This window comes from Mustelus asterias, chromosome 3 (genome assembly GCF_964213995.1).
Source record: "Mustelus asterias chromosome 3, sMusAst1.hap1.1, whole genome shotgun sequence".
NCBI classification, from domain to species: domain Eukaryota; kingdom Metazoa; phylum Chordata; class Chondrichthyes; order Carcharhiniformes; family Triakidae; genus Mustelus; species Mustelus asterias.
Genome location: NC_135803.1, coordinates 100,698,692 through 100,842,870, shown reverse-complemented (window position 1 = coordinate 100,842,870; position 144,179 = coordinate 100,698,692). Strand labels below are relative to the sequence as shown.

Genomic DNA, 144,179 nt, shown 5'->3' with positions numbered 1-144,179 from the left:
GACTTTAACCTGGTGTTGTTAAACTTCTTACTGGTTTTACCAACAAACCATAGTTCCTTTGTTACTCAGTAAAAGGAACAAGAGTAGATCATTCAGCTTCATGGGTCTTTGCAAGCATTCAATTTTGGACCTGTACCTCTCCACTGCTTACTTGATGCTCTAACCTTACAAGAATCTTTTAATTTCACTCTTGAATGCTCCAATTGTCCCAGCATTTCCAACCTTTAGCAGAATCAAATTCTAGATTCTCCTTGCAAAACTGGCACATTTAAAGAAAACGTTGATTGAGACAAAGATGTCCAGCAATTAGGATTCGTTCTATGTGTACAAAATGCAACAAAATTGTTCAAATGATTAAGAGAAGGACAGTAATTTTTCCAAAACAAATGACCATATGTTAGGCACTGATTGAATAGAAAATAGTAAACACTTGAGAGTGATGTTGACTGCAACCTAATAAAAAGGTTCAAATTTTATCAAGCAATGGGAGTCAATCACAGGCACTTTAGAACCTCCTGAAAAATTGAGATTAGGTTTGTGGCTTATTGCTCTTTGCTGGCGCTTGTTGGTATTTTTCTAACGTTCAATAGTATGTCAGTGTATGATTTCTCATTTTAGTCTGTCATTTGTACCCATTGCAGTTGTCAGTATGATCCCTGCCCTTCACCCCATGTTCCTGAACAGTATTGATATTTTCTGTCTTCCCACCGCTTACAACCTAATTTCTCAGGTTTGCGAAAAACAGTTAATTAACCACATGTTAACGTAATGATTAGCTCAGATGCAAATGTGCAAGGATCTCAGTTTAAAGCTACAGCCTGACTGTATCTATTAAGGACAAATTGTTCCCGCTCGTAAAAGGATCAAGAACGAGAGGGCACAGATTTAAAGTGATGCTCAAAAGAAGCAAAGGTGAGGAAAAACTTTTTCACACAACAAGTGGCTTGGGTCTGGAATGCACTGCCTGGATGGGTGGTGGAGGCAGTTTCAATTCAGGGTATTCAAGAGGGCACTAGAGGACTATTTGAATAGAAACAATGCACATAGGCTTGGGGAAAAGGCAGGGAATGGCACTAAGTCATAATGCTCATTTGGAGTGCCAGAGCAAATACAATGGGCTGAATGGCCTCTTTCTACGCCATAATAATTCTGTGATTCTGTGAGCCCCTCACAAATGACCCCAACGAGCTGTGCATCGACCCAACAACCATTTCACTGGGACCGACAGCTTAAGGATGGGGTGACCTGAGAAGGCTGCTGGTACCAGTGGCCCCGGTTCCTGGCATGAATCTGTCGTCCTTGTAGGATAGAATTGATGAAAAAATATTTTTAAAACAAATGTACTGAATGGCTGAGTTACCGCATCTTCATGCTCCTAAATTCGAATACTGCTGAATGCCCGTTTGCTTGGAGCATGAACCCAGGAGTAAAGAGGTTGCAAAAGGTTAGCAGCCCATGAAACTAAAATAGCCTTCCATTCATGTTTATTCTATTCAATGACTTACAATGGTCAGTAACTTAAGCACAAGTTATAGAAGACATAAATGATAACCAAAATTTCCAGCTGTGTATCAATAGGTTTGAAGCACTTCATCCACCACGGCAGATGTGGAAATGTTCAATGCAGGCACCAATGAACACTAATGTGATCACAAATGAGCCAACAATGATTAATAATAGCCTCTTACTGTTAGTCTCTTTTGGAACTTGGAGAAAGACAAAATGAAAGGTATTTATAGGGGTTGACTTTTCCATTTGTCCCATCATTGAAAACATTGTCTGGGGACTGGAGTGGGGAGTTCAGCTGACAGACCACAGGAACACCTGGGATCTTACACAGAACGCCTCTAATGTTCCATATTCCTGATCGGTGAAAGAACCAAAGAGGTGAGGGAGAGAAAATTGCAGCACATTGTTAAGATCTGGAATGTAGTACCTGGAAGGATAATGATAAACTACCTGAAAAGAAGAACACTGCGTGATTACAGGGAATAAACAGGGGAGTGGGACCAATTGGATATCTCTTTCAAAGAGTCAGATTGGGCACAATTGGTCAAATAGCCTCGTACTGTGCTGTAAGATTCTATGATTCTGCAATACCCAATATATTAAAACCTGTACGTTGGCTTCCATTTCTGCAGTGAGCTCTGGAAATGAAGAAGGAGGTGCCTTCGACGAATGGGCTTCTCATTAATTTCCTTCCCAAAACCTTGGGGTGCCTTCTGAGGAACTGCTTTCCTGAAGTCAAACTGAATAAATGAGGGAAGCCATGATAAAATGCTGCCTCCATCAAATCAAAGCAGGCAGCTTCGTGTGTTCACAAGTCAGTATGTTCTCCTGTTTATTTCTATGAAAACCTGCTGAAGTATGACAAAGTGTATGTATTATAGGCGGCATCTCCTGCTTTTCCCATTGTAAATGCTAATTGTTCATCTGGCTGCAATACTTCCATTGGTGTAAACACCATGCTTCAATTTCTCCAGCCAGTTGTATTATTATAAGTATCAAACAGTAGGTTTCCTGATAAAGTTTTTTCAATACAAAAGCACATTCAACGTCTGCTCTTCATTTCTGCTGATCATGACATTTATGCTGTGTGAAACGCCGCTACTGTTGCTTCTGGGTAAAACATCCCAGATCCTTATTCTGCAAAACTCAAATAAATTAACTTTCCAATTGTCTTCATATTTGTTTTGATGCTGGACTGTCAAAATGATGGAATGTTGGAACACTCATCTGGGGAATCTGAAGAGTCTTAAAGAGGGAGCTTTGAATTATTATCCTGGGGCATCTACAAGGGAAAGTCTTAACCCATTAACAAGGAGCACTGAAAGGTGGAGGTTGAACTTTAAGACTAAGGAGATTGAAGCACCTGACTGAAAAGTCTTAACCCATGAGATTCTTAGCAAGTTCCTACAGCAGTAAATCTTCAGCTTATCTGTGTGGATAAGGTACCTTTCTACTTCCTGTGTGTATTACACACTACCTGGCGAATCTATTATCTGGAGTTAGGTACTTCAGTGGTCAGTTGTCACCTGAGAAATTTTGATTGCATTTTAGGCAGTAACTAATATAAGTGAGGAAGGAGCAAGAGCAAATCATTTTTTCAAGTTCAATTAATATGTTTTGGTTCAGCTGGTTACTGATGCAAAGCACCAATTTGAATTATTGTAGTTTGCTTATTCAAATAGCACTGCAATGGACATTTGCTTGCTTTACAGTGGTGTTGCTGAGGAGGATTTCGCTGCCTCATCATTTTTTTTGGCAATGCTTAGGAGCTATATATTTAAATCAAATAATGGTGTTTGTCCTCTCATATTCATTATACGCATTGTGCATGAAACTCATTGTCGGTTTTTCCAACATTTCAGGATTGACTTCTTTGAGAATCACTCCCCAATTGTTCATTGATATCCTTGCTTTGTGCTTCCCTTTTGTTTCTGACCAATTGCAAACTTGCCAGAAGCAGCTTTTTTTCTGATTTATTTGAAAATGGGAACCTTAGTTGCCTGATGAAAGAACTCTTCCACCAATAGGCTGCCCTTAGTGGAGTCTGGGTGCAGCTTTTATTAGGCTTTAACAGGCAAATTGCTTGACTGCAACTTTTAAGATGTACCTCTGACTCCAAAGAAAAACCTTCAGCTCAGCTGTCTGACAATGAGATACAATGTTGATCCCCACATCTCTGATAGTCAGACAGTGAAGAATAAATTGGAGTCTAGTCTTTGCACACTTGCAAGTTTTTATTTATAGAGACACACACTTCACTTTGAATCCAACCATTACAGCTTCAACCCCATTCTAAAGGTGAATCCTCAGTTAATGCCCAACATCTGAATACAATTAAACATCCAATTCAAATTTAAGCCACAGCAATTCCAAATTTGAAGTCTGAGCGGCAGGTGGCACAGTGGTTAGCACTGCTGCCTCAGCACCAGGGACCGAGGTTCAATTCTGACTTTGGGTGACTGTCTATGTGGAGTTTGCACATTCTCCCCATGTCTGCGTGGGTTTCCTCCAAGTGCTCCGGTTTCTTCCCACACTCCAAAGATGTACAGGTTAGGTGGCTAAACTGCTAATTAGTATCAGGGGGATTTGTAGGGTAAATACGTGGCGTTATGGGGATAGGGCCTGGGTGGATTGTTGTCGGTGCAGGCTCAATGGGTCGAATGCCATCCACCCCCCCCCCCGCCTCAATGTTTGCATTGAGTTAAAGTTGCCCCTGTTGTAAATTGAGTTACGCTATCAATTTATAGTTAATTTTAATAAGAAATTCAGAAGAAACTTTACCCAGTGAGTGAGAATGTGTACCTTGCTGCCGGATGGAGTAATTGAGTTGAACAGCACAAATGGGGGAGCTGGACGACTATGTGAGCAATAGAAGAGTGTGTTAATGGAGTTGGATGAATTAGGATGGGCAGAGGCTTGTGCAGAGCATGAAATTCTACGTCATTTTAAAAGCTTTCCCGATCTTTACTCGCAATTTCGTACGTGTAGCTGGGTTCTGAAGAAACTGAAGAAAAGCCAGTCATTATATATCTTATATTCACTGACTCTCCTCCTGCTGCATTCTCTTTTGTTAAGACAATGGGGCACCCAGAGCAGTGAAGACATCCTTCTGGCCATTAACTTAACCTGCTGTGTGCATGGTATATTTAACTCTCAAAGGTTCATTGTTAAGTGTTCAGAGAATGACACAGCAGCTGTTTTTTGGGGTTTATCAAATAATTTATTTTCTTTCAGTTTATCGTCAAGGTCCTTAATTCCTTGCACTGTTTTGAAGTCATCTTCACTCTCATTTTTCAAGCGTAGAATTTATGTAGCTTTTCTTCATTATTTAATCAGCACTGTAATCAGTAACTGGCCTTTTCACGTTTCTCTGTTAGAAAGTTGTGTTCTTATTGAACCTTGAGGAATAAATCACATTAAATCAATGCATTCTTCATGGATGCTGCAGAACCTCATAAAGAACAAAGATGCAGTTCTCCAGCATTTACAGAATTTTTTAAAATAATGTGGAGCCTCAGGGCTGATTTGTGCAAGGGTGAATTTGTTTAAAGATTTGAAAAATAAACATTATTTTCAGAGTCAGATAGACAGTGCAACATTGTGAATTTTCATAATTAGGTATAGTAGATTGAGTATAGGGGGTTTTGTGGCACAGCGGGTAGCGTCTATACCTCTGAGCCTAAAACTCCAAATTCGAGTCCCACTCCAGGATTTGATGGCCAAGGAAGGTACGTTCAAAACGCAGTTGAACTGGTTGATTATGTCAACCTGTAAATCCTTCCAAACATGCCAGTAGCTGGCAGTAAGAGCAAGAGAGACATCTGGTCAGTCATACTTGATGTGGAGTGGTGCCCCTCAAGCTAAAAGACCCTGGCGACAGACTAGCAGCCTGTTCCAGGAATTACTAGCTATGGTAATGGATGAAAGTCTGCCTTAGTGCACCACAAAGTCTGGGAAGAGAATTGGGATTGGAGATTGAGAACACTTTCGTTATATTTTCCTGATTTGAATATGAAATATATATTTTAAACTTGCAACAAAATGTCTGGTGTGCACTTTTCTTTGACATGCATCATCCAACAGGAATGTGCTTATTCTGCTAATGACATATATTTTAATCTGCAGTGTCACGCCCAGAAAAGGCATGTCATGTGCATTATTTTAAGCATGGGCGGAATTCAGTATATACTTTACTGGAACCACCTTTTCTGTTTAAAAATGGTCATTAAAACAGTAGTGAAGATGGCTACCTGAGGTCAGGTGACTTTTGCAATTTCTGCAGAGACTCAGAATGATCTCAAGTATCTGGGAGGTTCCCGATGGAGTAACCATGGATGGAATGCTGCCTTTGACTGGATATATCAAGACAAAAACCATCTGTGGAATTTACACATTCTATTGTTTGTAGACTTATCCAAATCTCAAAGTCAAAGGACCTCTGTCTCTGAGCTCAATACTTAACAAACAGAAGGTGCAGAAACCAATTATTCATGAGTAAGTGTGAATAACCATCATCAATCTCCCATTGTGGGGCTAGGACTTCAATCATCAACATTCTCATTCTGGGTGGATGTTTTGTTTTGTTCTTTAAAAGATCCGGGAGAATGTTAAATAAGAGGCAGGCTCGAATTATAATCTCTAAATTAGTATAAAGTTTGAAGTTTAAAGTTTATTTATTAGTGTCACCTGTCGGCTTACATTTACATTGTAATGAAGTTACTGGGGAAATCCCCTCGCTACCACACTCCGGCACCTGTCCGGGTACATTGAGGGAGAATTTAGCATGGCCAATACACCTAACCAGCAATTCTTTCAGACTGTGGGAGGAAACCGGAGCACCCGGAGGAAACCCACGCAGACATGGGGAAAACGTGTAGACTCTGCACAGTGACCCAAGCCAGGAATTGAACCCGGGACCCTGGCGCTGTGAGGCAGTAGTGCTAACCACTGTGCCACCGTGCTGCCCTAAATGGTTTGTAATAGATTAAATAATACAAGAGAAATACAAACAATGAATCTCATTGTCTTCTGCCTATCGGGGACCCTGATAACAACAGCTGGTCTGGAGCTCGGGTGGTCCTGACACCGATCCCGATCTGAGGTGAAGTCCAACTTACTCAGATCAAAGCCCCCTTTTCTAGTGTAACACAAACAACTTCTGTGTGAGACTTGGTATAAACATACAGGCTGGGAAAACAAAATACAAAAATAACAGTAACAGGTCAATTTGACCTGTGATTACAGTGATACTGTCCTATGGTGCAAAACACAGTTGCATCTTTTTAGGTTCTCACAGCTTGAATATTGTTGAATTGACTGGCGAATGTCTTAACTCTTTACTTTCTATATAGTGGACAGTAGAAATATTGATCATGTGACTGAAAATGGCAACAGATAACAAATCTTATTACCCCAAGAACCTGGGGGAAACCAACAGAGTAAGAAGGGTCATTCCTCCAGTCAGGTCAACAGAATTCTGCCTGATTAACTAATGCAGTGCGAAGGGGAACATCTTTTTCACCTGCAAAGATTCACCTCTACAAAAACTCAGTCGCAACATTGTCTGGAAATGCAGACATCCAACTTTCACTTACAAAACATAGAAACATAGAAACTAGAAGCAAGGCCATTCAGCCCTTTGGGCTTGCTCCCCCATTCACTTTGATCATGGCTGATCATCGAATTCAATATCCTGATCCCCCCTTGCTCCCCATATCCCTTGATCCCTTTAGCCCCAAGAGCGATATCTAATTTCTTCTTGAAATCAGACAATGTTTTGGCCTCAACGACATTCTGTGGTAGTGAGTTCCACACATTCACCACCCTCTGGGCAAAGAAATTTCTCCTCACCTCAGTTCTAAAAGGTTTACCCCTATGAACCCTAGTTCTGGACACCCCCACCACTTGGAATATTCTTTCTTAATTTACCCTGTCTAGCCCTGTTAGAATTTTATACATTTCTATGAGATCCCCTCTCACTCTTCTAAACTCCAGTGAATATAATCCTAACCGACTTAGTCTCTCCTCATATGACAGACCTGCCATCCCAGGAATCAGCCTGGTAAACCTTTGCTGTACTCTCCCCACAGCAAGTACATTCTTCCACAGATGAGGACACCAAAACTGCACACAATACTCCAAGTGTGGCCTCACCAATGCCCTATACAATTGTAGCAAAACACCCCTATCCCAATATTCAAATCTTCTCACTGCGAAGGCCAACATACCATTTGCCTTCTTTACTGCCTGCTGTATCTGCGAGCTTACTTTCAGCGACTGATGCACGAGGACTCCAAAGTCTTGTTGAGTATCCACCTCCCTCAATTTACATCCATTCAAGTAATAATCTGTCTTCCTATTATTGCTATCAAAGTGGAAAACTTCACATTTATCCACATTATTCTGCATCTACCATGCAGATGCCCACACACTCAGCCTGTCCAAATCACGCTGAAGGATCTCTGCATCCGTCCTCACAGCTCACCCTCCCACCCAAATTTGTATCATCTGCAAATTTGGAGATAATACATTCAGTTCCCTTTTCCAAATCATTAATATATAATGTGAACAGTTGGGGTCCTAGCACAGATCCCTGCGGAATCCCACTAGTCACTCACTGGCAATCAGAAAAAGACCCATTTATGCTAACTCTTTGCTTCCTATCTGCTAACCAGCTTTCTATCCATCTCAAGACATTACCCGCAATCCCATGTGCTTTAACTTTACACAGTATTCTGTTATGTGAGACCTTGTCAAAAGCCTTCTGAAAGTCCAAATAAACCACATCCACTGGTTCTCCTCGGTCAACTCTATTAGTTACATCCTCAACAAATTCCAATAGATTCATTAAGCATGATTTCCCTTTTGTAAATCTGTGCTGACTTTGTCTGATTATGCCACTTATCTCAAAGAACCATGAAAGAGATTCCATCTCGTGTACACCAGAATCTGAATGTCATTTGGTTCTTGTATTCTGTTAAGCAGGGGATAATGCCAATGCTGTACAACTGCAGTTGTGTGCTGATGGTTGATCCAAGTTAGTGGCCGTTCTCTTTATTGGGGGAAATGTGCAACAGGGCTCATTCCTAAGCATCACCATCCTTGGCCATAGGGGGAGTGGGAAAGCAAAATCCTTTCCTTTTGGGATATTTTACTGCAGTCACATTGGAAACTCAGGGCCCGGTTTTTACCATCACGTTGCACCCATTTTCGGGCGCGAAAACTTGATAAAGTCAGGTGTGAGGCAAGTAGCGCGATCCGTGCCAGCCTCCCTGCCCATTCCCCCTTTACCAATGGCTGAAAATGGCCGGCGTCTGGACTGCGCCCGAAATGGGTGCAATGTCAATTTAAATGTATTTGCATGCATTTAAATTGACTTAGTGGGCTGCACGCCTAAATGTACCGGCACTTCCCCCTATACCACTGCGTTCGCCCGTCCAGATTCGGCGCGAAACAGACATGGTCCACAAAGGTCTGATTCGGGTGCTCCAGCTTCTGAGGAGGTAAGTTCAGAGCTTCCGGCGGCTCTCTGACTCAGATTGGTGGTGGGGGTGGGGGGAGACGGATCAGATGGCTCTCTGGTGGGGTGGAGGGAGGCGGGCCAGATGGCTCTCTGATGGGGGGGGGGGGGGGGGCAGGGTGGGGCAGGGGGGTCTGCTGCCACTCTGCATGTGATTGGTGGGGGGTAAGGGGGGCAGGGGCCACGATCAGTCTGGGTAGCAGGGGAGTGGGGGGGATAAGGGGATCAGTTCTGTTGTGGAGGTAGGGCAATGTCTGTGCGTATGGGGTGCCTGAGAACGGGTCTAAAAGTCGGATCTGAAATCTCCCAGTTTCAAGTCTGCCCAGCACTTAGAATCAAAATGGTAAAATTGGGCACTCAGTCTCACTATCCCAGTGTGTTGTGTGAGTGTTGGACTATATTGTCCCTGATTATTCCTTCTCTTTCTGCCACTCTGAGTTCCAGGCTGCAGACCCCAGCAGTGACTTTGTTGGATTCCTGTGCATGCATGGACCATCCTGCATGGCCATATTGCGTTAGCAGGAGACACAGTGATTTTGTTAATAATTTAGCTGCATGCTTCATTCTCTAGAATCCATCTTATGTGTGTGTGTATCTGTGCATGAGGGAGTGAGTGTATTTCATTGCATTTATGTTTCAGGGTGTGGCATGGATAAACATAATATTTTCTTTCGATTTTAAGCTTGCCCGAAAGTTTGCTTTGTGTCTATTACTGAAAGACAATGCTAAAAATGTAAAACACTTCCTCTAAACACACATCTTGTGAGGTGAGAAAAAGGTTATCCTGGCAAGTTATCCCGGCATCGCTCTCCCCATCTGTAAGAGCATTGCGTCTTGATTTTGGATTTTTTTCATGGCTTGCAACAGTCGGAAGAATTAAAAATCCTACAGGACAGATAGGCCATGTTGTAAAGGGAAAAGTTATTTGGTTGGAGAGGCTACCTGTAGTGAGCCTCGCAAAGTGAAGAATGTTGGGAAAACACTAGGCAGCAAGTGGTGCTATTTGGGTTACACAGCTACAGATTTTACTTGATATGACATTTTACTTGACAATGGGATGCCATTCTTCCAAAGTATCATATTGAGAAAGGAAATACTTGATGAGTCCAGGGACTGAGGAAGAGTTCTGTACCCAAACTGTCAAGTGTCTTGTGTTTTCTGCTGTTGAAAGGAAATCACAAATTTATATAGCATTTTTCATGAGCTTTCAAACTGTTGACTGTCTCGCAATGTAAGGTGTATTTTCTTTACCAGTAACATGCGTGAGAGATAGTTGACTGACCAATTACTTGTATGACGTCTTTTGTAATTACCTCTTAACTGCCAGACCTCCATGAGTGAGGGTCCTCAGAGTTCTTGATGCATTGCTACAAACGCTAGTTACATAACTCAGAGTTGGATCATTAACTGGCAAAAGGCTGGTTAGCTGTCTGAAAATGTATTATTGATTGGCTATTTTCTTTGCCATTGAGAGCATTGTATGTTTTTTTGTCATGCTGTTATCTTGAGTTCAGTGTTACTGGCCATTCAAAAAAGTGAGTATCGTGTGCTCTCTAAACCATTTGTTTCTCAGTAGCTAAGTAAATAATGGTGAGAGTCTGGGATAAGAATAGAGAGTCAATTGGATTATTTAAATCAGTATTTAAATTGGCATTTCCGAGTTTTAGCTTGATTTGTCCTCTCATGGTATTCACTCATTGTGCTGGTGGGAATCAGTATCAGTCACCCAGATTGGCACTGCCAGGATGGCACTGGCCTGAGGGGGAGGGCCTGAAGCCAGTCCGTGAAGGGAGTCCCTCAAGGGCGCACATGAAGGGGGTCCCTGAAAGGGGCAGGACCTGTGGGGGTTCCTGAAGTGAGTGGAGCCCTAGGCGACCCCATAGAGTGGTATAGCTCAGTTGGGGAAGGGGAGCACTGGCATGGAGGGATGGGATAGGTGGGGAGGAGTACAGGAGGCTGGGTCACATCTGTGTGGTGTGTGGGCAGGGAAAGGAAATACTTGATGAGTCCAGGGACTGAGGAAGAGTTCTGTACCCATTGTTGACCCAGACATTTAGTGATGTGGCTAGGTTGCTCCTCCGGGGTCAAGTGTTAGGGGTGTTGCCCATGTCTGTGGGAGGTTGCAATATCTGGAGGGTGGGTTTGGGGGGGCTGGGAACCTTCAACTTTACTTTGTGATCAAGGCGCCCTTTAAAAATGGCACTCAGATCCCCGAAGAATCGGCCTTGCTGGCGTCTTTCAGTCCCACACATCTCTTTTCCAGTGATAATCTCCCAAGCTTCAAAACAATGACTAAGTGTAGGTGATCTGGATTGTGCCAACCTACCCGGAGAATTCTCACCACTTTTCCCAGCGGAGGTGACACTTAATCATTTTTTTTGGGAGAATTCATCCGTTTGTATTCACGAGGAGCACATCGAATCTCGTGGTTGGGCTACCAGGAAGTGACCTACCCCACCGTTAACCTCATAGATTGTCAGGCAGCTCCTTATTTAAACACCAGCCAGACAACCATTCATTCTTTCACTCTGCTCCTTTAGTCCAGCTACCCCACTTCTCCCCTCCCATCCTGCCTCGCTCTCACCCCTCCCCGGACTGGGCGCAGCTTATGCTAAGGGCAACTGATATCTCTCAGTGACAGCATGAAAGGAGGTGAAAGCAACATTGACTGACCTCACAGAGGTCTCCCTCAGCAGGTGCACACAACTTATGTGCAGCTCTGAAAGAGATTGTTCTAAATTCCCACTGTCAGGGCGTTTAATTTGGACAAGATTCCAGATTGTTGACCTTTTAATTAGCGTTCATGAGATGCAATTGGGTTTCTGACATAGCTCTGCTGGATCCTCAAATCGTCTTTAAGGTTCTATGATAGGCGGCAGAACAAGATTCGGAATTAATTTCCCATCGTTGAGAAACTGATTTTTGGCCTTCCACCAGACCTTGGGCCTTGCTCGCCACAATTCCCATGGCTGGGCAGATTTTACCAGTAGAATGCAGAAGAGGAAATAGGAGAAGGGAGATGGTGTAGTGTAATGTCACTGGACTAATAATCCAGAGAGTCAGACTTAATGCTCTTCAGGGCATTGGTTCAAATCCTACACAAGGCAGCTGGTGAAATTTGGCCTACATGTGACTCCAGATCTACAGTGGTGCGGTTGACTCTTAGTTGCCCTCTGCAAGCCACTCAGGTTCAAGGGAAATTAGGGATGGGCAAGAAATGCTGCCCTTGCCAGAGACACCCACATCCCAAAAAAATAATTTAAAAGAGTGAACTAGAAACTGTGAGCAAAGAAACAGTAGATGGAAACAATCAGAGAACAGTATGACAGCCAGAGCAAGAGAGACATAAAGAGAGCAAGAGAATATAAAATAATTGAATGAAAAAAGAGGGAAACAGTTACAAGGAGAGATATTATTGTTTCGCCCATGAGGGATGCCGTGGGAGATTAAGTTTAATACTTTATGCGGTACCACAATGCTATGTTGCTATAAACGCTGTATCCTCTGACTCACCTTGAATTATCTACTGATAGAAACTAAATTGCATACAAATAGAGCAGAATGAAGTCTACGGGTAAAATATAAATGACTAAAATAATGGTTTCATCATCCGCTGACTGACGACTGTACCTTGAGGACATCTTTGTGATTTGCAAGTACAGAGAAAATTGACTTTCATTTTAATTATAGTCATACCACATTAATGTTTATGTGCAATAATCCTGCCAAAGACATCAATTTCTCGGCTATCAAGGGCATCCTGGTGATGAGATTGCGATAAACAGACCAATGTATAGAACTCATAAAAGATTGATATGCAACATCATCATTGGTACAGCACCCCCTGCAAAAACAAAAATTCTGAATAAAATGCTGTCCTTTTGAAATCAGTAATCTTATCTGCTGATTAAAATAAGTTCACTTTGACAGATCATTATATACTTAGTGTTGTGTTTTAGAAAATATAAAAAGAAAAATGATGGTGCACAGCATACACTCTGCCACCAGATGTCGCTAAATCTCATGATTGAATGTAAAATATTGTAACTGGTTGTTTAGTTCAGTTGGCTGGACAACTGGTTTGTAATGCCAACAGTGTGGGCTCAATTCCTGTACCGGCTGAGGTTATTCATGAGGGCCCGCCTTCTTAACTTTGTCCCTCGCCTGAGGTGTGGTGATCCTCAGGTTAAATCACCACCAGTCAACTCTCTGTCTCAAAGGGAAGAGCAACCTATGGTCATCTGGGACTATGGTTGCTAAAGTTGACATGAAGCAGCTTTACTGATTGAAGCTTGGTACTCTTAATTCTTTCAGCCCGAAACCCAGGAAGAGTGGGGAGATGGCAGCCTCATGGTGATGTCACTGGACTAACACTTCAAAGATTGGGATTGATGCTCTGAGGACATAGGTTCAAAAGTTAAAGTTTATTTATTAGTCACAAGTAAGCTTACATTCACACTGCAATGAAGTTACAGCAGCTGAGCTCAATAATGGTGGCCATGGCAACAATCGTCAATTGTTGTTAGAAAACCCACCTAGTTCACTAATGTCCTTCAGAGAAGGAAATCTGCCATCCTTACCTGGTCTGGCCTACATGTGACTCCAGACCCGCAGCAATGTCGTTGACTCTTAACTGCCCTCTGAAGTGGTATGGCACGGCCACTCAGATTCAAAAGCAATTAGGGAAGGGCAACAAATGCTGGTCCTGCGAGCTCCACTCCAACTAACTTTCCTGACTGGTTATTGTGAACACTCATCATTATTTGAGTAAACAAGTTCCTTCCTGCGTCCATTTTAAATGTACTTGATTCGATTTTGCAAATAATTCCCCTTCACCTCTGCCCTTGGCCAACTGCATGAAGTCAACAAACATGAACTGGAATTTCAGTGTGACAAATGGTAACATCTGGTAACAAAATGGTAATGCATGATAGCACATTTCAATGGATTTAAATATTACAATCAGCCCTGTGCCCTTTTTGGGCGTGCGGTTGATCTCGCTGGATATCCAGGGCCGGTAAGATCGCAAAAGGCGGGAAATTGCCATGAACCCGATTTCTTGGCTTTCTCGCAATCTTACCAGCTTACCCTGCCCATTGGCCTGAGCACTTCTCGCCCATATGCAGTTCCAATTAATTATCTGTGATGTTAAATGTTTAAGTTTAAGGTTATTTATTGTCATAAGCAGGCTTACATTAACACTGCAATGAAGTTACTGTGAAAATCCCCGAATCGCCACACTCCGGCGCCTGTTTGGGTACAGAGGGAGAATTTAGCATGGCCAATGCACCTAACTGGCACGTCTTTCGGACTGTGGGAGGAAACCTGAGCACCTGGAAGAAACCCATGCAGACACGGGGAGAATGTGCAGACTATGCAGATAGTGATCCAAGCTGGGAATCAAACCCGGCTCCCTGGTGCTATGAGGTAGCAGTGCTAACCACTGTGCCACCATGCCAGGCAGTTTATAGAAAGTCAGATGATCACAGGCTGCTCTCCCCCTTAAAGGGGGAGACTGGTGGTAATTTAACCGAAGATTCACCACACCTCAGGCAAGGGGCAGTATTGAGAAGGCGGGGTCTCCATGAATAAGCTCAGCTGGTACAGGAATTATACCTGTGCTGTTGGCATCGCTCTGCATCACTAACCAGCTGTCTAGCCAACTGAGCTAAACCAACCCCCAAGTTTATTCTACAACTAATGCCAAGCAAGCCTTTGTAAATTTTGGCTGATAAACATTGCAACACCATTTACATAATCAGGCTGCATGTTGACAATCGGACACAACTTCCTAGCCAATTCTTCCATAAAGAAAGACTTCTTTTAAATACTTACATAAATAAAGCCTCATTTGTCTATGGCTCTGTTTTCTGGAAAACTGAAAGTTTTGTTTAGTCCAATGCTTTGCAATTGCATACTTAAATGTTTGGCTCCCACATAGAGCCAGTTGTATTGGTGCAATTGTAAAACAGACATTAGGCTTGAAATTATACTTTGCAATATTAGTTTGAAACTCTTGTACGTGCGTGTCCTTAAAACAACAGACAAAGGAATTTGAATGCAGTAAACTTTCATAAGTCAATATTGCATAACTTAATTTCAAGGCCATTGTGTTTACTAACCAAGTACATCTCAGCAATACAGCTCAGAGACTTAAATAGCCTGAAAGGATAGTGCAGGCTTAACTGTTTAATAAAATATGCGGTAATATGGTCCAGCCTTGGGTAACCTGCACATACACACATAAAACACATCAGTCAAATGTTTGAGGATTTGCAAGTTTAATTTTAATGATCCTGATAGCTCATATATAAATGGTTCCTTAAGTTTCTAATTTTAGGAGTTTACAGTTGGATGGTGCATGTGATGGGAAAATGAGAAGTGAATTGAAACAGCTCTTTAAGAAGGAACATGCTCAATTTATTGTCGCTAACAGCTACTGGAACTGGCAGTGACTTACTTTTGCATTAATTCAAGATCAGAGATGCTACAAAAATTTAAGAACATAAGAAATAGGATCTGGAATAGATCATATGGCTCTGTAAAACTCAATCAATCTCAGTCTTTTAACATACACATCGACTGAGCATCCACAGCCCTCTGGGGTATATTGTTCCAAATATTCACAAACCACTTGAGTGAAGAAAAGTTCAGTGAATTGAAAGTCAGTTTCCAACGCCACTCTTTCAGTGAATGGCGCAAGCCTTGAACATATTTATTTTGTTTACAGATAACATGGTGGCATAGTGGTAATGTTGCTTGAGGAGTAAAGTTTATTTAGTAGTCACAAGTAAGGCTTACATTAACGCTGCAATGAAGTTACTGTGAAATTCCCCTTGTTGCCACACTTCAACACCTGTTCGGGTCAATGCACCTAACCAGCACGTCTTTCAGACTGTGGGAGGAAACCGGAGCACCCGGAGGAAACCCACGCAGACATAGGGAGAACGTGTAAACTCCACACAGACAGTGACCCAAGCCGGGAATTGAACCCAGGTCCCTGGCACTGTGCTAACTAGTATGCTACCCGTGCTGCCCACATTAGTCTATAGATCCAAGCTAATGCCCTGGGGATAAGGGTTCAAATCCCACCCTGGAATTTAAATTCAATAAAATCCGGAATTGAAAGTTTGTTTCTGTAATGCTGACCATTAAACTATGATCAATTGTTGTTAAAAATCCATTAGGTTCGCTCATAAGGAAATACTTACCTGGCACTAGTGAGGGTGCAGAGGAGATTCACCAGATGGAGTGTGTTTCGGTTTGGTTAGGTTGGAGTTATTTGCCTTGGAGCAGAGAAGTCTGAGGGGTGATGAGGGACCTGGTTATACAAAATTATGAGGGAGATACATTGGGTAGATAGGAAGAAACTTTCCAACAACCAGAGGGCATAGATTTAAGGTAAGGGGCAGAATATTCAGAGAGGATTTGAGGAAAAACATTTTCACCCAGAAGGTGGTGGGAATCTGGAACTCACTGCCTGAAAGAATGGTAGAGGCGGGAACCCTCACAACATTTAAAAAACATTTTGATGAGCAGTTGAAATGCAATAGCATACAAACCCAAGGACCAAGTGCTCAAAAATGGGATAGAATAGATAGCTGCTTGATGGCTGGTGCAGACATGATGGGCTGAGGGGCCGTTGTTTGTGCTGTTAAACTCAATGGTTCTAATTTGGTGTTGACGTTGACCTAGTACAGTAGAAGAAGTTGGGTATTGTGAGCTGCTAACAATCACATAGAAATCACATAAAAACTAACACAGGTTCCATAGTTCTTGCAGAGAATCAATTATTTGCTCAGGATCTCTGTGCAGGAACAACAGCAACACAGTAAACATCCAAATGACAAAGAGCAGGCACTGAACACTGATAGAAAAGTTCGAGAATATTAGTGAAGGGAGGCCTAAAGTGAGAAATGTTGATGAGCCCTGCAAAGATGGAAAGCAAGGTAGCAAAGAATTCTAGTTAGATACTAATGCAATGAAGAGTTACTTATAGTTCATAGTTTTAAATACTTAATACCACAAATTTATGCAAGTATGTGAAAAAATAAGAAAGACTTCAATTTGTACAGAGCTCTTCACAACCACAAGACATCTCAAAGCAATTTAATGCCTATTAAATAGTTTTGAAGTGTGGTCACTGTTGTAATGTAGGACATGTGGCAGCTAATATGCGCACAGCACATTCCCACAAATAGCAACGTGTTAATGATCAGATAATCTGCTTTTTGTGGTGGTGATTTAGGGATAAATATTGGGCAGAACACCAGGGATAACTTCCCATATCTTCTTCAAAATCGTGCCATGTGATCTTTTACATCCACCTGAACCAAGCAAGTAGATTGAGCCTTGGTTTAACATCTCATCTGAAGGATGGCACCTCCGAAAGAGTAGCACTCCGTTGATACTGCACTGAAGTGCCAGCCTCGGAATTTATACTTCTGGAGTAGCAATTGAATCCAGAAGCGCATCAGCTCACTGCCTCTTTGTGCTGGTCGCTGCAGTGAGCTCTACTGCAGCACAGATTTGATACTTTGACAAGCTAATCATGAGGAAACATTGAAAAGTAATTTCCCAATGGCCAGTGACATAATTTCATTACTGTGCAAGCACCTTATATTAACAAACACAGTAAAATGACTTTATATCAACCTTCACACATGTTTCCTACATTATAACAATTCAAAACTACAACTCAACATTGAGTTCAACAACTTTAGACTATAAATTTTCTCCTCCATCTTGACCACTTTTCTGTTTTGTTTACCCCAATGTAAACCCTTCCTCCAAAGGGCCATCTGCCACTTGCTCTTTAGTCTTGCTTTCACTGAGCACTGACCTTTGTTCTTTTAACACATTCTGCTATCTTACCTTCATGCCGCTATCAGCACCTTTTTTAGTCCTTAATACCATTAACACTCCCTTTGTCTTGTGTCCATGACATCTTTGTCAATCACTCCAAAGATATGCAGGTTAGGTGAATTGGTCATGCTAAATTGTCCCTTAGTGCCAGAGGGACTAGCAGGGTAAATATCACGGGGATAGGTCTGGGTGGGATTGTGGTCGGTGCAGGCTCGATGGCTGAATGGCCGCCTTCTGCACTGTGGGGATTCTGTGAATTCATTCTATGATTCATCCCCTCTACTACTATATAATCCATCACATTTCTACCATCTTTAGCTCTGAAGAAGAGTCAGAGACTCAAATCATTAACTCTGTTTCTCTCTCCACAAATGCTGCCAGACCCTGCTATGTTTTTCCAGCAATTTCTGGTTTTATTTCAAAACTACTTCATTGGCTAAAAAGTACTTTGAGACATCTGGTGGCCATGAAAAGTACGACGTAAAGTTCTTTTTTCACATTTGGATTTTTGGCAATGCTTACCTTCAAATGTCAATACATTCCAATGCATGGGTGGATGGACGACTTCATTCATGTGCATTTGAGGGAGAACACAAAAAAACAGGAGGGAATGATCTAATGTAAAGGAGAGAATTCTGGAATGGCAACAACACCATTCAATCAGGAAAGGTTAAAACACTGATTTACATGGTGTACATAAATAGATGCTCCAAGTACCAATCATAGAATCCCTATAGTGCAGAAGGAGGCCATTCAGCCCATTGAGCCTGCACTGACAACAATCCCACCCAGGCCCTATCCCCATACCCCCACATATTTACTCTTCTGCTAATCTCCCTGACACTAAGGGGCAATTTAGCATGGCCAATCAACCTAACCCACACATCTTTGGAGTGTGGAGCAAACCCACACAGTCATGGGGAGAACTCCACGCAGACAGTCACCCAAGGTTGGAATCGAACCCCCTATGCCACCGTGCCATCCCATGTTGCAGAGATATTTAAGGAGGGAAGTTGCTGTTTAGTTTAATAGTATCGTTTCTTTTAGGGTATCAAATTTCTGCTCAAGACCCACTGTACAGCCTGGTGACTCAGCCTAATTTCTTTGAAGTTTAAGACAAAGCTCGGGTGTTTACTCTCTCAGAAAGGAAGCAAGGGAATAATTTTAAGATAGTATATTTAATATTGGAGTGTTTGGTTTGCTGAGAAAATCCCCATTTTCCAAGATTCATTATTGAATTTTTGCAGTTCAGTTAATTTACTTAGTTATTTTTGACTACTCCCAGATGATCCCAGTGCCCGGGGAGAGAAAGCAATGTGGAGATAATAAGTAAAATAACAAATATTGAAGCATTAAATGCAAAACATCCCTTGGAACGAGCACGATTCATATTCAATTCAAAATGTCGTTCCCCACTGACATTTGCCATTGCAATTACAGGAACAATTTTTCCATAGTTCAACTGGGATTACATTTCAATAAATGCTTTATTGATTGTAAAGCACTTTGGGACACCTTGACGTTGCAGAAGGCAAGTTCTTTCTTCACTTCCTTTGATGGTTAGCGATGCCTCAACTTGTCTCCGCCAGTTTCCCAAGAAATTTAGGAAATCTCCAGCACAGCCTTTTAATATTCCCAAAAATTTATCTCCTTGTGAGATAACTCAAAGTTATTTTGGATGACCTGCCACCAGTTCTTCCAGGCTTTGAACAGGATGTTTATTTGTCCATTCTTTCATGGGGTGTGAGAGTCACTAGCAAGGTCAGCATTTGTTCCTCATCCCTAATTGGCCTCAAGAAGATGCTGGTTGTATCCATCAGAACAGCAATCCAAACATTGCGATAACTCGTTCTACCTTCCTCACACTGTGTAAATGACATAGGATAGCAACCGCCTCAACTTGCCTGATCTGTTGATCTTTGCTGAGGTGCAATAATTATATAACACTGCTGCTTCTCATTCCATTTCTGTGAATGCCCCAGGACTTTTTCTCTTTGTAACAAAATCCGAATTAATGTTTCATTTGTCTGTACTTTTACTGACCACTTAGCAAATCCATCCTCTTTAAATCCCACCTGCTATGCTGCGTACCTTCTGATAAGATGCAGTGTTTGAAATGTATAGTTCACCAAACCTTTCTTTAGTGTAAACTATTTACTGCAAAATCTGAGGCAGGCTCCCATTCTCCTGCCTGTCCTTTTTTGGCGCTTGCAAACCTACTGTTTTTGTCATTCAAGAATGTCTGGCATCCAAGCCAGGAATTCTTAGCACACCTTGATAATGACTTACTGCGGGAACTGCCAGTGTTGATGAGCTGAATAGTATTTATTCTTCCTTTGTAAACTAATCTGCAGCACTTCTGGTGCCTGAACCGGTGACCTATTGTAGCTGTTATGTAGCATGACAAAAATAAAGCTGTCTGATGACCTTATTAGACAATACATTTGTAATATCCCACCGGGGTGCTGAATATAACTGCAAAGGATTTAATGAAACACTCTGTACCAGGTCCCAGGTTTTGTGCAACAGGGGAACATACTTTACTGGTGATTCATAGAACAAAGCAGACCTCGTTTCTGGTTACATCCATTGATTTCAGCACCACATGCAGGCACCAAGCTATTCCTACACAGCCAACTAGTCACAGAGCTCTCCAACCTTTCACTTTTTACAAAGTCAAGGTTTTGCCCTTGCCTTGCAACTTAATCTAATGTATTGTTCCATTTTTAGTCATTCTTTGTGTATTAATATATTCATGTTCAATAGACTGTAAGCTGATTCAGTCTAATTTTAGTGATCTTGCATAAATTTCCAGGCAACGTTAAGCCGGCTGGGCTCAATATCCTCTTATTAATTAGTTAACGTTCTGGATTGACCAGGCTTAAAGAGCACACATCGTGCTAAAAATCATTTGCAATTCAGCTCATTCCATGCACAGGTCCACCCTAAACCATCTGTTTATTTTCTTTATATTTGAAAAGGAATGTGATTTTGTTTCCAATATTGCAAAAGTCCCCATTTTGGCATCAGGACTCCCTGCTTACCAGTGGTTTGCTACTCTGGTTTTTTTAAATAAAACCGTAGCAAGTCTGATTTAAGTAAAGCCCATGACTGTAAAATAATGAACCTAAGAATTCCGGTGAATTCTCTCAAGTAAATTATATTAACGGCAACTACTAACACAAAAACAATATCAAGAAATTTAACTCTTATACAATAGAATCCTTACAGTGCAGAAGGAGACCATTCAGCCCATTGAACCTGCACCGACAACAATGCCACCCAGGCCCTATCCCCGCAACTCCATATATTTACCCTACTAATCCCCCCGACACTAATGGTCAATTAAGCCGAGCCAATCAACCTAAACCACACATCTTTGGAGTGTGGGAGGAAACCGGAGCAAATCCGCAACAGACAGGGGGAGAATGTGCAAACTCCACACAGAGAGTGACCCAAGCCAGGAATCGAACCCAGGTCTCTGGCACTGTGAGGCAGAAACGCTAACCACCGTGCCACCGTGCCACCCTTGAATTGCACTTTTGAAACAGAGCAGTTTTAAATTCTCAGACAAGTTTTCCATTTTCTTGCCACCCTCCTGATCAGGATGAAATTGCGATTCAGAAGTCAGGTTCCACAGCTTCAGATCTTCTACTGTCAGGAAGGAAAAGATGCAAGACACCATCATATTTGCTGCGGTTTGGACTCCCAGAAGCTTTGGGTTGTCACAAACCCTTCATTTACACAATTTGTCAGGAACCATGCTGCTGTTACCTGCGAGGGTGTCCCAACTTGAAACACTGGTTCATGCTGGTACATAGTTTATTTGGAATATTGTGAGGAGTCATGTAAAACCCAGTGAGGAACCAGTCCAGTCATCATATAAATAATTATTAAAGAAGATTTACTAACTTAAAAGAAAAGAAAAATACACAGGAAAAAGACTACAATATTTGAAGACACTTGAGTACATGAAATACACACGGAGAAAACCGGACTGGTGAGGGACACTCGTGAGTGGAGGATAAAGGGAGCGCGAGCTTGGGGCCCTGCAGGGAGCACGAGGCTTGGAGCCCTGCAGGGAGCACGAGGCTTGGGGCCCTGCAGGGAGCATGAGGCTTGGGGCCCTGTAAGGAGCACGAGGCTTGGGGCCCTGCAGGGAGCACGAGGCTCGGGGCCTTCAGGGAGTGTGAGTCTTGGAGAGTGTGAGGCTCGGGGCCCTCGGGGAGTGTGAGGCTCGGGGCCCTCGGGGAGTGTGAGGCTTGGGGCCCTCGGGGAGTGTGAGGCTCGGGGTCCTCGGGGAGTGTGAGGCTCAGGGCCCTCGGGGAGTGTGAGGCTCGGGGCCCTCAGGGAGTGTGAGGCTCGGGACCCTCGGGGAGTGTGAGGCTTGGGGCCCTCGGGGAGTGTGAGGCTCGGGGCCCTCGGGGAGTGTGAGGCTCGGGGCTCTCGGGGAGTGTGAGGCTCGGGGCCCTCGGGGAACATGAGGCGTGGGGCCCTCGGGGAGCATGAGGCGTGGGGCCCTCGGGTAGCGTGAGGCGTGGGGCCCTCGGGGAGTGTGAGGCATGGGGCCCTCGGGGTGTGTGAGGCTTGGGGCCCTAGGGGAGCGCGAGGTTTGGGGACCTGCGAGGGACAGCCGCCAAACAGCACACTCAATTTGAAAAATCCAAGAGACATTAGAGTGGAGCGATAAGCCTCCTCGCTCGAGTGAGACAGGAAATTCCTTCCCGAAGTCAATGGACATTTCCATTGTCCATCCCTCGCCCGCTTTGATTCTGTGGTGGGTGAGGTGGTAGAATTCCAGTGTACAAGTCAAATCCAGCTCATAGTTGCCACACAATACAGGGCAGATGATCAAGTTTGGAAAATGTCTTTTCCTAGTCCAGTCAAGGTATTTAAACTGCCTTTACAAAGGTTTCCTGCAATGCCTTGGTTCTAAGACGTAGATGCAACGCTATAGCATCTCAGTAGTAAACATTGTTACAGGAGCCCTTAGCTGTGAAATGGGTTCTAGCCTCCTGGCTGTGAGTTACGGACTGGCTTCTGGCTGTGAAATGTGGACTCGCCTGTCTGCTTCTGAGGGGGTAACAGTTATGCGGTTATTCCAATTTTATTATTTCAAACTCGAGTCAGCCATCGCTATATCTTGAATTCTTTCTTTTTGTGGACCTTAGCATTTCTATAGCCCTGAAATCACCCAGTTATTTATGTAAACTGTTTCTGCTTGGGGAATTTAACATTTCCTTAGTAGTCATCTAGGTAATCTGTTTCCATGACTAGAGCAATTCACATCTGATCACCTTAAGATGCTCACATGCCTTTGGAATGCCCTGGTCATGTTTAGATGCTTGCCTGCCGCTAGAAATGCAGTTACTGCTGCTAGGCAGATTTCTACCTTTCAGGCCTTTTTAATTTCTTGTTACTGTTGCTCAGGGCTCTCGGAGAGTGTGAGGCTCGGGGCCCTCGGGGAACGTGAGAGTCTCAGGGCTGTCGGAGAGTGAGAGTCTCGGGGCCCAGGAGAATCCATTTTTTTGAAATGTGCAAGTAAATTGCATACGCCTTCAAAATCGAATGCTGGTTGCTATTGATTAATGATGGTGTTGGCCTCAGTGCTTTGGATGGTCTTCCACTCAAATGATGTTCATGAGCAGCCTCTGGGAAGTAGGCAATGGCAATCCATGAACAACCATCTCTCTAGTCTCAGCCTCACTCAACAGTTGATCAAAAGTTGCAAAAAAAGCCCCCAAAGGTATGTTCCTTCCCAGTTTAAAAGAAAGCTATCCTAATCTAATTCTAATCTGTTCCATTTGGCTTCAATGGCCTTGAGAACATGCACTTGCTGTTTGGTCAGTCAGATTATAATGTTGTTGAAGGATCAGTAACAATCACTCCCCACCTTACTCATGATTGACAGTGAGCCAGCCTTGCAGAACTGATACAACAAGGGTGCAAGATCTCGAACACTCAAGCACTCAATCTAATTAATCAGATCCGCACAACGTGATTTTCTTCATGCCTATTGCTTTTAGGTAGCACAGTCTGCATTGTAGGGAGAAGATTTGTGTCATTTTTAATCTTAATGGAGTCACATAGAAATGGCATCATTTCACTTCCCACTATGTCACATGTTGAGTTTGCAGCAATGAAAAAACTGTGTGTGGATGTGTGCGCGTGCGTGTGTGTGTATGCCTGTGTGTGCATGTATGTGTGTGTGTGTGCATGTATGTGTATGTGTGTGTGTGTCTCTATGTATGTGTATGTGTGTGTCTCTATGTGTGTGTGAGTGTGTGTCTGTCTGAAGGTGTGGGTAGGAAGGAAAAAGAAATGCAGGTTTAACATTGATTTCTATTACATTTTCCACCAGTTTTCAGGACGTTGTTATATAATCTCCATTCACAGCTCATATCATAAGAGGCAATCCCTGGAACCAGTGTCAACCACTCTTCCTAAATAATCTGATACACCACCAGGGAGCAGTCTCACTGATCCTTCTGTTTCAGCTCAGCAACCTCATGAGTTGCTCACAAACTGCAGACAAAAATGCCTTCAGCATTCAGTACTCTGATAAGCTGAGGTAAAATGTTTGTTGCCTTGTTTACTTAAAGAAAGCCAAATGAAAGAAAGCCAACATGTTATAAGTGGTTTGGCAATGTGGTAGCATGGCCCTTTAAGGGTGGGGGCATTTCCCAAGGGCCACATTATCGGCAAGGACCCTATGGATCATCCCGGCAGGAAGCTGAGCCAATCGGCAGAAGGGTGTGTACCACAGGTCGAGGAGGGACTCACAGTTGGAGCCAAGGGGCCAAGTAGAGCAGTCGCATTGTAATCTAGTCTGATCTTGTTCTATATATATTATTCTTTATTTGGCAATAAAGCCTATTGTTGATTCAAGCCACATCGAGTCACCTTCGATCTATTAAGGGTAGTATCAGAATGTTGGAGGGCTGGAAATGCACTGCTGTGAACTAGTCTGGCCTCTGTGACGCCTTCCACAAACCAACTGGTGCACTTAAAGAGCCATAGGCTGGCAGCAGAGGTGGGTGAAGAGGAAGGTTTATATGAAAACTGTACCTATTGTGAATGATTCCAAAGCTTCAATCACAACGAGTTTTCTGCCCAGCTGTCAGCTTCATTCACTGCCTGAATTCACACATATGGCAGAAAAACACAAACATCATTATGGCTTGAAATTTCCACCACCTTCTTTCTAAAAGACAGTCATTTCTGTGCAAATTATATCAGCGATCTGAACTATATCGCTGCCACAAAACATTGTCAAAATATTAAGATGTCTTGAGCTTTAATTCTCCACGAGACTTTTCCAGTTTGTCCACCACTGTTTCTCAGGTGTTTCTCTCAAGGTTTCCTGTCTCACTTTCTGCCGCTAAGTCTCCTCTTTTGCACCCTCCTCATCTCATCTCCTTTAATTTATGCCTTCCTTTCTCACTGTTTCTTTTCTTGTGTTGTGTGTCATTCTGTTTCTGTTTTGTTTTTCTCCCTATGTGCCTCTTACACGCTTTTACACCTCTTCTTCCAGCATGTGTATGTCATTCTACCTTTCGCTTACTTCCTCACCTGCGCTACACTCACTCTCTTCTTTCCTTAATCATCTCCCCTAGATACCTGGCAAGAATCTTAACAGGAAGACTTAATCCTCAGCAGCTGAACAGCAATCTGGGAAAAAAAATCACCCGACTGATTTTCCTCCCATCTGTACAGAGAAGAAGAAGCAGCCACCAAGACAAAACATAAACAGTGTGACACACACACCAGAACGCTGCCCAGGCAACCAAGATGAAAGCCTATCCTAATGCTTCAACCTTTGATTAGTTGCAGAAATTACCCTGGAGACAAGACCATAGCTCTGTTCTCTTCAGCTGCAACATGACCCTGACTCTGAAAGAGTCCAATGCAGAAGCATTCAGCTAATTTCCATCGCCATTGTCATCATCATTTTCTCTATTATCTCACTGATCTGTTTCAGAAAGTGCGTCAACTCATTTTGGAAACAATATGTAAATGTCATTTGGACAATTTGCTCACCTGGATGGCAAAATCGACACTGAATGTTATCCTTCCATGTTGTAATGTGTACGTTTATCTATGGAAATCAAAGTTGGAAGTTGGGAAGACATTTTCAAAGGCCCATCTCCATGCCAGCCTTATTCCCCAACTGCTTCTTCTGCTGAACCTCTTCAGTAAACTTCACAATGCTCACTGGTTCAAAAGCAGGTGACAACCTGCCTTCTTCAGCCACAAACTGCAACACATGAAACACATGTTAAGGACCAAAAGCCACGGAAGTTTGTGGGGAAACAAGCAACTAGACCTGAGACGAAGCAGATTCTGTGAGTATGGAACCTTGCAGCACAGATGGCAAACAGGGAATGACGGATTAACCGGCACAAAAAGTCGCACTCATACAGCAGCTCCCACTTCCCAGGAAGTATTCCCCAGAGTGTGGGAAAAGCTGCAGTTGAATAATGGGCTGCCTTCAAAATCGAAATGATCTGGACAGAGTCTTGGCATATTCCCTTAAAGGAAAAGGTAGGGCAAACAAATCCAGAGCTCCCTGGATAAAAAAGGAAATAGAAATTAAGATAACAAAGATAAAGTGTGCTTATGACAGGTGTCAGGTAGAAAATACAGTTGAGAACCAAGAGGAATACAGAAGGTTCAGACGAGAGGTGAAAAAGCACTTTAGAGAATCAAAGAGGGGTTATGAGAAAAGACTGACAGCCAGTAAAAAGAGAATCCTAAAGGCTTCTGTAGGCATATAAATAGTAAAAAGGTGGTAAAAGGAGTAGGACCCATAAAGGACCTAAAAATGAATTTACACATAAAGGCAGGGGGCATGTCTGAGATATTAAATGACTACTTTGCATCCGTCTTTTCCAAGGAGACAGATGCTCCCCAGGACACAGTGACAGAGGAGGAAACTCTGTCACTAGAAGGACTCATAATTGATGAGGAAGAAGTCTTGAACAGACTGTTGGTACTTAAAGTTGACAAGGCACTGGGACTAGATGAGATGTATCCAAGGATATTGAAGGAAGAGAGAATGGAAATTACAGGGGCGCTGACCATAATCTTCCAGTCTTTTCTAGACTCAGGGGAGGTGCCAGTGGAGAACGGGAAATGTTATACCCTTGTTCAAAAAAGACTAGCCCCAGCAATTCCAGACCAGTTTAATATCAGTGGTGGGAAAACTTCTAGAAGTTTTTTTCTGGATTGAATAAATAGTCACATGGAAAAATGTGGGCTGATTAGGAACTTCTAAAGGGGAAATCATGTTTAACTAACTTGCAGATGTTTTTTGAAGAGGTAAAAGGGTTCTTGAGCGTAATTCTGTTGATGTGGTGTACGTGAACTCTCAAAAGGAATTCTATACAGTGCCACATAACAGACTTGTGAGAAATTTTGTAGCTCATGGAATAAAAGGGACAAAGAACAAAGAACAATACAGCACAGGAACAGGCCCTTCGGCCCTCCAAGCCCGTGCCGCTCCCTGGTCCAAACTAGACCATTCTTTTGTATCCCTCCATTCCCACTCCGTTCATATGGCTGTCTAGATAAGTCTTAAACGTTCCCAGTGTGTCCGCCTCCACCACCTTGCCTGGCAGCGCATTCCAGGCCCCCACCACCCTCTGTGTAAAATATGTCCTTCTGATATCTGTGTTAAACCTCCCCCCCTTCACCTTGAACCTATGACCCCTCGTGAATGTCACCACCGACCTGGGGAAAAGCTTCCCACCGTTCACCCTATCTATGCCTTTCATAATTTTATACACCTCTATTAAGTCTCCCCTCATCCTCCGTCTTTCCAGGGAGAACAACCCCAGTTTCCCCAATCTCTCCTCATAACCAAGCCCCTCCATACCAGGCAACATCCTGGTAAACCTCCTCTGTACTCTCTCCAAAGCCTCCACGTCCTTCTGGTAGTGTGGCGACCAGAACTGGACGCAGTATTCCAAATGGACAATAGTAACTTGGATACAAAATTGGCTGAATAATAGGGAGCTGGGAGTAATAGTCAAAGGATATTTCTTGGGTTGGAGGAAGGTTTGTAATCATAGTTGTAGTCCTAGGAGTCAAAATTTGGACCCTTGCTTTTCCTGATATCTATTAATGATCTAGATCTTGGTTTGCAGGAGAAAATGTCAAAGTTTGCGGATAATACAAAACTCAAAGATATTGTAAACTGGAGGAGGACAGTATTAGTGGAGCGGCAATTAGGTGGCAGAAGTTCGATGCGCAGAATTATGATTTGTTTATTCTGATAGGAAGAACATTGGGAGACAATATAAAATAAGGGGTAAAATTCTTAAAGAGGTGCAGGAACAGAGGGACCTGGGTATAAATGTGCATAAATCACTGAACATGACAGGACAGGTGAAGAGAGCGTACAGTATACTGAGCGTTATTAATAGGGGCATAGAGCACACGGGCAAGGAGGTTACAATGAACATATACAACATTATAGTTAGACCTCAGCTGGAGTATTGTGAAAGTTCTGGGTGCCACACTATTGGAAGGATGTGAATGCATTGGGGAGAGTGCAGAAAACGTTTACAAGAATTGTTCCAGAAATGAGAAACTTCAGTTATGAAGATAGATTGGAGAGGTTGGGACTGTTCTGCTTGGAGAGAAGAAGACTAAGGCGATCTGATAGAGATGCTCAAAATCATGAGGGGGCTGGACAGAGTAGATAGAAAGAAACTATTCCCACTCGTAATGGATCAAGAATGAGAGGACACAGATTTAAAGTGATTGATAAAAGGAACAAATGTGATGTAAGAAAAACCTTGTTCACACAACGAGTGGTTTGGGTCTTGAATGCACTGCCTGGGAGTGAGGAGGTAGGTCCAATTGAGGCATTCAAGAGGGCATTAGATATGCATGGATATGTGAAAAGGCAAGGGAATGGCATAAGTCCTAATATCAGTTTGGAGAGCCAATGCGGACATGATGGGTTAAATGGTCTCCTTCTGCACTATAACAATTCTGTGATAAGAGCTAATGAATTTTGAACTGTAGTCCGTGTTTTTTCTCTGATGGACTTTAGTCTTCTCTTCCCCAGAAAGCAACGGAGGCTGGGTCATTGAATGTATTCAAAGTTGAGTTAACAGGTGTTTGATCGACAAGGGAGTCCAGGGTTAAGGGAGCGCAGGTAGTGAAATGGAGTTGAAGCCACAATCAGATCAGCCATGATCTTGTAGAAAGCTGGAGTTGGCCTGAAGGGCCAAGTGGCCTAATCCTGCCCCTAATTCTTGTGCTTTGTTCAAGTGTAGATAAATAATTATGAGGTGGCAATGGTCTAGTAGTATTATCACTAGACTATTAATCCAGAAATTCAGCTAATGTTTTGGGTTCAAATCCCGCCATGGCAGATGGTGGAATTTGAATTCAATAAAAAAAATCTGGAATTAAGAATCTACTGATGATCATTGTGGATTGTCAGAAAAACCCACCTGGTTCACTAATGTCCTTTAGAGAAAGAAATCTGCTGTCCTTACCTGGTCTGAACTACATGTGACTCCAGAGCCACAGCAATCTGATTGACTCAACTGCCCTTGAGCAACTAGGGATGGACAATAAATGCTGGCCAGCCCGCGATGCTCATGCCCCAAAATTAATTTTTAAAAAGCAGTTAATTTGCACCCAGCAAATCTCAAAACAATAAATAAGATTAATGATCAGATAGGTTGTATTCTTAAGTTGATAAATGTTAGCCAGAACACCAGGTGAACTCTCCTCCTACTAGTTGAATAGTCCCTTAAACAGGCAGATGCAGCCTCAGTTTAATATCTCATCTGAAAGATGCTACCTACAACAATGTGGCACTTCCTCAACCCTGTTAGGGACTGAAATGCCAGTTTAGATTACAGTCTTGAAATGGGGCATGATTCTTCAACTTACTGACTCAAGAAATAATTCTGTTAACAACTTCTGAAACAATTTTTCTGTGGGATGTGGGTGTTGCTGGCTAGGCCAGCATTTATATTGCCCATCGCTAATTACCCTTGAGAAGGTGGTGGTGAGCTGCCTAGTTGAACTGGGGCAGTCCCTATAGTGTAGGTACACCCATAGTGCTGTTAGGGAGGGAGTTCCAGGATTTTGACTCAGCAACAATAAAGGAACGGCGATATATTTCCAAGTCAGGATGGTGAGTGACTTCGAAGGGAACCTCCAGGTGGTGGAGTTCCCATACGTCTCCTGAAATAATTGGAGAAGAATAAGCGGGAGCGAGGATAAGAACAATGAAATTAAAAGCACACATTTATGTCAAACCTTACTGTGTCCTCGGTTTTACCATAAAAGAGTTGTTTTTGAACTCCAGTCACTGTTAGCAAGTTGTGGATTCAAGCCCAGAAGTCCATAAAACAGCTAATACTTCTTCAGGGGATATATTACATTATCAGCTGTATTGCCCGACAAATTAGTCATTGCATTTAGGCTGTCCATACTTGTTTGTGGAAATATGCACTGCACTATTCAAAGAACAGGGGAATTCACCCAATGTCCTGGCTAACATTTATTCCATTAGTGGTGCCATAAAGACTTATTCATCCAACTTACTTGTTGTGAGACTTTATTGCATGTATATTGGCTGCAGTTTTTGCCTAATAAAAATGACTCCTCTTCAAATGTAATTAATTGACTATGAAATGCTTTGGTTACCCTGCAGATAGGTGGACGCAAGTGTCTTCTTTCTGTGGAAGCCAAGAGAGACATTAGCTGGAATTTTACCGGCATGCCGCCCGAGGCTCGTAAGATCGCACCCGGGGCCAACAGGGAATGTCGTTCTGCGAGCCACACCAACCCTGATTTTGGGACGGGCGTGCCGGTAAAATCAGGGCCATTGAGTGTTAGAGCAATCTCATTAAATTCTGACACTGTTTGCTGGTCTCAGTCAGGACTTCTTACCCCATATACACTGCTACAAAATTGAGTTGTTGCAGTATTGGGCTCAATTGCAATGCACTTGAATAAAACCAGAAAACGTTGGAAATACTCTGCAGGTTAGGCAGCATCTGCAGGGAGAGGAAAATAGTTAACATTTAAGGTCTGTGGTCTTTCAGTTGAACTTTCAGAGAGCTGAAACATCAACGATCTTTCTCTCCACAGATGCTGCTTGACTTTCTGAATATTCCAGGCATTTTCTGGTTTTATTTCCAACTTCCAGCCTCTACAGTATTATGCTCTCAAAACCAAGAGAGAAAATGCTGGAAAACCTCAGCAGGTCTGGCAGCATCTGTAAGGAGAGAAAAGAGCTGACGTTTCGAGTCCAGGTGACCCTTTGTCAAAGCTCAGCTCTTTGAGTTGACAAAGGCTCATCTGGACTCGAAAATGTGGTGAACCATAGATGGTTACCACTATGGGTACTGAACCATAGATGGTTACCACTATGGGTACTGAACCATAGATGGTTACCACTATGGGTACTTGTACATATGTTACTCTTGTTACTGTTGGGGTTAGGGTTGGGATGTTCCACCTGTTAGCATTGTTCTGTGGTACACTCCGTTTGGCTCCGCCTTCTTATAGGAGTATAAAGGTCACTGCCACTTCCTAGTGGCCCTTAGTCTGGGATAGTATTGTTAAGCAGTATGCTCTATTCTTGTTGCGAATAAAAGCCTTTATTCCCGGGTACGATCTAGCCTCCCGAGTGAATTAATCGCGCATCAGAAACATCAGCTCTTTTCTCTCCTTACAGATGCTGCCAAACCTGCTGAGATTTTTCAGCATTTTCTCTTTTGGTTTCAGATTCCAGCATCCGCAGCAATTTGCTTTTATGCTCCCAAAACCCTGCTAACATTCATCATAGAATAGCCAGTTGAGTGAGGCCACAAAAGGGTGGTGCCTGCAGAAGGAACCAGCAGGAAAATAGGTTAGAAACCTTGACTGCAATGTAATTTAAACTTCGGCTGGAATTTTACCGGCACGCCCGCCCCAATTCCGGGGACGGGCGAGGCTCGGAGAACGGCATGCTCCGTTGGCCTCGGGTGGGATCGTACAAAACTCGGGCAGACACGCCGGTAATATTCCACCCTTTATATTTTTTATGGATCAGCTTCTGTTGACTGGGAGCCTATCCTTGGTTTTCAATAGCTGAGAATGGATATTTCTGTAGACTAAAGAAACCAAACTGTTTTCCACTATATACAACATACAGATGGCATGAAACACTGAGAGGTCCAAATTCAGCTTTAATGATCCAGAATTTGGATACCAGATAAAAGCTGTGCATCATCCATCACTAATGTCAAATTATTGGAATCCTTCTGAAACAGTCAGCATGAACCAAAAGTAATCCTCAGTCAAGAAACCAGGCATATTCTCAACCAGAAAGCAGTGCCTAATCTCCATTATATACTGTGACCTTTCCATTTATTTTTGTTTTGCCAGTGATATGGAATAAAAATAAAAATATAGACAGGTTGTCATCTCTCTGGCCACAGTTGACGTCTGGCTCCGAGCAAAAAAACAGCAAAAAGGTCAGCGGGCAAATGCTTTCATTTGATTTAAAACTAAAAGACCAAACAGCTCAAACCTGAAAGGATTTGAATCAGGAATAAATGGCACATTCACAAAGGAGCCTGTGGAGGTCCGGGATCCTAGAACACTCAGGGCTCCCTCCTAAAAGCTGGGACATTGATCTAGCTGGCAGTCCAGAGAATAATTTAATAGGAACAGCGCTTTCCCTCACTTCTATTTAATAAAATAACTTTTCTGAATTTTATTCCAAATGGAGGTCATTCAAAATTAAATCAGAACATTGATCCACCCTCAATTCCCCTTGGTCCCACAGATTTTTGAATAGTATCAGACACCATGTTAGAGGCATTGCTTAGCAACGTCACAGAGGCAGGGTGAGGATCGCACAGCTGCAATCCTGACCCACAGCCATACAGATGCAAGCCAGTGGATCGGCAAAGCAGAAGCAGTCCACACCTTTTAGCATAGCTTTTACGGAGAAGGTGATCATATTGAAAAGTACGTCAGATCATTAATGGGGAAGGTGGCAGATGTTTTCCAAATAGGATTTCTGAATCCAAATCCATCCAAAATTGAAGGATGTCTGATTGCGCCTAAGAGCAGTATTCCCTCACAAGCAACAGCAATTAATAACAAAAATCTTTTTTTTGCGGGGGGAAGGCAATTGGATCCAAATCCATGGATTGGATCCAAAGTGAACACCCATCCTTTAATAAATCACTTTTCCGGGGAACTCCGCTGCAGACAGCTATGTGGAAGAAATGCTCCCACAAGAGGATTCCAGTACAGATCTGCCTAAATCATTCGGCAGAAAGAGGAAAGAAAAGCACTGAAAGCCTTGACTCTCTATCTGCCTAAGACGCAAACATACTGTTTGGCCAAATTGCTGTCTATCACAGTGACAATTCGTTAACATATGGACGTTGTGCATTCTATTAGAAAGCATGGGTTTATTTAATCTGGAATCACATCCCTTACGCATTCCGCTGAGAGAAGCAGTAGTGCTAGACAAGGCCTTGAAACTAACTGCTTCATAGAAAATTCCGTACTCCACTCCACCAATACATTGCAGCCTAAGCTGTATACTGCTGTGTGTCCCTGCTCACCCAGGAGATCTACCTCCTTAATCTCACTGCAATAAGGATGAATTAGTGTTTGTTTTTAAATGTTTGCATTAGTTTACATTCTTCCCAAGTGAGTAATAGGGGCAACTGATATCAGCACCAAGCAATATACAGCACATCCAGGCTGAAGTGAAATTCCTTTTCTATTTAAAAAGTCCTATATAAATGCAAGCTATTTGTAATGTACTGCAAGTAATGGCAAGCACCAAGCTGAGTAACTGAAGAACAAATTATTAACAGAACAATGTATAGAGAGATGAGAAAGATTGCTTGCTTCGACTCTTGTCTCTAGACTGCCTGGGAATCCACGCTCAGCTGCAGGATTCACGTGCTTCGGCCTGGTTGGCCTAATGGGTCACATGACCCTCTGAAACCTTGCCCCCTTAAAGAAGCTTGCTATTACATCATTGTCATCATTCTGTCCCAGGTTTCCAGCCTCAGGATTGCAAACTGTGTGACACTTTCCCCCAAAATTGCCTTTAATAACCTTCCTGCGGTTTCTGAATCAATCTACCAATAATAGCGTTATCTGTTGTGATATAGTTCCAACAGGAGCTAGATTGAGACTATCCAAACTCTTGTGACACATAACACAAACAGCTAGAAAGCTGAAGAGATAGTTATCACATCAATTGGAGTCCAAGGGTTTGAGTTGTAAACTAAGAAAACCAAGACTGATCAATACTTGATTTGATTTTGATTTGATTTACAATTGTCGCATGTATTAGTATACAGTGAAAAGCATTGTTTCTTGTATGCTATACAGACAAAGCATACCATTCATAGAGAAGGAAGGGAGAGAGTGCAGAATGTATTGTTACACTCATATCTAGGGTGTAGAGAAAGATCAACTTAGTGCAAGATAGGTCCACTCAAAAGTCTGATGGCAGCAGGGAAGAAGCTTTTTTTAATTAGTACGTGACTTCAGACTTTTGTATCTTTTTCACGATGGATGAAGGTGGAAGAGAGAATGTCCAGGGTTCATGGGGTCCTTAATTATGCTGACTGCTTTTCCGAGGCAGCGGAAGAGTAGACAGAGTCAATGGATGGGAGGCTGGTTTGTGTGATGGATTGGGCTACACTCACGACCTTTTGTAGTTTCTTGTGGTTTTGCACAGAGCAGGAGCCATACCAAGCTATGATGCAACCAGAAAGAATGTACTCTATGGTGCATCTGTAAAAGTTTGTAAAAAAAATTAAATATCAACAACTGAAGATGTATGCAAATTAGTGAAAATATTGATTAATTAAATTTCTACCCCCCATTATGCAATGAAAGATGACATTAGAAATTGAATACAACTTACAACTGATGTAGAATTACCAACAGAAGCTCAATAGTGCTTCATAAAACCCAATGTAAGTTGGATATGAAGCAGGAGTCTCACAATGCACAGGAGATTTAGAGATGATTTGAGGAAGAACTTTTTACCCAGAGGGTGGTGGGAATCTGGAACTCACTGCCTGAAAGGATGATAGAGGTGGACACCATCACAACATTTAAGAAGCACTTAAATGAGCACTTGAAATGCCAATGATGCAGAAGGTTACAGTCCAATGCTGGAAAATGGGATTAGAATAGATAAGTGCTTGATGGCGGTGCAGAAATGATGGGCCAAAGGGCTTCTTTTTGTGCTGTAAAATTCTATGACTCTAATTTAATGTTGATGTTAACCTAGTAGAATAGAAGAAGTTGGGTATTGTGAACTGCGAGCAACCACATGGAAATATCTTAAGAGTTGCTAAAGGAACACAATCCTCACATTTGCAGAGAATCAATTCTTTCTCAGGAGCTACGTCTGTGCAGGAACAACAGCAATACAGTAAACATCCAAATGACAAAGAGCAGGCATTGAACAATGAGAGAAATGTTTGAGAATGTTATTGAAGGCAGGTTTAAAGTGAGAAATGATGATGAGCCCTGCAAAGATGAGGAGCAAGGTAGCAAAGGATTCTAGATAGATGAAAGCACTTTCACAACAGTGATGGGTGGACAGGAGGGTGAAGGGAAGATAAACTGGAACAAAGTCAGATAAGTGGAGAGTGTGTATTGGCATGTAGGATTTAGAAGAGGCTGCAGAGGTGGGAAGGAATAGATCAAATATAATGATCTATATATATATATAGAGAGAGAGAGATAGAGATATACATCAGTTATGTCATATGGGATGTAGAGTATATCAGCTATAGAGATTTATGGACCTATTATATAGATATGTAGAGAGAGAGAGAGATTCAGATATATCAGCTAGGATATAGAATAAATAAAGTACATCAGCTCCAGGCTAAATAAGACACCAAGTTTACTGAATGTTATGTTTGACCATTCTGAGGGAGAATTGAATGGGGGGAAAATTTTTGAGTTGGAGCCAAATAAGATGGTTTAAATTTTACCAAAATTAAAATTTGGAAAAAGTTCTAATTCATCTATATCTTGATGTCCAAGCTTATTACTGGACTTATCCTTAGCAAGATCAAAGAATCCTACACCTCGACGGTACAATTCCACTGTGTGTAAAACCCTCGCACAACATCAGGATTTCTGTTAATCAGATAAATTTAAAAGATCACTCACCAATTTAAAACAGAATTATGCAAGAATAGACCATTGAGATTTATCTAGCCAGTCTAATAAATATTATTGCCCATGGTACCCACTATACCATTCTATTCATTTCCTCCTGCAGTTATACACCAACTCATTCTTGAATTTGCACTGAAGCAGTCAGCCCCCACTGACTCCCTTAACCGTACATTCAATAAATTAACCATAAGTATTTCATCTGAATGGTCTTTTTACCCTCCTTTAAGTGTGCCAGTGTCTGGCGACACTTTGTTCCTCACTGTCACATGAAAAGCAATAACACCATACATATCGCCCATGCCAGCAAACTAAGAAAGGAATCTGAAACATCTTTGTCACATAGTTCATTGACATACCTTGTGTGATTCAGTGTAGTGTGCGCAACATGACATAGCATTTCTTGAACTTCCAAAAAGCCTTCGATAAAGTGTTGCACAAGATATTCTCTTAACAAGTTAGGGTAAACTTGGGCCATGTATAAGACGTGGTGTGGGATATTAACTGGCTAAAGTGAAAGGAGCGGGGAAGGATCAAAATGGATGCTCGTATGCTATAGGGCAAGGCTAGGATTATTAAGTTGGGAATCTCATGGGTCTACTTTAGGATGTTCCTGTCTCTAGTTTACATAACAATTCTGGAATTGCAATCTTCACGTAAGTTTCCAGATACCAGCAAACTGCAAACTCAAATTGGGCTGGTCAGTGTGGCAAATATACTATAAGAGGGCGGCACGATGGCACAGTGATTAGCACTGCTGCCTCACAGCGCCTAGGGGCTCGGGTTCGATTCTTGGCTTGGGTCACTGTCTGTGTGGAGTTTGCACATTCTCCCCGTATCTGTATGGGTTTCCTCTGGGTGCTCCGGTTTCCTCCCACAGTCTGAAAGACGTGCTGGTTAGGTGCATTGACCCGAACAGGAGCATGGTGGGAATTTCACAGTAACTTAATTGCAGTGTTAATGTAACCCTTACTTGTGACTAATAAATAAACTTTGTATTTGTCCATAAACTTCATATTCTATCAAAGACTTCCACAGCAACAGAGCTAAGGACCAGGCAGAGACTTGTTACAGAGATAGAAATTAGTAATGGAGAGGGTGTGGATTTGGAAGCTCAACTCAGGGTGAAATGGGACTGAGGTTTTGAATGGTCTGGTTCAGTCTCAGGCAATGGGATGAAACAGAGATGAAGTCATAAGTGAGGGAACTACATAGAAAAACATATAGTTCATTCCTACCACACTTTGGTGCAGTGCATTAATGGTGATATAGAAGCATAGAAAGGCTTATGACACAGAAGGAGGCCATTTCACCCATCAATGTCCATGCTGGTCAAGAAAGAACTATCTAGTCTAACCCTATGTTCCAACTCTTGGTCCGTAGCTTTGAAGGTTACAACACTTCAAGTGGATGTCTAAGTATTAATTAAATGTAGTGAGGGTTTCTGCCTTTATCAGTCTTTCAGAAAGTGAGTTCCACACCCACCACGCTCTGGGTGAAAGAATTAGTGACTAGCTCCTCTCTCATCCTTACACAAATTATTTGGAATTTATTTCCCCTCAAAGCCACTCACCATCCTGACATGGAAATAAATCAGTGTTCCTTCACTGTAATTGGATCAAATTCTGGGAACTCCCTCCCTAACAGCACTGTAGGTGGACCTACAACTCAGAGACTGTAGCAGTTCAGAAGGCAGCTCACCACTACCTTCTCAAGGAAAGTATCCTGCATGCCTTCTGATCCTGTCCTGCTATCCTTAGATATCGATAGACATCCAGTCCAAAGCCGTCTACAGTTTTATAGAATGTGCCTACCTATCCTTGAAAGTGGAGTCACAGGTGGACAGAGTGGTGAAGAAGGCATTCAGCACGCTTGGTTTCATTGGTCAGAACATTGAATGCAGGAGTTGGGGCGTCTCGTTGAAGTTGTACAAGACATTGGTAAGGCCACACTTGGAACACTGTGTACAGTCTGGTCACCCTATTATAGAAAGGATATTATTAAACTAGAAAGAGTGCAGAAGAGATTTACTAGGATGCTACCGGGACTTGATGGTTTGAGTTATAAGGAGAGGCTTGATAGACTGGGACATTTTTCTCTGGAGCGTAGAAGGCTGAGGGGTGATCTTATAGAGGTCGAGAAAATAATGAGGGGCACAGATCAGCTAGATAGTCAATATCTTTTCCCAAAGGTAGGGGAGTCTAAAACTAGAGGGCATAGGTTTAAGGTGAGAGGGGAGAGATACAAAAGGGTCCAGAGGAGCAATTTTTTCACACAGAGGGTGGAGAGTGTCTGGAACAAGCTGCCAGAGGTAGTAGTAGAGGCAGGTACAATTTTGTCTTTTAAAAAGCGTTTAGACAGTTACATGGGTACGATGGGTATAGAGGGATATGGGCCAAATGCGGGCAATTGGGATTAGCTTAGGGGTTTTTAAAAAATGGGCTGCATGGACAAGTTGGCCCGAAGGGCCTGTTTCCATGCTGTATACCTCTATGATTCTATGATTCTATTGTGAATTCCCTTGCCTTGTTTGTTCTTCCCAAATGAATTACCTCCTACTTCTCAAGATTGATTGATTTGCCCCTTTTTGCCCATCTGCCCAATCCAGCGATATCTTTGAAAAATCTACAGCTTTCTTCCTCTTTCATATCATCTGCAAATTTCTTAATCATGCACCTTATATTTAAGTCTAAATCATTGGCTGGAATATTCCAGCCACACCCTGCCATGAGGAAACTCGGGATGAGCCACTGAAATCTCCATTCACATTGATGGTAGTGAAAGATCCCACTGACGTGAACAGCTGGAAAGTTCCAGCCATCGATATTTGCCATAAAAAGCAAGGGACAGTGCCACACCACACAAAACCCTCTGGAAACAGCCTTCCAGTCACAAAAACACCCTGTTGACCATTACACTTTGCTCCCTGTCTCTGAGACAATTTTGAATCCAGGTGGCCACTTTGTCTTGGATCCCATGGGCTTTTAATTACCATGGTGCGACCATGTCAAAAGCCTTGCTAAAATCTAATTAGAGTAGATCAAATTCACTATCCTCATCAACCAGATCACCAATATCCTGTCCTGGCCCCTCCATGCTGACCCTATAGTTAAGGAAGCCCACCAACATCTCCACTTTCTCAGAAGGCTAAGAAAATTTGGCATGTCCACTACGACTCTCACCAATTTTTGCGCCATAGAAAGTTTCCTTTCTGGTTGTATCACAGCTTGGTATGGCTCTTGCTCTGACCAAGGCCGCAAGAAACTGCAAAGGGTCATGAACGTAGCCCAATCCATTACATAAACCAGCCTCCCATCCATTGATTCCATCTACACTTCCTCAGAAAAGCAGCCAGAATAATCATGCACCCTGGACATAGGCCAGAATTTTACTGTCCTGCCCACCATAGGAATCAGAGTGGGCGAGGGGTGGACCATGGAAAGGTCCGTTGACCTCAGTTGGAATTTTACAGTTTCGGGACCAGCGAGGCCAGAAAATCCTGTCCACACTCTCTTCTACCTTCTTCTGTCGGGAAAAAGATACAAAAGTCTGAGGACACATACCAACCAACTCAAGAACAGCTTCTTCCCTGCTGCCGTCAGACTTTCAAATGGGCCTATCTTATGTTAAGCTGGTCTTTCTCTCCACCCTAGCTCTGACTGTAACACTACATTCTGCACTCTGTCCTTTCCTTTTCTATGAACGGTATGCTTTGTCTGTATAGTGCACAAGAAACAATACTTTTCACTGTATGTTAATACATGTGACAAAATAATAAATCAAGTGAAATAAGTGTTGGCGCCATGGTATTGCCACTGGACCAGTAATCCGAAGATCCAGGGTGATACTCTGGGGACCCAGATTTGAATCCCTCCGTAACAGGTTTGAATTCATTAAAAACTGGAATTAAAGGTCTAATGATGATCATGAAACCATTGTTGTAAAAACTCATCTGGTTCACTAAGCCCTTTAGGGAAGGAAATGTGCCGTCCTTACCGAGTCTAGCCTAAACACGCCCACATCCAAATAATTTTTAAAAACTCCTTCGTTATTTTCTCAAAATTCAATCTAATCACTGATCTCCCTTTAACTAATCCACTTTTATCAATGCACACAAACTACATACGCCTTCACTACTTCTGAAGTGAGTTGTACATAAACTGAATAGCTAATTGAAACATTTTGCCATTTAAATTCCACTCACAAATGTCAGTCCGGACTGAATGAAACATTCTTTGGCTTGTGGTTTAGTCTGGCCAGTATCACTTCGATTCCTTGAAAGGCAAGAATAGATTAGAAGCAGGAAGTAGCCCCGCTCCCCTCTCGGCTTTGAGAAGAATGAATCAAGCATTTTTCGACAATGCACCCATCAGATGAGCTCAGACCGACATCAAGCCAGCCAGCAATGGGCGTTCCCCCAAACTGGGTGTAAAGAGGCAGACCCTCCCCTCCACCAGGGCTGGAGAGGGATAAGCAGAATCACTCTGCACACGTCCTGATTCGCTTCTGCAACTTGCGAAAGCTCTGCCCTCCCTCTCAAGTGAAAGTACCTCTGGATTCCAACTACAGTCGGTGTGTGTGAAACACACACAAAGCTAAAATAGCAGGACTGCTGCTGGCTTTGCAAACTGGTCAGCCAAGTAGACCAGTGCTGCTGGTGGTGGGGAATTGATCCAACATTTAGAAAAAAGTGCAGTCTGACCACATGGAGCTCAACTCGGGGATGCAGAAGGTAGGTCTGAATTTGAATCTACTGTGACTGGGCTGTCCGAAGTGAATGTGAAATAACCTGGGTGTCTCTAAGATGGGCATTCCCCTGGCATGCACTCAGGTACAACAGGTATCTCCTCCGGTGACTGGATCTCGTGTGTGGAGTTCCAGCCTCCCGCTTGAGGTTCCATCGTGAATGTACTTGGGTGGAAAAGTTGCAGCTTGTCTGTTCAAGCTGCTGGGGATTGGATTGTCTTTCTAGTTTCTTATCGGTGACTGGGGCCAGATTTTCTTTTGGGTGGGGTAACAGACCCTCCCTCCCAGTACAACTCCACATGCCCTTTCCACGTTTTCCAGCACCTCATCCAGGTAAAAATCGGAGGTTTCATATCATTCCTTTTTGTAGGGATCTCACAATTGTACCATCCACAGCTTTGGTGAGCTTGAGGGGACAAAGCCAGTCTCTGTGGGGGGGGGGGGGGACTAGATATATAAAACCTCCTTGCACTGTATTTATTGTTGGACAAGTTGTTATACAGTGACTGCGAGCACAGGGGTTTGCAGGCTATCTGGCGCCAGGGACATATCCAGGCTTTTGGCAGGTTTGTGAAGGCGGGGTGGTGGGGGGGGGTTCTCTTTCCCAAGCAGCTCACAGCATTTCTTTTCAGGTCAGATAAGGTGCATAAGTCTGTGTGCAAATTTAGCTTTTGAAATCAAAATAAGTTTAATTCAAACACCATTCTAGTAGCTGTGGTGAATTATTTAAGTAATTGTGTCAAGCTTACTGAAAAAAAAAGCTTTCGAGAGTCATCAGTCTCCTGCCTCTTTCCCTCTCTCCCTGGCTTGTACCAAGCCCAGGGACTTGGTGACTGCTTTTCCTTCTTCCTGGAATGAGCCTTCTCAGTATTGGCTGGAAGTGTTCCTTTGCACTTCACTGGAAAGTCTATTTTGCTTTATTCTGTCTGCGGTTTAAAAATAACATTCCCGGAAGCCCGGGGATGGCCCGGGACGCTTTTATACAGCGCCAAGGTAACTGACTGCCGGTGAGACTGAAATTGCCCCTGTTCATTACAACTGCACAGTGATCCCCAGGCTTCCTCCTGCTCCCAAACCAGTTCCTCTGTGCCAACTATTCCCAAACTTTTAGCCGCCTGAGAGTATCGCGTCTCCACACCTCTGAAAATAAATATTTTTTGTATATATATAGTTTCATAAGCAGTAGAATGCTTGCTTTGTTTCCTCTGACAACGATTTCCACATTAACTCGTGAGATTTTGCGTTTACCCGCCCGCCCGCGCTCTTGAGCCGCGATTGACACTTCCACAGGACCGAGGGAGTGCGGCAGTGTCCCAGGCGCTGTCCTGGAGGTAAGGGTTTCAATAGAAGCCTTGTCTGTTCCTGTAATTCAAGATCCCAAGTTATGGAGAAGTAACCAATTCTCCCACTAACCTGTAAAGCAGTACAGCCAACACTGCCAAAAATATGGATTAATTTAATTTAAAATATAGACCTTGTGTCCATCTCACAGCACAACTTGAGATGCATTGTGAAAATAATCCACTGTATGTGAAAACACCAGATGAAAAAGTCCTTCATTTGTAGCACTGGATAGTCACAAAAAAATGCTTTACTAAATGTGAAACTGGTGGAATAAAAGTTTCACAGAAGCCCTTGTTCCGTAAGCTTCACACAGTTAATAAAATAATTCACTCGAATTTTGTTTGAATGAAATTTATTTTGATTCCAAGAGCGAAGTTTGCACACAGCCCTGTGCACGGTGACCTCAAAAGAAGCAGAAACGGGATACCAAACTGAGTAACTTTGTGTTGGAAGCAATGCCATTTGCCCGTTCACCCTTCTCAGCTCGGACTGAGACACGCCTGTTCAAGTATCTGAAGCTAAAACCCAGTGTGCGGTGAAAGTAATTGGGCAGCCAGCAGGCATCGCAAAAAGTGGAAGTGCTGCAGTCATTAATCCAGATCCCAATGCTGCAGTCAGATGGGATTGATTTGTTTTCAGCGGGTCATGGGCTAATTTGGCTGGGGCAAGTCATCCAGCGGCATCTGCTGCTGCTTAGACTTGCTCTTGTACGTTTTAAGTTCAAAAATAATCGTGCGGTAATTTGCTGAAAGTTCAAGCTAAATGCCTGAGGGGAAACAGGGTATCTGGGCCGCAGGTGAACAGGGCAGCCGTTCTGTGTGTGTCTCCTCTCACCAGTAATTCTGGACTTGTGAAATTAATAAAGCAAGGAAGTGCAAGTTGGAGTGGGTGAATCTGATATTAGATCATAGAATCCCTACAGTGCAGAAGGAGGCCATTTGGCCCATCGAGCCTGCACCGACCGCAATCACAGGCCCTATCCCCATAACCCCATGCATTTACCCTAGCTAGTCACCCTGACACTAAGGGGCAATTTAGCATGGCCAATCCACCTTACCTGCACATCTTTGGAGTGTGGAAGAAAATTGGAGCACCCGGAGGAAACCCACGCAGACACGGGGAGAACATGCAAACTCTGCACAGACAGTGACCCAAGCTGGGAATCGAACCCGGGTCCCTGGCACTATGAGGCAGCAGTGCTAACCACTGCACCACTGTGCCGCCCCAAATCATGTATGGAAGGAGATTGGATTAAGAGAGAGGAAAAGGACAGGAAGAAAACATAATAAGAAATCTAAAAATGTTAAATTTGACATTTTGCAAGTCTCAAACTGCTACTGTGTCCACCTACACCACAACATGAGAAGGTGGCACAGTGCTTATCACTGCTGCTTCACAGCACCAGGGACCTGAGTTTGATTCCCGGCTTGGGTCACTGTCTGTGTGGAGTTTGCACATTCCCCTCGTGTCTGCGTGGATTTCCTCCGGGTGCTCCGGTTTCCTCCCACAGTCCAAAGATGTGCAGGTAAGGTGGATTGGCCAGGCTAAATTGCCCCTTGGGTCAGGGGGACTAGCTAGGGTAAATGCATGGGGTTATGGGAATAGGGCCTGGGTGAGATCGTGGTCGGTGCAGACTCAATGGGCCGAATGGCTCCTTCTGAACTGTAGGGATTCTATGATTCTGAAATAATCCATTGTATGTGAGAAACCCCAGATGAAAAAGTCTGTCTGCTGCTCATTCGTAACACTCCATAGTCAAAATAAATAATTTACTAAGTGCAAAGCTGATGGTATAAATGTTTCTCGAAAGCCTTTTTTCAGGAAGCTTTACACAATTAAAATAATTCCCCACAGGTACTCGAATTTGGTTTGAATGAAACTTATTTTGAGTTCAAGAGCTAAGTTTGCACACATTTAAAAGTTATAAGTACTTGGGTATGTCCCTGAAGTGCCATAACCTACAGAGTGACAGAGCAAAAGCTGGAAAGTGAGATTCGGCTTGTCAGCCATCCCAGCAAAAATGGTCTCTTTCTGTGCTGGCGATTTCTATGATCCTAAGATTCAATTAATGCCTGAAGGAATGAGACTCCACACTTGTAGTAGTTGATTTTCAGTACCAAAGAGGTTGACTGGCAGTAATTAACATCATTAAAAAGGTATTTAGACTTGAAATGTCAAGACTTAGCTTTCCACTTGGTAATAGTCAGGGAAGGATGTTTGACAAGCCCAGAAGATTGTTTATTAACCTGGTTGCTAGAGAACTTCTAAAATATATAAATCAGACAACAAGTCATTTTTTGTGCAATCGTTTATTTTTCACCAAGTGAATTCTGTATCCTATTGTGTGAAGACATTATTTGAGTTTTCTGAACTAACAGAGGCAGAAAAACAGATTTGCAAAGCATGCTCATCCCACTGCCTCCCTCCTCACATTTGACAACATTGAAATCCATTTTCCACAGTTTTCCCATTCGCTTTGCCTCAATCGTGTCACATCCGTTTAAACGCAATGTTGAAATGTAGACATTACAGAACTTTATAGTCTGCAATGAGAAGATACTGAATGATAAAGGAATGTTGGCTTGTCCTGATCTCCTCAACATCTTGGAACTTCAACTGTCACAGTTATAAATCTCTCTTTCAACTTCAGGTAGAACGTTGCTTTTATAAAGGAAGTTTGAAATCAAGAACCTGGGTCAAGGTTGATGGTACAGCACAGCATCAAGGTTCTGGAGAGTGCAAAAGGCATACTGATGGGTGGCTAATAGTCAGTTTGAGTCTTAAAGACCAAAGGATTGTAAGGACAATTGAAATGGCTTGCATGCTGTAAGCCTTGATGTTGGCTGCATAGTATTGTGAAGAAGGGCAGAGCATACTCAGAGACATAAATAGAGCGTAGGAGCACAAAACTGGAAGTTTCAGAGAAACATTGACCATTATTCGTATCAACGAAATGGAGTCAAAGGTTATGACTGTCGAGCAACAGAGAATAGAGCCCAGAGATTAATGAAGGTAATTGGATGATGCCAACCTTTCCCTTGCCCTCTGTACAGAAGTTTGAGACATAGGGAGAAATGGACAGACTATCACAGACAGGGCAGCAACATTCAAATTGTGAATAAGGATGGTGAAGAGATCGCAATGCAAGGTACCTCTCCCACACCTTATGTGTGTGAGTAGATCCTGGGTTGTCAATGCACATGTTACTGAAAGTGGATGTACTAGAAATGATGTCGGTGGTGAATGATGGAGCGACATAGCATTCGTTCTGCACAAAGTTCGAGTGCCATGGCTCAGTGTAACTGAGGTTAGGAACTAGTTAAACCTCATCCATGCTAGTATTTTTTTTCCCCTGTGCCTGTCTGTATTAGTTTGGTGGTTAGGATTTTAGGACCCAGGGTATGTGGTTATTCACTGACCACAATTTGGCTGCATAGTTCTAGCTATGCAGCACCCTTTTGTCACCTTGGAGTGTTGGATGAGTGATGTCTGTCATTGGGTGAATATTACTGACTTCATATCACTCACCTCTCAACAAAGCCCTTACTAAATCAGAAAATAGCCAGGACTGAACTGTTCTGTTCCTGTTTTATCAGCATTAACAGTCCATGAATAAAACAACAGTTTTATCTGTTTGCAGTGGTCAGATTTTGCATTTTATAGCATTTTTGTGGCTGTTTTGACAATATTTTAATTAGCAAAAGCCCAAAAGCTAAGGTTTCTACCCAGACAGAGTAATAGCCCTCCAAGAACTGTCTATTAGGAGTTGCGGTGACTGTCACGAGTGTGCTGAATATTATCCTTTCTCTGCTTGTTGGGACTGCTGATAATTCAGGGCTTCACACTTTATGAAATAGGTACCGTTGTATTTCAAATAGAAACAGACAATGCTGGATAAACTCAGCAGGTCTGGCAGCATCTGTGGAGAGAGAAACAGAGTGAACGTTTCAAGTCCATGTGATCCTTCTACAGAACTGTATTTCAGGATGAAGATGGAAGTAAAGGAATGGTACAAGGGAGGGGATTGAACTCGGGTTTTATGCCACCATCTGTGACCAGCAAGGTTTGGCTGCTAGAGTAGTGACAGGATTAGTCATGCAGCAGGACTGGGGAAGCAGAGGAGGTCATCTTTTTAGATTTAACCATCGCCCTTATTTTCTATTGTTCGGGAATACAAGCTGTAAACCATTTTGCTGACAAGTTGGCTGCAGATAGCAGCCTTGAGAATCACTCGGCTTCCGTCAATGGTTCCCTCTCAAAGTTTATATTATTGGGGCCGAGGATAAATTTACACTCAGTGAGGAATGATAGTACTTTAAAATTCCACTGAGGCAAATTCCATGGATGCAAATGGTCAAGATCCATATTTCAGGACTGAGATTGAAGAAAAAGGATAAGATGAGGTTTATCATTGGTTGCAGCCAATCTCAAGTTAAAATAATTGCAGAGGGAAGAGTAGACTAAGGAAGATAAAGAATTCCACAACTTGAAGCTACTGGGGGAAAGTGAACTAAGTAAGGGGTAATGCAAGAAGTCATGATTTCAATGCGGTGAAGCTGTAGAGAGAAGGATAAGCATGTGAAACAGTACATTTGAGAGAATAGAGAGAAACAGCCTAGAGGTGCCTTGTAGATTTCTTAGGAGATGATGTCCTTTTGCTTATATCATGTCTTTTGGGAGGAATGGTGGCATTGCTGCCTCCCAGTGCCAGGGACCCGGGTTCAATTCCGGCCTTGGGTGACTGTTTGAAGTTTGCGCATTCTCCCCCCTGTCCGCATAGGTTTCCTCCAGGTGCTCTGGTTTCCTCCCATAGTCCAAAGATGTGTGGGTTAGGTGGATTGGCCATGCTTAATTGCCCCTTAGTGTCCCATGATTTGTAGGTTAGATGAATTAGCCATGGTAAATGTGTAGTTACGGGGATAGAGCAGGGGAGAGGGTCTGGTAAGATGCTCTGTGAGAGAATCGGTGCAGACTCGATGGGCCGAATGGCCTCTACTGCACTGTAGGAATTCTATGATTCTGTCTGGGACACATGAGCTGTTTGCAAATATTGAATAGACTTGGACTTTTAAAGAGAATTGATCTGCTTTTGGAGAAGAGAAGGAAACTGAGTGCCTAGGTAACAGCACTACAGGTGGAAGGGATTTTGGAGTTCGATTTCATATGAGAAGAATTTGTCATGCTGGGAATATAATGGATAAAGGAGAATTAAGGTCGCTGTCTCATCATTTTCAGTAGTGCTTGCTGGTTGGACTTGCACGGGTGTGAAGAAATTCTGCCTTTGAAGAATTGGTAGAAGTAGGGTCTTAATTAGACCGTGATGAAGAGGGCCAAGGTGCAATGACGCAACAGTTGCACCCCTGAAGAAATGGGATTTGTCGCACACCTAACAGAGGTTGCTAAGAGTAGATTTGAATCATCAGCAAAAGGTTGGATACATAATAACTGGAGGTGATCATTGGAATGACAAGAAAAAGAGCATGGAAGGGATAGCAGAACTCTAGGAGAATGGGGTCATCGCCAAGACCATTCCCTAAAGCATGGTTAGAACTGTATTGAAGCACTTAGTTTTAATGCCCTTCGTGTAAGGACTAAAGTCAGTTGGAGCAAGGATCAGGCACTTCGTGCAACAGTATGCACTAACCCAAATTTTTGGACATGATTCACACATCAGCTGCTCTCTTGACCTTTGAGTGACATTGCAAATTTATATCAAATTGTGTCGCTCTTTGCCATGCATCCCATTCTTATTAGTGGTGAATCTTTGACTTTTGCCGTTTTTAATAAATAATGACTAACTTGAATAAACATAGGAACGCAGTTGTGGTATATAATGCAAAACTAGCTTGTGTGGGTCATAAGGAGGGGACATCTGTCAGTTATAATATGCCGATTAGGGAAGAGTTTGAGTATAGTGGATAAATCTATGGAGTGATAGCTTAATGCTGAGAATGAGTTTCTGTTGAGAAATGGTCATTAAGGTACAGACTGAAGGATAGAGTTACACCAAAAGTGGTTATATTGTTCCAGTTAGGTATTTGTCAGATCCCAACATTGTGCAGTACATTGTGCAGTTTTGATAATTCAATTGTAGAGGGAATGTTCTTGCACTTGAGATGGTATCGGCATAGACAACAAGTCGCTGGCACCAGGCATTTCATTTATGTGGAAAAGTGGAGGAAATCGGACCAAGTTTCGGAAAAGAACAGATGTTGGTGTAACTTAGTTTCTTTGCAAAATGGAAAGCCTTAACTATCAGAAATGTTGACCCAGTTTCCCCTTCCATCTTCAATGCGGTTTCCTCCAAAGAAAACTACTGCTTCTGTGTGGCTATCGTGTGACATATAAAACTGTAAGTAGCTCTATAAGAGAATGCTGCCAGTGCAAGGAATTTGGGTTTGCATTGGAAAAAAACACAAACCCTAATTAAGTTAGGAAAGCTTATTTTGGCCTGAGTATCTTACTGTTGGAACTTTAGGCTATGAGTGTTAGGTTACTCTTGGAGTCGCTACACAACTGATCTGTGTCAAGCCCATTTTTAGAAACTGTAACTTTGGCATCTTATTGAAGGTGTAATCCTCTTGACTTCCCTCATCTATAAACAACCGAGACCCAAAGGAGAAGACGTTTGTTTGGTGTCTGGGAAGAAGCCTCTTAAAATGTCACTGTTAAATATTTTTCTGCTTTATGAGATTTACCTGTTAGCAAGTAAAACAAAAAGTCTATTGGAGTAAAAAGAAATACTGCATTTGCCGGAAATCTGAAACGGCAGTGGAAAATGCCGGAACACACAAATCAATCAACTCCTATGGTGAGAAGAGGGTGTGGGCCTTTCAAAATGAAAACTAAGAAAGCAGAAAGATTCAATCAGATAAAAGGAAGAGGGAAAAATAAATATGCTTAAAAACTGAGAGGAGAATGGTCACCTCTCTATTTGTCCCCTCCACGGTTACTGATTTTATATTCATACACCTAAATGTCCCTTTTATGAAAAGTGTACAAACCTGAAACATTAACTCATCTGCCCTTTCCATAGTTGTTGCTGACAGACTTGTTGGCTCCCATCTCACACTCCAACCAACACCCAGCATTTTCTGTTTATGTGAAAGGTTGAACTGGTGAAAGTTCCGTGATGGGCAGCACGGTAGCACAGTGGTTAGCACTGCTGCCTCACAGCGCCAGGGACCCAGGTTCAATTCCGGCCTCGGGTCACTGTCTGTGTGGAGTTTGCACATTCTCGTCATGTCTACGTGAGTTTGCTCTGAATGCTCCGGTTTCCTTCCACAGTCCAAATATGTGTGGGTTAGGTTGATTGGCCATGCTAAATTGACCCTAGTGCCAGGGGGATTAACAGGGTAAATGTGTGGGTTTACAGGAATAAGGCCTGGATGGGATTGAGGTCGGTACAGAATTGATGGGCCGAATGGCCTCCTTCTGTACTGTAGGGATTCTATGAGTAACAAAACTCAGGACACCCAGGCTTGATGTCATCTTACATTGGAGCACTGGGTTTAAAACTGGACTATCAGTATTGATGTGAAGGCCTTTCTTCATTATATATCGTTCGAGGGAGGAATGTTGTCATTCCACGTGGCAATTCGGTAAAGGCGTGTGCGGTATGTACGATGTACAAATCCTACCTCCCACTATAAATGTGAGCTCATTCAAAACTCTGCTGTGCGTATACTAACTCACAACAAATCCCACTCACCCCATTCGTCCTGTGCTCCCTGACGTTATGTTAGCTTCCATCTTGTCAGTGGCATGTTTCTGAAATCCTCATGCTTATGTTCCAATCCCTTGATGGCCTTGCTGCACCTTTTATCTCTGTAAACTCATTCTGTCCCACAGCCCTCTAAGATCTGAGCATTCCTCCTGGAACGCCCTCCTGAACAGCACTGTGGGTGTATCTACACCTCGGGGATTGCAACGGTTCAAGAAAGAAGCACACCACCACCTTCTGAAGGGCAGTATAAATGTCGGCCTAGTCAGTGATGCCCGTAAAATTAATATATTTTTTTAAATTCTGGCCTTTAGTGCATCCTGATTTAATTCACTGACATATTGTGCTACCTAGGCCCTAAACTCTGGAATCTCCTCATAACCCATCCTCATTTAGGATGCTCCTTAAAATTATCCATTTGACCATGCTTTTGGTAATGTGTCCTTTGACAAATCTTTCTTGATAACTCTCCTGCGAAGCAGCTTGGAATTTTATGCTATACAAACGCAAGTTTTGATGAAAGATCAACAGATTGAGATTTCTTCAAGAGGGTGCAGACTTCCCTTGAGGCTGAAAGAGTTGAATCTTTGAATCTCGACATGTAGAAGGAGGCCATGCGGCCCATCAAGTCTACACCAACCACAATCCCACTCAGGACCTATCCCTGTAACCTCATGTATTTACCTTGCTAATCCCCCTGACACTAAGGGGCAATTTAGCATGGCCAATCCACCTAACCCACAATTCGATTTCGACACCGCAATCCACCTAACCCACACATCTTTGGATTGTGGGAGGAAACCCAAGCACCCGAAGGAAACCCACGCAGACACGGGGAGAACGTGCAGACTCCACACAGTCAGTGACGCAAGACGGGAATCGAACCCGGGTCCCCTGGCGCTGTGAGGTAGCAGTTCTAACCACGAATGTGGCAGTGGGGTGTTGCTCTTTCTGGAGGTCTGAGAGTAGAACGTGGTCTGGTTTCCGTTCCCTCTTGTGAGTTCTGCTTGGATTCCAATGCCAGGACCTGAGTAAGCCAATAATATTACTCATTGTTTAAGAGACTGAATCCCTTTTTTTTGTAGTGGAGAGGGGTGGGGGAGTTTGGGCATTAAAATAAACTGCAGCACAGTCATCCCTTCCTGAGATGTTAATACTTCTTTAGCTAGATAAGATTACGGTTATGGTTTAAATATGGCCTGTGACTGATTAGCAGAGCTTGTTACACATTATGTTGTGATGGGAGTACTGTGGAATGTTGGAGACTTCCAGGATCGTGTTAAGTGCTTTCTTTTTAAAGCCAAGGTTAGTGGAATAGTAATTAGATGAACAGTGGTTGAGGGTGTCGTTTATCAAGTTAAGCAATGATTTAGTACTTTCTAATGTCAAATATGTTTTCAGACATTAAAGCCATGCTAATTGAGGGTTGGTGGTGGGGAAGGGGTATGGATTATATGTAGTTGCACTAGGATTCAGTGTGTAGAAATGTTCACTTTGTATTGTGGTCTGTCTGCCTGCGTGTGTGACACTGACCATAAGTTGCCCTATGTGTTTGCTATTAGGGATCCTATGGGCTGGCCTTCCTTGTGCATGGCAGTGTGACGGCTACAGGGTGGTGGACATTCAAACATGCAAATGGTGCAGAGTAACAGCAGTTAGTTTGTCACCAGTGCACAGATCCCAGCTCCTCATCACTTGGTGAATCAACAAAAGCAAAGTTCCAATTGCAAAAATAAACTTGGGTTGGAATCCAGTCCCATCCAGGCGGCACGGTAGCACAGTGGTTAGCACTGCTGCTTCACAGCTCCAGGGTCCCGGGTTCGATTCCCGGCTCGGGTCACTGTCTGTGTGGAGTTTGCACGTTCTCCTCGTGTCTGCGTGGGTTTCCTCCGGGTGCTCCGGTTTCCTCCCACAGTCCAAAGATGTGTGGGTTGGGTTGATTGGCCAGGTTAAAAATTGCCCCTTGGAGTCCTGGGATGTGTTGGTTGGAGGGATTAGCGGGTAAATATGTGGGGGTAGGGCCTGGGTGGGATTGTGGTCGGTGCAGACTCGATGGGCCGAATGGCCTCCTTCTGTACTGTAGGGTTTCTATGATTTTTTTTTTCACAGGCTGCAAATCGCCTTTCCCTGCTGCTTTCAGTGTTCCTATAATTAAAGACCATGGCAATGTGCAGATAGGCAAGTTCGAAGGGCTGTAAGTATGACTGTGTGGGGAATAAAATTCACTGGTCTCCTAAGAATACAAATGTTAAGCCCATTGATGAGGGCAATGTCGGAGGGGGTGTAATCCAGCTTCAAAGCATAACTAAATTCTGAAGTCTAAATTGTATTTAAGAAATGCCAGTTTTATTCCTATCCCTCCACAACTGTCCTGAATTTGTTGGTTCATTGCTGAGGAACAGTTCTATATCGGCCTTTCGATCTCTGCTACTTCTAACCAAGTTGTCATGAGTAGCCTTTTTGTGAATATTGGAGTTATCCAACAATGGGGGCATTCTAGCTGCAGGCAATCCTATAATCGGTAGACATATCCCTGCCAACAGATATGCAGGGGGTCCTTTCCCTAATCCAGTGAGTTGTCATGTTTACGAAGGTAATTTAAATTGGTACAAATTGGAGGTCAAACCTGAGACTGTGATTGTTGTTCCTAAGTCATAGAATGAAATCATAGAATCCCTACAATGCTGAAGAGGCCATTCGGCCCATCGAGTCCACACCGACTCTTATGCAGGCTTACCTCGTAACCCCATGTATTTACCCTGCTAATGTATGTATCTTGGGACACTAAGGGGCAATTTAACATGGCTAATCAACCTAACCTGCAAATCTTTGGACTGTGGGAGGAAACTGGAGCACCCAGAGGAAACCCACGCAGACATGGTGAGAATGTGCAAACTCCACACAGACAGTAACCCAAGGCCGGAATTGAATCCGGGTCTCTGGCGTTGTGAGGCAGCAGTGCCACCGTGCTGTTGTTTCTCTTCCCACACCTAGTGGTGCGCAGGGCAGACTTCCATCAGTTCCCATTGTGAGTTTTGTTTCCTGAAACAGGTTGCTACTCTGTCACCAGAGGGTTATAGCTTGAGGGGTGCCACCCCACATTAAGCATGGCTGAGCAGGAATGTCTCTCACTCTTACCGCTAGCCATTGGCATGTTTGGAAGGATGTTGCAGGTCGATACTCAACTTATTTGACCGCGTTATGAGTGCACCTTCCTTGGCCATCAAGTCCTAGGGTGGGAGTTGAACCTGGAGCTTCTGCCTCAGAGGCAAGGATGCTACCCGCTGTTGCACAAGACTTCCTAACTGGGATTGTAGGGCTCAGCAATTCCCCGGGTAAGCAGGGAGCGATGAACAATGGTGCTGATATTGAGAAAGATTTTCCACCCCTTTTCTGTGTGCACAGCCTCTCAAAATATGTATTTTCAAAATTCACAGATGGTAATAAGTCACCAGTTGTAAAAGCACAGGAAATATATGGAGGGATATTAGAAATTTCACACCAGATTGTACCGAAAGTCATGGAGTTTGAACCATGTTTGAGTATTCGTGACTTGGCTTAAAAAGTTCCAGTTTGGATTGCCTTCTGTTACCAAAAGTGGCTCTCTGCTCATCACTATCCGATATATTCGCAACTCAAAGCATTCAGTCTTCATTCTCCTCTGAATCTGAGTAGAATAAGTATCAGTCCAGTGTAAGCACAGATTTTGAAGATGCTTTCCTCAAGAAGCAGGTTGGACAGATCTATCGTGGAATAGGTTGTACGGGCTTTGTGGGCTAATTGAGTTTGATGGACTGACTTTATCATCCTTGTATTTCTTTATATTCTCTTTTCAGATGTCCATTCTCAATCAAACAGGAAAAGGATCTCCATGTTCGGCATGCAGAGGAATGTGTAAAACGTTTGAGCCGCATGCTTGGAGGTAAGTGACCCGTATATCAATAACAAAACACCACAGCCACAGATGGGGGTCTTTCAGCTCCGAGTGCCTGTGCTGGCTGTTTGAAAGAGCTAGGATGTAAATACATTGGAGGCGATTCAGAGGAGGTTTACTAGATTGATATCTGGAATGAGTGGGTTGTCTTTTATGAGGAAAGGTTAGACTAGCTCGTTTCCAGTGAAGTTTAGAAGGATGAGAGGTGACTTGGTTGAAGTGTATAAGATCCTGAAGGTCTGGACAAGTTGGACATGGAAATTATATTCCCTTTTGTGGGTCAGTCCAGAACTATGGTGCACTGTTTTAAAATCGGGGCCACCCTTTTAGGACAGAGATGAAGAGAATTTTTTTCTCTGAAGGTTCTGTGACTCTGTAACTCTCTGCCCCAGAAGGCTGTGGAGACGGGGGTCACTGAATACTTTTAAGATGGAGATAGATTCTTGTTAGACAAGGGAATCAAAGGCTATCGGTGGGCAGCCGGAAATGTAGAACTGAACATAAACAGAACAACAATAATCTTATTGAATGGCGGTGCAGGCTCAAGGGGCAAAATGGCCTCCTTCTGCTCCTATTTTTGTATGTCCGTATTGGTGCTTCAATTTTGTCCCGCTTCAAGTCATCAAGGAATCCAATGGGGAATTCAGAAGAACTTTCATCTCCCAATGAGTGGTGAGAATGTGGAATTCTTTACCGGGAGAGCGGCACGGTGGCGCAGTCGTTAGCACTGCTGCCTCAACGCCACGGACCCGGGTTCGATTCCCAGCTTGGGTCACTGTCTGTGTGGAGTTTGCACGTTTTCCCAGTGTCTGCATGGGTTTCCTCCGGCCGCTCCGGTTTACTCCCACAGTCTGAAAGATGTGCTGGTTAGGTGCATTGACCCGAACAGGCACTGGAGTGTGGCGACTAGGGGAATTTCACAGTAATTTCATTGCAGTGTTAATGTAAGCCTTACTTGTGACTAATAAATAAACTTTAACTTTAACTTTTGTTGTTGAAGTAAATTGCATAGATGCATTTGATAGGAAACTAGACAAGCATTTGAGGGAAATGGAAGTAGATAATTATGATAAAAGTAAAATATTGCAGATGCTGGAATCCCAAACAAAAACAGGGAAATGTTGGAAAAGCTCAGTGTGTCTGGCAGCATCTGTGGAGAGAGAAAATAGAGTTAACCTTTCGAGTCCGTATGATTTTGTCAGAGTTAAAGAGAGGGAGAAATGTGTTAGATTATATACTGTATGAGAGAGGGTGAAGCCATTGGAGCAGTGTAGAATGTCAGTGATTGGTGCGAGTTGGGAGAGATTGCAACAAAAATGTGCAGCTCACGGGACAGAGGAGGTGTTAATGGCTGGAGAAGATGCCAGAAGTTGCTCAGTGAAAGCAAAACTTAAAAACAAGTGACAGATGGCTCTGTAGGGGAGGGGGAAGGAGGGTTTTTGCATCGGGACAAAACAATGTTTAGGATACTTTGAGTTTGCGTTGGGCTGCGCTGGAGCATTGCGGCAGGCCAAGAACAGACATGTGGACATGAGTTAAAATAGCAAATGACAGGAAGGTTGGTGGTCATGCTAGTGGGTTGAGGGAAGATGTTCCACAAAGGGGCCACCGAGACTGCACTTAATCTCCCCAATGTAGAGGAGACGGCATTGGGAGCGGCGAATACTGTCGAGCAAATTGAAGGAAGCGCAGGTAAAATGTTGCTTCACCTGAAAGGAGTGTTTGGGGCTTTGAACAGTGAGGAGGTAAAGAGGCAAGTATTGCACATTCTGTGTTTGTAAAGGAAGATGCTGTGGGAAAAAGGTGATTATGATGATTGAATTTGTTGAGGAAATTTGTGATGTGGCTCTAATAGGCTGGTTGGACCAAATGCTTGTTTCTTTGCTGTCAATATTTATATATATATATCCAATTCACCTTCGAAGATGACTGTTGAGTCTGTTTCCACACTTTCAGACAAGCAAATTCCAAGAAAGAATGCTTGTTTGAACATTCTTTCAGAAAGTAATCTGCTACTTCGAAGTGAGTGCCTGTCAAATATTTAGACAGCTACCAGAAATGTATGCTGAGTTTTAGTTCCCAGAGATATATTTAGTGACAATTTTAATTTACAAAACGTAAATGTACACTTGTTTTATTCTTGGTTCTGCCATTCTGCCTTGGTGTCTGTTGACTGTGGTCACAACATGAAGCTAGTTTCTGGCCTGTGCCTGCTGAAGTGTCATAACTACCAATCTCTGAATACAGATATGAATTACCTTCATTTGCATTAATACATTGGAGAATTTTTGGCCCGATTCTTCAGTGTTGCTCATTAACATCACACTAAACTTGCATATTTACTGCAGTTCTTTTCACATAGGAAGCCTACCAGAAGCAATTGAAATTATGGTCCTACCTTCCACTTTGAAAGCAGCAATGTTGAGACTTAATTGATTTAGATCAATAATGATATTTGTGGGGTTGGAGGGGGTGTATTTTGACCCCAGAAATGGGTGGGTTTTAGTAGGGTTGGGTGGAATTGAAAGTATGTAAAAAAAACCCAACCCGCCTTGAATCTGGTCCACCGAAAGGTTTAACGGAGGTGAGAATGAGAGGGCAGGTGGCAGGCAACCAACATGATCCAAGGAGGTGGGGCATTCGTTCAGATATGGGAATGAGTGTGGCTCAAATTTTACCTCCATTCTAAATATTACGCTGGCTAGGTGTCCCAAGCTGCTGGGAATACCAGCAGTTAAAGGAAGATGTTGACTTCTGGACCTAGCAGGTAGATCTAGAAAGATAGCTTTCCCTTCCACATTCTGCTTTCCCTGGCTGCCACCTGGTACCGAAGGCCTACTTGCTCAACAGCCAACCAGCCTCAACCTGACTGGGTGCGTGTGGGAAACTGCAATGTTCTAACCAAGTTAGGGGTTGTGGGTTTTAACAAAATAAAGCTGTGGTTTTCATACGTAGATTCAAACTGACAATAGATTTATTCCAGGACCTCTTGCCTATACAGAGTAGAAACTGAAAGTAAAACAGCAGCCTCTGTAACGCCCTAATGACATCACCATCAAATCATGCGATCAGCTCTTGAAGCAACCTGCAACCACTTAAATATATAACAGAAACAGAGACAAAAAATGTTACCTGTGTCTTGCTGTCAGATTCTGCAGGATCTGAGGAATAGGTGTCCTTCCAGATTTCCTGAATGTAAAACCCCACCCCTCCCATGGTATACCGAGTATAGAGTTACATTGCCCTCTCTGCTGGGGAAATGTCAATAAAGATGGTTCCATAATGGCTCCCTATAGTTGTGATGTGGAGATGCCGGCGTTGGACTGGGGTAAGCACAGTAAGAAGTCTCACAACACCAGGTTAAAGTCCAACAGGTTTATTTGGTAGCAAATACCATAAGCTTTCGGAGCGTGCTGCTCCTTCGTCAGATGGAGTGGTTATCTGGAGTGGTTATCTTCGTCAGATGGAGTGGTTATACCCTATAGTTGAGCATGTGTTAGACTTACTCACTGCCATCACAACAGAATAAAAGTGAGGAGGCCAAAATGGAATGTTCTTCTACATTTCATTTGAGAAATTAATCACTGCAGAGTATTTTTGGTACTCCTGAAGTTGATTTTGTGGAGGTTTGAGCAATTTGAAAAATTGCTGCACAAATTAACTTTTTGTTTCCTCCACTTTGTTTGCCTTGGACTTTGTGATGAAGTACTTTAACTTGCGAAGCCCAGACTTTTTTGTATAATGAGCTTATTACTGCATATTTTAATTAATGAGGCACATTGCTGTCCAATATTGTGAACTATGAACTTTACACATCATGGCAGCTACACAGTGAGTCAGTACAGTGCACAGCTGGGAAAAAATGGCACTGAAGGCATATTTGGGGACAATGAGGGAATTCAATTTGAAACAGATGCAGATGCTCTTCTGCTATTTCCCATGAAGACTCATTTATTTCTATCCACTGAGGTACCTGTGAATTGACATGCCAGCTTCTGCCAGAGAAATTAATGAAGAAACTCATAAGGATGTGCTGCTCAGTAATGTGCTCAATTATGTCATCAATGGGTGGCTGAAAGAGTGTGAAGATGAGAAATAACAATATTTCATACACAGAAATGAACCGAGTGCAGATTTAGACTGTCTCCAATGGGGTTTAAGAGTCACTGGGCCCGAATTTACCACCGCGTTGTGCCTGTTTTCGGGCGCAAAAACATGGTAAAGTCAGGCGTGAGGTGAGTAGCGCGATACGCACTGCCTCCGCGCCGGTTCCCTCTTTACCAAGACCTGAAAATGGCTGCGATCGGGACCGTGCCCTGAATGCATGCATTTACATGCATTTAAATTGACTTAATGGGCTGCACGCCCAACCTTACCGGCACTTCCCCCTTTACCACCGTGTTTGCCCATCCAGAATCGGCGCGAAACAGACATGCTCCATAGAAGTCCGATTTCGGCACTCCAGTTAGTGAGGAGGTAAGTGCCGAGCATCCGCTGCCACTCTGCTTGAAATCCGTGAGGGGAGGAAGGTGGGTCCGCTGCCACTCTGCTTGAGATGGTGGGGAAGGGGGGTGGGGGGGAGTGGGGTCCGCTGCCACTATGCCTGAGATCAGTGAGGAGGAAAAGGGGTCCGCTGCCACTCTGCCTGTGATCAGTCGGGGGGGAAGGGGGGGGTTTGCTGCCACTCTGCCTGAGATCAGTCGGGGGGAAATGGGGGTCTGCTGCCACTCTGCCTGAGATCAGTCGGGGGAAGGGGGGTCTGCTGCCACTCTGCCTGTGATCAGTGGGGGGGAGGGGCCTGTGTTTGGTCTGGATGACAGAGGGGGTGGGGCGATAAGGGGGCCAGTAATGTTGTGTGGGGGTGGGGCAATGTCTGTGGGGGCCAGGGGGAGGCATTATCCAGCCCGGAAGGGATGTGGCAGGGGAGCAGCATTCTATCATTTCTTTGCGCATGTGCAGTTGGAGGTGCCGATCGGAGCTGCAGGGTTTCGGGCGCATTAAACCCCGCCCTCAGGCTTGTGCAGCGCGATTCGGACTCGCTGATATTTTTTCAGGCAGAGTGTGTATGGGGGCGCCTGAGAACGGGTCTAAAAGTCTGATCTGAAACACTCCCAGTTTCAAGTCCGCCCAGCACTTTGAACTGAAATGATAAAATAGGGCCATTGTTTCACAAAAGTTTAGAGAGAGATTGTTGGGGGAACTTTATCAAACGCACACATGAATAGTCCATATGAAAACTGCAGCAAGGAACTATCTTTGATATTTAAAGATAGGTAGAGATATCGAAGAGTTGTTGAAAAGTTTTAAGGAATGTCTCAGAATGAGAAATGTTCCAACCAGGTTTCCTTCATCCCATGGTCAAACACAGCAAACCTGTGGGGAAGAATACATGTTGGTTTCTTTAAAGTTGAAGGGAAAGAGTACCTTGTTTTGGTTGATAGCCATAACAAGTGGATAATATTGGGTCTGTACCAAATCTACTGATGTTTTTGAGAAGTTGGTTTATGAGTTATTGATGAGTTACTGGAGGTGTCCGTGCCAGATAATGATCCATGGTTTACACCAGAGTAGTTTGAAAAGTTCCTGAGTAAGAATGGAGTCAAACACAAGATGTAGAGATTGTGCATTTCCTCCTTTAAGACATTCCTTATAATCTACATCATGACCATTTGGCTCAGTGTCCTATTTTGCTTTAAAATGCTCCTGTGAAGTGCTTTGTGGTATTTTTATATCAATGGTACTATCTAAAGACAAGTTGTTTTTGCTGAGGTTGTGCTTCAGGACCTTGGGCAGACCTCACCGGCTCAGTTTTTGGCACTGCACTTCTAGAGGGAAATTTTAACTTTGCAGGGGGCAAAAGTGCAAATTCAGCAGCTTTGTATCAGCGCTCAAAGGGTTACGTTACCAGCCCGGGTTGCATTGTGTTTCCTTGAGTTTAGAAGGTTGAGGGTGATCGAATTGAAATCTTTAAAATTATAGAACGATTAGACGAGAATAGAAACAGGAGGGACATCTCCCTCCGTTAACGGAATTCAGAATATGGTGTTCCAATCTTAACATTAGAGCTAAGCCACTTTGGAGTGAAATCAGGAAGCACTTTTTTACAAAGCGTAGTGGAACTGTTGCTGCCAAAAGATTATGGGTGATGGGTGAATTGAAATCTTTAAGACATGAGAACAACAGCTGTATTTTAAGTAAAAGTATTAAAGGATACGGAGCAAAGCCAGGTACATGGAGTTGAGATAAAGATAAGTCAAAATCTAGTTAAATGGCGAACCAAGCTGGATGGCTTACTCCCATCCCTATATTATTGGCAAACACTACTCTTGTTCCAATTGCACAGTGGCTGGTGTGAGATCCACACAGGCGTACAGATATTAACTTGCGCACATACGTATGCACACACAAACACACATGTCCACTAGAATTTTTGACCGTGCATAAAATTATACAATTACGTAGAGGCTTTGCAATGTTGCCTCTTCCTCTCTCTCAGAAACAGTGATTTCAATGGGTTGAAGGTTAAATTCCTGGAGAGACAAGAGTCACATCTCAAAAATGTTGGTCTAATTGCTTTGGGACTTTTTGAAAAGTCTGCAAATTCTCCTCATCTATGCTGATTACACTTTTCTGAAATAGGAGATCTCGAACATTTAAAACATTGGCCTCCGAGGATATGAAAGGCCCCTGTGGATGAAGATTTGCTGGTTTATATGGGGGGATGGTAGGGAGGGATGCAAGGAGAGACAAGCCAAAGGCTAAACAAAAATCTATTTAGTTATGTTAATTATTTAGATTTAATATTTAATTTCTCTCTTTCTGATTGAGTCATGCTAGCTGAGGAATGGAACAGTCCACTATCCTCTGAAAGAGCCTCGCAGTCACTCAATTGGGAACACCACAAGTTGTAAGTTCACCTCAAAGCCACAAATCACCCTGACTTAGAACGATATCTCCGTTCCTTCATTGCTGCTGGGTAAAAATCCGGGAACTCCATTCATTAGGAGGTTCACTGGATTGATTTCAGATATGAGGGGTTTGTCTTACGAAGAGAGATTGAACAGTTCAGGCCTATACTGTCTAGAGTTTAGAAGAATGAGGGGTGATCTAATTGCGGTATAGAAGACAATAAAGGGGATTGACAGGGTAGATGTAGAGACGATATTTCCGTAGAGAGGATATTTCCTCTTATGGGGCTATTCTTTGCGGAACACATCACTCTGTCCGCAAGCATGACTCCATGCTTTGGTGACCTGTCTTTTTAATTCATACCTGGCACAAAGGAAGATGGATGTGGGTGTTGGAGGTCAATGATCTCAGCTCTTGAACATCACTGCAGGTGTTCCTCCGGGTAGGGTCCGAGACCCAAACTTCTTCAGCTGCTTCATCAATGACCTTCCTTCCATCTTAAGGTCAGAAGTGGGGTGACTGCACAATATTCAGCACCATTTGCAACTCCTCAGATTGTGTCCAAATGCAGCAAGACCTGGACAATATCCAAGTTTGGGCTGAATAGTGGCAAGTAACATTCGTGCTACACAAATGTCAGGCAATGACCATCTCCAACAAGAGAGAATCTAACCCTCGCCCTTTTACATTCAATGACATTACCATTGCTGAATCCCCCAATATCAACATCTAGGGGTTAGCATTGACCAGAAATTGAACTGGACTAACCATATAAATACTGTGGCTACCAGAGCAGGTCAGAGGTTAGGAATCCTGCTCAGAGTAACTCACCTCCTGACTCCTCAAAGTCTGTCCATCATCTACAAGACACAAGTCAGGAGTGTGCTGGAATACTCTCCACTTGCCTGGATGAGTGCAGCTCCAACAACACTCAAGAAGCTTGACACCATGAAGGACAAAGCAGTCTTTTGATTAGCACCCCATCCACAAACATTCACTCCATCCAGCCCCAACGCACTGTGGCAGCAGTGTGTACCATCTACAATTTGCACTGCAGGAACTCAGCAGTCTCTTTAGACACCACCTTCCAAACCCACTACCACATGTAGAAGGTCAAGAGCAGCAGATACATGGAAACCGCGCTAAATGGACGTGACCCTCCAAGTCAATAATAATCCTGATTTGGAATATATTGCAATTCCTTCATCGTGGCTGGATCAAAATCCTGGAGCTTCCTCCCTAGCAGCACTGTGCATGTACCTACACCACATGGACTGCAGCAGTTCAAGAAAGCATCTCACCACCACCTTCTCAATGGCAATTAGGGATGGGCAATAAATGCTTGCCTAGCCAGCAATGCCCAAATCCCATAAATAAATTTAAAAATTCTTTACCTTGTTCTCCTGCTGACATCTCTGTACTTGGCTTGCTCCACTGTTCTAGTAAGCTCAATGTAAGTTTCAGGATCAGCACCTCCTCTTTAAATCAGGTACAATTCAGCCTAATAGACTCAATAATTTCAGACCATAAAATCTGTCCTCCATTTTGGGTTTTTTTCTGTTTTCAGATTCTTTCAGCCATCACCACACCTGCTCCAGGCACATTTGTTGTTTCTTGTCCTGCCCTGTCACCATTCTGTGTAGCCCTTGAGGGCTAACATTTCTGTCACTTAATCTCCCTTGATTTCCAGCCTATCGCAGACCTTCCTTTTGTTCTTGTTCAACCCATCCCTTGGCCAAAACCTTTTTGGATGCAGCTGTTTCAACAAGCTTGATGGATGTCTGAGCTCTCAGCCAAGCCTGATTATGTATACTTGGCTGAGAGCCCAGATAACAATTAAAGTGCTAAGCAACCTGTGCCCCAGAGAAAACATTATTATTCTGACAGTGTAAGCTGTCTGATCTATGCTGTCAATTTCACAATGTTTTTGATTTTCCACAAGTTAAGTGGTTTCAAGGGTTTATGGGTTTTTGTTATAGATACAACTTGATGGCACAGTGGTTAGCATTGCTGCCTCACAGTGCCAGAGACCTGGTTTCAATTCTGGCCTCGGGTCAGTCTGTGTGGAGTTTGCACATTCTCCTGGGGTCTGCGTGGGTTTCCTCCGGGTGTTCCAGTTTCCTCCCACAGTTCAAAGATGTGTAGGTTAGGAGGATTGGCCATGCTAAATTGCCCCTTAGTGTCTGGAATGAGCAGGGTAAATACATGGGATTACGGGGATAGGGCCTGAGTGGGATTCTTGTTGGTGCAGGCTTGATGGGCCTAATTCTGCACTGTAGGGATTCTATGATTTTATGAACAGTCTGGATGATTGACACTTTTATTAGCTTGCAGTAAAATAACTTTCTTTCAACATAAGAAAAAGTTATGAATGAATTTTTTTTAATGCAAACCAATATGCACAATAGGGTTCATTGTTTCTAGACAGTGCACAGTGGGGAAACCGGCATAGAAGTGATATAACCTGGCCGAGGGGGCATGCAGAGCCATGGGAGATGGGTGGAAGGGCAGATCTTGGCATGAGGGCATGAAGACCTTTTGATCTTATCTTTTGAAAGGTTCCCTCATGCAGACTAGGGTTCATGACGTCTCTGAGGGGCCTTGAACCATGACTTAAAAAAGCCTGGCCTGACTCCATGAAAATTGCGGAGGAGTAGGAGGTGCCTATCTCTGCAATGGAAGTAGTCATGTTGGGAGTGTCAGATGTGGCACATTGACAGGAATTACCCCGCAAACTTCAAAGGCTCTCCCAAAAATCACACAGCCCAAGAATGAGCTCAGAAATCCCAGAATCAGGACCTGAATGCCATTTTGAAAGGGCTCCCAGGTCATCCTGACTCGGTGAAAATTCAGGCCATTATTTCTGTTTCTCTTCATACGCAAGCTTGATGGATGTCTGAGGTCTCAGCCAAGCCTCATAATGTATGCTTGGCTGAGTGCTCAGACAGCAATTGGAGTGCTAAAACACCTGCTCTCCAGAGAAAAGATTGTTAGTTTGACAACTCAAGCTCTCTGATCCCTACTGTCAATTTCACAATGTTTTTGGTTTTACACAAGTTAAGTGGTTTCACTTCCTGTCTAACCTGTGGAGTTTCTCCAGCACTTTTTGTTTTTATTTCAGATTTCCAGCAACCGCAGTATTTTGCTTTTCAGTTTAAAAAGGAACCAGTGCTCCATAAGCCCATATTCTTAACTTTCGTTGAGTGTGGATCCAGTGGATGAGACACAGTTGCCTGTGACTCACCAACGAGACTCTGGGCACTTTTAGATATGTCAGGCCCAGCTGTTACCCAATCTAGGTATCAAAGACTGGATACACCATGCAGTATAAATATCTTCCACTTTCTATGCCTTTTAGCTTTGACAAAGGGTCATCTGGACTCGAAGCGTCAGCTCTTTTCTCTCCTCACAGATGCTGCCAGACCTGCCGAGATTTTCCAGCATTTTCTCTTTAGGTGTCAAAGATGTGAGTTCAATGGATCGGTGGGAAATCTTACCACCTCCTGCTTTATCGGATTTCTCTCTAGCTGTGAGGTAGTTAGAACAAATTAGAGTTACACATCAAAGACGGCACGGTGGCACAGTGGTTAGCACTGCTGCCTCGCAGCGCCAGGGTCCCAGGTACAATTCTGGCCTTGGGTCACTGTCTGTGTGGAGTTTGCACTTTCTCCCCATGTCTGCGTGGGTTTCCTCCGGGCGCTCCGGTTTCCTCCCACAATCCAAAGATGTGTGGGTTAGGTTGATTGGCCATGCTAAATTGACCCTAGTGTCAGTGGTATTAGCAGGGTAAATACATGGGGTTACTGCGTGGGATTGTGTTTGGTACAGACTCGATGGGCCGAATGGCCTCCTTCTGTACTGTATGGATTCTATGATTCATTGGCCCAGTGGAGCGCTGAAATACCTGATAATAAACAGAAGTTGCAACACTGAAGCAATCTAGGTTAGCATTCGACACACATGAAGGATAACACAAGCCCATACTGCACCTGTGTGACACTTCTTAATTTCCCACTTAAACAGCCCTATGATCTGTCTCTCAATGCAATGACAATTGAGATAAATCTTTCTTGATGTGTTCTTGCCAAATTTCATTTTAAACTGACAATATCGGGATAGTCTACTGCCAATACCATTTCAGCTGAATAAAGATCCAAACACATCTGGACTTCAGTTTTAACTTTAATGTGGGAGACATGAATTCAAATCTGTTCTGGTTAGTTATTTAATGTGGGATGGATGACCAATAAGGCTAAGCAGTTTTAATTTAACACAGGGATTAAAATGAAGATTTTTTTTTTAACCCCTTCACATGGATGCATATATATCATTGAGTTGGGTATGGACTCCAGCTGTGTTGAACTCCAGCTAGGACACCTGAGATCAAAAGAATTGAGAGGCTTACAGTAGAATCCCTACAGTACAGAAGGAGGCCATTCAGCCCATTGAGTTTGTATCGACCACAACCCCACCCAGGCCCTATTCCTGTAACCCCACAGATTTACCCTGTTAATCCCCCTGAAACTAGGATCAATTTAGCATGGTCAATCAACCTAACCCACACATTTTTGGACTGTGGGAGGGAACCGGAGCACCCGGAGAAAATCCACGTAGACACGGGGAGAACGTGCAAACTCCACACAGACAGTGACCCGAGGCCGGAATTGAACTTGGGTCCCTGGTGCAGTGAGGCAGCAGTGCTAACCACAAGTCCAGTGAGAATAGTGGTACTCTCACTGGATTTATAATCCAGAGACTCAGGGTAAATCTGTGGGGTTATGGGAATAGGGCCTGGGTAGGATTGTGGTCAGTGCAGACTCGATGGGCCCAGGTTCAAATCCCACCAGATGGTGAAATTTGAAATCAATTAAAAAAAAACTGGAATTAAAAATCGGATGGTAACCATGAAACTAATCTGGTTCACTGATGCCCTTTCGGGGACAAAATCGTATCTGATCTTGCCGACATTGTCAATCCAGATGAGCAGCAATGCGGTTGACTCTCAGTCATTCAGTTCAAGGAGGCAATTAGGGATGGGCAATAAATGCTGCCGCAGCCTGTGTATAAAAAAAAGGGACAGGAGTAGGCTCCACTATTCAATAAGATATTGTCTCCTGTTGCTAGCTTTTGTTTTGCAGCTTTCTCATTCTGTCACGTCTGTGGACATAACTCTTGCGGAGCAGGAGGACATTTTGTCACTTTTGGAGTCAGGACCGGTAAAATACAGCTCAGTGCACATGTCGATATAATTGCTGTTATCTGTTATAACTTCAGAACAGTGCCCTGCACTGAACCCGCATGACCTTGCTGTTCTCAGGGGTTTTATTCTCCAAGCCTGAGGTGTTCACAGATTAATAATACCATTACATCCAAATAAATAAAAAGAGTTTGTGCCGTAGGCTCTTTCCTACAGCACAGAAGAAGGAGGTGCCAATTCTTGTTGACTCTTGACATCAAGAGGGAGGGAACCATTTTATTGCTCATTACAATCTGTTCTGAATTCTGACTCAATTCCCAGATGTTAATAAGACGGCATTCTTGGAAACTGTACCACCCAGTCCCAATAGATATTGACTTGTTGTATAGATGTCAAAATACTCCTAATACAATGCATCTTCCAAAATTGCAGACTGTGACTTCATAGATATCATAGAATCCCCACAGTGTAGGAGGACGCCACTTGGCCCATTGAGTCTGCACTGACTCTCCGACAGAGCATTTTAACGCAGGCCCACCCTGCCCTCTCCCCGTAACCCAACGCATTTACACCACTAATTCCCTTAACATCTTTGGACACTAAGAGGTCATTTAGCATGGACAATCCACCTAACTTGCACATCTTTGGAGTGTGGGAGTAAACTCGAATACCTGGAGGAAACCCACGCAGACACGGGGAGAACATGCAAACTCCACACAGATAGTCACCCAAGGCCGGAATCGAACCCAGGTCCCTGGCGCTGTGAGGCAGCAGTGCTAACCATTGTGCCACCATGCGGACTTGTACTAAGTGCAAGTTTTCCATCAAATGTGCTAAGGCTCAAGCAAAAAATGTATCTTGATCTAATTCTGTCGCTTGACTAGTTCCGTTGATCTGCCAGATGCTGGTCATTCCTGTACGTAGAGAGACGCAAACTAACTAATGTTTCTTTTTCTTTATGTTTGACGCAGGAAGATATGCAAGTCATGCAAATGCAACCAAGAGGATCACAGCCTGCACTCCGATGCAGAGGATGATCGGAAAATCGGCCGCCTTTTGGCTGATTCAAAATATTCCAATCTGACTGCCCGGGTGAAAGGAGGAGATGGAGTTCGCATCTATAAAAGGAACCGAATGATTATTACCAATCCCAACGTCACGAAGAAAGACCCAACTTTTGACACAGTCACATATGAGTGGGCCCCACCAGGCCTGACCCAGAAACTGGTAAGCTGATCCACACAGGAAAACTGACATACATTTCACAAGTTTGTCTTGCTATAAGTAAAGTAATGGAGTTTCTTTACATACATGAGAAAACAAAATATAAGATAGGAGAATTATTTTGTAAAACTAAATCTCTTCTGTGTGGTCAACAAAATTTACATTCTGAAAATTAAAATAAAAAATCTGTTTCTTTTTCGACATTAGATTTGTTTGCCACGGATTAAAAAGGAATATTCTTCATAAACCAGAATTTATTTGAAGCAAAGAAATATAAAAAGCCTTTCATGTCACACAATATTCCAAGAGCATCAGAGAAGGAAGTCTGACACTGAGCATACCAGGAGATCTTGAGTCAGATGACCAAAAGCTTGGTCAAAGCGGAAGGTTTTAAGAAGGAAATTGAGGTAGAGAGGACAAGAGGTATAGGTGGTGTATTTCAGAGGTTGAGACTTAGACAAATAGAAGGCACAGCTGCTAAAGGTGGAACAGTTAAAATTGGGGTGCCAAAAGAGGCCAGAATTAGAGGAGTGCAGTTATCTCAGAGGGTTGCGGGGCTGGAGGAGATTACAGGGAAAGGAATAAACTAGAAAGAAAAGAAAGATTTGCACATATAAAGCTTCTTTCACGACCTCAGTGCATCCCAAAGCATTTTGCAGCCAATTAAGTACTTTTGATAAAAAAACAGAAAATGCCAGAAAATCGCAGCAGGTCTGACTATGGGGAGAGAATAGAGCTAACGTTACAAGTCAGGATGACCCTTTGTCAGAGCTGGCCTTTAAGTACTTTTGAAATGTGGTCACTGTTGTAATGTGGGGAACACTAGGCAATTTTCATACAGCCAGCATTACACAAAGAACAAGATAATAATGACCAGGTAACTTGTCCTTGTGATGTTGATTGAGGGATAAATATTGGCCAGGACACCGGGGATAACTCCCCTGTTCTCTAAAATCGTGCTATTGGATCATTTACATCCGCCTGAGAGGGCAGACTGGGTCTCGGTTTCATGTCTCATCTGAAAGATGGGGTCTTCGACACTATCGCAATCCTTCAGTACTCCACCAGAGTGTCGACCTAGAATTTTGTGCCTAGTCGTAGAATTGAACCTGGAACCTTGAGATTCAGCATCAGGAGTGCTACCAACTGAGTGAAACTTTCACTCTACCATCGCAGATATTTAACCTTTTGCATTAATTCACTGTGGCTGAGCAAATGTTCCCAGAACAAGGATGGGCCAAAGGGCATCTTCTTCATTGTGTGACTATGGCTCTACGAGGTTTGCTTCGATCTGTATAATGATCAGTATGTGTAACGGAGGCATCCACACCAAATGGCTCCATGCTTTATTTATTGGGCGGGATCTTAAACCCACGTCCGCAGGAATGCCGGCGCGGCTCAATATCTGGCAAAACCCAGAAGTTGCGATTCTCACTGGTGATATTGCGACTACTGATTTTTGTTGTCCCTCGACAGTGACATCATCAGGTTCATGCCCGTAGAGGGTGAGAACCTGATTTACATGTAATTTAATATTTTATAATATAAATTTATTTATAAATTTTGAACATGGCGCCCCCAATCTCAGTGCAGTCGGGCTTTGCCGGCGTGTTGAGGCGCTCCCCCGTCCCCCCAACTTGATGGCGTGTAACTCGCCCAGCTATTTTTTGTGGCGGAGCGTAGCAAAATCTGGAGAGAAAACCGACATGTTCTTGCCAGAACCAACGCTCTGCCATTTTATGATATGAATCCCCCCCCCCCGCCCCCCCATAGTCTCAGCTCCTTTTAGTGCATCCAGATTGTTTTAACTAACCTGGAACTCCTGACGTGGAGAAGGGGAAATCAGTCAGTTCCCTCCCATCTGCATTACTAATGGTGGTTACTGAAAAGTCACCTTGAGTAAGGACAGGACTGGTTGATGCTCCTTGTCCATGACCATATAGCCTGGGCGGCACGGTGGCACAGTGGTTAGCACTGCTGCTCATAGCGCCAGGGACCTGGGTTCATTTCCCGGCTTGGGTCACTGCCTGTGTGGAGTCTGCATGTTCTCCCCATGTCTGTGCGGGTTTCCCCCAGGTACTCCGGTTTCCTCCCACAGTCTGAAAGACGTGCTGGTTAGGTGCAATGACCCTAACATGCGCCAGAGTGTGGCGACAAAAGGAATTTCACAGTAACTTCATTGCAATGTTAATGTCAGCCTTACTTGTGACTAATAAGTAAGCTTTACTTTTACTTACAATCAGGTTAGTTTAATGAGTAGCTGGGTTGTGGATTGTCCGACATTTGATCAGGAGTTTGTAAGTTAGTTAGTTTCCATTGGACTAGCAGGAACAGAGTTCCAATGATTCCAGCATCCATGGGTTCGGGAGTGGAACATTCACTAGAGAGCCTTTTCTGGACGTTGTAACCCAACAATCCCTGAGGCGAGATGGAGGAGAATATAATTACTGAAAAATAAGTTTAACCGGAGAACAAAAGGAGATGATTAACTCATTTGGAAAGCTTTGGCAACATTCCCTCTAAGTACAACAGTCCAGAAGATGCCACACAAACTGCACAAAGGTGGCCCCATTTGAAAATAACACACTTGTGTGCCCATACCGTACCATTTTAAAGGTAAAGTGCACTTTGGCACGGTCAGGCTGCACACAATGCAAAAATATTAGGGGGAAGGTTGGGCAGAAGCTCAGTTTACTTCCTAATTGTCAAACTGAAATGCATCCATAGCAATACTTCTAGATTTTGCTCCTAAAGCTCTGATAATGAATGTCACTGGGGGGAATTTTAACTCCCCAGGAAAAGTGGGAGAGGGAGGATTAAATTTTCAAAATGAGAACTGAACGTCCAGCCTGCCGCAAATGCACCTATTGCTGGTTGAACCTGGGCAGGTGGAGGGAGCGGGGGAGCAACCAAGTAAGCAATTGTCAAGAGACAGGGTAAGTAATTTTAATATGCTGTGGGCCTCTGATCTGGAAGTCACTTGGAGAGAAATACTGTTAGCCTCATGGGGATCATGAAAGCCAGCAGCTAAAGGGAGGTGAGAATCATAGAATCCCTACAGTGCAGGAGGAGGCCATTTTGTCGATCAAGTCCGCACTGACTCTCTATCAGACCATCTTACCCTGCATCTTTTATGCCACTAGTACCGCTAACCTACACATCTTGGGACACTCAGGGGCAATTTAGCGTGGCCAATCCACCTACTCACCTTTGGAGTGTGGGGAGAAACCACCCAGAGGAAACCCACACAGACCCAGGGAGAACATGCAAACTCCATACAGTCACCTGAGGCCAGAATTGAACCCGGGTCCTTGGCGCTGTGAGGCAGCAGTGCTAACCACCATGCCATCGTGCTGCCCCTGCCAGAGAACTGCCAGATCAGACAACAAAATACTTTTCCAGCACTGTTGTGGACCTGGAGCAGATGTTCTTCCCCCTCATCACCACCTTCCCATTCCCCCCATCCCTCTACCCGCCATGCATTGCTAATGCACCTTCATCCCCACAATCTGATACTGATCCCCAATCACTTCTTCTCTGAACTCCTAGTGGTTTCCAGCTTCGGCCTTCTACCACATGCCTTCCTACCCATTGGCTAACCAGTCTTTCAGTTTGGCTGACTGCCTGCCTGGTGGGAAATAGAGGAAAAACAATTATATGAGGTCCCATCATTAGCTTAAATATGACCTCCACATTCCCCAAATTTCTAGGTTTCCTCTATGAATGCCAGGGCAATTATCGGTGAATGTTATGCCAGCAATTACCTTCCACATTTGAAGTTGATTTCCAAGGAAAAATACCCTTAACTAGACAGTGGCGAAGGACTGGATTAAAGCCCTGAGGCCTCATGAAATTGCCCACCTTCCCTAATTAGACAGGGCTCCTGGAGGCTGCCCCTTAATTCACCACCTCTTGGGAGGATCTGACAGATGGGCGAGGCTCATATAACATTGGAGTCAGGACTTGGATTAGTCCCTGTTACATAAATGTTCCCAAAGGCGATAAGATTCTGCCTGTTGCCAGCTAAACATTGAAAATATTGGTATGTTGCCAGCAGAATAATGTGATAAAATTCAAAAATCAGATTAGCACTGATGCCTCTGCCGTCTTCACTTTTTAAAAATATTAATATTTTGGAGTTGTGGGCATCGCTGGCTGGGCCAGCTTGTATTAACCAGCCCTAATTGCTCTTGAACTCAGTGGTTTGCTTGGCCATTTCAGGGGGCATTAAGTGTCAACCACATTGCTGTGGATCTGGAGTCACATGTAGACCAGACTGGGTATGGACAGTTTTCTTTCCTGAAGGACATTAGTGAACCAAATGGGTTTTGCGACAATCATTTCACGATCATCATTAGACTTTTAATTTCAGATTTTTAATGAGTTCAAATTTCGCCATTTGCCATGGTGGGATTCGAACCCAGGTCCCCAGAGCATTACCCTGAGTGTCTGGATTACTAGTCCACTGTGCCACCGCTTCCCCTTATCGATCCCATGAATCCTGGGGAACCATGCTGAAAATGTAACATCTCTTTTCATATCCTTCAATCTTTTGTCTATTTCCTTCCAAGTAAAGAATTGCAGTCCTTTAACAGCATGGCGAGATTGATCTGCAGGACAGATAACCCCTTCTTCTGATATGTGATGAGATTTATAGATTTTATTTTACAGAATTTTGTGTCACTGTGGAGCTCTTTCAGATTCCGAAAGCATTGTGGAAATCTGGAATTACCTGCGGAATCACTACACATGCTGTACAATTGTCCATGGCTAATTTAGCACTGCAGGCAAAGAGCAGTGGAAGAGTGAATGGCTGTACATTTAAACATGGCACCTGGACATTGGAGTCTCTGAGGTGATGGCAGAGAGTGGCCCCACCCCACTCCACCACACGCTGGGCGGTGTTGCTCGTCGTCATCGTCCTCCTCTTCCTCCTCCTCTTCCTCCCCCTCTTCCTCCTCCCCCTTCTGCTGGGCAGCCTCCTCCCAGCAATGCCTGGCTAGTCGGCCTCCATGTCCTCCTCCTCAAAAAGGTCTCCTCGCTGCTGTGCCAGATTGTGGCGCACAACACCACAATGCAGGACGATATCAGGGCTATATTGTAGTGCCCTGCTAGAGCGGTCCAGGTACCTTAATCGCCTTTTGAGGAGCCCTATGCACCGCTCCACTATTGAACGGGTGGCAACATGGACCTGATTATATCGAGTCTCAGTCATAGGCCTCCATGCAGGCATCATCAACCAAGTCCAAAGTGGGTACCCCATGTCCCCCATGAGCCACCCCTGTACCCTGGGCTCCTCTTCAAAGGCCCCTGGGACATCAGAGCTCCTCAATTTGAAGCTATCATGCACACTGCCGGGGTGTCTGGCGCAGATGTGCATGATGTTCAGCTGATGGTCACACACCAACTGCATGTTTATTGAGTGGAAGCCCTTTCTGTTCATGAATCTTCCTGGATTCTTCACCAGGGCCTTGAGGGCGACGTGGGTGCAGTCTATAGCCCCCTGCACATTTGGCATCCCTGCGATGGCCACAAATCCTGCAACCCAGGCTTCCTGTTGGGCCTGGTCCAGTTCAAATTTACTGTACTGGCCAGCCTGGGCATACAGGGCATCCGTGACCTCCTTGTGGATAGATGGTGAGAAATGCCACAAAGGTCTCCACTGGCGGTGTGGAAGGACCCGGTGACGTGAAAGTTTAAGGCGGCCATCACCTTCACAGCCACTGGGTGTGGGTGCCCCCACTGCCGCCCCCCCCCCCCTCCACCCCCCCAACACCCCCCGCCCGCAAGGTGCCAGGTCCTGCAACAAATAGCACAGGTGTCGCACTGTCTCCTTTCAGAGCTGGAGCCGTCGGCGGCATGAGATGTCTGACAGTTGCGCGAAGGACACTTGCGTGCGGAACTGCCGGGGTCCCCCCGCTCCCTTCTTCTCCTGCCCCCTCCCCACGTCCCCCGCTCCACCTCCCTTCGGGGTGAATGGCAGCCACGTCGTGCTTCTGGCGGCCGTTTCCCTCTACTCCTGTGAGTGGTAAGGCCCAGGCCTCCGCTGCCCGCAATTCACCTTCCTACTCCTCCTCCTCAGCTGCAGTAGCCACCAAAAGAACAGCAAAATTCATGGGCTTATTGAAAAAGCCATCTTGTCAATCTGAAGTGGGAGGAAGGTGGAATTTGGAGAAGGGGAGAGACAGATGGAGAGGTTAAAGAACTCTGCTCGTCCCCTCTGAGCAGCACGGAGCAGTTTGAATGCAGAGACTTACCTCCTCACTTACATTTACTGACCAAGCGCCTGTATCGGAATTTTATAGAGGAGGTGTTTTCCTGACTGATCCGGCTGCAGTGAACTAGGCCGTTAAGGCAGGTGAGCTGGGACAATTGGGAGTGAAGCTTGCTAATTGCACGTTTCGTCCATTCTGGACAGGGTCCTGATCGCGCTGAATTTTTTTTCTTGGCAAAATGGGAATGAGCGTGAAAAAAGGCACCATTCCTGCTCGTCACATCACGCCCAATTTTATGACATTTTCCCGCTGCAAAACGGGCACGATGTTGTTGTAAAATTCTGCCCCATGAGTTTTGCTTATGGATATGCTCTTCGTAGATGCAGAGTTAATGAACCAAAAACACAAGATCTCGGGTGTTCAGCCGCCCTCCTCTCCAGCGCAAAGTCACTTCCGATTTCTGCTCCCGCTACTGGACTGATTCGCCATAACAGAAGACTCTGCCAATGGTATCTAAAGTATCCAACACAACTGTAAAAAGTTCTCTGTCAAATATCCCAACTTCAAGATTGCATCTAATTCTGGGCATGACACTTTAGAAAGGACACAAAGACTTTGGAAAGCAAATAGGCAAGATTGATTAGAATGCTTCCAGGAATGAGGCATTGCAGTTACGTGGATAGACTAGAGTAGTTAGTGTGTTCTCCTTTGACTAGAGAAGGCTAAGAGGAGATTTAATCGAGATGCTTAAAGTGGGAGTTTTTAAAAAAGATAAACTGTTTTCAGTGGCTGATGGCTTGATCACCAAAGGTTACATTCAGCTGATTGACAAAAGAACCATAAGTAGCAGGAAAAAAAACTATTTTATGCAATTTTGTCATTTAATGTGCTGCTTGACAGGCTGCTAGATAATAATTCAATAGTAATCTTCAAAGGTGATTTGGATAGACACTTAAAGGAGACAAAATTGCAGAAATCTGTGGAAAAGAAGGGAAATTCGACTAACTGGAATACTCTTCGAAAGAGAAAGAGGAATCCCGATGGGCTGAATGGCCTCCTTCTGTACTGTGCTAATTCCATAATAGATTCTCTGCAGATGAACTGCAACAATAGAGCATCAGCAAATGCTTAAAGTTACTGGAAATTGCAAGTAAACAGAAGAGTTATTAAACATTGACTAAAGCCAGCCCACTGTTCATGGCACTATAATTGTTTCTGACTTTTGGACTCTTGCAGGTCAGGCCAACTTCCCATTGAGCAACATGTATATTTACTTGGAATCATTGCCTGCTACAAGTGCTTGTCAGTCAACCCTATCAATAATTGGGGAAGGGTGCTTTTGAACTAACTGTGTTATCTAACAATACAGTGCTTTCCTTTGGCGCATTAGAGGCATGAGCTGTCTGCCTCAATGATGCAGCTCACTTCACGCTGTCCTGATTCTTCAATCCAAAGATAATGCGCGCCAAAGCATTGAATAGTTGAACAATCATGAGATTAATCAAATAATGCCAGCACTGTTGTGCAATCCAGACTAGTTGTATTACCCAAGCGTGTCAACATAGTTTTTATCTTCCTGCTATGTACTTTGGACATAAATCTTTGATTTCAATTCTGCATGTCGTTTGTGATTTTTTTTTGATTAGACAACCTTTCTGTCTTCTAACAGACCCTTTGCCTGATTTTCACTGTTTCCCAGCAAGAGAAAATGCAATTAGCAAGGGAGACCAAACTCAAGCTTTTGTGTCCCCCAAGGGTTTCCTGGTCTGCCTTGCTGGAAAGCTTGTGCCTAGATTAGGCGTGATAGCATTTAACTGGCCACAAGTGTGTTTCCCAGTCTCCACCCTGGGCAGATGCTCAACAAGAAATATGTCCAGAAAAACCAGGCCTTGGGTCTTGCTGCTAACCCTACTGCAATTAAATGCGTACGGCCATACTAGTCTGAAAACACCCGATCTCGTCTACTCTCATGTGCTAAGTAGACTCAGGCCTGGTTAGTACTTGGATGAGAGACTGCCTGGGAACGCCAGGTGAAGTAGGTTTTTAAAGACAGCACGGTGGCACAATGGTTAGCACTGCTGCCTCACATCAGTTCAATTCCGGCCTTGGGTCACTGTCTGTGTGGAGTTTGCACATTCTCCCCGTGTCTGCGTGGGTTTCCTCCGGGTGCTCTGGTTTCCTCCCACAGTCCAAAGATGTGCGGGTTAGGTTGATTGGCCATGATAAATTGATCCTACTGTTGGGGGATTAGCAGGGTAAATATATGGAGTTGCGGGAGTAGAGCCTGGGTAGGATTGTGGTTGGTGCAGACTCAATGGGCCGAATGGCCTCCTTCTGCACTGTAGGGATTCTATGATAAATGACGCGAGCAGGATCTGGGCACTCACTGCGGGAGCCAGGTGAACGAATAGCAGTGTTTTCAGCACCTCAGGTGGGGGATTTGGGCCGGGGCCTTTTGGCAGCTTTATTTGGACAGCAGTTGGCCATTTTTACTGGAGCAGTGGTTGCATCGCCTCCATTATGCCCTGCCTTAAAAATTGGATCACAGCAAAATTGAATGATTGGGAAATGGGAGAAGGAAATCAAAATCACCTTCCTGTTAATGGACGGGTGGTGAGAGGAGAAATCAGGGCTGGAATTTTACCGCCCACCCTGGAATCGGGGCAGGCGAGGCTCGCAGAACGGCATTCTCCGTTGGCCTCGGGCGGGATCTTACAAGCCTTGGGCGGGTGAGGCGGTAAAATTCCAGCACAGGTCTGTTTAAATTAAACCCCACCTGTCCATGAGAGAAGTTAGAGGCTGTGAAGCGTGCATACATTTGGGATTGGCCTGTTTTCCCCTACGGTCTCTGTGGGAGAGTTTCATTTCAAATCTGGCCGGTGGAAGATTGCCTGCAGCTTTTCTTAATTCTTTCTGAACTTTGCAAGCTGAGCAGCTGCCATGAGCCTCTCAGTGACTGCTTGCCTTTTACAAGTCCCAGTGGTGGTAGCTCTGCTTGTTGCAAGGATTACCGGGATCACTGTGGCAGTGCTCACATTAAAACTGCTCTGATTAATAGCCTCCTGAAAAGTTTCTGCAGCATCAGTGGATCAAATGATCACGGCGAGCAGTAAATTAAGTCTTTTGTCATTACCAGCAGGAAGCTTATGTAACCGGCTTGACAATCTGTCTTGCTTCAGATCAGAGGAAACACTTTTTTTTAAATGAAATCTCAACTAAACAATGCTGCAGGAGTTTTGAAATGAACATCCCGTTACTGACTCTCTGGGGCAAGTTATTGTTGCTGCTGCTTGGAGTGCAAAGTTAATTGATCCGGCTTGAAGTTCAAGAAGCCCTTTTGAACTCTAATTGCTCAGGTTAGGGGCGAGCTGCAGCTCCTGTCCCATCGATGAATGGCAGATTCCTGGAACAGCCTCTAGGTACGCAGGCCAGCTACAAAATAAGCAGGGCCTCTCCTGAAGAATAAGCAATCTCAGATCGTGGTGGCAGGGTGTTTAGAGTGTGATGCGATAAGGGGTGGTGCCTCTGCATCATTCAAACCCCCTCATACGACTATTTGACAGCACCCTGCGACAAAACGAGCAAGGGCCTCTGTTCATTAAATCCTATCACAACAGAACCCTTCAACAATGGATTGACTAATGACTGAAGGCAAGTGAAAGGTTGCAGCAGGGTTTTGTCTTCAGTTGTGATAAGATAGTGCTCCGTAAAGACAGCGCAGTACCTGCTGTGCACAGGCCCTCCACTGTAAAATACACCATGCATAGGGCCTTCTACTCAAGCTAAATCTGTGTAATTCCCATTACATAGGTGTCAAGGAGAACATGCTAACATAATCATTTGTTTGTGATGGTTCTTGCTGAACTGATTCTCTTGCAGCGGAAGACACACATTGGGTGGGATTTTCCGGCTGCGCTTACCCCATAAGCAGAGAATCACGCCCAAGGTCAACTGACCTTTGCATGGTCGGCCCCACCCCACTCACAACGATTCCAATGGCGGGCGGGACAGGAAACTTCCCTCCATTGTCTCTGGCCCATTACAGCTCTCAAGTACAATTTGATCAACAATTACTTTTCTGAGATTCCCCTAACCAATCTTGAAACAGCTTCCGCTCAGTCTGAAAGCTCATGTAATGCAAGTACTTTGCTCCACTTTCCGGCAATGAGCCAGAACTCCAGCTTGCTTCGAGCTCACATTTGATGTATAATTGCAATTAAAGGTGTCAGCTGCGGCTCAGTTGGGAGCACCCTTGTCTCTGAGTCACTAGGTTTGGGGTTCAAATCTCACTTCAGGATGTGATGACAAAATTAAAGGCTGACCCTCTGGTGCAGGGCTCTGTTGGAGGTGCCATCTTTTAAATGATCCCTGTGTGCCTTCTCAGGTGAATGTACAGGATTCCACAGCTCTATTTTGAAGACAAGCCAAAGACGTTATCACTGGTGTTTTGTCCAATTTTTATCCTTCAATCGCCATTACAAATACAGATTTTCTGGCTATTATCACCTTGATTGTGGGACTTACTGTGTCTAAGTTGGTCATCACATTTCTTACTTTGCGACAGTAACTACATTTCAAAACCACTTATCAGCTGTGAAGTGCTTTGAGATGTCAAATAATTGTGAAAAGTGCTATAAATGCAAGTCTGTCTTTCATTTTTGCTTCTTTTAAATAAATCTGATAAAGGGACTCCTGAAATCTCAAAAGCGTTTTATGACATATACTTGACATATCGGATCATATACTTGCGAAAGTTGAGTAGTGCATTGCTATTTGATCTACTGCTTAACCATTGTCTCCGATGAAGCATATTCATACATAAACATGAGTATTCTCGCCTGGCCTGCAGTGCCAGTCCCTCAGCATGTTCGGATGTCTTGTTTTTACACTTTTTTTAAGAAGTCAGAGAAATACATGGCAGCATCTCAAACTATTTCCAGTGGGAACGGTAACACCCTTGACTGTTGTACTTGGCCCATTATCCTCGATGCTGCATGTATGAGGCAAGATTTAAATTCACGAGAAGCACAAGATTGCCCAAGCAGGGTGGAAGAGAGGGGAGAAATCTAGAAAGAGGCATTTCTTTCAATGACCCTTACTCAGTAGGATCGGTAAATCTCCAGGGTAGGCTTGGAATCTCCAGAAACGGATGGGGGCTTTGTTTGAAAAAGAGGTTTTTACATTTTCTCAGACAGCTTCTGTTTATTAGATACAAAGGTATTAAAACATAGGAAAATAGGAGCTGGAGTGGGCCACTCAACCCTTTGAGTCTGTTCTGCCATTCATCATCATCCTCCAACTCAGTAACTTGTTCTCGCTTTCCCCACCTATATCCTTTGATCACTATATCTGCAAGAGCTATGGCTAACTCCTTCTTGAAAACACACAACATTTTGGTCTCTACTTCTTTCTGTGGTTGCGAATTCCAGAGGCTTGCGACTCTCTAGCTGAAGAAATGTCTCCTCATCTCAGTCCTGAATGGTTTACCCTGTATCCTTAGACTGTGACTCCTGGTTCTGAACTCCCCGCCATCGGGAATATATTTCCTGCATCGACCTTATCTAGCCCTGTTAGAATTTTATAAGTTTCTATGAGATTCCACTGAAGATATGAAAAAGGCCATTTGATGGTCAGTCAAGGATCATCCAATTTTGTAATGAAGAGCCGTTTTCCTTTTTAATTAATCATGATGAAGATCATGCATCATGTGGATGGGTGTGATGGATTACCATTAGCAGGAGTGTGGAGACAGAAGTCATGTGACAAAAACCTCCTGGAAATATATTCAGTCAGACTAGCTAACCCTAACCCAGTGCTACTGGGAAATTCCGTGTCAGTAATTGATAATATTTTGTTGATTGTTTATGAAGAATACTGGGTATTGATATTGTTTGTCAGCGGTACAATCAGTTAGGTCCAGATTTTCATCTCCAGGTCGGGTGCACAATGTCAGGAGATTTTCCAGCTTGCCGAGACCAACCTTTAAATACGTCTGCCTGGACTTGGATTTTTAGTTGGGGAGGGGGAGCAGAAATAGGAGTGGGGGCAAGCAACCTTGGAATAAAGATTCCTTGGTTGTCGGGTGCAGAAGCGGGCTGGGCACAAGGCGTGTCTCAGTGCTCTGGCGCTGTTTAAATAAATAGAGATAATAGTTAGACAAAAAACACCCCTCCATCCCTCCCCACACACACTCTCTATGTCCCATCTATTGCCTTCTGCCCATCCCATGACCACTCACACCTCCTATGCCAATTTAGTGGTAACCCATGTTCCACACAACACTACCCTTTGCCTTAATCCTTCCATGCCAACTTCATCTAGTATCCTTGGACACCTCCTGGACAGCTTTGACACTTCTTCAACAGCTGGACATTTCTTTGACAGCTTGAGAGTTGCTTGACAGCTGGAAAGTTCCAATGAGTTTGTGCTTAAAAGATAAATAACGTTTAATTCTAACAATCCCAAAGGATGCCTCGCTTCTTCCATAGGTGTCCTGGGATTCTATCAAAAAGGATACCTGTGTTAAGACCCACGCCAGAAACTCCAGTGTGTTTTGTGAAATTAGGCTAAAGCCTAAGTTTTACATTTGATTTTGGCATGGGTGAGCATAAGGTGTTTCACTCCAAGTGTGATTCAAATGACCCACTATGAAGCTTTTATCAAACAAAGTTTATTTAAGGACACAGTTAGAATATAACAAAAAGAAATAGTATAACGTTTACTAATTACAAGATTTAAACATGACACAGTATATTTCTTTTGTTGCTATATCTCTGTTGTTCCAATTTAAAGCAACATCCCACAAACATACACCCTTCTTCAGACTTAGTTAGCTCAAAAACAAGTATGCTCCCGTGAAGCTGGATTTTCAGCTTTTTAACACTTCTGGACAGAGATCCAGGCAGCAGTTTTCAGAGAAGGATATATCCTCAAAACAGCAAAACCCCAGAAAAGTAAACTTAATCCCTGGCAGCTTACAGTTTCCATCTTCAGAGTGTGGTAAAGAGAGACTCTTTACTCAAAGGCAGTATCTAAGCTTGAATATTCTGTGAAAAAGCCCAGTTTCCCCCTCACATGACCACACCTGCCAATCATCCCAATGAAGTCTCACTCTGCAAGATCCCAAGGGAAAACTGCAGAACAGCATTAGTTCAGATTAAAATCAACATTCTAGCCATTGGAAACTATTAGTTTCCTGCAGCAACGCTGCATGCCAGTGGACACTACTGCTCTGAGTTCATAAAAAACTGCTACAACAGATCCTGCACAAAAACATGGCTCAGATACATTTCTTAATGGCACAGTATCGTCACCGATGTGATCTATGGATAAATAAACAGCCCACTTAGCTGTTCGGCAATGATTGCAGAACATGATCTCCATCCTGTGCATTATCCAATTATATCAAATGATTGTGATATGATAAGACTATCTAGCTTCCTAATCCAATTAGCCCTCACCTTTCCAAAAAGATGCATCACTTATAGTTAATAACATAATTCCTCTCAGATGATTGTCTGTTTCCTTTTTCTAAATCTGTTTCAATGTTCCGTTCTTGTATCCCTTTCCAGTATGCATTAACAGTTTATTTGATAAATTAATCATGGGTTTGTTCATTAAATTTTATCTTGAGTTGCTAATTCATTTGGTTTCATGACCTTGAACTTGAACTCCTTTAGCAAGTCTTACTTGACCTCTTCATATGTAAACATATTGCTCATTCAGTTTACATTCCACAGCCCTCCACACGCCCCCCCCTCCCCCCCGCCCCCCCACCCCCCGTCCATAACCTCGAACATTTTCGGATAATAATCTTCAATTGAACCTGCCTTCATGCAAAGTGTCAAAGTGAAGAAAATAGAAAGAAACGTGGCCATTTTGGGAGCTGGTTGCTTGCAAGTATCCCTCTGTCTGCAAATCTCTCTGCGTGTCTGCATGGGCTTCCACCGGGTGCTCTGGTTTCCTCCCATAGTCCAAAGGTGTGTAGGTTAAGTGGATTGACCATGCTAAATTGCCCCTTAGTGTCCCAAAATGTGCAGTTTAGATGGATTAGCCATGGGAAATGTGTGGGGTTAAGGAGTAGGGCCTGGGTAAGATGCTCTGCCGGAGTATCGGTGCAGATTCAATGGCCTGAATGGCCTCTTCTGCTCTGTATGATTCTATGAATTAAACTAACTGCCCTTAAAGGGCCTTAAGGACCAGTTTCAAAACTGCTGTGCCTGGGTAGAAAATAACAGTATGTTTTACATGTTCTAACTCTCTTGGTGTAATGTGTAATCTAGCTAATCATGCCATAAGGGTTTTACAAGTTTACATTTAAAAAGAAGTGAGTGTTGGTTGTGCTGGGATAACTAATATCAGTAAGAAAACCCCAGTCCAACGCTGGCATCTCCACATCATAACTAATATCAAGAGGAACAGCAGCAGAGTTGTAATTTCTCACTGCCTGTCAGGTTCTAATTGGAGGAGTTTATGCCTGATCGCTTTTTCAGAGCAGAAGCTTGGGCAGGAATTGAACAGCACACTTAAATACTTCAGCCTCCTGCTACTGCACTTTGAAGCTTGTGCACAAAGGATGGCTGTGCTGTGAGCAACTGGTATTCCTGAATCTGCATCTTCATGCGGAGAGGTGCAGAACATTCAGCACTTTGGGGAAAATAAAACAAACAAGAAACCTGACTTTTCTTCAGCCAAACAAATTAAACCAAATGCCGTATGGGGACAGTGTGAAGAGTTTTTCATTCCTGCTCTTGGCCTATGAAGAATACTTGCACATGTTTTAGTTATTAGTTCAGGCCGCTAGGAGCTATAAATCATCGCTTGCTGGCCCTATAATCCGCATTCTGCAAGAATCCTCGTAAGATCATCCTCCAGTCTGCTGTGACTATCATGTCCCTGGTTTTCTGTGCACAGACAGAGGGGAAGGGCCACTGTGGAGCATTGCTTTTCCTTCTTCAACTGTCGGCCAATTACTTTCAAATCCCTGGAATAAAATTAAAGTTCAAGTGGGACCCTTCAGCAAATCCTAGCCGGCCTGGTATCTTTTTGCCACATTATGTAGTTTCTTTTCTTTTTCTTTTCAACCCCAGCGTGTAGGGCAGATTAATAAGGAATTACTTCAGCGCAGAATAACAACTGACGGGGCTGTGCAGATGTGAGCCTTGGACTGTGTAGAGTGCTGCAAAGGCGAGCCCACATGGGTAACGTTTGTTGACATTGCTTTGCAATGTGTGTGTCTAGCACTTGATAGTATCTAGTACGCACTTGACATTGGTTGACAATCATAGCGAACTAAAAGAAATCAACACAACATATGTTATTTGTTTATCCAGCTGTCTGCAACAGGCCACGTCACCATATTCAAGCTAAGCTATTGAAAAATACACATATATGGTCCTGAATCTTGCGCTCCTCTCCCACACCCCTCGGCTGAGTTTTGAGGTGGGAGGAGCATGAAATGGCATTGAGGGCATTTCCCTCTGGGATCCCACCCGCCCGAATCTGGATATGATTTTACTGCGGGGTGGGCCGGGCCTCAGATGGGAAGTCCACCCTTAAGTGGCCACTTAACGTCCTTGTCAGGCTATCTCAAGGTGGGAATCAGAAATATTCACTGGCCTTGATCTCAGGTGGGGGGATGCCTCCATCAGAAGACCCCCTCTGACTGGGGTGTCCTCCCCTCACAGAGTGGGCACCACTGGATCTCCCTCTTATCTCCCCCCCACCCCCCAGCCTATTCCTGGATTACTCACTCGTGCCCCGCTCGCCTCCGAGAATCCCAGGGTGTCCTCTACCCTCTCCAGAACCCCTGCCACTTACCTCATATCCGCACCCTACACTTAACCCCAGGCACAGTGCTGGAGTGTCTCTTCCAGCCATTTGGCCGACAGCTCTCCAAGGCGATACTGCCTTCCAAATGTGGATGGAAATCCTCCCTGCTGCCAGTCGAATGCCCATTGGAGTGTAAATTGGCAGTAGGCCAGTTAGAGCTGGCGGAAAACTCTGGATGGCAGCAGTCGAGCCTCGACCATCCCAAAATTCCAGGCTAGGGGGGGTTGTGTTCCGTCAGTATGAAGTACAATCCCTCCCACCGCCCTTCAAGAGCACAAGGGTCTTGTATGGTCTTGTGTCATCCTCCCATTCCTCATCATAGAAGAATCATAGAAACCCTACAGTACAGAAAGAGGCCATTCGGCCCATCGAGTCTGCACCGACCACAATCCCACCCAGGCCCTACCCCCATATCCCTACATATTTACCCACTAATCCCTCTAACCTACGCATCTCAGGACACTAAGGGCAATTTTTAGCATGGCAATCAACCTAACCCGCACATCTTCGGACTGTGGGATGAAACCGGAGCACCCGGAGGAAACCCATGCAGACACGAGGAGAATGTGCAAACTCCACACAGGCAGTGACCCAAGCCAGGAATCGAACCCAGGTTCCTGGAGCTGTGAAGCAGCAGTGCTAACCACTGTGCTACCGTGCCACCCGTCTAGGGGATTACCATCAGGATGTCCATGACTCATTCTCTTGATGTCTCTCATAGTGTGGAGTAGCACTGCATTTACTTATATTTCGGTGGAGTCCTCAGAGAACTCCCAGAATAAAGATAGTAAGAAGTCTCACAACACCAGGTTAAAGTCCAACAGGTTTATTTGTAGCACGAGTTTTCAGAGCGCTGCTCCTTCATCAGGTGAGTGGAGAGGTAGGTTTCACAAACACGGCATATATAGACAAAGACACAATTGCAAGATATTGCTTGGAATGTGAATCTTTTCAGGGAATCAAGTCTTTGCAGGTACAGACAGTGCAAGTGGAGAGAGGGATAATCACAGGTTAAAAAGAGGTGTGAATCATCTCAAGCCAGGACAATTAGTAGGATTTTGCAAACCCAGCCCAAATGGTGGAGGTTACATGTAGTATGACATGAACCCAAGATCCCAGTGTTGAGCAGGTTGTACATAGACGCGCAGAATTTTGGTTGAGGCTCATGCGTGTGGAACTTGGCTATCAGTTTCTGCTCGGCAATTCTGCATTGTCATGTGTCTTGAAGGCTACCTTGGAGAACCCTTGCCCAAAGATTGGAGGCTGAATGCCATTGACTGCTGAAGTTTTCCCCGACAGGAAGGGAGCACTCGTGCCTGCCGATTGTCACACGGTGTCTGTTCATCCGCTGTTGTAGCATCTGCATGGACTCGCTGATGTACCGTGCCTTGGGACATCCTTTCCTGCAGCATATGTGGTAGACAACATTGGCCAAGTTGCATCAGTGTGTACCGTATACCTGGTGGCTGGATAAACATTGTTCAAGTGTTGGTGAAGTCCAGAAAGTCCTCTTCACAGCTCCACCTGCTAGTGAACATGAAATGATGTATGCCCCTTTAAGAGGTGCTTGAAGTTAACATCAATATTGGCCAGGATCCTTTGATCTTGTACGCTGCGCTACTGCTGCCAATGAGAAGGGAGAATTTGGCACTCAGCTAAATCTCCATTCACTGCAGTGGGACTGGAGAATCCCAGCCGCGGACGAGATCAGGGAATTCCGGCCGTAGGCCAGGTCAGAGAATTCCAGCTATTGTCTTTACTCCTAATCTGAACTGGTGTTTGTTGGGCGAGGGCAATAATTGAAATGCCAGCCCCCAAAATGTTCAGCCCCTTTGATGAGTGCTACCTGGCATTTTGGTGGCAATTAGCTATTTAATGAGCTGGTAGGCAATTGTTCTTAGCTCAGGCTACAACTCTTTTACTAAGGTGACATCTTGGGCTGCACACTGGCCAAACTGGCATTGAAGGTTAAGACACTACCGTGGCCATCTTAGAGGCTCTTTACAGTGCAAATTATCAGTGAATATCAGACCGAGAAGAAATTTAAATTGTGGAATTTTTAATGCGAGTTAATTTCACCCCATAAAGATAAAGACAATGGAGGCGATTCTCCCCCAAAAAAACCAAGTGCCCAACGTGCGGGAAAACATGAGATTTTCCCGCCTGTTTTTTAGGCGTACTTAATTTTACAAATCTCTGGCATAGAGTGCCTCAGGGAGATTCACGCTGGTAAGTGATGTGGGGAGGGGTTTCATCCGGCTGGAGAGGATCTATCAGTGGGGAGATCGGCACATGCGCACTGCCCCCCCCTCCCCCCCATGACGGCTTCCTGATCGCTGGCCTTCTGATTTCTTCCCAAACCCCCTACCCCTGAGTACCAGCATCGCAAGCTCCACCCCCAGTCTCCGGTTTTCCAATGCCTCCCCACCCCCCCGGCAGTCACTGGCCTACCCAACTTCCCGCACGCCCGATCGCCGGCTGGCACTGCCAAGCACCCCCCCGCCCCTGAACTCCTGGGTGAGCCTCAATGACTCCTGTCCCCATCAGCGGGATGATCATGCCATCAAGGGGGAACCAACTTTAATCCCTGCTGGTGGGAACCTCTCCCGGAGACTGCTGTCCTGGGTTTACTAATCAGATTGGAATTGAGATTTCAATGTTGTAATCAGCCTCCTGCTGATTTCCCACGCGAGGCTGATTACGTTGAGAAAAAGGGGCTGGGAGATTCGCAATCGGCCGGACATTGGTGGCGAATTCTGCAACAGGCCCCCCGCTGACGTCTCCTGACCTATTGGCTATTCAAGTAGTTAAGTGGGCTGGGAGAATCACCCCCGACTGTATTTTAGGTCTCAGTGAGAAGAATTTTCTTTGAAATTGTTGAATAAGATCACCACAAATGCCGGAAATGCGATTTGGGATCTTTGCACCCAAAGTTCTGCGCGTCTATTTACAACACATGGGCAATATTTGTATGGAACTGCACTTTTTTGCATGGGGTGGGGACTAGCACAAAGCTAATTTAATGAGCCTCAGAGAGAATTTTGACAGAGGTTTCAGGGAATTAGTGTAAAAAGTCAAAGGAGCATTGATGAGTGTAAAAATGAGAGCAAGTCAATGCAGATAATTGACATTGGGCCAAACTTATTCTGTTGCTTCAATGAAAGCATTCAGAAACTTTCAGGTCCAAAATTGAACATGCTTTGGGAGATTCCTGATTATGATCGCATCTTTATTTAGCAGCAATGAGGATCTAATCTTTTGACCTCTGTTTCAGCAACAGCCTGGACTAACTTGGTCGGCAGTAAATGACACGCTTGTTTACAAAGTTTCTAGTTCTCTTGATTTTTACGAGCATGATGCAGAGAAGTGTCCTTATTTGGGGAATACTGTCTAGATGTATGCAGCTAAGACTAGATGGTTTCAGACCTGGAGATTTTAGCTTCATTTGATGTGAAGTTGGTTTCAGAAGTTCATTGCCATTCCCCCTGAGGCAGGGAGGAGGAAATGGTTTCCAGTTGCTATTGGATATCTAATGGATCTTTCTGGAGAAGGTCTGGTTTGAACAGGTTGGTAATCAGATACTTTGGTCACAAGCTTCCTTACTGGTATGGGTCAGAGCCACTCATGGGAACCATACAATCCCTACAGTGCAGAAGAAGGCCATTCAGCCCATCGGGTCTGCATCGACTCCCTGAAAGAGCATCCTGCCCAGGCCCCCCCCAACTCCGTCAACTCGTGCATTTACCTTTGCTAATCCACTTAATCTATGTTCATCCAGCAGAAGGTACTCTTCAGTTATAGGCAATAAAATGAAACAAAACTTACTCCAACAGGTAAATCAAAGAAAAAGGTTTAATAAAGAAACATCATTACTCCAACACTTGAGGCCTCACCCTGGGCCATTCCAAGCTCCCCCAAAAGGTTCTTATTTATACAGAATCAGCTGGTCAGCTGATCATCACATCATTTTGTCATTGGTTACACAGTTTACTTGGTCAGCTGACCCTTACAGCTTGTTACCATTGATCACATTACGACAGATCCAATGTTACATTGCTTACATTCTAACCACCTGCATATCTTTGGACACAAAGGGACAATTTAGCATGGCCTAACCCGCACATTTCTGGACTGTGGGAGCAAATAAGAGCACCTCAAGGAAACCCACGCAGACACGAGGAGAAGATGCAGACTCCACACAGCCACCCACGGCTGGAATCGAACCAAGGTCCCTGGCGCTGTGAGGTAGCAGAGCTAACCACTCCGCCACTGTGCCACCCATCTGGTAGCTCCCCCCTTTATGCCTTTCCCCAACACAATCTGCACACTTTCCAAGGTGTTATCATTGCTTTTCTTTAGCCAGTCATTAGGGGGTGTTGGAGAAAAGAGTGGGTTTTGTGTTTCTGGTTTGGTCATCATCTTCGGTTTGATGCCTTGCAGCTTTAAGAGTCTGAGTCTAAGTTGGACAGACAAATCACACCGCCTCACATTGTTTTGTGAACATCCTTCAATCCTGCACTAAATTCTTGTTGCTGACATTAATGGTGAACAGTCTGACCAAGGGGACCACAGTCGCACGCTGGGCCATCCTTGAAATTCCATTTATGAAAGAGATGTGTCCCTGTGCGGAGAATGCTGATCCTCTAGAGTATAGACCACTGTTTACAAGGGATGTTGATACTTGGGTGCTGTTCTGTCGGATCACACATCAGATTCTTGTCGCTGATATTGGTGTCAGCCGAGAGGTTGCGCCATTTGCCCTTTTTGTCAAAACCTCCTGAAAGTATTCGCTGAGCTCCTGAAAAGTTTGCATGATTTGATTCATGGGTATTGTAGGTTCTGAAAGTCTTCGTGGATTGACAGTTCCAGGTCAGCTTCAATGCTGCCAAACTCTTGCAGCGTTTTTGCCTCACGGTGCATCTCATGAGGTGGCATATTAGGACTGGGGACTGTTGTACTGACATTGAGTGTACCACTTATTATTCACATTGATGTAGTGAGGATGGTGTCCAAACACTTTGTGTTCTTGATCTGCACATGGGCAGCAATAATCTGCTGAAGAGTACACCAGCAAGCAGTGCGAAGAGTACTTTCTGTCCCTGGTCCACGGAACAATCCTGCTCACACTGGGAGCCTGCAGGGAGGACCACTGTGAATACAATAATACATAGAACATAGAACAGTACAGCACAGAACAGGCCCTTTGGCCCACGATGTTGTGCCGAGCTTTATCTGAAACCAGATAATAATCAGCCTGCAACCCATCACTGAGTGTGTTACCATACCAATGCAGCCCATCACTAGGACATCAGCGACCATGAGAAGCACTTCAGCAATTTGGGAAGAGTATGCTGTTGCCTGAGGAAAACCAAATACAAATTAAGAGCTGCTGCCTTTATCCCCTCTTTCTTTCCCAAGGAAGCTCAAGTGTCAATGTGGGATTGGGAATTCTGTTTCAATTATTTATTTATTCATTCGACATGCCTGGACAACAGCCAAGAAAGATATTTCCTGATGTTATACCAGTAAATTCCTGTCCAGTTACTCTACCGCAACTCCTTGAAATCTTATGCAGTCCATGTGTAATAAGTATGGTGTTGCTCATGTTGCCAAAAAAATGTCTGGTTAAAACGATGATCGTAAGAATTATCTTTCAAAGTTTTTTTTTATTTGAGCCTTTAATCACACATAAAGTATTCTAGAACTGTCTTCAATGACACAGTTGTACAAGTGTAATCAGTGTGATGTTTGAAGAGTAAAGCTGGATTGATAGATGAATAATACTTTAATCGAAACTGATTTTTCATTTAATGGGAGTGTACTGTGTAATCAGCAGAAAAATGTTCTGAACAACACAATATTTGTAGAATTCCATTTATGCTTCACGTTTGGCAATGCAACAATTTATTACCATTTATAGTAAAACTTTACAACATTAAAGAAAATGTTTGGAAGATGTAAAGAGCTCTGTATATGCATTGGAAGTGAAGGAAGTGACTGTTTTATTCCCACACATGTTGTAATTAAGTTCTGGATTTAACTTCACAGGAATTACATACGTATGTTTGTTATTGTACATCATAAAACTTTTTTTTCCTCCCTTTCCCCACCAGGCTATTCATTATATGGAATTCATTCTGAAGGAAATGCAGCCAATTGCTGGCACAGAAGGAGCCTATTATCGCCGCCGGCAACTCATGAGGCAGCTGCCAGTATACGACCAGGATCCCTTTCAGTGCCACGCTTTGTCAGAGAACGAAGTGAAGAGCATGGAGGAGTTTGTCAGGAAGTACAAGAGTGACTCGCTGGGAGTTGGTGAGGTGGCACTGCCTGGCCAGGTGGGTAGTGCCAAAGAGGAAGCTAACCAGAAAGCTGAAGCCACGGGACAATTTACCAATGGCAAGGTGGCAAAGGGAAAACCTCAGGATGACCCTGCATCAACCAATGGAACACTGGCAGAGGCCCAGCCAAAAAACGAATTTGTGAGTAATTAGCGTAGTAAATTGGCTTGAAAAGTAAGGTCAGTCAGCAAAATATGAAAGAAACAAGTATTTGTAGATCCATTTGACTTCCATGCATGTTTTAAATTTTTTCAAAAAAAGTTAGCTTCTTTTGACCCATGTGAAACCAATTATTCCAAGGTACACACCAGGGAAATGTATTCTTGTTGCTGCTTTGAAATGTTTGCACACTTCAGCACAACTACTTGATTCTTAGGATTTGTGCACCCTGGGAGCCTTCAAATGTATTTCTTGGCCAATCCATCTTTTTCTCATTCTCTGTCTATCTCACAATGTCTCTCTCTCCTTTGCTTCTCTTTTTTACTCTCTTTCCCTCCTCCCCACTACTATCTGTTGTAGTCATGACGTTGAGAATTTGCTGTGAGCATCAATGGATAACTGGCTGGTCATCTTTTTTGAGCTTGTGCCTCTTTCATCCCTATCCTGGTTTGGGCCTAGTGAGTGACAAAACAGTCTAATTGAGCTGACCTACATTCAATCATTGAAGAAGAACTAAGTTTCACTTAAGCATTTCATGATGCACTTATAATCACGAGTATAAATATGGCACAGTGGTTAGCATTGCTGCCTCACAGCGCCAGGGACCCAGGTTCAATTCCTCAGGTCACTGTCTGTGTGGAGTTTGCATGTTCTCTCCATGTCTGCATGGGTTTCCGCCAGGTGCCCCGGTTTCCTTCCACAGTCCAAAGATGGGCACGTTAGGTTGATTGGCCACGCTGAATTGACCCTAGTGTCAGGGGGATTAGCAGGCTAGATGTGTGGGATTATGGGAATAGGGCCTGTGTGGGATTGTGGTTGGTACATATTTGATGGGCTGAATGGCCTTCTTCTGTACTGTAGGGATCCTATGATTCTATGATGACAGGTAAATCATTGATTTTCTCCTTAGACAAGTATTAAATTCCAGAACAATAGATTTTGCAGTTGCAGTCTTGAGGATGGGTTACTATAGCGACTTGATTTTGTTCCATTCTCTTTCAGTATTCTTGTCCACTTTTGATTTGGTGAAAGTACATTGTACTCTTTTATTAGTTACAAACTATATTATAACGTCTGAATTTCTTTTAATAAGCACCATATCTGGCAACGGAATTTTGAAGGAAAACAGTAATGGTCATTTGACTGAAATATTACTTGGATTTAACAATACTGAGGTACAACTTTGCAAGGTGGATAAAAACTTATTATACAGTATAGGAACTGACAGCTTTTTGTAAATTGTGCCATTATTAATCCACCATGGCGTTAGGGACCAGATCAGAAACTCCAAAGTATATTATCAAGTTAACCTAGACCCAAAGTTTTTTTGATTTTGGAATTAGTGTGAGCATAAGGTGTTATGCTGCAGGTGTGACTCAAATGACCCACTCAGAAGTTTTTATTAAAACAAGTTTTATTTAACCACACAGTTAAAATATAACAAAAAGAATTAACATAACTTCCACAATTGAAATACTTAAGCCTGACAAGGTATAATTCTTAATTGCAAGCTACCTCTATAGTTCCAATTTAAGCAATAGCCCCACAGACGTAAATCTCTCTTCAGAATCAGTTATCACAAAGCATATAGGTTCATGTGGGTGCTAGACTTCCATCCTTTTAACATCTCTGGACAGAGATACAGAAAGGTAACTGTCTTCTATCTTCCATACAGCAACCTCCAGAGAAAAATCTATCTTCAAACAGCAGAACTTAGGAGGAAGAGACCTATTTTATGGCAGGTCCCAGATTCCAATCTGCCGGGAGAGAATGAGAGAGACAGAGCGCTACGTCTCTCTAAAGATCCCAAGCAGCAACTATGTTTGTTTCTTTCTGTGAACCTAGCCCCGCCCAGTCACATGCGTTTCTTGTCAATCAACCTAATCAAACTCCACTCTGAAAAACCCCAGGGGGAAACATTAAAATAACAACTGCATTAACCCAGATTAAAACAAACACTCCAGGAATTAGAATCAATTATGCTTCTGCAGTATCAACATGTGGGCTGCCAGTAATAGACAAAGTGGCACCGGGTAAATAGAACTGACTTCGAAAGAAATCCTGCACAAGAAACATGACACAAATACATTTCTTAAAGGCACAGTATCGTCACAGTGGTCTCTTGAAGATACTGGGATAGTGGTTCATGGGCACCAGCACTCCAGCACTTTTCTTAAATGGACACTCCTCATGCATTTATCTGAGGCAGTAATGTTAGATGGTTACTTCACCACAGGAAGAACCACAGCTGAACAATGCGCGTTATGCCAAATTCCAGCTTGATGAGTCAGACGGGCATTCAAGGAAACATTGTCACTTACATTTATCATGTACTTAATACACTAATGGAATTATTTCTTTGGAATAGAGCCAGGCTGTGATGTCTCAATGTGGCATCATAGCCTGCCAATGCACACTGTAGGAGGCTGACATGTGAAGGATGGACAAACAGAAATGGGATGGAGTAGCCATATTTTGTACACTAGAAAGTGGATGTGTTCTTCAGGAGATATGGGGAAGGAAAATGGGCCATGCTCCATATGATTTTGTAGATCTTTACAAGCCAGCTTTCATCTCTCTTTGGTATTTAACAATCTGTCTCCTTTCACTTTTGATGCCAATGAGATGACCTTTGAAGTTTTTACGCGTCAACCTGGCTCAAGTCCAAAGGAAAGTTTTGATCTTTGGACCATCACTGTTCTCTTCTGAAGCACCTTTAGTGCAGAGAAGTCAAGCTTTATTTTCACTTTTTTTTGAAGAACCTTTTAATTGGATATTTTCAGTGCAAATTGTGAAAAGAAACTAGTCCTTTCCGGAAGACTTACAAGGAAAGTCTCTTTTTCAATGTCCTCATACCATAAATTTACAAAGTGTGCCAGTGTCATGCTTTTTAACAAGGAAATGCCATTGTCAGCGGTGGGACCAGAAGATCCCGCTGCCTCCCGCCGTGAGAAATATGCCATAGCGAGGCCAGAGAATCCATCCATCATTTATTTTAAAATCAAATGCTTTGACTTTCTGTAGCATTCAGTTTGACTATCCCTTTGGACCCCCTCCCTCTTGAACAAAGAAACAGGAACAGGCAAGGCACGATGGCACAATGCTTAGCACTGCTTCCTCACAGCGCCAGGGTTCGATTCCCAGCTTGGGTGACTGTGCGGAGTCTGCACGTTCTCCCCGTGTCTGCATGAATTTACTCCGGGTGCTCCAGTTTGCTTTCACAGTCCGCAAGACATGTTGGTTATGTGCATTGGCCATGTTAAATTCTCCATCAGTGGACCCCGAACAGGCACCGGAGTGTGGTGACTAGGGGATTTTCACACTAGCTTAATTGCAGTGTTAATGTAAGCCTGCTTGTGACACTAATAAATAAACTTAAAAACTCAGCCCTGTTCCAGCAGTTAATTCCAACATGACCGATCTGTATCTCAACTCCATTCACCCTCCTCAGTTCCAGAACCCTCTCCCCATCAAAACTCTTCCCTCAACCTGTTGTCAATGCCTCCTCCATTAGGGACCTCAACCGAGCAGCCAGGAGGTGTGCAGTCATGTCTTAGTTGCACATCGTACAGAGGCCTGGCTCAGAGGGACAGCCTGCTCACAGCTCTTCAAAGGGATTGTCTGCATCAAGGAACAATGAGTTTCTTATTTCAGAGAGAGGACGTGCTGCTGGTGAAACCTAATCACCGACGACTACAGAGCCTTTCCTAGATGATGGGGTACAAAAAGGACGTTTGACACATGACTATGTAGTAAAGAGAGAGGTTGCCGCATGCGTCACACATGCCTTCCAGTGTATTGTCTGGTAAGCAGCTGCCTGGAGTCAGTGATCTTGCACCAAACTTTCTTTGTGGTAACCTGATGCAATGAGAGAGGCTTTCACTCAGGTCATCTCTGAAGAGGTGCATGTTCCTTCGTCACAATTCCACTCAACATCAGTGCTAAAATTCGGGGATGTGGGAATGACCAAAAGCACCAATAAACATGCAGCGTCCGTGTTATTGGTAACTGTTATAGGCTTGTAAGTAAATTTGCTACAATGCGGTATTTCCCTCCTGGGACAGTAAGCATGGCTACCCCGGCAGGTTAACTGTGCCAAATGTGCGCTATTCACTGAGAAGTTGAACTTTGTAGCTCGAGGGAATAAAGTTGTAATTTGAAACAACCACTTGAAAGCACTCATAATGATGAATACGTTCAAATCTGAGAATGTCCAGCTGCAGTACAGAGCCTGACTAATCTCAAGCGTTTTCTGATAAAACCACAGAATGTGAACTCTGACCCTTGCCCTCTCCTGTACCACTAATTACAAAAGTAGGATTACCAATGTCTGAACTGAGTTAGCTAATGATAAGATTAATTAGCGGGAGCGGCAGTGAACTGACTTTTAAAACATGCAGTAATTTCAAAGACCAAGCTGCAAATATATAAATCTCCAAGGAAAGAATGACATATTCTTGCATTGCTAACGTCCGCTCATGAAAATCAAATGTGAAGTTCACCAAAAAGTGTTTAGAACATTAAATTTTCAGTTAACTTAATGCCATTTTCCATCTTTGCATTCACATGTCGGTGAAATAATCGCGCGCATCTTTCTAAGTTTTTCCACTCTGCTGGGGTCAACAATAGACAGGTAATCCATGCATCATCTTACCTTGCAGGATGGGGGAAAGTCACTCACCAGGACACCTTAGTAAAAGACAAACTAGCTGCAGGAGTTGCAAGCTAACATTTTGAAACCTCGATTTGGAACTCAGACGTATTATTTGCAACTGACTCTTCGACCTTCCTTTAATGTTTGGAGGCTTTCCTGCTCCGCGGGCAGTTTCCTTTTCGATTCTAATCTGATTAGTGGCCTCCTTGTGTTGAAAATTGCGACCATGTGTGAAAATGTGGACCGTAATAAGCAGAGTTCCCAGATGCTGCAATCCTGATTAAAACTGGTTACGTGGACTGGGTTCAAATTACGAGCTGGATGATGTATCCCAGATCCCCACACATTTACAGTGGCTGCACAGTGAAGACCAGGAGGTGATGGCTTTTTGTGACACTTGTCACAGCAGCACTAGAAAGTGATAGAAGGCAGGAACTCATTGTTTTGGAGGTCTGATTCATATAAACAGAAACCAGGATATTTGTCAAGGGAATAAGCAGAGTGTAAATTGCTTCAATGTACAATCCCTGGTCGCTGGCTAGCAGACCCAACCAGACATAAAAGGCTGATTTATAATGGCCAATCTGCAATTGTTTCCTTTTTAGAACTATAGAATCCCTACAGTGCAGAACGAGGCCATTTGGCCCATTGAGTCTGCACCGACTCTCTGGAAGAGCATCCCATCTCAGCCCACCCACCCATGACCTACTCCACCCCCCTATCCCCATCCCCATAACCCCTCATGTTTTACCATGGCTAATCCACCTAAACTACACATCTTGGGACATGAAGGGTCAATTTACCACTGCACATCTTTAGACTGTGGGAGGAAACTGGAGTACCTGGGGGAAACCCACACAGACAGGGGGAGAGAATGTGCAAACTCCACATAGACAGTCACCCAGGGCTGGAATCGAATTTGTGTCCCTGGTGCTGTGCGGCAGCTGTGCTAACCATTGTGCCACCATGCCACCCTATTTTTAGAAAAGTTTCAGGATTTTATATTGTGCTGTTTGTTGCCTTTATCATAATGATGTGACATTCCCACACGAAGGAGTTCATGCGCACTCTCTAAATTCAAATCTGTTATTTCAACTGACTCAAGCCTCACGCTGGCACTTGAGAAGATGTAATCTGAAGTATTGAGTGCTGTAATTGAGGGAGCACTGCATTGTCAGAGGCACCATTCTCTGTTGAGCTATCAAACCAATGCTCTAAGGTTCAACTGGATGTCAGAGGTTCCATGTTGCTATTTGACAGAAAGTATAGTGCTCGGTGAGTTAGGCAACATTCCTCCCTCGGCTAACACCATCAAAAGTAGATTAACTGGTCATTTATCATGTTACAGTTTACGGGATCCTGCTCTGTAGAAAATGATTGGCCTTTGGAACAAGTTACTGAGCTTTAAAGTAATTCATCTGATGTTTCGACAGGGATGTTAATGCTCCATCTATTTTCTGGGCACTATGTCAAGTGACTTTGATGTGGAAAGCATTCCAAAATGTCGATATTTTCAGGGTTCCAGCAACGAATGCGAGGAACTCATGGATTAAGATCGAGACCATACATTCAGTTGTCTCTGCTACTTCCCTCCTTTCCTCTAGTTGACTAGGCCTAGATTCTGCCAGGGCTCCCCCATTAATCTAACCCTGAACTCGAATCATTTTCTGGGTTCTTTCCTGTCTCTCTTCATGCCCTCACCAAGCTCATCTTGTAAATGAAACCCCAACTCCTGCTACATTGGCCTTATTCTCACACAATGGCAGACTATTCAATTTCTCTTCCCGATTCCCATGTTAGTTGCTATGGCTAAAAGTTTATCTCTCCTCATGTTCTATCCCTTTCTCCTTCAAAGTTGCCGTTATCACCCTTCTTCTCAAAAACCAACCCTAGACCCCTCCATCCTTGTAAATTGCTGCCCCTCTTTCCTGTTCAAAGTTCTTGAACATCGCATCACCTCCCAAATCCAAGTCCATCTTTCCCGGAACTCTGTATTTGAATTCTTCCAATCAGTTCACCACCCCTACCAGAGTACCGCAATAGCTATTATCAAAGTCACAAAGGACTTTCTCTATGACTGGAACAATGGTAAGATGTCCCTACTCATCCATTTTGACCTATTGCAGCCTTTACCTCACTACCCTCCTCGCAAAGCCCCTGCATCTGTGTGTGACTGCACTCAGCTCTTTCTGTTCTTATCAGTCCAGAGTTAAAAGTTTCTTCTTTGACTAAGTGTTCAGTCATCTGTCCTAATATCTCTTCATGTGGCTTGGTGTCAAATTTTGTTTAATAACTCTTCTGTGAACCTCGACATGTTTCAGTGTGTTAGAGATGCTTTATAAGCACAAGGGCTGGAATTTTCTGGCTGTTCACACTGGTGGGATCTTACTGTCCCGCCAATGGCACACCCTGCTACAGATTTCCCGATGGCAAGGAGTGCATTATACAGGAAACTCCAGTAACAATGGCTGGACTAGAAGATCCCGCGGGCCTTCTCTGTTGCAGCGGGTTGCATGGAAAATCCTGAAGAAGGTGTAATTCTAGTTGTCCAACTATGTCTTGACTGTCTATCATCAGTGGCACTTTCTCCCCTCTGTGACTTCTAGAATCTTACTTTATGCACTCTCCCTTCATCCCTACCATGTTGAAATTCAGAATCCTAGTGCAGTCCTCTCCTTCTCCTGGTCTTCAAAACCATACCACTTACCTTTGCATTTTCCTTCCTCCATCAAAATTATGTATAAGCCAATATGATTGTTGTGTGACACTTTTAATTCATCATCTCAAATTGCTCTTACCAATATGGCAGACCTACTTCTACTTTGTGTCACTCACCTTGAGGAATTCTCTCCAGATGCAGCCCAATTCTGCAATGACTAAATCTATCATCCAGTTTAGTTGCTGGATACTTCCCTGGTTCACCTCACTGGAGTACTAAGCCATCGCATACTCTCCAAATGCCTTCCTAATATCCTACATTGGAATACAAATTATTTTACAATAAATTTCTGAGGCTTGAGTCTTCCTTCTGAATTTTTAGGTTTCCCTGAAAGGTGAAAGGAGAAGACTGGTGTCATACCCACACATATAAAGTGTACATGATATACGCACCAATATCCTTTGATGGTTGACGTGGTGTGACTTCAAAAACCAATGCAAATGTTATTCCAGTAAAAGCAAGGCCCATGGTCAACAATACTTTTCAAGGTCTTGTTGGTCAGCATCTTAATGAACTGCAAACCATAAACTTTTCCTGTGCACCTTAATTTCAATGTCTGATTTTGGTTGTCATGGGGAATCAAGGGAGGATGTGGGCAATAGAAAGGGAGTAGAACAGGGTTGTTTAAAGTAAAGAGCTGGAATGGGCCGAATGGTCCCCTCCAGTGCCCAAATCCTCTGTGGTTCCATATTTAATCATGTTACTTTACTACTTCCTTCTGCCTTATATCTGTTTGTGATTTGTGTGAGGGTGATTTGAGGACACCCAAGCACATGTCCTTGCTCTGATGTTGTTTGCACGATTGCTATTGAAGGGCATTAAGATGGCCGAAAATGTTGGAAGTACCATGGCTGGAAATTTGCTTAAAGTCCTACACACACTGTCACTGTAACTACATGAGTAACGTGATGGGAATCCTGTACTTGCATCACATAGCGTGCTGCTGGTTTCTATGAAGTACCCAAGAAGGGTGGTATGATTATGACCGGTATTTACTGCCGCCTTCGAGACCATTCCCAAAGGTCCGCAAAACGTTAGGCCACAGGCTTAGTTAAGGCAGGTAAGATTGGCTCCTCTTTGGTCACCATGCCCTGTCAGGCAGCTGCGATATTATGTAGCTGCTGATGAAGGAAATGCTGACACTTTGATTTTCATCTGAAGGACTTCTCCCTGAAACCTTCTGGTTTTGAATGTTATGCCAGTACTTTCATTAAGAGGTAAATATCATTGCCACATCTTAAGGAACATTTGATGTTTCTGTCTCTCTGATCTCGTTCAGTAGGTGCCAATTTCTGACAAGAATGTTTTTTTTATAAAAGCAGTACAACCTGTGCAAGTGAGGGCAGATGGGAAATTGAAATGAGCTGTCTTGATTGATTAATGAGCTTAATAATGCCAAAAGCATTTTGCAGACGAGGGAGGGGGTGGGGGAGGCTGTGGGGAAAATGCATCTACAGGACTTGAGTCAAAGCTTCTTGCCATTCCCTGACAGCTTTATTGCTACTTGAAAGCATTAACACAGCTCTGAGCATACATTAGACACTGAGGAGGCATTGAACACATCCATCTACTGATAGCATTGGAAGGGTATTAAAGGAGATGTAGCTAAACGATATGGAATGAAGGTGAGGAAAAACACCTCAGAAGTAATATTTACATATTTACAATATTTACGGGTGGCACCGTGGTTTGCACGTCTGCCTCACAGCACCAGGGACCCGGGTTCGATTCCTGATTTGGCTGACTGTGCGGAGTCTGCACGTTCTCCCGTGTCTGCGTGGGTTTCCTCTGGGTGCTCCAGTTTCCCTCGAAAGACATGCCAGTTAGGTGCATTGGCCATGTTAAATTCTCCCTCAGTGTACCCAAACAGGCGCCGGAGTGTGGAGACTAGGGGATTTTCACAGTAACTTCATTGCAGTGTTAATGTAAGCCTACTTGTGACACTAAGAAATTAACTTTAAAAACTTTAACATAGATAGGAACAGCTTTCTCACGGCCAGGGTGTATTCAATGCAAGTTATTTACATCATATTTGGAGCTATTGAAGAGATTGCGTGATTTTGTTTCTCCTCTGCTCCTGCCCTCTTCCCCCGATCACAATCCCTCAATCCAAAGATTTTTGTTTCTGTGTTGGAGCAGTTGTCCATCGACATAATAGCACAAAGTGAAGATGTAACCAATTAGAAGGCCCGGTTGCTGCCATCTTTGGTCTTTTACTTCTTTTCAATGGATCAGTGAACCTGTCTGAGCTGCAGTGAGTGTTGACAGCCTCTTGGCACGATTAAGAGCTGGAACTTTCCCTGTGTTCTGGCCAATATTTCTTCCACATTAAGGATAACAAGAAAAAATTAAACTGCTCATTCAATTCACTACTGATTAGTTCCCTCTTTTTCCTTTCCCTCCTCCCTCCTCTCCCTTTCTATCTTGGATCAGTGGTTAATTTGCATTCCAACAACAAGCAGCAAGGAAGCCTACAGGCACCTGAAAGTCAAAATAATTCACAAAGTAAAGCTTTAGACACAGAAATGTATCCAATTTCAATTGATGATGATTACACCAGAAGTGGCGGAAGGAAATCCTGGATTTTTTTTTTAGTTCCTGAGTAACTATCTAGTTATGTGCAGTTGAACACAAGGCAAAATATGCAAAAGAGGTACAGACTCTTAAGAAAAAAGTGTTTTCAGGCTTTGTTTTATCTGCCAGGATTGTGACAAACCAGGCACCATTTTCACTTTGGGGGAATGTGACCTGTAATCAGTCTGAGTTTCACTCCTTCAGTTTGTAAGTCAATGGAATAAAGTCTTACCTCATTTATTCAGGAAGGTGACGCACTTCTATGATGTGTTTAACCTTGAAATGTCCAAACACCAAGCACAAGACTGTCATTTATTGGGATTGGGCTCAATTTGGCCAGTCAGGGCAGGGTAGACGTCTTATCAATGACCTGTTTTGACCTTTCACAGCCAACAGGGAGGCTTTACATTTGGTAAGGTGCAGTTGTCCAGCTACTTCTGTGGGTGCTGTGGAATTCACTGCAATATAAACAAGGTGGATTTCACAGCCTGGATATGCAGGACTCATAAGAACATCAGAACTAGGAGCAGGAGTAGGCCATCTGGCCCCTCAAGCCTTTCCTGCCATTCAATAAGATTATGGCTGATCTTTTTGTGGACTCAGCTCCACTTACCCGCCCGCTCATCATAACCCTTAATTCCTTTACTGTTCAAAAATCTAGCTATCTCTGCCTTAAAAACATTCAATGAGGTAGCCTCAACTGCTTCACTGGGCAGGGAATTCCATAGATTCACAACCCCTTGAGTGAAGAAGTTCCTCCTCAACTCAGTCCTAAATCTGCTCCCCCTTATTTTGAGTATATGCCCCCTCGTTCTGGTTTCCCCCACCAGTGGAAGCAACCTCCCTGCTCCTATCTCATCTATTCCCTTCATAATGTTATATGTTTCTATAAGATACCCCCTCATTCTTCTAAATTCCAATGAGTAAAGTCTCAGCCTACTCAGTCTCTCAGTGAGACAAAATCACAATGGAATATATTTCATAGAGGGCCCCTAGTATTCAGGTTTGTGAGCTGTGCCCAAGTATTCACTATTCTTTAGGTTTGAATTGACCGATGTGTCTGAAGTTAGTCTTTAATTCGCAAATAACCATTCTGTGCATTGGTGTAATGTCCTAACTTTGTCACGGGTTGTGGGAAAAGAAATGGGGCGTGATCTTACCGCCCATTCATGCCACGTTCCCGCTGCAGTGAGATCGGAGAATTTGGCAGCCAGTCAAATCTCCGTTCACTGCAGCGGGATGGGAAAATCTGGCCGACGTGAACGGTGGTAGATTCCGGCCATGGTTTGCACACATAGCGGGCGATTCTCCCAAAAGTGCTGAATTGGCAAGAAAACTGGTCGAAATCACGACTGTTTTTTTCAGTGCAACTTCAGACCCGAATCTCCGCACTCTGTGCAATGCAGAGGTCACAATTGTGAATATCATTAAAAACCCAGGGGGTGGGGCCTATTCACGCCAGAGGCAGCTCCGGAACTCTGCGCATGCGCAGGGGCCCCGATCTGTCAGTCTCCCCGTTTGCTGGCCACTGCGGGACCCCCGCAGTGCTGCCCCTCCAGCACCCCCCTCAGCCTGATTGCAGCCCCATGACAATTCCTGGGCCAGCCCCGACCCCCCCCCTCCCCCTCACCCAACTGTCCCAGAGCGCCCCGATGTCCAGCCCCCCCACAGCTATCAGACCGCCCCCCCCCCCCCGAGACAGATCTCCCGACGGGAGGTAGACCTGCCCCCGGGAGCCAAGCCCCGCCCGGCAGACCACCACTCCCCTCCCCCCCCCCCGCCCCCCACCCCAGCCCCGCCCTGATCGCTCGCCTCTCTCCAGCCCCGACCGATCTTATCTGCAGTGTGACAGCGGGACCCCCCATCCCCACCAATCGCCCCCTAGGCCCTACCCACAATAGGCCCCCGATGGGCAGTGTCAAGGTGCCCCCTGGGCATGGGCACTTTTCCTCTTGGGCCGTGCCAGGGGGCACCACTCCCCGTCACCCGACCTCCTGCAGGGCCCCGATTGCTCCCCTTCACTCCAGCAGGGTCTCCACCCGTTCCCCGAATGTGGGGAGCTACTCTAAATCCCGCTGGAGTGAAATACTTCTGGTGGGGTGGGAGATGCTTTTGGGCCCGGCACGGAACTTGCACGGATAATCACATTTAAAATAGATTTAAAATACATTAAAAAATGATTTAAGTCACTTCTCTGTCTTCCCGCCGGTTTCCAGCACAGTCCCTATTCTGGCTCCAGGAGACGCGCATGCATCAGGAACACATGCACGGATCCCGCAAGATGGCTGCCACGCGCATCTCCCGACCCGACCCGCCAGATAATTTGCGGCTAGTGATGGGAGAATCGCCCCCATAGTTTCAAATAAACACACTACAGATTTTATTGTTCTCTGTGCTGCACAGATACAAAACTGAAAGCCTGAGGCAACAGCCTAAAGTTTAAAGTTTATTTATTAGTGTCACAAATAGGCTTATATTAACACTGCAATGAAATTACTGTGAAAATCATCTCGTCGCTGCAATCCGGCATCTGTTCAGATACACTGAGGGAGAAATTAGCATGGCCAATGCACCTAACCAGCACACCTTTCGGACGGTGGGAGAAAACTGGAGCTCCCAGAGGAAACCCACGCAGACACGAGGAGAACATGTACACTCACACAGACAGTGACTCAAGCCGGGAATTGAACCTGGGTCCCTGAGAGTGTGAGGCAGTGGTGCTAACCACTGTGCCACCGTGCCGCCCCAATGACATCACCATGAAATCATGTGATCAGCTCTTAAAGTAACCTGAGTTCCTTTCAAATATATAACAACTAGGGCATTGTGACCTCTGGACTGTTGCTACGCTTGCTTTGGAGGGCTGGGGTCCTCTTTGATTAGACTTAGGGTGAATAGTGCTTTGGATGAAAGCTGAATAGTGTATACTACAGGTGAACTGCTGTTGTCAGCTGTGGCACAGTCTTTGGAACGCAGTTCACTGGTGAACTGTTCCCAATGCACACCCCAGCATCGCCTGAAGCTGAAAGAAGCTACATGTGATTCCATTTTCTACATTGATTTTGAGTCTTATTAATTTACGGGCGTTGTTTCAGTAGGTGTGGGGAGACGGGGAAATGACACAGGTGGTTGTGAAACTCTCTAGTGTTGATAGCAATGTTAATTTAGCTATTTGCTGCTGTCACGATTCATGATCTGGGTTTCTCTCCTTTGTTTCAGCATTGTGAGCTTTGCAAGCAAGCAGTCAGCGCTGAGAGCCCTGTGGTATATGCAGAGCGAGCTGGGTATGACCGGCTTTGGCACCCAGCGTGCTTTTTGTGCACCAGGTGCAGAGAGCCCCTGGTGGATCTCATCTACTTCTGGAAGAGCGGGAAGCTCCTGTGTGGCCGCCATTACTGTGAGAGTGAAAAGTCCCGCTGTGTTGCCTGCGATGAGGTGGGTTTTGAGAGTGTCATTGTTTAGTCTAGAAACATAGAAAATAGGAGCAGGAGAAGGCCATTCGGCCCTTTCAGCCTGCTCTGCCGTTCACTATGATCATGGCTGACCAGCCAACTCAATAGCCTGATCCCACCTTTCCCCCATATCCTTTGATCCCCTTCACTCCAAGAGCTATATCTATCCCTTTCTTGAAGACATACAGGGCGGGATTTTATGGCCTCACTCGAGCGAAGATCCCACTTGAGGTCAGCAGACATTTCCATTGTGGGCTCCTCGCCCGCTCCGATTCCGTGGCAGGCCGGGTGGTAGAATTCTGGCGATAATGTTTTGACCTCAACTGCTTTTTATGGTAACGAATTCCACAGGCTTACCACCCTCTGGGTGAAGGCATTTCTCCTCATCTCAGTGTCTTGCAAGCCCATGGCATGTTGCAAAATTAATAAATTAATTCACATCGCTGTCCTATTCTACCATCCCCCACACCGCAGCCCCCCCTGCACCCCCAGCCACCACCCGCACACCCCCCGCCCACCCCTGAGAAAAGGTTGGGTCATATAACATGTTCTTTCATTTGGATATCTGGCTTCAAATTAAACTGCACAGGTTGACCGGTGTCACTGCTATAGGAACCATTTTGGAAAGGTCCAAATGGAGTAGGTGTGACCTCCTGTGATCTTCATTCCACTCCTCCTGACTGTTCAGCATTGGTCACTGGTGGGATCTTCCAGTCCCACTGAGGTCGATGGTGCTTCGTGTGGCTCGCATGTCCTGCTGCCGGGGAACCCACAGCAGGGGTTCACCTTTGGTGGACCAGAAGATCTCGCTGCCGGGAAGGGCCAGAAAATCCCACCCATGGTAACAGTCTGGGATCTGACACATTAGGCACAGTGGTTAGCACTGTTGCCTCACAGCGCCAGGGACCCCGGGTTAGATTCCCGGCTTGGGTGACTGTCTGTGTGGAGTTTGCACGTTCTCCCCGTGTCTGCGCGGATTTCCTCTGGGTGCACCGGTTTCCTCCCACAGTCCAAAGGTGTGCAGGTTAGGTGGATTGGCCATGCTAAAATTGCCCCTTAGTGTCCCAAGATGCGGAGGTTACAGGGATTAGCCATGGGAAATATGTGGGGTTACGGGAATAGAGCGGAGGGTAGGGGCTGGGAGGAATGATTGTTTGGAGAATTGGTGTAGACTCAATGGGCCCGATTTTACCATCGCGTTGCACCCGTTTTCGGGCGCGCATACTTGGTAAAGTCGGGCATGAGACGAGTAGCGTGATCCGTGCCCACCTCCACGCCGGTTCCCCCTTTACCAAGGCCTGAAAATGGCCACGATTGGGGGTCCACTGCCACTCTGCCTGTGATCAGTGGGGGCGAAGGGGGAGAGGCCCACGATCGGTCTGGGTGGCGGAGAGGGTGGGTGGATAAGGGGGGGGGTGGGGCAATGTCTGTGGAGGGGGCCAGGGGGAGGCATTATCCAGCCCCGGTGGGATATCGCAGGGGAGCAGCATTCTATTATTCTTTTCTACGCATGCACAATTGGAGGCTCCGATCGGAACTGCAGGGTTACGGGAATAGGCTCTGGGAGTTGGCGGGGGAGGGGGGTTCCTGCTGTGAGTTAACCCCAGCCTTTTCTGTGTTAAGCCCCACCCACAGGCTTGTGCAGCGCGATTCGGAATCGCTGATATTTTTGCAGGCAGAGTGCGTATGGGGGCGTCTCAGAACGGGTCTAAACGTCGGATCTGAAACACTCCCAGTTTCAAGTCCGCCCGGCGCTTAGAATCAAAATGGTAAAATAGGGCCCAATGGGCCGAATGGCCTCTTTCTGCACTGTAAGTATTCAGTGGTTCTCTGGTTCTTGAAGGATGTGCACTGAAGTACTGTTTGGGTTGAATCTTGGGATGAGCATTAAAAGGCCTCTTAAAACCAGGAATTCAGCAAACAAGATGGGGAGTATGAACTGTCAGAGATTTCACGAGGTGTTGGGGGTCTCATCAGCTGGCTGGAGGGCCAACAAGAGACCCATGTTGCTTCTTCCAGGAAGGACAGCAAGTATGAAGTGCCCCTCAGTCACTTAAGTAGTCAGCGGTGGGTTTTCCCCAGGAGGACTCCAAGGGCAGAAATCCCACCTACCGGGAGCTGTTGGCCAATCAGAGGCCAGCAACTCTTTGGAACGGCAGCATCAATGGGGAGGGAATGGCTGCTGCCAAAATACTGAAGGTCCAAGATCGCAGAGCGACTGGTAAGTAATGGAGGGAACACTGATGGATAAAGGGTGACTTGGGAAGTGGGGAGTGGAGGGGGCGGGTAGTCGGCAGCAAAGGCTGGGGCTAACTCACAGCAGGAATCTTCCCCCCCCCCCACTCTCCCGCCAACTCCCAATGCTGGCTCCCTCAAGCAGGTACTGAGTGCCTTTGAAGGAGGGCTCCCCTGGAGACCACAAGCTTGGTGACAGGTGACACCTACCTCTGGCCTAATACTAGCAACAGAGAATGGTCATAATTGCTTGCTTAACGGCCTCAATTGATAGCGGGATGGGAAACCCACTGGCCTTCCCACCTCAGACTCATTTTTGACAGAGGCTGAGAAGAAGGCAGCAGGATGCTCGAACATCACCATCCTGCCTAATTAAATGACCTTTCTGCCTCCAAACACACCACAAAGGGGCATAAACTCCCCTCTCTGTGAGCAGAGGTTGCATCCAAGGTTAAAGATATCCTGCACCCCAGTGGGATGAGTCTGTGTGGAATGGGAGGTCGAAGCTATGGTTATGGGTACAGCTTTTGATTTTCTGCACTTTTAGGTGGTTGCGGAGAATCATAGAATAGAATCATAGAATCTTTACAGTGCAGGAGGCCATTTGGCCCATCAAGCCCTATTCCCTTAACCCCATGTATTTACCCTGCAAGTCCACCTGACACGAAGGGGTATTCTAGCATGGCCAATCAACCTAACCTGCACATCTTTGAAATGTGGGAGGACACCCAAAGGAAACCCACGCAGACACCGGGATAATGTGCAAACTTGGCACAAACAGTGACCAAAGCCGGGAATCGAGCCGAGGTCCCTGGCACTTTGAGACAGTAGTGCTAACCACTGTGCCAACATGCCGGAGGGAGGCGCTACACCGAGTCGGCGTCATTTACGACGAGGAGTCATAAACTCAAGCCCTCTCCTTGGATTTGGGCTTGTAATCCAACACATCAGCAGAGTGCTGTTGGAGTGTTTTATTGTTGAATGTACTGCATCCGGGTGATGGCTTAGATTTGCACTCCAGTCTCTGGAGTGGGACTGACGGGGAAATGGATGAGATCTGCTTTGGGGAAATAAACCCTGTGTTGATTGTGATTTATTTTCATTGCAGTTAATTTTCTCAAAAGACTACGTAGACAGCAAGGGACTGACATGGCACAAGAAGCACTTCTGTTGCCTGGAGTGTGAGCAGTCGCTGCTGGGGAAATCCTTTGAGCTGGAACAGGCTAAGCTGCTGTGCACGTCCTGCTACAAAAGCACCAAGAAAATGTGAAGGCCTTTCACTGGAACAAGATCGTGTTGTGCTTTTCATACGCAGTACACATTAAAAGCTAAGGCGGTTTAGTCAGCTAGAGCATAGGATGCAGATCTAACTATGATACAGGAACCAATTTCTATGAGTGAAGTAGTTCCACAGAGTGGGCATTCTTTAAAAACTCTACAAGATTGATCTGTAAGACCGTGGTGATGCTTGTGTGATCAGTTCATCATTTTGCAATGCCCCTCTGTGTGAAACATTTTACAATCCGTAGAACCGGCCCATGTTTTGTATAAAGTATCTCAGCTTCTTCTTCAAACATCACCCACCTCAACTGCTCTATAAGAAATACTTCTGTAATAATAGTCGTAGATATAGGCTTACACGTGTAGCGATGACAAAATCCAGCTGTAGATCACTGCTGGGTGGATGACAGAAAGCAGAGGGCGAAAACCCTTTCTTTACCACTTACAACGGAAAAGCAGTATGTAAATGTGAAGTGTTGGGCCCCAGTTTATACTCTTAGATGTCTTTATAAATTAAATAACTCCAGAACATCGAACCGTAAAATGTAACTCCAGCCATTGGAACCCGTCAATCTAAGGGGTGAGATTCTCCAGCCTCCCCTCAACGTCACCGTTTGCTGGTGATGGGATCTTCTAGTCCTGCTGCTGTCAATGGGAATTCCCACAGAAACCACCCCATGCCACTGGGAAACCAGCCGCAGGGGGTGCACCTCCGGTAGCACCAGAGAATCCCGTTGGCGTGAACGGCCAAAAAATTCCAGCCCAGGAGATTTTATACAGGGTGAGGAGAAAACAGACTTTGTACAGTCCCTCAATCCCATATTCTAGAGAGGTTCATCTTCTGTTATGTTATGTGTAAAATAATATAGCAGCCTGAGGACATGGTACCCGTGGGTCAAAATCCTGAAACTCCCTCCCTAACTGCATGGTAGCTGTACCTACACCACAGGGACTGCAGCGGTTCAAGAACGCAGCTCACCACCACCTTCCCGAGGGCAAATCGGGGTGGGCAATAAATGGTGGCCTGGCCAGTGACACCCACATCCCATAAATGAATTTTTAAAAATGAAATAGACTGGTGGAAAAATGAATCTGGAATGCACTGGACGAGCATTCCTGTTGGGGGGTGGGGGGGTTTGTGGCCAAAATTAAACTGCTGTTAGAATTGAATTCTTGGAGCTCTGTACTACTGTGTAACGGTAAAATTATTTTCGATTATTATCAACAGAGCATCTGTACTTGGGAATAAAACACATTCAGGTCATTGTAGTTTGCAGTTTCAATTAACCAACCATTCTTCTGTCAAAAGACAATCCGAGAATTTCCAAGGAGATCTACTCCTGCCCTAGTTTACGATGGTAATGAATAGGTTAACCATACAGTTTGAGTGTCTGGCCAGGGCTGAACTAGTCACAGGAGGGGTGCTGCTGTTAGCCTCAGTGCTCCATGGCCCACCAAGGACAAAGTTGGCCAGGAGTCACATTCCCAATTCCCTGTCCTGTAACCCTGGTCAATGGGTGAACATCAGGATGAAGATGAATGAGGTGGACATCATAGCTGAACGCTGAGTAAAATAGCCTCTTGGGCCTCACTGTGGTCATGTGGGCAAGACATAGGAGTGGAATGGAACACGCCACATAAAGGAATCATTACCTCCTCGCAAGGAGAGATTGAGGAGAGTGGGCTTGAATTCTCTAGAGTTTAGAAGAACGAGAGGAGACCTCACTGGAATGTACAAAATTCTTACAGGGATTTGCAGGATGGATGGGTAGACGTGGGAAGGATGTTTCTCCTGGCTGGTTGCAGGTTTGGGAGGGAGGGTCACAGAGGACACTGTCCATGCTAATATCCCCCAATGTTACTCCCAGGCTAACAAGTCATTCATGGCTGAAGGACATTGCCGGGGTTGGGGGGAATAATTTTAACCAAGATTGCCAAGAGGAATCCATGGAACCAAGTGGAACACCAGTTTTACATCCTCCCAATATTACTCTCCTCTATCTTCAATGGTGAGTAAAATTGGACGAGTGTAAAACCTGCATTGCACTTGTCCTCAGCATGGCTGTGTTAACATTGCCTCATGACACTGACATCAGTGTTTCGAGTCGAGCCACGCTGACCACTTCAGCATAGAGGACTGCAAGTGGAGGATGCAAGAGTTGAGCTGAATCTATCCAGAAGCTTGTTATTGAGGGTTCAAGTACAGAGGGAAATGATATTTGATGGTTTTGAGTTTTCTTCCACATGTGAAAATTATAAAGTTTGTGAAAGTTAATGGTTGTGTGTCTAGGTGAAACTACGAATGGCTTGTTTAAATGCAGACTTTTGTAGTTACTTAACCCTTTAGAAAATCCAAGTAAAAACTCAAAGCAAAACAATTTTGTGTTTCATTCTAACCATTCTCTAGCTCTGAACTGTGCCTATTTCCACCACAATGTTGCACACGTTATGGATGTACCTATGGTGTGGGCTCCTCAGTAATATTCAACGGTACACATTACCTCGACTGTATTCAAAGAACAAAGAAAATTACAGCACAGGAAGAGGTCCTTCGGCCCTCCAAGCCTGCACCGACCATGCTGCCCGACTTAACTAAAATCCCCTACTCTCCCGGGGACCATATCCCTCTATTCCCATCCTATTCATGTATTTGTCAAGACGCCCCTTAAAAGTCACTACCGTACCTAATTCCACTACCTCCCCCGGCAACGAGTTCCAGGCACCCATCACCCTCTGTATACAAAATCTGCCTCGTACATCTCCCTTAAATCTTGCCCCTCGCACCTTAATGTGTCCCCAAGTAATTGACTTCCACCCTGGGAAAAAGCTCCTGACTCTCCACTCTGTCCATGCCTCTCATAATCTTGTAGACTTCTATCAGATCGCCCCTCAACCTCAGTCGTTCCAGTGAGAACAAACCAAGTTTCTCCAACCTCTCTTCATAGCTAATGCCCTCCATACCAGGCAACATCCTGGTAAATCTTTTCTGTACCCTTTCCAAAGCCTCCACATCCTTCTGGTAGTGTGGTGACCAGAATTAAACATTATATTCCAATTGCGGCCTAGCTAAGGTTCCATAAAGCTGCAACATGACTTGCCAATTTTCAGCCAGCTTTATTCCCTATCCAAGCAAAATCTGATTGATTCAATTCATTGTTTTGTTAAGCCTGCAGGCCCATTGGTGCATAGAAAGTCAACAGTATAACTCAGATGAGAATCTGGCTGCTGCCTGTAGAAGCAGTGACTGCTCGCTCACAGGATAAACTGAAATCATGCCAGCTGGATCAGGCTGATTGGTTATACATGGACAATACTAAAGATTTCAGCATGTTGGTGCTTCAAGCTGCCATGGCACTGAGTGGTGGCATGTGGTTTCATGTCAGGTCAACCACCCACTAGGTCCATACACTCACCCACCTCACAAACAAAAAGGAAGATGTGAGGGCTCTTTGCTCTCGCAGATGGGGAATGGTTCATAGAAAAAGAGGAAAACTTGCAATTAAATTGGCAGAAAATCACTCTGCGATTTGTGTTTTCCATATGCCCAGAAGGAAGATGTCAGGTGGCAGTGTGGGTGTAAGTGTGGGGTAGGGGCAGTGCGGGGTGGGGACAGTGGGGTGGGGGCAGTGTGGGGTGGGGGCAGTGTGGGATGGGGGCAGTGTGGGGTGGGGGCAGTGTGGGATGGGAGCAGTGTGGGGTGGGGGCAGTGTGGGGTGGGGGCAGTGTGGGGTGGGGGCAGTGTGGGATGGGGGCAGTGTGGGGTGGGGGCAGTGTGGGGTGGGGGCAGTGTGGGGTGGGGGCAGTGTGGGGTGGGGGCAGTGTGGGGGTGGGGCAGTGTGGGGTGGGGGCAGTGTGGGGGTGGGGCAGTGTGGGGTGGGGGTGGGGCAGTGTGGGGTGGGGGCAGTGTGAGTTGGGGCAGTGTGGGGTGGGGGCAGTGTGGGGTGGGGGCAGTGTGAGTTGGGGCAGTGTGGGGTGGGGGCGGGGTGGGGTGGGGGCGGTGTGGGGTGGGGGCAGTGTGAGTTGGGACGGTGTGGGGTGGGGGCGGTGTGGGGTGGGGGCGGTGTGGGGTGGGGGCAGTGTGAGTTGGGGCAGTGTGGGGTGGGGGCGGTGTGGGGTGGGGGCGGTGTGGGGTGGGGGCAGTGTGGGGTGGGGGCAGTGTGAGTTGGGGCAGTGTGGGGTGGGGGCAGTGTGGGGTGGGGGCGGTGTGGGGTGGGGGCGATGTGGGGTGGGGGCAGTGTGGGGTGGGGGCAGTGTGGGGTGGGGGCGGTGTGAGTTGGGGGCGGTGGGGGCAGTGTGGGGTGGGGGCAGTGTGGGGTGGGGGCGGTGTGGGGTGGGGGCGGTGTGGGGTGGGGGCGGCGTGGGGTGGGGGCAGTGTGGGGTGGGGGCAGTGTGGGGTGGGGGCAGTGTGGGGTGGGGGCAGTGTGAGTTGGGGCAGTGTGGGGTGGGGGCAGTGTGGGGTGGGGGCGCTGTGGGGTGGGGGCAGTGTGGGGTGGGGGCAGTGTGGGGTGGGGGCAGTGTGGGGTGTGGGCGGTGTGAGTTGGGGGCGGTGGGGGCAGTGTGGGGTGGGGGCAGTGTGGGGTGGGGGCAGTGTGGGGTGGGCCGGTGTGGGGTGGGGGCGGCGTGGGATGGGGGCAGTGTGGGGTGGGGGCAGTGTGGGGTGGGGGCAGTGTGGGGTGGGGGCAGTGTGAGTTGGGGCAGTGTGGGGTGGGGGCGGTGTGGGGTGGGGGCGGTGTGGGGTGGGGGCGGTGTGGGGTGGGGGCGGCGTGGGATGGGTGCAGTGTGGGGTGGGGGCAGTGTGGGGTGGGGGCAGTGTGGGGTGGGGGCAGTGTGGGGTGGGGGCAGTGTGAGGTGGGGGCAGTGTGGGGTGGGGCAATGGGGGTGGGGGCAGTGTGGGGTGGGGGCAGTGTGGGGTGGGGGCAGTGTGAGTTGGGGCAGTGTGGGGTGGGGGCAGTGTGGGGTGGGGGCAGTGTGGGGTGGGGGCAGTGTGGGGTGGGGGCAGTGTGGGGTGGGGGCGGTGGGGGCAGTGTGGGTGGGGGCAGTGTGGGGTGGGGGCAGTGTGGGGTGGGGGCAGTGTGAGTTGGGGCAGTGTGGGGTGGGGGCAGTGTGGGGTGGGGGCAGTGTGGGGTGGGGGCAGTGTGAGTTGGGGGCAGTGTGGGGTGGGGGCAGTGTGAGTTGGGGCAGTGTGGGGTGGGGGCGGTGGGGGCAGTGTGGGTGGGGGCAGTGTGGGGTGGGGGCAGTGTGGGATGGGAGCAGTGTGGGGTGGGGGCAGTGTGGGGTGGGGGCAGTGTGGGGTGGGGGCAGTGTGAGTTGGGGCAGTGTGGGGTGGGGGCAGTGTGGGGTGGGGGCAGTGTGAGTTGGGGCAGTGTGGGGTGGGGGCGGTGGGGGCAGTGTGGGTGGGGGCAGTGTGAGTTGGCAATGTGAAGTGACACTATTCATGACAAGTTGCAAAGAGGTGCCTATGTAGAAAGGACAAGAGAGAAAAATGGCACTTATGGTACAATGGATTAAAAACATTCGAACTGCTTCATTGATGTTGATTGAGGGATAAATAATGGCCAGGGCACCAGGGATACCTTCCCTATCTTTCTTTGAAATAGTGAAGTCGATTGTATTTAATATCTCATCTGAACAACAGTACATCCAACATTACAACAAATAATGTGCCATCTCGGAACATTGGTATCTTAACACTGCCATCTTGACTGAGTATGGCATCCAACAGACTGAACCTTATGATCAACCAGTCCTGGCACCATAAGACGCAAGAGCAGAAGTGGGCCATTTTATCCATCAAGTCTGCTCCACCATTCAATGAGATCATGACTGATCTGAAATGATAATACGCAACTCCACTTTCCCGCTTTATCCCCATTCCTTTATTGACTAAAAATCTGTCTATTCCAGCCTTGGACATATGCAACAACCCAGCCTCAACATTCCTCTGCGCTAAAGAATTCTACAGATTCACCACCCTCTGAGAGAAAAAATCCTCCTTAGCTCTGTCTTAAATGGGTGACCCCTTACTCTAAGATTATGCTCTCAAATCCTGGACTCTCCCACAGGATGAAACATCTTCTCAGCATCTACACTCTCATACACCCTGATAATCCTTTAAATCTCAATAAGGTTGCCTCATTATTCTAAACTCCAATGAGTACAGTCCCAACCTACTCAACCTCTTCTCATAAGAAAATCTCTCCCGATCCAGCATCAACTTTCACTGAACCTTCTGTGGACTGCCTCCAATGCCAGTATATCTTTCCTTCGATAAGGGGACTAAAACTGTTCGCAGTATTCCAGGCCTGGTCTAACTAGCGCCTTGTATAGTCTTAGCAAGACTTCCCTATTTTTAAAGTCCATTCTCTTTCAAATAAAAGCCAACGTTCCATTTACCTTCCCTATTATCTGTTGAACTTGCATGCTAGCTTTTTGTGATTTATGAATGAGGCCCCCAAATCTCTCTGCTGCAGCTTCCTGCAGTCTTTCTCCATTTAATTAATATTCAACTCCTTTATTCTTTCTAACAAATTGCAGAACCTCACATTTTCTGACACTATAATTCATCTGCCAAGTTTTTGCCCACTCATTTAACCTGCTTATATCCCTCTGTGGACTCTTCGTATCATCCTCACCACTTGCTTTCCCAGTATCCCGCAAACTTGGCAACAGTGCATTCACCTCCCTCGTCTAAGTCATTAATATATACTTTAAATAATTGTGGCCCCAGCACTGATCCCTGTGGCACTCCACTAGTAAGGAGTCTAACAACACCAGGTTAAAGTCCAATGGCACTCCACTGGTTACAGGTTGCCATCCTGAAATCCCCTTCTTATCCCAACTCCATGTCTTCTATCAGCTAGCCAATCTATTCTTTGTCTTAAATGGTAAGAATATCTATAATTCACAGAGCCAGATTTGTGCCTGATGACTGGTATTTTCATCCAGATGTTCTCACCCGTTAGTCCCCTGGGTATTGCATTTTGCTCCATCTGGACTTGCTTTGTAACCAGAGAAGGAACTTCTCAAATTGAATTTCTGAGGGTTATTTAAAACAAAATTAGAATGCACACATGTTTTTCTTTCTTTGCAATTGCCCAGGCTGACAGCTACAAGCAATCTTGCTATGTTACTCATGGATTCCAGTTCTTCCCCAAAAAATGTTGGCTGGGTTGTCAAAAGGTTAATTGCTCCTGCCTTCACTCCTTCTCTTGTAGTTTTCCCTGTAGAATGTGTAAATGTCATGTTATGCCACTGTGAGACCTCAGCCTGTATCATGGCATTATTCCATCCGAGCTGCTGCAAAGCTTTTTCCCAGGTTATCATTTTTTTCTATATTCTCAATTGTCTCCTCCACCTATTCTGTGGTTGACATTGAAGCTCTGATGTCTCGACAATTGGCTGTCCTTCATGCTTGGGCAATGATCCAGCGATCGACAATCGTGCTGTGCCCTGACATCCACATCCAGGCATTGTCCAGTGAACCTCACTGGATTGGCATCAGGGGTAGGAATCTGGCTGAATGTATCCCCTTCCCTTATCTCAGGGCACTGTGGCTAATGGCGATGCCCCACCTCACTCTGTGCCAATGTGGAGCTGTTCTGATGTGCTAGAGACAGCTTCACACCAGACAGTGCAGTTGCTCACTCAACCATTAAGCCTGCATATCCCAATTAGATTTGAATTAAACTATAATATAGAGCTTCACAACTGATAGTCTAGCAAGGGCAACTACATCATCAAGTAATGAGTCATGGTGCCTTAAAGTTTCAGCCAGCAAGTTTGGTGTAAAGTCTTACAAACAAGCTTAACTGATGAAGCTGCGAGGCAAAGGAATGAGTAAGACAGTTTGATTGACTGATGTTAATTTTTACCACCTGATAACTAGTAATTTTTTAAAAGTCTGCATTATTGAGGTAAATGTACAGTTTAATCTCTGCTGTACAGGAGGGGAGAAAGAACAAGGGAAGAGCAGTCGGGACAGGGGGTTTGTTAGTTGGGGGAACAGTTAGGCGTTTCTGTGGCCATAGATGTGGCTCCAGGATGATAATGTTACCAGCCTGGTTCCAGGGCCAAGGGTGTTATGATATGTGCAGGACATTTTTCTGGGGGAGGGTGATCTGCCAGAGGTCCGGGTCTACATTAGTACCTCCAATAACTTTTGTGGGAAAGGGGATGAGGTCCTGAAAGCAGATTTTAGGGAGCTAGGAAGGAGGTTGAAAAGCAGGACCTTGAAAGCAGCAATCTCAGCATTACTCCTAGTCCCACATGCACATGAGTCTGGAAACAGGAGAATTGAACACATGGCTAGGAAGCTGGTGTAGGAGGGGTAGCATCGAATTTCTGATGCATTGGGACTGATTCTGGGGATGATGGGATCAGTACAAGCCAGACGGTCTACATCTGTACAGGACTGGGACGAATATCCTCTCAGGGAGATTTGCTCGGGCGGCACGGTGACACAGTGGTTAGCACTGCTGCCTCGCAGTGCAAGGGGCCTGGGTTCGATTCCCAGCTTGGGTGGCTATCTGTGCGGAGTCTGCACACTCTCCCTGTGTCTGCGTGGGTTTCCTCCGGGTGCTCCGGTTTCCTCCCACCATCCAAAAGACGTGCTGATTAGGTGCATTGACCATGCTAAATTCTCCCACAGTGTATGTTTAGAGGGCATATTCAGAGCAGGGAATGGGAGATGGAGAATTAGTGAATGACTCTGAAAGACAGAAGCAGCGCTGGTTAAAAAGTGTACAGTGCAGGAATTTGGCTGTGTTAAAAGGTGTCTACAAGGAGCATAGTTGTGATGAATGTGGTGATTGTCCCTTTAAGGACAACACAGCAGAAGAGGGTCACCTGGCTTGATGGACCAATTGGGACTGAGGGTGGGTAATCACTCAAGGGGGTGGAGCCCTCTCTTAGGCAGAAAACATCGAGACGGTATGTGGAAGACATGTAAGGACTGGAACAGCCAGTGAGCTGCTGGCCTCTGTACAGTTTTTCCCAGTTAATAAATACCCTTGTGTTCCTGATGAAGTCTGTAGTGTGCATCATTACAATAGTAAATAAAGCCAATGAGCTGAAGGTACAGATAGATACATGGCATCATGATGTCATCACTATAACAGAAATTTGACATAAGGAGGGGCAAATTGGACCTTCACCTCATATCTGACAGGATAAGGTGGGGTGTAGCATTAATGGTTAAAGAAACAGTTACAGCTGTGAGGAGGGATGATATACTGAATGAAGCATGATTAAGGCCATATGGGTTGAACTCAGAAATAAAAAAGGGACAACTACACCGTTAGGAGTCTACAATGGAGCTCCAAATAGCGAAAGGGAATTAGAAGAGTAAGTACGTAGACAGATTTCTGGTGCAAAAACAACAGGGCAGTAATTATTGGGGACTTCAACTGCCTGAATACTGGGACACCACCTGCCCCGAAAGCTCCGAAAGCTAGTGGCTTGTGCTATCAAATAAACCTGTTGGACTTTAACCTGGTGTTGTGAGACTTCTTACTGTGTTTACCCCATTCCAACACCGGCATCTCCACATCATACTAACAGGGCACAGAGAGCACAAAATTCTTGAACTGCATCCAGGAGAACCTTTTTAGACAGCATGTAACAAGCCCAATGAGAGGGGGCACAATTCTAGATTTGATCTTAGGAAATGAAGCTGAGCAAGTGGATGAAGGAGCAGTGGGGACCATTTTGAAGAAAGTGATCAGAATATAGTTAGATTTAACATCATTATGGAAAATGACAAAGATAGAACAGGGGTAAAGTTTTTTAAATGAGGGTAGGCAAATTTTACAAAGCTGAGGGATGAACTGGAAAAGGTGAACTGGACACAACTGTTAAGAAGAAAAACAGTGCCAAGACAATGGGACGCACTCAAAGGCAAAATTCTACCAGCTTAGTGTAGACATGTCCCACAAAGAAAAAGGGGGTACCGCCAAATCTAGAGCCCCTTGCTTATCTAGATGAACACAGGCCAAGATAAAGCAGAAAACGAAAGCATATGAGAGTCACAAAATGTTTAATGCTGTAGAAAGTCTGGAGGAGTATAAAAAGTATAGGGATGAAGTAACAATGGAAATAAGGAAAGCCAGAGAGAATATAAAAAAATATTGGCAGGTACAATCAAAGGAAATCCTAAGATATTTTCCCAATACATTAAGATTAGGAGAATAACTAAGGAAATGGAAGGGTCTATCAGAGATGCATATGATAACAGAAGATGTGGGCGGGGATCTCTATGTATACTTTGTCTCTGTCTCCACAAAGTCAAAGGATGAATCTGACATTCTAATTAAAGAGGAGGAGTGTTACAATCCTTGTTGACTTTATAACTGAACAGGAAGATCCCTCTGCGACTGGATCCTGAACTTCCTAACTCACAGACCACAATCAGTAAGGATAGGCAACAACACCTCCTCCACGATCATCCTCAACACCGATGCCCCACAAGGCTGTGTTCTCAGCCCCCTACTATACTCCTTATACACCCACGACTATGCGGCCAAATTCCCCCCCTATTCAATTTTCAAGTTTGCTGACGACACCACCGTAGTGGGTCGGATCTCAAACAATGACGAGACAGAGTACAGAAATGAGATAGAGAACCTGGTGAACTGGTGCGGCAACAATAATCTTTCCCTCAATGTCAACAAAACGAAGGAGATTGTCATCGACTTCAGGATGTATAAAGGAGAAAATGCCCCTGTCTACATCAATGGGGATGAAATAGAAAGGGTCGAGAGCTTCAAGTTTTTAGGTGTCCAGATCACCAACAACTTGTCCTGGTCCCCCATGCCGACACTATAGTTAAGAAAGCTCACCAACGCCTCTACTTTCTCAGAAGACTAAGAAAATTTGGCATGTCAGTGCGACTCTCACCGGCTTTTACAGATGCACCATGGAAAGCATTCTTTCTGGTTGTATCACAGCTTGGTATGGCTCCTGCTCTGCCCAAGACCGCAAGGAACTACAAAAGGTCGTGAATGTAGCCCAATCCATCACGCAAACCAGCCTCCCATCCACTGACTCTGTCCATACTTCCCGCTGTCTCGGCAAAGCGGCCAGCATAATTAAGGACCCCACTCACCCTGGACATTCGCTCTTCCACCTTCTTCCTTGGGGAAAAAGATACAAAAGTCTGAGGTCAGGTACCAACCAACTCAAGAACAGCTTCTTCCCTGCTGCTGTCAGACTTTTGAATGGACTTACCTTGCATTAAGTTGATCTTTCTCTCCACCCTAGCTATGACTGTAACACTACATTCTGCACTCTCTCGTTTCCTTCTCTATGAACAGTATGTTTTGTCAGTATAGCGCGCAAGAGACAATACTTTTCACTATATGTTAATACATGTGACAATAATAAATCAAATCAAAACAAATCAGAATGGAACCTTGGCTGAAAAGACTGTAACTTTTTTAAAAATCAAAAGTGGAGGAACAGAGTCACTGGATCGTTAATTCGTTTTAACCAGGAAAAAACATTTATGAAACATAAAAAAAATGGATTATAAAGCAATATTCCTTTACCACCCCCCCCCCGGCCCCCCCTCCCCACCCCGCCCCCCCACCCCACCCGCCATTTGCGTAACAATTACAGGTTTTAGAATGAACATAGATGACAAAGTATATATGAAGCTACAAGGTGTCAATAGCACAATAACTCCTTTCTTAAAGCACACAGATTGGTTGTGGTCAATTAAACAATTCACTCTGAAAATGGTGGCCACAAATCTCCCATCCAGTTGAGCTAATCTTTTAGCACAGTGAGCCAGGAGATTCTCACATTGGCCAATTTATGGGGCTCCCACTCTGATAGCGTCTCCCAGCACTGGATTTCCGGCAGCGTCAGCTCCTCGTTGGAAATCAGTGAGGAGGCACCAAGACCATTTAAATGGTCATTTAAATATAATCTAAATTTTATTAGCGGGCCTGGAACTGATATTTCCGGGCCTGCTAGCATCTCCCACCCCCGCCAGGGTGGTTCACTCCAGCGGGGAATACGATAGTTCCTCACTAACGGGGAACTAGCGGCCTAACACAGCTGGAGTGAAGGGGGGAAATCAGGGTCCCCCCAGAGGGTTGGGCGGTTGGGAGTGAGTTGCCCCCTGGGCATTGGCACCCAGGGGACAACCCAGTTTGGGCCCCCTGGCACTGCCCAGGCATGGGGCAGTGCCGAGGGGGCGGGTCCCAGCTGGCAGAGCCTGAAGGGGTGGTGGAATCTGGTGTGGTGGAATCTGGTGGGCCAATCAGTGGGGGTGGGGTCCTGCTGCCTCCCGGCAGGCAGGATCGTTGGAAGAAGGAGGGAGGCCAGCGCTCAGGGAAGGCTGGGGGGTCAGCATTCTCCGGGAGTCAGGATTGAGGCGTGGGTTGGGACTACAGGGGGAGTCAGGATTGAGGCATGGGTCGGGACTACAGGGGGAGTCAGGACTGGGGGCAGGGGTCGGGACTGTGGCGGCAGGGTCAGGACTGCGGGTGTGGGGAATCGGGGGGGGTGGAGAGATCGGGGTGGGCCGGATGGGTGGGGTTCGGGATCAGCCTGGGAATGGTCGGGGGCCCAGCGATCAGGCCTTGGGGGGCGTCGGAGGGCTGGCAATGCAGGGATTGTGGGGCTGGCCAACAATCCCTCATCATTGCCCAACCGACTCACCAAATAAACCTGTTGGACTTTAACCTGGTGTTGTGAGACTTCTTACTGTGTTCACTCCAGTTCAACGCTGGCATCTCCACAACATAGTGCTGAGCAGGCCAGTGCGCATGCGCTGATCTGCCAGCGTGGAGATCGGCACATGCTCAGTGGCCCCGCATTGCTGGTCTCCAGGTCACTGGCCAGCATGATCGGTGGCCAGCCCCACAACCCCTCATCATTGGCCAACCGACTCACCCACCTTCTGATCACTGGCTTCCCAGACCTACCCGGGCCAGCCTTAATGTCCTCGGCCCCCAACTGGACAGTCTCGATCTCCTGAGCTCCCCCCACCCCACGCCATTGACAGTCCCAACTCCCGACCCCCGCTGGCCACCCCCAACCCCCCACAGCCCTAATCCCCCAGGCAGCCCTGACAACCCCCCCCCCCCTCCGCCCCCCCCCCCCCCCCCCCCCCCCCCACACCCGGATGACCAGCCCTGATCACCTCTTCCCTCCCTCTCCCAGTCATCCCAAGTGTAGAGTGGCAGCGGGTCCCCCCCCCCACCCCCCCTCACCCCCCATCCCCACCAATCCCCGCAATAGGCCCTGCCCCCATTAGGCCCCGTACCCTTTGGCCCCATCCCCTTTGCACTGCTAGGGCAGTGCAGCAGGCTGGGAGAATCGTCTCCATGATGTCCAAATCCCCTAACTATTATGTATGGAGTGTGCTTTATGTATGTGCAGTATAATGATAAAGAACTGTCATCAGTGATTGATGAGGAAAATAAAGACCTGGCATTGTAGAAAAATAATAGATTAATTAATTGTGCTCTGCAAAAAAAAGGGTGTATTAATGTAAGTATTAGTAATTGAGTGTAAGAGAGGGTGTAGATGAAATTGTGTGTGAATATGTGGATGAATTTGAGTGTGTGTGTAAATGAGGGTGTATCCGTGGGAACACAGGCCTGGTGTGTAAATGAGGGTGTGTGAATGTGAACATTATTATGTGTTTTAGTATGTGCATGTTTGTGTGGCTGAATATATGCTTATGTTTCTGTTTTTGTGTATGTGTGTGGGGTGACATACCCCATCTACCACACACACCACTGGTGAACCCCTGTGAGACAGGCTGCGTGAAGGAATTGCGAACATGTGTTGGAATTGTTCCAGATGTTTCTCGTGTGCCAGGTCTGTTTTTAAACACAGGAGCGAATTTCAGTCACAAACACAATTTCAACCATGTGTGACTCCACGGGTGGAGGGTTGGTGGTGGTGGTGGGGGGGAGGGGGGGGGGGGTGCGGGGGGGGGGTGGTGGGGTGATGGGGGTGGCGGGGGGGATGGGGGGTGGGAGGTGGATTTGCTCAGCAGGCACAGAAGTCAAAAGCATTCAAGCAGCCGTGATCATTTTAGACAATAATCACAGAAGGTAATTAAAATCAGATTGCCCAATGGTTTATCAGTCAGTAAAAGCAGTCCATAAGTAACCAAAATGAAGCAAAAATGACCCAGGTAGGCTAACCTCACCTGAAGTGGCAGGAAAGATATGGCATCGGGTTCCCTGCCTCTGGGTAATGAAATAATTAAGCAGCTCGAGGTTCTGCAACAGGTCACTATTATCCAATGTCATTAGCTGGACAGTGTGGGTGTGGATAGGAACAGGGTTGAGGGACAACTCAGATGGCTGAATGGTTGGGCATTGCCCTCACTCATAATCTCATTCATGCTTTGCTGGTTTTGCATTAGAATTTTAATGTGTAATTCAGGGGATAGAATTGGGAGAGGGGCTCCAACCATCCATGCACAGAATTGATCACTATTTCTGCAAGGCACAGAGGAATATTGGGATTATGTTCAAAAATAATAATAAAATGGTATATTTGAGAGCTGAATACCAATCTAGGCACAGGAATCATCTCATCTTTCCAATGGAATCATAGAATCCCTACAATGCAGAAGGAGGCCATTTGGCCCATCAAGTCTGCACCGACTGCAACCCCACCCAGGCCTTATTCCCGTAACCCCACATATTTACTCTGCTAATCCCCCTGACACTAACACACACATCTTTTGAGTGTGGGAGAAAACCGGAGCACCCGGAGGAAACCCACGCAGACATGGGGAGAATGTGCACACTCCACACAGACAGTGACCCGAGGCCGGAATTGAACCCGAGGCCGGAATTGAACCCAAGTCCGTGTGAGGCAGCAGTGCTAACCACTGTGCCACCATGCGACCCCACTATCTTTATTGCCCCATTCCTTACTTCCCCCTTCCACACCCGTCTGCATGCAAACTCCATTACCACTTGCCTTGCTAAATAGAACAGTTCTGTATGGCTAACATAGCTTTGATTTGGTTCATGGCTGAATGGTGAACTCTGGCCTGCTTAACATTTGTACCTAATGTAGCTGAAATGGGTTAGTAAGAGCTGTAAATCATCAAAAACAGACTTTTTGGTGATGAGAGGTATTAAAGATGAAAATGTGAGCACTTCAATACCTAATTGTTGAGAAGCAAAATGTATATTTACAGCACAATGGATTCCAGAGAATCAGGAACTCAATAAATTTATAGTTGAATTGATTTGAAACAAGTGCACCAGTACTCTGAAAATTAAAATCATAGAACTTCCATTGTCTTTTGCCTGATACCTGAGAATCTGAGTGCGACAAGTAAGTAATGCATTCATCATTGATATCAGATCATTCTTGACCTTCTCATACAAAAAATTCGGAATGACATTGGTACTTTACATTCTTCCTTCATGTTTCCCAAGGCCTGAGTTCCAGAGAGCATGTGAAGATATATTCTTCGAGATTCAGAGCGTTGATTCAAAGGCTGACAGAAATCAATAAATATGTCTATTGGCACCTTGAGGCTGGATTGAGATGCCAGGGGCCAGGAATAAATTACTAGGATTTCCCTGTGTGAGCACTAATGAAAAATATTGATTTGTGAGGAAAGCACGTGTAGTCTGCAGGCAGACAATTGCTGCTTCTTGTGAGGGCGTGCGGGCTTATTTATCCTTGCCAGTTGAAATAAACAGAAGCCAGCAGAAAGTGAAAGCCGTGTCTTGTTGAAGCAGCTGCCTTATTAATTGGACCAATAAATTTTTTCTGGAAGTGTGGGAGGGGGTGGAGGTCTGTATGGTGGGTGGGAGGGGTGTGGGATTATAGAATAGAAAGCCTGTGTACAGTACGTCTGAGGAGGTGCCACCCCTCCTTGCTAACACTAGGCCACAGTTGGCAGCAAAGCAGGCCTAGGTTAATGAATAGAATGATTGTGGTTTTGCCAGCTTCATACTGAAGTTATAAACCAATTTTCCTTCACCATCGTCTCCCCCCCTCCTCGTAAATGGCAGAACTTAAACACCACCATCAACCTAAAAAAAGCAAGTCGCGGTTTAAACTTATGCTATATTTGGCAAATGCTCAAAAGACAAACATCTGTGTGCATAAAAAAATATTTTCAAACCATTTAGGATCCTATTACCCTCTGTGTTTTAATAAAGCAGCAATAAAATCTAGTAGAATGAATTCTTGTTTAGCAAGCAATTGGCTTTTGGCTTCAGAGGAATTTCCTTGCTTTATTAGTTTAACTCTTTCTTCCTACATTCTTTCAAAAAGAGGGTTTTCTAGAACAGGTTTACCGTCTCATATTTTCACTTACAGAAAGGCCAAGTGTTTTGCCCCTACTTCAAGTGAGTGCTTTAGCTCCTTAAGAACTGTGTCCCATGAGCAGCTTGATTTGTGTTTAACTAAAGAGCGTCTAGAGTAACTGTCAGCATATCCCATTAGCCACATTTAAAATGACCACAGACAGCTGCTGCTTGTGGGCTCCCATATAATTAATAAAACTGGATTACAATTAATAAAACTGGATCCTGAACTTCCTAACTCACAGACCACAATCAATAAGGATAGGCAACAACACCTCCTCCACGTTCATCCTCAACACCAGTACCCCACACAGCTGTGTTCTCAGCTCCCTACTATACTCCTTATACACCCATGACTGTGTGGCCAAATTCCCCTCCAATTCAATTTTCAAGTTTGCTGATGACACCACCGTAATGGGTCGGATCTCAAACAATGACGAGACAGAGTACAGGAATGAGATAAAGAACCTGGTGAACTGGTACGGCGACAATAATCTCTCCCTCAATGTCAACAAAACAAAAGAGATTGTCATCGACTTCAGGAAGCGTAAAGGAGAACATGCCCCTGTCTACATTTAGGTGTCCAGATTACCAACAACCTATTGTGGTCCCTCCATGCCGACACTATAGTTAAGAAAGCCCACCAACGCCTCTACTTTCTCAGAAGACTACGGAAATTTGGCATGTCAGCTATGACTCTCACCAACTTTTACAGATGCACCATAGAAAGCATTCTTTCTGGTTGTATCACAGCTTGGTATAGCTCCTGCTCTGCCCAAGACTGCAAGGAACTACAAAAGGTCGTGAACGTAGCCCAATCCATCACGCAAACCAACCTCCCATCCATTGACTCTGTCTATACTTCCCGCTGCCTCGGCAAAGCAGCCAGCAAAATTAAGGACCCCACGCACCCCAGACATTCTCTCTTCCACCTTCTTCCTTCGGGAAAAAGATACAAAAGTCTGAGGTCACGTACCAACCAACTCAAGAACAGCTTCTTCCCTGCTGCTGTCAGACTTTTGAATGGACTGGCCTTGCATTAAGTTGATCTTTCTCTCCACCCTAGCTATGACTGTAACACTACATTCTGCACACTCTCATTTCTTTCTCTATGAACGGTATGTTTTGTCTGTATAGCGCGCAAGAGACAATACTTTTCACTATATGTTAATACATGTGACGATAATAAATCAAATCAAATCAAATCAGATGTGGATGTGAGTCCAGAATGATGGGTATTGCCAGTGACAGCTCCATCAAGCACGAGGAACAGCGCAGAGTGCGTTTCAGTGACATATTCAGTCTCTCTCTCAACTATACCTGCAAATTCACGAGGGAGAAAGGAATAGAAGGATGTATTGCTGGAGTTAGATGAGGAGACTCACATGGAACATAAACAATGGCAGTGGCCAGTTGAGCTGAACAGCTGGAATCTCTGAAAGCGAGGCAAAATATTCAAAATTTTCAAAATATTTGCTGCCTGTGATCAGTTGCTGTGACGTCCTGTTCCATCTCTTGCATGACCATCCAGAAACCCATTCATTCTGGTTGCCAATGCAGCCATTGCTAGTCTGTTTAGTGAAGGCCTTTTGATACGTCAGCCATGGCTCAGTAGGAGCGTACGTGGATCAGAGCCAGAAAGTTGTGGGTCTCACTCCAGTAATTAGGGCGCATTATCTAGGCTGGCGCTCTGTGATAGATCAATGGAGACTTGATGTGGTTTCAACAATAAAAGCCTTTATTGTCAACAGAAGAAATATATATGTATACAACAGGAATGGACTAGATTACAAATGTAACATCTCTGCTCGATTCCCTGACTTCAACTGTGAGTCCCTCCCTGACCCTCAGCCTCCAGCCAATTGGCTCAGCTTCCCACCGGGAAGATCCGCAGTGTCCTCGCCAATCATGTGGCCCATGAGAAATGCCCCCGTTTAAGGGGTCACACTCCAACACACCAATGTAGTATTGAGGGGGTTGTGCACTGTTGAAAGATTGAAATCAGATGGGATTATAAATTGATACCTATCTACACCCTCAGGTTGGTGCAAAAGATCCCATGGTAATATCTGAAGCAGAGCAGTGGACATTTTCTCGGTGTCAACTTTGGCTCAGTTGGTAGACCTCTTGCCTCTAAATTGCAGTGTTCCAAGTTCAAGGCTCACTTGAGTGTGAAAATCAAGGCTGATATTCACCACACAGAGATACTGCCTTTTAAATGTGATGTCAAACTGAGACCCCACCCGCCTGCTCAGGTCAATGTAAAGGATCTCACGGGACTACTGTAATTCACTGCGGTTGTGGCCAATATTTATTCCTCAATCCACATCACCAAAAACAGATCATGTGGTCACCATCACATTGCTGATCACAAAAAGTTGCCTTGTCCAGATTGGCACCCTCATTTCCTACATTACTACAGAGGCTACACTTCAAAAAGTACTTCAGTGGCTGCACACGTTTATGTGCCACATGATTTGACAGAACTGATGGTTGTGAAAAGCTTATTAAATAAATGCGCAACTTTCTTTCTTCTTCCCATTTTCTTCTGATGCACAGTTTGAACGGTTTTGACATTCATCGCAAAGCTATTGAAAGATCCTATTTTTAATTTTGTGTAAGTTATCATTTTGAGGTGTGAATTTGTAATTTTTGGACAGGGAAGTAATTTTTCTGCTGGACATGGCTGTCAGCAGAAGGCGGGAGGGGTGGTTAGAAAATTAGCGCTATCATTGTTTTCCTGACAACAATTCATAGCAACCTCTGAGAAAATCACAGGCACACCCGAGATCGCAAATGGACCAGTCTAAGGGGAAATATGTGATGATTCAGCCTCACAGAAAAAAGAACATCAGGTTTAACAACTTCAGGGAAACCACGGTGATACAAACTGTCACAGGCTCTGCCTATATCCATGCTGTGCTCAGGTATTGAAAGGGAAGCTGTTATTCAGTATGTGATGATGTGGAGATGCTGGCGTTGGACTGGGGTAAATACAGTAAGAGTTTTAACAACACCTTTTAACAACGAAGGAGCAGCACTCTGAAAGCTTATGGTATTTGCTACCAAATAAACCTGTTGGACTTTAACCTGGTGTTGTTAAAACTCTTACTGTATTCAGTATGTGAACAGTGCTTGGAATGCAGCAAGTAGCAGCACCAAACTGGGGGTAGATGCTTTGATCACCCAATTCCAGACAATTCCTGATCTTAGGTCCATCACACTGGGAAACTTTGATCAGAGACCCGGGATAACAGGAGGGTGAAATGTAATGGATAGTCTCCCATATATGTTAATTAATTTTTATACATCATTATTTTGTGCAGAAGATCACTTAGTCTGATAAGATTAGAAAGACTTGTCGCAGCAGCAGCATGTAATTGCTTTAATCAGGCAATTGAGGTTGGCCTGTTAGAATATTAACTCCCTGATTAAGGCCAAATTGATGGGCCAATGAGGGAGCCTCTTGCTTTGTACTTAAGCAGCAGTGTCAGTTCCTCTGGCACTCCTAGTGTAGGCTGCTAACAGAAAACACTCTGTATGTTGTTGTCAGACTTGTAAATAAAGGGATTTTGGTGAAGGGGCTTCTGCCTCGGAGGACTTATTACAATGCATCAAGGTAAATTGTAGTATCTTGATAAAGATTCTAGCCCCAAGGATATTCCTGTTCTGAACACTTGATACATGAATAAAAATGGTCAACCATTTAATCACCCTAGTTAGATCCTGAAAAAGGGGATCACTAACTAGTTAATAAGATTCATAAGCAGAATGAGGTATTTTAGAGAGCAGGAGATCAGTAAGGAGTTAAATGATTCTTAAGACAAGGTAACATAAACAATTTACTCACATGTGAATACAGTAAGAAAATCAAAACAAGTAGTTGTGATTTCAAAACATATATGCTGATATTCTATGATTTTCTATGATATTTTAAACATATTGTTCACTTTAGCCAAGCAAAGTTACCGAAAGGCATGGTGGTAAATGTCAATAGTTTAAAACCAGAGGCCTAGGAATCTATTAGTCAGCAGCAGTCTTATCGGGAGAATTCCTAAGAGGGAATGTACATTGCAACATTTATGAATTGATGCATTCACTGCCTCGACACAGGGATAGACATGTTCCTGGACGCAGGAACACATGTCTATTCAACTTGGCAGTGAGCCAGTGGGAATGTTCACTTTGACCTTACAGTAGCGTCTGCTGTTACCAGGTTACAGGGAATAGTTAGAGCCAAGAAGGGTGGCAATGTCCGGACTTGTTGAATGAATAAGATATCACCATGCTATTAAGTATCATATGGTTGACTGAGATACTTGACAGAGATTTGTATTGATGTATGATTGCTAAATTAAATTGATTTTAAGTTAATGAAAGGTGGAATTATTGAATGGAAAAAACTATAATTGATCTGTATTTGAGTATATACTTCAGATCTTTCGGAGAGGTTCTGTCGCTCTATTCCTAGAGCTACTTAACCCTTTGGGAGTCTCTGGTCGGCTGTATGTTTATTTGTTCTATGTTTTACTTGTTAAGTAAAGTTGCTACGTCTTTGCACAGAGATATTTGCCTTCCAAATTTTGCAATGTCTTAGTTTAAGACATAGTTGGCCACCTTCAAATTTCCCCACAACAGATCCTGATCCAAACTCTTTAGATTACTCTCTTTTTTGAGAGAAGCAGTTCTCTAAATGGAGAATTGATTATGTAGATTTGAGACATACACTAAGTTAATTGGAAATCCCTTCCTCAAAAGGCAGGGGAAGCAGAGTGTTTGAATATTTTTAAGGCAGCATTAGATAGATTCTTGATTAACAAGGGGCGGGGGGCGGGAGAAGGGGGGGGGGGGAGGTGGTGGTGGTGGTGGTGAAAGGTTTTCAGGGTGTTATGACAGCCATGGGGGATCGTCAACTGATCTTCCCTTGAGCCTCGTAGAGTATGAGCTCCCCTATTAAGTGAGTGGAGGATCGCCTAATAGGGAAGGAGCAGTGGGAGGTTTAAAACCAGCTGGCTCCACTCAGACCAGCAGTCGAAGGACTGCTGAGCGGCGTTTTGAGTACATTGTAAATACTGGGTGTTGGTGACGGAAGACTGGCCTTGGTATGGGCGACACGGTGGCACAGTGGTTAGCACTGCTGCCTCACAGCGCCAGGGACCTGGTTTCAATTCCCGGCTTGGGTCACTGTCTGTGTGGAGTTTGCACCTTCTCCCCGTGTCTACGTGGGTTTCCTTCGGGTGCTCCGGTTTCCTCCCACAGTCTGAAAGACGTGTTGGTTAGATACATTGACCCGAACAGGCGCCGGAGTGTGGCAACTGGGGGAATTTCACAATAACTTCATTGCAGTGTTAATGTAAGCCTTACTTGTGACTAATAAATAAACTTTAACTTTATCACATTGGTGACAAGGAGTAAAGTGAGTTTTCTTCCTTCTGGACATACTTTACCATCAAGAAAAGTAATTCACCAGTAAGAAAAATGCCTCTTCTTGGTCAACTTGAAGCCTACGATACATGCATTGAAGACTGGGCCCAATACACAGAGCGCATGTGTTATTTTTTGGGGGCTAACAATATTGATGAGGATGAGAAGCAGACCTGTTGACAGCATGCGGAGTTTAAACTTTTTGTGTAATAAAAAACCTGACCTACCTGGATGCCCCAACTCCAAAACCTTTATTGAATTGGTGGACTTGGTTAAATGCTATTATGACCCAAAACCTTCCATAATACTCCAGTGATACTGCTATAACATGGCAGGGTGAACCCCTGGGGAATCTGTCACAGAATGTCTGGTCAGGCTACTAGGAAAATTGGCAAAGCACTGTGAATTTGGGCCAACCCCGCATGACAAGTTGCGGAATAGACTGGTCTGTGGAATTAACAACGCAACAGTCCAAAGAAAACTGTTAGCAGAACTGAATTTGGAACTAAAGAAGACCATTGTGATACCTCTATCATTGGAGAATACAGAGAAAGAAGCTCAGGAACTACAAGAACATCAGACAGCAATGTCCTCTGATTGGTGGGAGGGGCCATATGCAACATCGATCCCTCAACTGACAGCGATGATATCAGTAAAATATCAGAGAATCCCTTACACCAATGGAGCCCAAGTTACATCACCAGACAGTCAAGGAAAGGCAGTGACAGCCTTCAGACTTCGAGGGAGTATATTCCAGAAGATTGTAGACGCCAGACAGTGGACTATTGCAAGCGCTGCAGAAGATCACAACGAAAGCAAAACATGTGCTGCTTTGGAAAGAGGCTAAGGACAGTCGCAGACCATGCCTCACAGGTATGCCAAAAACCAGGAACAGGGAAGATGCAATTAAATTGCATCTCCACAAGAAATGTTACACCCATAATGGTGGAGTTGTTAGTAAATAGCCACCTATTAAAAATGGAAGTGGTGTGTGCAGTGCACTCGCGGGGTGAGGTGGGGGGGAGGGGGGGTGGTTGCTGCAGTCTCTGTTATCAGAAAGCAGACTTATAATCCCCTCCAGGCTAGTATTCAGCTCCTGAACTTAGAAAGCTCAGAGACCAGCTGGCCACCTACACAGGGGAGCCATTGCAGATAAAGGGGACTACGGTGTTCCAAGTGACCTAAAGGCAGCAGTCAGTTTGACTTCCACTCATCATTGTACGGGGCAAGGACCTAGCCTTATGGGGAGAGATTGGTGTCAATGCATCAGACTATACTGGTTGGTGATCTTTAGGCTGAGTTGGGGAATGGTATGAAGTCATCAATAAATACCCAGAGGTTTTCAAAAAAGGGCTTGGAGAAGTAAGGGGAGCCAAAACTAAGATCTATATTGACCCCACTGCTACACCTAAGTATTTTAGAGTGAGAACCATTCCATAGTCCCTCTTGGGAAAAGTAGAGATAGAATTGGAACGCCTGGAAAAGCGGGACATCATAAAACCCATACCATTTGCAGAGCAGGCTTCATCTGTTGTTTCTGTCCTCAAGTTGAATAAGACTGTCTTGACTGTGTGGAGACTATAAGCTTACTGTTTCTAAACTTGACAGATACCTCATGCCCCGGATTGTAGGCCTGTAGGCCAGGTTAACTGGTGGTCAAGCATTTTCTAAATTGGACATAAGCCATTCGCATCTCCAACTTGAATTAAATGAGCCTTCCTGGGAGTATGTGACAATTAATACACACAAAGGCCTTTACGAGCTCACTCGCCTGCCCTTCTGGGTCTTGTCTGCATACACCATTTTTTTAATGGGTCATGGAGAACATACTCCAAGGATTACCTCAGGTAGGGGTGCATCTGGATAATGTCTTGATCACACAAACTTCGGAGTGTGAACACCCAGCGAACCTGGATGAGGTCTTTCAGTGATTCTCAGAGGTTGGGGTATGCCTGAAAGGGAAAAAATGCAATTTCCAAGCAAGTGCTGTGAGCTATTTGGGCTATTGGGTGGATGACAAGGGCCTTCACTTGGTGGAGGACAAGGCCAATAAGAATAGAAACCCTACAGTGCAGAAGGAGGCCATTCGGCCCATCGAGTCTGCACCGACCACAATCCCACATATTTACCTGCTAATCCCACTAACCTACGCATCAGGACTCTAAGGGGCAATTTTGTAACCTGGCCAATCAACCTAACCCGCACATCTTTTTGACTGTGGGAGGAAACCAGAGCACCTGGAGGAAACCCACGCAGACACGAGGAGAATGTGCAAACTCCACACAGACAGTGACCCGAGCCGGGAATCGAACCCGGGACCCTGGAGCTGTGAAGCAGCAGTGCTAACCACTGTGCTACCTTGCCGCCCCAAGGGGAGGCACCAACTCCAAGGAACCCCATGAATTAAAATTCTTCCTCAGGTTAGTGAATTATTATGGGAAATTTATTGCAAATTTAGCTTCTTTTCTGGATACCTTGCATACCCTACTACAGAAATATCAAAAGTGATCTTGGGGTGTGCTCCAGCTGGAAGCTTTCAACAGCGTTAACCGAAACTTCTCTCCTCTAATTTATTGGCCCATTTTGACCTCAAAAAGGAACTCGTCCCAACATATTGTGCCTTCCCTTACGAGGTTGGGATGGTACTGGTACATTGCTGAAGAGATGGGACAGTGAAGCGTATTGCCTAAGCATCTAGGATCCTCTCAGAGACTGAGCAGCTGTATTCCCAAATCAAGAAAGAGGAGTTGGCAGTTGTCTTCAGCATTAAGAAATTCCTTCAAGGGAGCAGCTGTTCCCCTTAGTTGAAGGGTTAGTTACGAGGGGACACAAGTTAAAAAGTGAGGGGTGGGGCGTTTATGGGGGATTTGAGGAAAAACTTTTTTACCCAGAGGGTGATGACAGTCTGGAATGCACTGTCTGGGGGGGTTGGTGGATGCAGGATGCCTCACATCCTTTAAAAAGTACCTGAATGAGTACTTGGCATGCCATAACATTCAAGGTTATGGGCCAAGTGCTGGCAAGTGGGATTTGATGGGCTGGTCAGGGCCATTCATGCGTCGGTGCAGACTCAATGGGCCGAAGGGCCTCTTTCGCACTGTTGTATTCTGTGATTCTGTGATGTCTATGGAAGACGCTTCATCATAGTGACTGATCATAATTCATTGCTGGGACTTTTTAAAGAAGACAATACCCCCATTGCCTCCATCCAGCTACAGTGTTGGGTTCTGTTACTGGCAGCTAATAAATGCCTCTTAAAGTACTGTCCCAGGACCCAGATAGCTAACACCGATGCACTGACTCGTCTGCTGTTGCCTGGAAGTCTGGTTTCACCACCAGCTGTGGAAGAGGTTGTGATGACCCTCAGTTTTTTGGACACTTTGCCAGTGTCTGTGAGGCAAATCAAGGCTTTGACGCAAAAGAATACAGACCCATCTAAATATATAATATTACATGGGGGATTCAAAGGTCAGCCCTCCGATGAAATGAAACCTTTTCTAATGAAGAAAGACAAGCTCAGTGTTGAGGATGGCATCACCCTCTGGGGTTCCCGCATAGTTGTCCCTCACCCAGGGTGACATCCGATACTTATGGACTCACACCATTGCCACCCTAGGATTTGAAAAATGAAAATGCTAGCCAGCAGCTCTGTATGGTTACTTGATCTTGATGCAGACATTACTGACTTGGTCAGACAGTGTGAGTCATGCCAAGAGAATCAAAAACTGCCCCCTCAGACTCCCTACATCGATGGGAGTGGCCCAGTAGGCCCTGTGCATGTGGACTTCGCTGGGCCTTTTTGGGCTCCATGTTCTTAATTATGATCGACGCACACTCCAGATGGTTGGAGATACATCACATGAGCTCCACCACTTCCGATGCTACCATTGAGAAACTATGACAAAGTTTCTGCATGCATGGGATACCAGAAGTCCTGGTCTCTGACAATGGCACTGCCTTTACAGTAAGAAGTTTAACAACACCAGGTTAAAGTCCAACAGGTTTATTTGGTAGCAAAAGCCACACAAGCTTTCGAGGCTCTGAGCCCCTTCTGCCTTTACTAGCACAGAGTTTTAGACCTTCATGCTTTCCAATGGAATCAAACACATTCCGACAGCACCTTATCACCCATCATCGAACGTGTTGGCTGAATGAGCAATGTAGACTGCTAAGCTCAGTGTGAAGAAGCAACCTGCAGCGCCCACAGAGACCAAACTGGCACGACTTTTATTCGCCTACAGGATTAACCCTCACACAACGACAGGAATGGCCCGGCAAAATTGTTAATGGGGCGAAGGCTTCGGAAAAGCTTAAGCTTACTGTTCCCAAACCTGGCGGGGAATCCCAGCAAGAGAATCAGAAGAAGAACTATGATTTTGGAAGGACAGAGAGCATTGAAAACCGGCAACCCAGACCACATGAGAAACTTCGGGGACGGTCTTAGTTGAGTCCCCAGTTTCACAGTTTCATAATGGAAAAAATGGGGCCTGTGTTTTATAAGGTTCAGGTGCAGGGCAAAATTGTCAGGAAGCACTTGGACCATCTCAGGAGTAGGGAGCCTATGCCAATGCAGGCCTCAATACCAGCCATGGGAATGACCACTACCAACGTTGAGCCACGACTAGAAGTTCTCCCCACTCCCACCCTCCGGGTGATGACAGGGTTCCAAGTTGGAAGCAGAAGAGACCAGTGTCCCAACTGAAGCAAGAACACAGGAAGAACCAGTAGAAGTGGCAGCGAAGGTCTCCAATCCGTTTCACGCCTCCTGATCTGGTCCTGCCTTCAATGTACCCTTGGCCAATGGCCAAGCGACGGAAAAGGCCCTCCTGTGGCGCAGGTGCTGAGGAAGAAATGGATCTGAATGGAGAGGGCTGTTATGAATGCCACAGCTGATTCAATAGACCTCCCCATGGGCCTTGTAGAGTACAAGCTCCTCTATTAGGCAAGTGGAGGATCAGCCAGTAGGAGAAGTGGGTTTAAAACCAGCTGGCTCTTCTCTCGTGGAATTCAAAGGACTCTGGAGTTTGACTTGTACACTGCAGCTGCAGAAGTGGTACTTTATGCACATTGTAAACAAAGGGTGTTGGTGACAGAAGACTGGCCTCAGAGAGATTATTACATGGAGATGGGCAGGAATGTGGAGTTGAGATTACAGTCAGATCAGCCGTGATCTTATTGAATGGTGGAACAGGCTTGAGGGGCCGAGCAGCCTACCTCTGCTCCTAATTCTTATGTTAGCATGTAAGTACAAAGAGCGTTGTACAAATTTCGACTTCTCAGAGGAAATGTAATTCTATCTTTCTAACCTGGAGTGTGTGTTAATGTTAAAAAGTGAATGGTGAGGGAATTCCTTGCACGCTTGGATTTGCCTTTATAACCTGAGAGATGACTGTAGCTGTGTTTATTTTATTATAACCTTCATCTAAAGTGACCTTCCTCCAGTACTTTTGTCAGTTATGGTATTGCAGAGTTAGTGAGGGGAGATTTCCTCTGTTTACAATGTGTAGCTAAAGATAAATCTATTCGTTATAAATAGATCTACAATTTCATCATGCACTATACACTAGAAACCTTCTGGTACGATGAGACCGGGCTCTTATCTTTTCAGGCTGGTAATTACCATTGTATAGACTTCAGTCAATAGCTGATAGTCTTTCTAGGCAAAAGGCTTTAACCACTATAGTGCCACCATGTGAAAGCATGAAAAGAATGTTCATCCGGTGCTTTTCCAGCAAACCATGTACAATATACTCCTCCACAGAGGCTGCCACACCCTCTAGTTTCCTGAGCTGAAGTCCTGAATAAATAGCTCCTGATTTCCCAATCAAACAGGACTCCAAACTCTCTATTCATTCCTACATCGCTATTGTGTGCCTCCAATGAGTTAACATCCCAGGGAACCACGTTATCTCCCACTCCCATCTCCAGTAGAATCGACACCAGAACTCCAGAACGAGTTTACCATTTATCCTAAAATTTACAATCTTTGATCCCGCTCCCAAAGCGATAATCATCCTGCTTCCTGTGGCACAGTAATTATATTAGTTTTGGGTCGCACGGTGGCACAGTGGTTAGCATTACTGCCTCACAGTGCCAGGGACCCGGGGTCAATTCTGGCCTTGGGAGATTGTCTGTGTGAAGTTTGCACATTCTCCCCATGTCTGCATGGGTTTCCTCCCACAATCCAACGTAGGTTAGGTGGATTGGCCATACTAAATTGTCCCTAAGTGTCCCAAGATATGCAGATTAGGTGGATCAGCCATGGTAAATGTGTGGCGGGGTGGGCCTGAATAAGATGCTCTTTCAGAGAGTTAGCACAGACTCGACGGGCATAGTGACCTCCTTCCGATCTGTAGGAAAAATATGGTTCTATGGTTAATTACAGGAGTCGCCTAAAGGTGAAATGAAAGCTAGCTTCCTGCTTGTATAGGCAGGGATAAAGCTTCTATGTAAAGGGTTCATGGTATATGGAATAATATATTTGTAGAAATGGAGCATGGGCTAAAGGACAGAAAACAGAGATAGGAATAAATAGCTCATTTTAAGGTTTGTAGTCTCTTAGAGGTGGATGCCATTAGTTCTCTGTGTTGGGGCTTCAGATTTAACAAATTATATTTATGACTTAGGTGAAAGGACTGAGTATAATGTATCCAGATTTGTTGACAATGCAAAGCTAGTTGGGAAAGTGTGCTGTGAGAAGACTGAAATTTATCATGGAATCCCTACAGTGCAGAAGGAGGCCATTCAGCCCATCGAGTCTGCACCGACCACAGTCCCACCCAGGCCCTATTCCCATACCCCTCATATTTACCCTGCTAATCCCCTGACACTAGGGTTAATTTAGCATGGCTAATCAACCTAACCTGCACACCTTTGGACTGTGGGAGGAATCCAGCGCACCCAGAGGAAACCCACGCAGACATGGGGAGAATGTGCAAATCCCACACAGACAGTGACCCGAGACCGGAATTGAACCTGGGTCCCTGGCGTTGTGAGGCAGCAGTGCTAACCACTGTGCCACCGTGCCACCCAAAATTTCCCAACTTTGAAAATATTTGGGAGGCGGGAACATTTCTAGGTCTGAGCCTCACTCACGGCCACAACGGGCTCACTGGGTATATTTATCGGAAGCAATCAGTTAGCAAGCTGCCTCTGTGTTTGCCATCCACATAGGGATGGCAGGCAACTCAAGGACATGAGAGAACTTCTTTCCTGTTGCCATCAGACTTTTAAATGACCATACATTAAGCTGATCTTTCTTTACACCTTAGCTATGACTCTAACAATTTATTCTGTACCCTCTCCTTTCCTTCTCCCTTATGTACTCTATGAATGGCATATTTGTCTGTATAGCGCGCAATGAACAATATTTACGTGTGACAATAATAAATCAAATCAAAATCAGAGTACCCGAAGCACCAGTGTGTGCGTAAAACTGGAAACCCCCTTGACAGCGGCAGGACCAGGAGAGCTAATGGTGGGCTGCCTCTACCACTGCAAAACACGTGGCCGGAGCTGGTGGAAAATCCTGACCACTGTGCCCAGTTCTGGGTGTAATACTATTGGAAATATGTGACAACATGCAAGAAGGTGCAGAATGATTCATGAGAATGGTCTCAGGGTTGAGGAACTAAAGTTATATCATTAGAATGGAGAGGTTGGAACTGCTTTCCTTGGAAAACAGAAAATGGAGAGGAAATTTGATGGAGGTTTCCAAAATCGTCAAGGATCGGGACAGAGTAGTTAGGGAAAAAACTACTCCCATTGGTAGAAGCATCAAGAACAAGAGGACACAGATTTAAAGTTATTGACAAAAGAAGCAATGGCGACATGAGGAAAAACCTTTTCACTCAGCGAGTGGTTAGAATCTGAAATGCGCTGTCTGGGAGTGTGGTGGAGATAGGTTCAATCAAGAGATTCCAGAGGGAATTGCATTATTTGAACAAGAAGAATGTGCAGGGCTATAAGGAGAAGGCAAGGAAGTGGCCCTAGATAAATTGCTCCTACAGAGAGACGGCACAGACATGATAGGTTGAATAGCCTCCTTCTGTGCTGTAACAATTCTGAGATTCTGCTACAACCTCCCACTTAGTTCTCATTGCCTCTGAGGAGGTGGGTTACCAAACAAGGGTGCCACGCACCTCTGGGAAAAGTCAAATCCATCCAACCATGGCCACTAATTGACCAAATTATTACCTTGATTGGCTTGGTCGTCATCTCCTGAAGCTGCCTCCGGATATATCACAAGTGGAGTTGGGGACATTGGGAAGCCGTCCCCGCACATTTTTCCTTTAACTTCCTGTCCCACCTCCCCTCCGCCTCCAAAGCTACTTCCAGAAGGTTGGGCATTTCTGCCCACAGAGATAAGGGCAGCACGGTGACACAGTGGTTAGCACTGCTGCCTCACAGTGCCAGGGACCCAGGCTCGATTCCCAGCTTGGTCACTGTCTGTGTGGAGTTTGCACGTTCTCCCCGTGTCTGCGTGGGTTTCCTCCGGGTGCTCCGGTTTCCTCCCGCAGTCCAAAAGATGTGCAGGTTAGGTGAAGTGACCATGCTAAATTCTCCCTCAGTGTACCCGAACAGGTGCCGGAGTGTAGCAACTTGGGGATTTTCACAGTAACTTCATTGCAGTGTGAATATAAGCCTACTTGTGACGAATAAATAAACAGGTCATTTGATAGGGTAAGAATGTGGCAGATGTACAATCTGGGGGAATGTTAAGTTATTCACTTTGGTGCAAAGAGTGGAATATTTATGAAGGGTGAGAAAATATTAAATGGCAGTGTTCAGAGAGATATTGGTGTTGGTATACATAAAGCGTGGCAAGTTAAAACACATACGCAAGTAATTCAGAAGGGAAAAGATATATGGCTTTTATTGCAATGTGAAGCATTGATGAGACTGAAGTAGGCCATTTTCCAAAAGCCATATTTTTATTATCTCATCAATATTCACCTCATTAAACATGTTCATTTATTGGACTGATTGGCACCATTCATAACGTGCCCACAATGCAGAGGGGAACACCCTAATGGACATTCGTTTAAATCCCCCTCTGCACAGCTGAGAGACCTTTAATTTCAAAGCCGACAAAAGATCCTTATTCTGCCCAGCAACAGCACGAAGCTGCATTTTAAACCGGCCTTTGGCCAGAAGATCGGGATATCTGCAAGTCAAGACCTGGAGTGGGTTATATGGCATAACCGGACTGTCAATAAAATATTACAGGAATAAAATGGCCAAGGCAGGCAAAGAAACTTAATAAACTAGGATAAAAAGAATAAAAGATTAGATTAAATCCCCCTACACACAGCAGGACAAAATGACATTAACACCTAATCTCGCAAGCATAGAATACAGACATAAAACAGGAGAGGTCGATGTAGATAAGGGGACACATCGAGAGGATAATGGGAAACACATTAAAACACCGGTGCAAGAACAGGCAGTCCCATTAACACGGACACACACCATACAGATGCAAATTGACAAGTCTCTCAGGGAACTTCCTGACCAGACAGGCCACTTTATAAGTATTGTAAAAATGTATGAGCAAATGTTCCCGCTCGAATTTGGATCTCTATAAATATCCAGAGCAAATGTACAACTATTGAGATCAACGTGGCCAAGCACTGTTTCTGAGCTGGCTACAGGGGTCTCCCTGGGTACCCAGTAGTTGTACAATAAAGAAAAACGCTTTGAACATTGCCTTGCGACTCGACTTCCTTGAATGCACTGGTACAAGGGATTTTTCCCTACAACAAGACCACACTGCGAATATTGTGTACAGTTTGGTCTCTAAATCTACAAAAGAATATTGCTTTAGAAAGGGTGGAACACTGATTCACCTGGGATGAGAGGGTTGTCCTATATGGAGAGAGGGCTTATACTCTGCAGTCGAGATGAATGAGAGCTGATTGCATTGAAACACAGAACATTCTGAGAGGACTAGATGCTGAGAGGATGTTTTCTCTAGCTGAATGGTCTAGAACTAAAGAGCATAATTTCAGAATACGAGGGTCAGCCATTTAGGACTAAGATGAGGAGAAATTTCTTCACTTTGAGGGCTGGGAGTCTTTGGAATTCTCTACTCCAGAGAATTGCGGGGTGTTCAGTTATGGAGACAATTTAGGACTGAAATGGATAGATTTTTGGATTTTAAGGGAAAAAGGTATATGGGGGCTGGGTGGGAAAGTGAGACTGAATTCACAGATCTTATGGAATTGCAACACAGATACAAGGAGCCGTTTGGCTCAGAGATCTCATGTAAAGCGGTTTCATTGTTATCACCACTAGGTGGCACCATTGTTGATTTTTCAGGTACTACTTCCTTGAAGCACATGACATGGACCTCGGCCTTTGGTGCTCTGAAAACAATCTTTGAAGAATACAACCCTCTCCATTGAGCCAACCAACAAGATGTTGCATTTTAAATGGCATCACCAAGCATATAGCTGATTGCCAGTAATATACAGCAATATAAGTTGTTGACTTCCAATTTCACCTTGTTTGATGCTAAGACCCTGACAATAAAGTCTTTAAATGTATATATTTATGTTTATATATATAGATATATATCCACATAGTTCTGCCTCTTAAAAAATTAGAACCCTTTTAAAACAATCTCCAGTTACTAAAATGAACCACATCAGAGGGCATTGGGAAGGGCGCACTAAGATATGTGCCATGAATCTTGACTTGCTACTGCCTCATTTTTGCCAAGAAATGGGGTAAAACTCACCATCCTATGTCTCAGCCTCTTGACAATATCGAATTGCAGACTAGCAATGGTTTAAAAATGTTTTGGGATAACACAATATGGAGATATGTGTTCCTACAGCCACCAGCATCATGAACTTGCTCCAAAGTGTACTAATACTATTTTCACTTTTTTTTGTGGAGTAATAACTTTGAAAGAAAGGAGTCATAACATCTTTTTATTTGACTCAGCTATGCCTCATTAAAGTTTGATCAAAGGCTGATAGAATGTAACTGATAGAATGAATCGTAAACAGGCTGCCTCGACTTCAGTTAAAATATTTTACTGGATATCGTTTCCAAGGTTCCGAGACTTGGCAAAAGACAAAGTACCACACAGAGTAGTGATTAGGCAATGTTAAGACTGGGTTTTAAAAGCCTATAGATCTTAAGACAAAGCACAGAGGGAGAGAGTCGGCAGTTAGGAGGTCTCAGGAGCAAATGAGCTAGTGTAAGATGGTTTACTGTTAGTCTCATTTTATATAGCACCTAGAACATTATTGTGAGGCAAGATGACTGAGCCCCAGCAATGGGTTATGATGCTCAATCCAATATTCATTGCAGTTGTGCCCATTTGGTGCCTATCGAACCACAAACAAAGATATATATTAACGAATATAACATTGTATGCTGTTGACTGGACAATAAAGTACAACGATAGTCATCTTTATAAGAAAATGGGTCATTTATTCTGGAAAGTATGTAGATATCTTGATAGAAAGTCTTTTCTCCGAACAACAAAAGGAAATTCAGGAGAATAGTTATCATAGGATCATTAATAGAGTTTGCCTTAAAAGTTCTTGTAGGGTTCCAATTTTGTCTCCAGTTCTTGTTTTGTAAGAATACAAAAGGCTTAGTGGACAACATAAGTTTATCTATTGATGCTTCTGCCCCAGTACCTGCATTCTTTCACAATAGTCTCTCTTATCCACAGAAATGTGTCAAATGATCTCAAACTATTATTGCCAGTTTTAACATTTCTGTTACCTTATTCTACAACTTTTATTCTACAAGCTTTCAAAGGGGTGAGAAAGCTTCAGCTTTACTTTATTATTCTCAACTGTCTAATGTTTAACCGGCTTCCTGAAGCATTTAGTGTTTTCTGTTAAGTGAACAATTTGCCTCGATCATTTGCTTCATTCTAGATAAATACATCAGTGAGAAAGGAGTAGAAAAGTAAGCTCATACGGTTAAATGAAGTAAGACAATGAGGAGGCTCGTGTGTAGCATAAACATCAGCATCAGCCAATTGGGTTGAATTGTATATTTACGTGCTATAAATTCTCTGGAATCATTCAATATAATGATTAAACTTTCTACAGGGTTTCCCCCTAAAACAAATAAAACTGATTTTTCTTAACCCCCGCATATAATGGAAATTCCTGACACCACCAATCACTGTTGTTCGTACCTGCACCTTCTATCCCATCATTATTGGCCTGGATGGATCATTCCTCATGATTTGTTGTCCCTCTTTGCAAATTTTGAATATTGTCTTGTGACAGCTTCATGCAAGTCATGTATATCTGCAGAATTGGAAGGATCCAAGTACTGAGCCAAGACACCCTCCTCGTAATCTCTTTCAACCTCAAAAGTTCCCATTTCTGTCTCCTGTGTTTCCTGTTTTAAAGCCAACTTTTTCATTAGACCGCATTTTACTTCATATTTCATGATTTTGTATAATGGCAACACTTATTAATGTGTAAACCTTGTCAAAAGGTTTCTAACAATCCTACTATTGTATAAATTGTATTTTCCCCAGTTGAGCACATCAATCATGTATTCAAAAGACCTCAGTGAGTTAGCTAAACATACGTCCCTTTCTGAATTTTTCATAAATTATACTTTTTCAAGTATTCACTCGATCTATCAAAGTCATTTCAAATATGAGGCAATACTTAAAGAGCATTTAAGGTTACTTGGTATTGTAATATAAAGGGAAAGTATGTCATAGGCAGCAATTATGTATGTTAAGTATCTCAACTCATCCTGTCAGCATTTATAATTAAGTACCCTTTTCTGTAATTTGGAGGAAATTAATATGGACTGGAATTCTCCAGTCTCGGATGCCCCACCACTGCTGCTAGCAAGAACGGAGAATTCGGTGCTTAGCCAAACCTCCATTCACTGCAGCGGGACTGGAGAATCCCAGCCATGATGGAGGTCAGTGAATTCCAGCCTTGGTCTCTCTTATCTCATCTTTGACCATGAAGCACTATCTGCTTATTATGTTGAGACATGCAGTCCATGCCCTCGCCCATAAATTACCAACACACATCATCTCCATTCTTTTCAAACTCTGCTGACTTCCCTGGGCTCAATATCACCATCCTGTGATTTAAAAAAACTAGTTCCTGGTTCATGTTCATATTTTTTACAGGCAGTTTTAGTTCAGGAAAGATTAAAGTTCATCTGTAGAAAATGAGATAAATGCAACCAAAGCAGCTTGGAGTCAATTACATTTAAAAGGTTGAGGCCAGATTGAACTGAGGGGTTAGCAAGAAGAATGGTAAGAATCATAAGATAGAAGATGGGCTTACTTAGCTGGGAAATTGTGAAGGAGAGATAATTGGCTTGGAGGTCAATTTAAGGATAGATCAGAGCAGATGATGTCTTCATGGAGATGGGTGGAGCTGAGGAAGGTTCTCTGGTTTCAATTTATCTGTGTGTTTGCTGGGAACTGGGTTGGTTGCAGTTTGGACCTTGTATTGTTTGCAGCTCAGAAAAGCCTAGGGAGCTGTTTGGTGTAGTTAGGGTTCAGGAGAAGTCCTGGATTGCGGAGAAGGTGCCAGAAGTCACTGGTCCCATACTGAAGAGGGTTAGGGCTCAGAAGGAGCTCTGGGAGCTAGCTATTTGTAACTCAGTGCAGCCAGGAGACTGGATTTCAGAGAAATCCAGTGGCAGTGCCAGCTTAGTGAATCTGGAGACTCATCGATCAGTCATTATTCTCCTCCTTTCTGGAACTGTCTTCCTGAAGGTGCGAGAGCATCTGATACTTCCTCATCACCCTTTTCAAAAACCTATCAAATCTTTTATGGTGAATATGCATTCTAGTTTTTCCCATCACCTGTCCTGACAAGTGCATTGTAAATAAAACCTGAGATCTCTTCACGTTCAGTGTTGCTGAAGTATGACTGTGTTAGCTTCTTTCAGCGTTCTTACATTTGGTCTTTGTTCATCACAATGATATTTAAATTTGGGGTCAATATGTAACTTGGTAACTCTAGTCAAATGCAGAGCAGTGAGGGGTCGGGGGAATGTCTGGAATGTAGTGACAATCCAACAATAATTGTTGCTCCTCAGAAGATCTGTGCCAACGTTATATTTTAGTCAGAAATTTTTATTGATCAGCTGAGCAACTTCCCACACAAACAACCAAAGTAAGAAAGATGGATGGACCAACAGATCCATCTTTCATACTGGGAGTTAGTTGCTGTAGGACAGGAGAACGGTCTGTGCTGTTCATGGAAAACCCTAGTATGCAAAACGTTGGAAGATGTTCTACAGACTGAGAGAACTCCACCATGTAACAATTTTATATGCATTACTGTGAGGTAAAAGCGATATATTGCAATTCACAGCGTAAAGTAGAACATCACAAAATTCAGGAATGTACATTTTGGATTTCTCATGCTCCTGTATTTTCTTGGAATTCTTGGAGAGAGCAGTAGAGTTAACGGACAGGAGTTTTGGCCCCTACAGCCCCTCCCCCCCACCCCCGTCATAGTGTATTAGCCAGCGGCGGAGGTGGTTTGACATTGGCTGGTGGTGGGATCTTCCCATCTCGTTGATGTCTACAGTATCTTGTGTGGCTCCCCCATCACGCCGCAGGGTGAGGGAGGTGGTGAGGGGAGGGGGGTCAGTTCGTCTTCGATGGGGCCAGAAGATCCTGCCAGCGAGAAGGGTGGGAAAATCCCACCCAATGTTTCGAGTCCGTATAACTCTACTTCAGAGCTCTGAGTTTTTCTAGCATTTTCTGTTTTTTGTTTCAGCTTTCCAGCATCCACAATATTTTGCTTTCCTTGTCTGATTTCCTGAAGGTACAGAACCATTCTGTGGTAGAGTATGACAATCTGGTATTTTACCCGAACAGTCATTCTTGTGTGAATCAAGATGGTAGATATTAGTCATTATAATATTTGACAGTGGTGGGGGAGCAGGGGAGCACAAGCTGAGTTCAGTCCTGTCCTAACCAATCCCCATACATGTGCACTTTCCAGAAAGAGTCACAGAAAACTGGGCAGGAATGGAAAACTGGGTGACCCATTTCCCCTCCTGAGACAGAAGGATCATTGATGAGTGTTGTGCCTCTCTACCTGACTCAAGGAGGACCAGATAACACAGAACTGACTAAGATGCTTCTATTCTATGTTGATTAATGCCATATAGGTGGCACAGTCATTAGCACTGCTGTCACACAGCGCCAGGGATCCAGGTTCAATTCCAGCCTTGGGTGACTGTCTGTATGGAGTTTGCACGTTCTCCCCGTGTCTGCGTGGGTTTCCTCCAGGTGCTCCAGTTTCCTCCCACGCTCCAAAGACATCCCTTGAAGGGTGGCACGGTAGCACAGTGGTTAGCACTGCTGCTTCACAGCTCCAGGGACCTGGGTTCGATTCCCGGCTTGGGTCACTGTCTGTGTGGAGTTTGCACATTCTCCTCGTGTCTGCGTGCATTTCCTCCGGGTGCTCCGGTTTCCTCCCACAGTCCAAAGATGTGCGGGTTTGGTTGATTGGCCATGCTAAAATTGCCTCTTAGTGTTATGAGATGCGTACGTTAGAGGGATTAGTGGGTAAATATGTAGGGATATGGGGGTAGGGCCTGGGTGGGATTGTGGTCGGTGCAGACTCGATGGGCCGAATGGCCTCCTTCTGTACTGTAGGGTTTCTATTTCTATTTCTATGCAGGTTATGTGAATTGGCCATGCTAAATTGCCCCTTAATGTCCAAAGAAATATAGGTTTGGGTAAATAGCAGGGTAAATGGGTGGGGTTATGTCGATACAGGCAGCACGGTGGCACGGTGGTTAGCACTGCTGCCTCACAGCTTCAGGGGCCCGGGTGACTGC

General features: G+C 44.7%; 1 protein-coding gene across 1 annotated transcript; it reads left to right on the top strand.

Moving 5' to 3' along the window:
* Positions 1-40,413: 40,413 nt before the first annotated feature.
* lmcd1 (LIM and cysteine-rich domains 1) lies at positions 40,414-109,003 on the top strand. The gene is made up of 6 exons (XM_078209407.1): positions 40,414-40,826; positions 53,744-53,829; positions 66,919-67,174; positions 89,331-89,699; positions 102,884-103,099; positions 106,460-109,003. Exons 1-6 carry the CDS (start codon positions 40,800-40,802, stop codon positions 106,619-106,621), a joined length of 1,116 nt encoding a protein of 371 aa, XP_078065533.1. The 5' UTR covers positions 40,414-40,799; the 3' UTR covers positions 106,622-109,003.
* The last annotated feature ends 35,176 nt before the right edge of the window (positions 109,004-144,179 follow it).

Excerpts from the sequence above, each read along its gene's own strand:
- lmcd1 (XM_078209407.1), top strand. The coding sequence starts at position 40,800 with ATGGAGCTCAACTCGGGGATGCAGAAG. Across the intron at positions 53,830-66,918 it reads TTTGAGCCGCATGCTTGGAG|GAAGATATGCAAGTCATGCA; the intron begins GTAAGTGACCCG and ends TGTTTGACGCAG. Across the intron at positions 67,175-89,330 it reads CAGGCCTGACCCAGAAACTG|GCTATTCATTATATGGAATT; the intron begins GTAAGCTGATCC and ends TTTCCCCACCAG.